Below are 144179 nucleotides of genomic sequence, written 5' to 3'. Positions count from 1 at the left end.
TGGGCAACGGTAAAGAATGAAACATTTTGGAGCCATAGGGGGTATGTCTCCATCAAACCCCTTCACTTGGGGCTCCAGGAGCTATGTTAAAGAAGAGTCAGAAAAAATTGTGAGAGCCAGAGATGATGGATGAACGTCCTCCGGGAAGACAGGAGTGGGGCATGCGGAGTCTATGTCAGCACGCACAGGGCCGGCACAGGTTCAAGCCAGATGGGTCCCAAGCACTGGGAAGGAAAGTGGGTACAGATCCACACCTTGACCAAGAAGTTGATACTCACTGCCAACTCAAGGAGTCTCACTGGGTATATCAACCATACTTCAAGGTAGGCCCCATGCCCAGGAGTGGTTGGCTGACAATGAACTCACTCAATGGTGGTTTTGTACACATTTTGCCACATACAGCTTTGTTTGGTCATTCTCCTCTTAATTTTTTTTACTTCCGTGTTTATGTTTCTATTTTTGTGTTTTTGTGTGGGCTTCTTGAGTGTATGTGTGTTTCTTGTTTTGTTTGTTTTTTAAAGAAAGAGAAAAAAAGGGTCTAGACTTTGGTGGGTGGAGATTTGGGGAGGACTTAGGGAATGAGATAATAGAAATCAGAATATATTATATAAAATCCTTTTCAATAAAAAATTTTTAAAAAGGGGCTGGAGAGATTGCTCAGTGGTTAGAGCACTGACTGCTCTTCCTGAGGTCCTGAGTTCAATTCCCAGAAACCACATGGAGACTCACACCATCTGTAATGAGGTCTGATGCCCTTTTCTGGTGTGTCTGAAGACAGCTACAGTGTACACTTATACATAAGTAAATTTTTTTAATTATTTTAAAAATTAAAAAGAAAACTGTATCTTTAGAGATTCATCTGTTTTATGTGTATGAGTCTTTTGCCTGCAAGCATATGCACATGGTGCCACAGAAAACACAAGGTGTCAGATCCCCTGGAATTGGAGTTGCAGATGGTTATGAGCTGGAATGTCAGCGCTGGGAATTGAACCTGCGACCTTTGGAAGAGCAGCCAAGGTTCCTAACTGCTGAGCCAGGCCTCTAGCCTGACTTACTCTTGATACGAACCGTGCAAGTTACATTTCCTTCTGTTTGGTAGCTGGGAACTGAAGCACCCAGAAGACAGATTGATTTAACACACCATGGTTGTGAGGCATTGGAATGTTGTAGATCAAGAGTCAAATTATCTTGGGCTATCTTTGGTGGATCCGAAAGACATCCACTGCCCAACACTTTGTGTTGCTAAGAGTCCACTTAACAGCCATGTGACTCTCAACCTCTGGGAGTGCATTGACTTGGCAAACCACATACCCCAGCTCCAAAGCAAAGCACATCAGTTAATAGTATCCTACCCTGTGGTGGCCACTCCCCTACCTGCCTCCCTGATATCTCTACCAAGGTATATGAACAATGACCTGGTTTGCTCTCTTTTGTTGTATGCCTCTGAAAACTTTCTAAAACCATTCTAACATTAGAATATGTGTTTGGAAGAAATCTAAACCTCTATTCCCAGGGCCATGGCACTCAACTTTAGCTAAAGAATAAACTATCTGCTGCTCTTTGAGGCAAAAACCACACCAACGTTTTTGTTTGTGTTTTTTTGCAAAGATCTTGAGACAGTGGGAAGTTTGGCATGTTCAAAAAAGTAGAGAGGGGTTAAAAGAGGGAAGACGGGATTTGCATTTGAGAAGTGAAGATCAAGCTACCATTTCAAAGACCGTTTCTTTAAGTTGCCATTTATCTTCCTGAATGATTTTCTCCCTCTCTAAAGCTTCCTTTCATCCCTCCCCAATCATCTACACACACTGAAGTGTGTGCAAAAAGAAAGGCCAATGGGTTCAATCTACAGGCTCACATAGCTCATCAGCTAACTGCACCCTTGAAAAAGTTATTTTACTTTGAGAGATGATCGCCTGTAAGATTTGAATAATAATGTATCTTTGTGGGATCTTGAAGTAGCAATGAATATGAAACATCCAGGTACAAAGGAAACACAATGATACTGAACAGAAACACAACTGAGGTGAGCATGATGTCATCAGAAGAGAAGATGGGCAGACATTGTGACAATAAAGGCGGAGCCAGCAAGGACACACCCCCAAATCCTTCCCAAGTAGTTTTACCAACCAAGGACCAAACATGTAAATATATGAGCTTCCAAAAATGATGCTCATTCAAACCGCACAGTGTGTGTGGCATTTGCACCACCCTGTCTCTCCTCGTTCTCAGTGGCCTCCATATAGCATTTCCAGATCCTGCCCCCTGCAGTGCGTTAAGGTCCCATTCACAAATCCCAGTGTTTAGAACTTTGCAGGAAAGTAACTTAGGAAACATTTTTTTACTGTTTAACACATCCATGTCAACACATCAATTGTAAAGTTGCTCTGCTGGCAATTGCCCTCCTAACAGACTTGATCCTTGGGTTCAGTCCCACAATTGAATGCACTAGGCATGTAGTAGTACATATCTACCTACACATATTTACACATATTTACATATCTATATTCCCAGCACTCTGGAAAGAGCATCTTCAAGGTCAGTCTATATTATACCGATTGAGACTCAGTTTTTTTTTTTTTAACTTTTTTTTTTTTAAGATTTATTTATTTATTTTATGTATGTGACTACACTGTTGCTCTCTTCAGTCACACCAGAAGAGGGCATTGAATACCATTACAGATGGTGTAAGCCACCATGTGGTTACTGGGAATTGAACTCAGGACCTCTGGAAGAGCATTTAGTGTTCTTAGCCACTGAGCCATGTCTCCAGCCTTGAGAATCAGTCTTAAAACAAGAAGAGACTGAAGGGAAGATCCAGTGACCAGCCAAACTTAAGATCCATCTGAAGGAGAAGCTCCAAGGCCTGACACTATTGCTGATGCTATGGTGTGCTTACAGACAGGAGCCTAGAATGGCTGTCCTCAGAGAGACCCAACAAGCAGCTGACTGAGACAGATGCAGATCCTTACACCCAATCAATGGACTGAAGTCAGGGATCTCTGTGGTTGAATTATGGGAAGGCTGGAAGAAGCTAAGGAGGAGGGTGATCCCATAGGAAGACCAGCAGTCTCAACTAACCTGGACTACCGAGTTCTCTCATACACTGAGCCACCAACCTGGCAGCACACATCAGCTGATATGAGGCCTGTGAAACATACAGCGGAGGACTGCCTGGTCTGGTTCAGTCAGAGAAGATGTATCTAACCCTAGAGAGACTTGAGGTTCCAGGGAGTGGGGAGGTCTGGAGGGGTGGGGGTAGGGACATCCTCTTGGAGACACAGGGTGGGGGGTGGGGAGTCGGAATAAAAGTAGTAAAAATTATAATGAAAGGAATGACAGATAAAATAATAATGAAAGGTTAGATGTTTTTTAAATGTTTGCTAAATACAGACCTTTTAGTCGAACCCACGTCAGACCCTCTATAGACAAGGATGGTGGTACAGCTGCCGCTTGTTCCCAGCAGTCAGGAGGAAGCAGTAGGAGCATCATGAGTTCGAAGCCAACCTGAGCTAAAGGATGGGAGAGGGCTCACACGCCTAACCCTCCCCTAGTTGAGAAGCTATTGGGGAGTGATGCTAGAGCAGGGAGAGTCAGCTCCTCCTCCTCACTCGCAGTGTAAGGGCAACACAAACTGGACAAACAGTTTTTGTTTTGTTTTTTAAGTTATAAACTCAGGAGGAGGGGTGAGGAGTAAGTGTGTATCTGAGAGGAATTAGAGAGATATCAAAACGCACTGTACGCATGCGTCCTAGTTAGTTTATGCTTGCATCCTAGTTAGTTTACGCATGCGTCCTAGTTAGCTTCTCAGCTGCTGTGGTTAAAACACGAACCAAAAGCAACAGAGCAGTGCAGGGAGGAGAGGGTTTAGCTTAATCACCCCCGTCCCTGAGGGAAACCAAGGCAGGAACTCAAGAACGTCAGGAATCTGGATGTAGGAACTGAAGGGAGGCGGTGGAGGAAGGCTCCTTCAAGGCTTGCTCTGCTTACATTTTTATACCACCTAGGCCCACATGCCAAGTGCCCTGTGCCTTCATACATCAATCACTGAAAATGGATATGCCCCTTTAGACTCGCCCATAGACCAGTCTTCTGTAGGCATTTTCTCAATTAAATGCCTTTCCAGATGACACTAGCATAAGTCGAGTTGACAAAAAAAAATTTAATTAAAAAACAAAAAAACTGACTGACCAGCAGAGTATGTGCATAAATTCTCATAAATAGGGGACGGGGAGGAGAAAGCAAGGCAGGGGAGGGTACACTGAGGTCTGATAGGAGAGTCCTGGTTACTGGTGACATACATTTCTACACAGACAGAATCCACAGTATATGTGCCATAGCCTTCTTCTCCTGTGCACCTAGCAAAGAGGCGTGCAGTGTGCAAATACCAATAGGTGTATCCATGAGACAGACTGTGTCGGATAAGCTAGGTGTGGCCATACAGACCCTTAAAAATGAGACAGAAGCTATGAAGGCAAAGACCAGGAAACACTTAACTGGGAAGGGGTGGGGAGATGAGGGTAATAGAGAGGAAGGGGGTAGAGGGATAAAGAACACTATGGATTTTGGAAAATCCACGGGAAACCTATTATTCTATAAGTTTACTTTAAGACACAATATATAATATACACAAACATACACATACAACTTTAAAGCAGGCAACCCGAACAGTGGTCCTTCTAGAAACCATAGACTATCTTAGAAAAACCTCAGTGTCAAACAGATTATTTCCCTGCCAGTTGTTGGTTGTGGGGAGGAGTCAGACAGATGTCCCGCCTGCCCACAATGAAACAGTGTAGACTTTGGCAATTGTTCTTGGTTGCCTGGTAGAGCCTGACAGTAACTATTGCCCAAGACCGTACTTACTTGGGTCAGGGGACTTGAGGGAATCAAGCTAGAAGTCTCCTCCCTGAAGGCTTAGCTCTAACAGAGTCAGAAGGTGCTATGCAAGATGCCAAAAGATAAAGTTATCTGTGGCCCCACCCATCTGCACAGCCTGAAAGCCAGAACAATGACAGGTCCAGCAAGATATCCCCAGTGGTATAATAATGGCACCTCTGTCTTGTAGACAACCAAAAGCTGTCTAACTTGATGTAAAGCCAGCCTGATCAACTAGCGGGAACTCATACCCAGTACTGTAAAACCACTCGTGAGCCTGTGGCCGGTGAGGTGACAGGGCCTGGGGGAGAACCTTTTATTGCCGAATTACTAGAGATTGTTTCCAACTGCCTCCTATTACATCCTTACATCATCATAAGTGCAGTCCTCATGTCTCATCGAAGAAGCTTCTTTTTGCAACAGATGGGATATTACAAAAATCTACAACTGGTCAAAAAGCGGAGAATAAGGAACCATGGAGTCCCAGCCCCAAACTGGACATCCGTAACACAACCACTATGCCTAAGGCCCAGGGAACTCTGTGGAAGAGGGGGCACGAACATCAGGAGCCTGAAACTGGGCCTGTGTGGGCGGAGGCAGTGGTCTGGATGAAGACCTTCCCTGCTCTTGCTAGCCAGATGGAACAAGTAGAGAAGGGCTGGAGAAGCTGGAGACATCTAGATGTAGGAAAGCAAATAGATTGTTCCCTGCTCCCCAACCCCCTACCCCCTGGAAGATCGTGTCCTAGATGACACCTTGATTTAAATCTAGTAGGGCTGGGTAAGGCTTCTGGTTTAGAGAAACTGTGATATCGCAAACCTGAGTGTATTTAAGTGGGGTGTTTATGATTTACTAAACAAGGATTTTACCAGGGATGCTGTGGCCTCAACTGAGCTCTCACAGGGAGCTTGGACCAAGCTTGGCAGAGAAGTGACCCAACCCCTTCCTTGTGAAGACAGCGCAGTCCATCCCTAAGTACAAAGTGAAGGTAGGTAGCAGGAGCCCGTTTCTAGGCAGTCACTCCAAGGAGCACCCATGAACCCCAGCCACACAGATCGTGAGGTCCCTGATCAAACAAAGCCATTGTACACAGCCTGTGACATCTTAATGTCTTCAAAGATTATCTTCAGATATGCCACAAGTTCACAAATCTTTTCATCATCTCCACCAAAATGATCCTGTCTCCCCTAGCAGTCCTCCATGTTCTGTGTGAAGCAATATAGCCAATGCCCTACTGTGAAGAATGGGGGGGGGGTGTCTGTAGACCAATGCATGTCACTTATTACTGGTGGAGAAAGGGGGGGGGTTCTGTAGACCAACACATGTCACTTATTACTGTTGGAGAATGGGGGGGGGGGTCTGTAGACCAATGCATGTCACTTATTACTGAACTTGAGCAGCAGATCAGCAACTAACTCCTCTATGTCCCGCCCTCTGCCCTGCTGTGTAAGTACATCCCTGCCAATACATGAGGTGTAAGTAACATAACATAACACCTGTAAAAGACTATGAGCATCTTGGACTTAGCAGACACTATCCAGGCTGGAGAAAACACCAACCGATGGGAAACTTACCAACATACATCTAAGATAGCTGAGCCCAACAGATAATAACTAGACCCTTTTGTGTGATGTTTTACTTCTGTTTTGTTTGAAACCAGCAGGTCTCACTGTATAACCTGGACTGGTGGTAATCCTCCTGCCTCAGCTTCGGTTTATAAATGTCTGCCACCCCATCTGACTTTTTTTTTTCTTCTTTTTTATACATGGTTTTCTAAAGGTAGGCGATCCTTGTCTGGAAGTTGGCATTCTGTTATCTCAGCTTCTAAGTGACAGGATCTCGGATGCATGCCACCACGCGTAGTTTTGGATATACTTAAATAGTACAGCTAACACTTAAACTGATTGTTCACCAAACCGAGGAGCTGGGTTCTATAGCTGGCTGCCTGGTTTGTTTGCATAATTCACCAGTGACATGGTCTTCGTTAGACTGCTTGGCTGCTATTACAAATATCTGGAGGAACACAAATTAAAGAGCAGAAATTAATTTTCTTCCAGTTCAGCTGGGCATGCAGATCAGTGTGTCAGCAGCGTTGGTTTCCTCTGAGGCCCCTCTCCTTGGCCTGTAGATGCTTGCCCCCTGCTGCCTCCCCACCAGGTCTTTTTCTCTGTGTGTGAATGTTGCTGGGTTTTTGGTTTTTGGTTTGTTTTGTTTTGTTTTTATTGTCTTTGTAAATGGACAGAAATCATATTGGTTAACTACAACCTTATTTTAATTTAATTACCCCTTGGACTAATCACCATCTTTGGATACAGTTCCATGCTGAAGTTCGTATTTCAGTATGTGCTTAGAGGGCACACATTCAGCTCCCAATACCACACACATTTGTTTTTAAACAGAGATTCAAGAACTGCAACTGAATGGCCAGTCTTCCTTGGATTAAACATCCCTCTGTGTGGAATCTTCTCTTCCAGTGCTAGTTCAGTCCTTTGCTATTGTCCAAAGTGTTCTCTCATCTCACAAGGACAACCATCTCCTTACATTCTGAAGTCACAATTTTGCTTTCTGTTTAATTAAGCCATGTGATCACGATGGCTAATAAAATTGCCAGAAGCAGGTCTAACCAACTCCTGTAAAGCTCACAACCCAACTTCTTGAATGTTTAGGGCTATAGACACTGGCCAGGGGAGGACAAACCCAGCGGCTGTCTGTGCTGAGCATGTGGGAGGCTTTCTTTGGGGAGTTTTTCTTCCCCAAGAACAGAATTTGGGACTTTGACCTCGTTGTGCCCAAAGGGACACCACTCCCTCCATTTCTGTCTCTGTAAAATTACTGTTATTTGATGACAGTTCCTGACAGTTACCACCCAGGTTGTGCTGAGTTCTCCATAGTGGTAGACACTAGCCTTGGAAGGCAAGCCTGGTATTTTGACAGAAGTTCCTATTGGCCGTGAGTACCATGGCTCTGCCTTCTGGCAATTCCCAGTCATTTTAGATGTCAGGAATGTTATCCCTCTTCTATCTAGGAATGTAAGCTTTATCTTTCTTCTGGTGCTTTTAAACATTCATCACAGTCTTCAGGAGCAGTCCTGTTCCTCCATCTTTCTCCCTTAGGTGGGGTCTCCATTCCATTCTCCATCCCAACTGCCTCACACTGGTCCATATCACCAAGGTGTGGTATTGTCCTGACAAACCCACACAAATTTAAGATAAAGAATCCAAACAAGTACAAACAGCAACCCCCTCCCATCCTCTCATTCTTTACACTTCTGCTAAAACAACTGGAAAACATTTTTGTTTGCCTCTGACAAGTCCCTCAGATTCTTTTTTCTTTCTAACCAGCAAGGATATGGATAAGTTGAGTGCAAATTGGCAAAGAAGTCCAACTGGGTAGTTTGCTTTCTCTGAAAGTTCGTAGAGTGCTAATATGTTCACCCTCAGAAGAATCCCTGAAGTACTAATATACCATGTCCACTTACAGCTCTTGAACACGTGTTATACATGAGGACCCCTTTTAAATGATTTTTAAAAACTACTAATATTTGAACTTTGAAATGCTTAAAGAAAAATGTTTTGGTAAAGATACTACATGACTAGTAAACCATTTATCAATTATATGTACTATTGTGTGTACATGCTAAGGTATATATGGGTTCTATGCACATGTTATATGCACAAGCATGTGGAGGTCAGAGAACAACCACTCTGCTTTGTGAGACAGGGTTTCTCACTATCCTGAAGCTCACTATCTACTCTGTTTGTCTAGCCACTGGGACCCAGTATCTACCTAAGGATGCTCTTCAACACTAGGATTATAGGTGTGAACAACCCACACCTGACTTTTTAAATGTGGGTCCTGAAAAGCAAACTCAAGTCTTCATGTTTACACAGCAAACAGCTTATTGACTGAGTTACCTTCCCTGACTTCAGTGAATTTTGCAGTGTTGTTCTTGTTTTTGTTTTGTTTGGGTTTTGTTTGTTTGCTTGCTTGCTTGCTTGCTTTCCAATTCTGTGTCTGAATCCAGAGCCTCATGGCATACAAGATAAGCACCCACCCTATCACAGATCCACACACAACTTCTGTCTGTGTGTTCTATTGTCCTCCCTGAAGTTTGTTCCAAAGTTGGCATTTCTGCCCTAGTTAGATCCAGTGAGGATAGTTTCCAAGACCTGGAAACTATCACCCAGACCCTAATCATTGGTCACAACACCCATCTCCTCCTCCAGGTAAGACTAGAAGTCAACAGGTCACTTTTAGTCTTACTTCTCTATCTATCTATCTATCTATCTATCTATCTATCTATCTATCTATCTATCTATCTTCCCAGTTGAGCAGAAAACCTTATTGTTCTATCTTCAAAATACATCAAAACCCCATAATTTCCCCAGGTGCCAGAACCTTATCCTGGCTCCATCCACCCCCTCTTTGCCTCAGCCTCCTGCCTTAGCAGCCAGATAACTTGCCTAGTTTTAACCCTTGAGTCTCTGTAACTCAACAGCCCTAAGGACATCTTCAGAATCTAAGTGGGCTCACATCACTCAGGTAAAATTCAGCAATAACCTTTTATACCACAAAGAACAAATACTCAGGTGCCTATGATGCCTGTGAGGTTTTTTACTCTTCACAGACACCAGGCTGGCCTTTCTTTGAACAGGTGACTGCTATATTCCTACTTCATTCACATTAACTCTTCCAGTCCACAGCCAGCCAGACACACACTCACTTGGAGGGTTTTACACCCATTCTGCCTCCAGCTAGGCTGTTCTCATAGAGGTGTGTACATAGCTCTCTCTGTCTTTTGCTCTCTTAAAAGCACTGCTCAAGTGGTCAGTCTTACTAACATTCCCAGACCACCTTCCATCTGATAGCATCCCTGTTCATAATCTCCTTTATCTCATCTCCCCCACTCCCTACACTGCCTTGTCTTCTTTCTCCAGTGGACTCAATGTCACCGCACCTACTATAACTTTCGTACCTACTGTGTCAGTTGCTTTCTTCCCATCCCGTACTGCTCTGCATGTCCTTTATCCCAATCACCAACACATCCCCAGATCATATCCATTTGTGCTTTAACACAGCCCGATGATCTCCTCTCACCTCGGTGGAGTAGAGGGTTTCAAGAGGGTCCCTGATTGGCTAATTTTTATACCCACCACACCCCAAACTTCCAAGAAGCAGGATAGTGGCCACCAGACAAGGTATTTCCTTCCATGAATCACAGGCCATGGCTACTTCAGACCCTCCCCACCCCTCGCTTCCACCACTTACTACAAGTGAAAGATAGTTCTTAAAAATGCAGGCTAGGGTAAGCTGTGTGCAGTGGTACACACTGTAATCCCAGCATGGGGGAGACAAATACAGGGGGGTCAAGAGTTCAAGGACAAGCTAAGCTATGCAATCAGTTCAAGACTGGCCTGGGCTATGTAAGACCCTGTCTCAATAAAAAAAAAATAAAGGTCAGTACACACTACAGTTTTGTGCTACGTAGATACTATTGTGTTTTTATTTCACAGACTAGAGGTAGGTTTTTTTTGGTTTGGTGCTCCCGGCTTTTCTGATAAATAAATGAACAGTGGCTGGTTGTTGGTGATGTAGAAAATAACTCTCCAGAAGTGAAGATCTTTCTCCTGAACTGTGGAGCCTCTTTATCACCTCAGCTTCACCACAACACCTCGAATGTCCTGTAGGGCATTCACTGACACAAGACCCTTCTTCCATGTATGAGAATATTCAGCTCAAATTTTTCCTAGGCCTTGGAATAACCATTAAATTCTTCTAGGAACCAGCTATGAAGAATCCTGGCATGTGGGGTTGGCATCATGGCTGGTGGCTAAGAGCCTATACAACTCTTGCAGAGGACCCAAGTTCAGTTCTCAGTATCACACAATGCACGCCTCACAACTACCTTTAACTCCAGCTCTAGATCTGTAGGAATCCAATGTTTTGGAAACTTGTATTGATGTGCGCACACCCATACATACACATACACATAATTAAAAATAAAAGTAACCTAAAAAGAAAGAAAATCCTGACATACACATAAATTAAAGTCTGAGTGTTTTATGGGGGCACAAATAGCTCTATCCAGAATAAAATAAAACAATCCAAACAAGGACAATAACAACAAGAAGCATGATTAATTAGTAAGCCCCCTTGTTCCAATGTCTGCACACTGTAAATACTGATGGAGGCCAGAGGGAGCTGCCTCGCCCCAAGCCCTGTGCTTATGGAAGTTGCAATCCTGAGTCAGGGTTTACAGAACTCGCAGCTGCGCATTCTTGACCTTATGTTTTATGATCCAACCAGATGTAGGCCATAAACTGGTTTTATCTAGTCTGTGGTTTGCTCCATACCAAGAAAATAAACTTCAAATGCCTAACTTCTTCACGACCATTCCACTTTTGCAAGCAGTAGAACAAACAGGGGGTTTTGTTGTCTGGTACCCTAGAAACGCTCTAAAATCAAAGTCTATTTGGGAAGATGGATTCCCTACTCCTGGCGACGGTAAAAGGCCAGGATGGTTTGAATGGGTTGTGCTGTGTGTGCAGTGGCTCGTACTATTGATCTCGAGGCTGATGGACCATAGGCTTCATCGATGGCTCCTTTCAGCTTCCTCCAGACTGAGAAGGAAATGGTCCTGTCTGTGCTCTGCTTGGGGCCTGCATTATTGATATTCTTTAATCATTATGTTGGAGCATAAAGCTGCTGTTATGTTGCAATTATGATGTGTCTTTATAGAATGTAGTTAGTGAAACAAAAATAGATGTGGCAGGCGGAGCTGTCCTGCCATCTCTGTGAGGCTGCGCTCAATTCTCGGAGCTGGGGGAGAGCCCCCTGGCATGCCAGCTTTTAGGCGACAGTTACACAAAATGAACCTTTCTCAAGCTTCTGAAGAGGAAAAGCCTCCTCTAGCACTTCAGTCCAGTGGGAGACCTTCGGAAAAGCAGAGTCCACTTTCTACAGCAAAGTGTTCATTCCCACCTACCCTTCTCTGTTCACATTAGTACTGTTCCTGCAGCACACGCCCATGTGCTAGGGACACAACCAGGTCTGTATGGAGGGCAGAAGTGTTTTACAGAAGGCTGAGCAGCCCTGGCCCCAGAGCCCTCTGGATGCTTTTAACCAAGTTGACAAATTGAAGAAATGAATCGAATCGAGGTTGTGTGAACATTCCTTAAGAGTAAACTAACAAAACCGTGTCTGACTACGAATGTCTTTCCAGACTTCTTCTCTTCCATTTATCTAAATATCCCGACTGAGGTTCTGTGAGATAAATGAAGTTTCCACGAACAAATAAATACTTGTACACTTCTTATTCCTTTATGGTGTAACGAAGGAAAGCAACAACACCTGGTGACCATGTCTGCTTAGCAAAATGGGGTACAACCACTTCTAAGTAATCCCCGAATGGAGGTGTATGTCCAAGCTCACAAGAGATCTTTTCTCCCTGAGTACAGAGTTCTCTGTGCTCCTTGCCTGGGGCCACAGAAGGACACACACACCCAAAAGAAACATCTAGTTTATTATTTGAAGCCAGTAACATGCCTGGGCTTGTTCATAGGGTGGTATCACCTAGTCTATCCCGACATGCTAAAAATCCACTTGGTGGAATGGTTTTTGTTGATCCATTTGCTTTCTAAATGTGGGTATCCATATGAAAGACCAGCTTTCCTGAGGCCTCATGTCCTAGGTTATACAGCAGTGATGACACAGAAGCAGTAAATGAAGGCTGGCGTCTTTCCTGTGTGTTTGCCTGTTGGGGTTTGCTTTTCGTTATTTTGGTTTTCTGTATTGTGAGTTCAGATTCAGGCGAGACGTTGCCCAGACTGAGATTCTCTGCCTCCAGCTCCCCTGTGTTTTACAAGAGAAATTTAGTCAAGATGAACTTCACAGGTGTTTTCCGAGAAAGAGGACAGGAAGGTGGCACAGTTTACAAGTAGAATCAGGAATGAGGCTAGCTGTACCTGACATTAATGGGCTCATTAAAGGTGTGTGAGTTTTGGCATCTGATTTGTCTTAAAGCCACAGTGACGATTCTACAGTTCCTCTGCCTACTCCTTGCTGGTCAGGAGACACATAAGTAAGGAACACTGTGTGAGTCCTTTGCTTTGCCCTAGAGGACCACAGGGAGAACGGGTGGGACCAAGGTGAAAAGGGGTGGGCTTGTTTATAACCCCCTAGTTGCCTCTGGTCCTCCCAGCCCTGTGTGATGAGCTTTCCCATCACCTATGACCACACACTCAGATTTCACTTACTCAGAAGAACCCTGAGGTCATCAGAAAGTCAACTTTATTTTCTGACTTTCCAGAAAATCCAAATTTAGGGTGGTTTCCTTTCGTTGGCAGAACACCAGCTTGATGAGGGCTCCATCTCCAACCCTGTGCTCCAGACTATAGTTCCCTCTGTGACAGGATGAAACAAACGTTCTCCCCTCTCAAAACAACAACACCGAGAACACCTGGCTTGTAGCTCTCCAAGTTTGTTCTGCAAACTCAAACATCTGTCCATAGATCCAATGAATGATTGACAAAATGCTCCATGCTGAATTGCAAGGCAAGGGACCCTGTCACTAAAGAACCTTTTTTGAGAAATGGATAGAAAAGGAGTTAATTGTCTCTTCTTGAAAAAGACTGTTCCAGATCACCAGAGGTGTCTGTTTCCTTTTCCAAGTGGGAAGAAGTATTTAATTTATTCTATGCAATTTTCCGCTTTCTGTCCCACTGCCTACTGTATTTAATTACTCCAAATCACTCTCCACATGAAGACGTGATGGGCTTCTGAGAGCTGTTCCGAGGATGCTTGCCTGTAAATGTCTGCCTGCTTGAGCGCTCAAAGTCCTCAGCCTGGCTTTCCACACGCCATAGGCTGGTAAGGAGGAGGGCAGGTGCCTCCTCGTGACATCAGACTCTGCACCTGCTGCCCTCCTGCCCTTCAGGATGCAGGACCTGCCATAGTGACCTGAGACCTCTTAGCTGTGTGAGCTGAAAGTGACAACAGGTGACTGTCACTAAGACACCCAGGGCCTTTCAACTCCTTAAAAGAGACTTAGCAATGGCTGATGAACCACCCCCACCCCCATCTCCACCCCCTTCTGAGAAGCTCAGCTTCTGATCCATTAGGAGCCAAACTGGGGACTGACCGCATGGAAACCAGTCAGATGCCTGATGCCATTTGCAGCTCTTTACAGACGCCAGGGTCTTCTGATGTCTTTTCCAGTTGGTGCAATAAACTAGCTTGTTTTTCTTCAGCGGGAAGACTCTAGCGTCTTTTCTTTCCCTGGAATTAAGACCAACTTATATCATTACAACTTACATAAAGAATTATAGAATGGGAGAGTTTTTATCAGCACGTTTGAAGACATATATTTCAGTCAAAAATCTTCTTTAAAAAAAGTTCTCCTTAAGGAACATGTCTACCTCTTACTTTTTTTGTTGTTTTTCTTTCTTTTGTTTACTGGGCTTTGTTTCTTTGTTTTTGTTTGTTTGATGACTGCTAAGTTTTGGTTATAAACCTCCCCTGCAGGCTCACTTGTTTTTACACTTGGTCCCCAGCTGGTGACAGTGTTTTGGAAGGCTATGGGACCTTTGTAAGGTTAGCCTTTGCTGGATGGGATAGGCCATCCCACTTCTGTCTTGACAGTTATAGCTCAACCTGCTTCTGCTCTCTTTCCTTTTGTCTGCTGCCTGTGATGTAAAGACCCCTAGCCACATGTTCCCACCACTGTGAGTACCACCTGTATTTCCCTCCACATGGATGGACCAAAACTCAGGAGGGGAGAAACATCTTGCTCTAGTAAATTATCTTTTTCAAGTAGTTGGTGACAGTGGATGCAAAATGGTCATTAAACTAGAGTGCCAAGAGAATGAAAAGAAAGTGAAAACAGGCCCCTTTCAGGAAGAGCCATGTGTGCTTAAGGGCTCTCCCTCTTGAAAGGGAAGAGCTCTGGCCAGCTCTGTCCTAATGCCCTAATATCGACTCTTTCTAAAGCCTACCTTGTGTACTTGTTTTGGAAGTTAAATTAGACAATGCAGACTTTGCATAGTCTGATGGCCAAATTGAGAAAAAACAAATAAACCTCTTTTTGGGGATAAGTATTTATAATACTAGAGATAGATAATACTAGACATTATCTATGGCCAGTGAGAGACCCTGTCTAAAAGAAAAGTCTAGTATACACCCTTGAAGAACTGCACTTGAATCTAACCTCTGGTCTATGCAGAGAAAGACCCACACAGACACACACACATACAGACACGTGGACACACACACACACATCAGCTATTGCTGTTTTTTCCAAAAATCCCTGACTGAGTCATTCCCACTAACTATGGAGGCAAGTTTGCCTCTATTGTCTCTTATCAAGAATATGTCTTCTTGACCACAGGTTTCTTTCTCTGGGTGGTATTCTTTGCCATTCGACTTAAAATGACACATACCTCTCTATTGTTCTAAGCAGAAAGGGTCTTACTTTTGTCTTGGTTGGTAGATTTTTAATGAGGTGAAACCTAGGGAAATGTCTCTGGCTAGCTGACAAACCAGTCACATCAAAGAATCTCTTTTCTAAGCCCAGAACCTTACCACATACCAGGTCATCTGCATTACAGTCAAATACCCCAAGGATCCACTCAAAATTAGCATGAAAATAAAGGCTGTTCAGAAGATACTTTCTAAATCTAGAATTGTGAATACATGCCCATAGCCTAGCCACTCACAACACTGTCACCAAACAAACAAAATTTAAAAGACCTGATCACAATAATGCTTTAAAAATCAGACCCTGGGCTCTGCCTTTTTTTTTTTTTTTTTTTTTTTTTTCTTTTTAAACCCGGATGGCTCACCATTTGGCTTCATGAGTCCCTTCTTCTCCTCAAATCCACATCACCTGTCACCTCACAGATTACCCTCTATGATCATCTATACTTGCTTCTAAAATCAATAAACATGACTTTAATTTAAGCCTCAGGCCCATGAGGAAACACTGAATCATTTTAGGTACTGCATCTAAAAGGGTGTGTCTTAGTCAGGATTTCTATTCCTGCACAAACATCACAACCAAGAAGCAAGTTGGGGAGGAAAGGGTTTATTCAGCTTACACTTCCACATTGCTGTTCATCACCAAAGGAAGTCAGGACTGGAACCCAAGCAAGTCAGGAAGCAGAAGCTGATGCAGAGGCCATGGAGGGATGTCACTTACTGGCTTGCTTCCCCTGGCTTGCTCAGCCTGCTTTCTTATAGAACCCAGGTCTACCAGCCCAGGATGTCACCACCCACAATGAGCTGGGCCCTCCCACCTTAATCACTAGTTGAGAAAATGCCTTACAGCTGGATCTCATGGAGGCATTTCCTCAACTGAGGCTCCTTTCTCTGTGATAACTCCAGCTTGTGTCAAGTTGACACAAAACCAGCCAGCACAAGGTGTTACCTCTAATCCTTAATGAAGACATTCCTGTTTAAATACCCAGATAGTAGAAACTGTCCCCAAAAGTGTATTCAGATTTTCACAGAAAAGCAACTCATGACAAAAAAGCCTCCAGGATGAATTTACCATTTGCCACAGCAAATAGCTTGGTTTCTTGTAGAATTAGATGTCACAACCCGTATTCAGTCCTCATACAGGACTTACAAGTGTGTTCACATCAGACCCCGTTCCTCCTCCAGCTAGGATACCAACATTAGGACTAAGTGTTTGTATTTTACACAGTAAAACACAGGCACCATTCTGACCTACAACTTTAAATTAAACAAGCCTAACTCTCAAATTGCATTTTTTTTTCCTAAGAAAGGGATAGAGAAAATGTCACAAAATGTCAAAGTTTCTTCATTTGAGTTGTTTTGGATCTTTTGTGGAGGTGGGAGGGGCTGAGGATGGAACCCTGGGTTTCATGAGTAGTAGGGAAGTGCTCTGGTTTCTACATCCCTCAGCTCCCAGCAGTTTGTGTCTGGATCAAACGATACTCTAATCTGCAGTCTCAGGAAAGGCTTACAGGCAGAAGCTGGAATCTACCATTAGGATATAGCTGCTGCAGCGTCTAGGTCTCTTTGTCCGCGGTGTTTTCTGTACTTAATATTAAAAGGATCTATATGTATGCAGACACACAGAGATCATATGCAATTTCTTACTACATGCTAATTAGGCAAATGTTTTCACAGATGATGTCACCCATTCTACCCTCCATATCTTGCAGAGCAATCACCGCAGACCCCTTTATGCCCTGCTCTCCTGGTCCTGAATGGGAAGTCAATACTATGCAAATTAACAACCTCAACTCTGCACTGGCTTTTCACCGCCCTTGCCTAAGAGAGATTTACCTTGGTCTTTGGCATGCCTATAGCTTTTAAACATATATATTTAATTTAGAAACTGTTATGTTTGAGGAGTTTATGCCTGAGTACTTTGTCTGCATCGTTTTGTCAAAGTGGGAGCCAGCCCAGTGTATCTCAGGCAAACTGCAGTTCCCACAGCAGCCTCCCAGTCCTAGTTCCTAATCCCACACCTGAGGCAGATGCCGCCTTTGAGCCGTTCTCCTCCACTACTCACTTCTGCCTCTCAGACTCCACTGAGGTTGTCCATCTCAGCGTGAGACCTCACTGCCTGAGCTTCACAGAGCTGTCTGCAGAGCTTCCTGTCATCTGACCCTCACTTCTCTGGAATGCAGCTGACTCTCTTGATCTGCCCCCTCAGGCAGTCCCCAGTTACTTGGTATGGCCACCCATCCATGGTCTTCTATCTGGATTTGTACTTTAGTAGCTGGGTTATTATTTACTTCCCCAAACACACACCTTGAACTTTCCCCTAAGATCTGCACATTCATTCACATCCTTCCATCCTGAGGCAAGCTTCATCTTTGTCTTCTTTCCTGATGACACCCATTGGAATCCACCTCAGGACACACTTACCTTCAGCCACTCTTGGTTTGTTCCCCTAACACCTGAACTTGGGACCCACAGGGATGCTGTTGGCCCTCACTGCACCTCTGTACTTTCTACCCACACTGACTGAACTTAAAATATAGATCTTCATTATACGAAAAGCCTTACAATTGGCAAACCAGGAGTTTCAGTTAATAACTCAAGGCCTGTGTCGTTATCAGGAGGCCCAAAAACACTTTATTGTGCCCTGACCCCAATCAGCTAGGAATCGGTGCTCACGCATAGAGAACGGATTCAGAATTGAGCAAGAGAGTAAATGTGCTCTCTCATCTTCAGAGCTGGTCACACAAATCAGTGTGAGACCTAGAAAAAGCTTCTCCTTCAAAGCTTTCCCCAAAGCCTTCAGGTAAACAAACTCCAGCTCAAAGCCATTTAGGGAGCGGTCCTAGCTAGTGCTACAGTCAGCGCTTGGGTATTGCTATGGACACTCCACATTGGAGTGTAGGTTGAGGGGCAGTCTAGACAGAAAGCTGGGCCTTCCAACCCATATACTCAGCCACCCAAAGAAGCAGAATAACCGTGTGTCTAAGGCACAACCGTGCACGTCCATCAATAAAATGGACAGGTCTCCCCAGTGAGGTCTAGGGAATCCTTACTCTGCAGACTGTTATCTAAAGTTCAGGCTTTTGCCTAAAGACGAACGAAGATTTAATAGAAAATACCTCACGATGATCTGTAGTTGTATGGGTAAACCTTGTAGAAGTCACCAAGGTTCAAGGCTTTGTGACCAGAAAGCTGACAACATACACTTTAAACCAATCTGCAGACTGGACCAACTTAAAAAAACAAAACAAAAAACACTGAAGATTATGAACTAAAGTGGTCTTAGCTCGCGTGTGTTGTCAGTAAAGGCTATCATTTGTGCAGAATGGTACTTTATTTAGCACTTGGTTCTGGAGTCAGGAACCTAATGAGGGCTTCCTGCCACTACAGCACTGTGGGGTGGGGTAAGGTGCTGCCTGAGAGCAGCGGCGCTCCAAAGAAAAGATGGGAGGCCAAGTGTACTTCTTTGTTGGGGCTTTGTATGGTCACTAACTCAGTCCCAAGAAAATTTTAAAACATCTATGAGGACAAAGCCTTTCTGGCCTAATTACATGTTGATGCTGTTGTTTGGGGGGAATATTCAATCCATACAAAGGAAGAGCTTAATCTAAACAGTTACCACAACTTGACTAGTTGACAGGCTGGCTGGAGCCAGTATGTAGATGCATTAATTATTTTTCTGTTGCCGTGATAAAACACTATGAGCTAAGGAACTTAAAAGAAAAAGTGCTTATTTTGGCTTATAGTCCCAGAGAAATGGAGGTCCCCATGAAGAAAGAGGCATGGCAGCAAGGACAGCTGGCTGATCACATTTGACTGAGCTCCTACCCAGGAAGCAAAGAGAGAGAACAGGAAGTGACACCGTAGTGACATAGTTCCTCCAACAAAGATCTACCTCTTAAAGACCTAGAACCAACACCACACACTGAGGACCAAATGTTCAAACTCATGAGTCTATAGCAAATGTTCTTCATTCAAGTCAGTTTACTTGAGTAGCCCTGAGGACGATTTGACCCATTATGGATCAAAAGTTGATAGGAAATATTTGAATAAGTTGTGACAAGATATAAATGATATTTGTAACTCTAGTAAAAGTCAAATATTTGGGTATTGTCTTAGTTACAATTTCAATTGTGATGAAGTACCATGACCAAAAGTAACTTAAGGAGGAAAAGGTATATCTGTCTTATACTTTCATATGGCTGTTCATCATCAAAGGAAGTCAGGACAGGAACTCACACAGGGAGGAAACCTGAAGACAGGAGCTGATGCAGAGGCCATGGAGGGGTGCTGCTTACTGGCTTGCTCCTCGTGGCTTGCTCAGCCTGCTTTCTTATAAAACCCAGGACTACCAACCCAGGGATGGCTCCACCCACAATGGGCTGAGCCCTTCCTCATCTATCACTAATTAAGAAAATGTCCTACAGACTTGCATACAGGCTGATCTTATGGAGACATTTTCTTAACTGAGGTTCCTTCCTCTCAGGTGACTCTAGCCTGTGTCAAGTTGGCATAAAACTATCTATCACAAGTGTAGAATATAAAGTTAGTAGTAACAATTTAGAATTTGTCTTGTAAATGCAGAATCAGAAGAAGAGAAGAGAAGAAAAGAGAAGAGAAGGGAAGAGGAGGGGAGGGGAAAGGAGGGGAGGGAAGGGGAGGGGAGGGGAGGGGAAAGGAGGGGAGGGGAAGGGAGGGGAGGGGAGGGGAGGGGAGGGGAGGGGAGGGGAGAGGAGAGGAGAGGAGAGGAGAGGAGAGGAGAGGAGAGGAGAGGAGAGGAGAGGAGAGGAGAGAAGGGAAGAGAGAATCAAAGCAAAGAGAAGCTATTTTATTTAACCGACTTGGACATCAGACACTCACCTTGATTTATAGTTGAAGGGGCTCAGATTACTCTCATATTTAACTGCAGTACTCACATATATAACTCTGGGATACATTAGTTTTTCATGAAGTCTAGCTATCAGAAATACACTGAACCAGAACATGCATGCCCTTTTATGGCAAGCCGAGAACCCCAGCCCGCCCATGCATATTAGGGAGTGTTAGACATAAAGGAAGGGTATGGTGCCCTGCAGAATCACAAACTGACATATCCCAGGACTGTGTCCCACCCCAAAGTCTGATGCAAACACGCACAGCACTGAACAGCTTTGAAGAGCAGCCAGCCTCCCCCAGACTCTGGAGACAGCATTGCTACCTAGATTAGGCACGTTGGGAATTTTTTCCTTCTTTCAGGGAAAAACATTACACTTTAGTAGTCCCTCTAACGTGGTCTGGCAGATAAATAAGTTTTTTTCTTTCTGGACCTTGGTTTTTTAGGGAGGGAGTAGGACCTGGTTATCTGTATTTTATTTCCAGCCTCATCTTCCAAATCTTTGGAAGATAACTCCTCTCACAAGCATCTATCAATCAATGCTAGTTTTAAGAATGAGTGGATTTACACATACTCACTGTTTCTTTGATGTCTCCAACTTAAAAACCAATCCTACCTTAGCTCTTATCAAATCCAATGGATTTCATCACAGAACACATTGCTCATAAAACAAACTTTAAAATGCACAAGCATGCTTCTTGGCTTTGATTCTTCGAGCACATAAGCATTACATGCTCTAAGCTCATTGTGGTGTCTTTGAAGTGATTATTCATAGGTCAACCCTATTCGTCACCTAAAACATTGCTTCTCAACCTTCCTAACACTGTGAACCTTTAATACAGTCCCTCGGGTTGTGGTGACGTCCCCTCCCCTCAGCATGAAATTATTTTGTTGCCACCTCATAACTGATATTTTGCTACTGTTATGATCATAATGTAGATGTCGAATACGTAGGTTATCTGATAGGTGACCTCTGTAAAAGGGTCATTAGACGCCCTTCCCCCCTCCTCCCTCCCCCCCTCCCAAGAGATCAAACCCACAGGTTGAAAATCTCTGACCTAAACTGTATTTTATTTTAGGGTTTCCCTTAACTTTTTAACGTGATTAAGTATTTCTCTAGCTTCTCACTCCCACTTCCATTCCAGAGAAACACTTTGCATGGCTCATAAACCCTGAGTTCTCTGCCTTTTTAGGCTGGAGAAGGAAAGGACATGGTCTAGACAGGTAGCCAAGATAGATCCTCAGGCCTGCACACGAGGAGAATTATGGAGGGAGCGACTCGGGGGCGGTAGGTTCCCAGTGAATGGATGTCGTGGGCTTGCTATCTTTCACAGTAATTGCTGTGTCCGGGAAGTTGACTGTCTCTGGAGATGAATCTATTTTCAGTTTAATGGATCAGTAGACACTGTTGAAAGACTAGCATGGGTCTCTCTCCCTGACTCTTCCAGTCTGAGGGAAGACTTACCCATCATGCTGTATAGGCTGTTATAGGTGCACTGAGCATCAATTTCTCCTTACCTCCCCAGCCCCCAAAAGAAACCACCTTCTGTGGCCTTCGTGAGTGTGTGTGTGTGTGTGTGTGTGTGTGTGTATGTGTGTGTGTGTGTGCATGTGTGTGGGCATAAAATACTAAGTCACTTGAATATATTAATAATAATAGTTTTGTTTTCTATACCTGTCTCTCCCTGCTGGTGATATAATGTGCACTTCAAACCGAATCGATACAACCCAAGGAAAAGCAAAGTGTGCGCACGCTTATTCACTGTGATTTGCGTTGGCCTTTATGGCAGCCGAATGTGCAATTTTCATGAACTTTTATTTGAAAGAACCTTGGCATTCAAAGATATAACCTTTGTGGAATAATAAAAAGCCACCATAAATGTCTGTGGCACGTAGTCATTAGTGATCTTTCTGAAGAGCAGATGAAAATCACTCATCACTGTGTATAAAAAGCTGCGTAGCTGACGCAGACCCCACCAGCACCCACCCTACACTTCAGAATCTCTGCAGCTCTCTGCCTACTGTTGTCCATCTGGAAACACTTGGGAAAAAATGATAAAAATATCCCTTTTCAAAAAGCATGACATTAAAGGTGAAGACAAAAGACCACTAAGAAGGTGGCATTTTCTAATTTTTGCGTGTGTCTGTCTAATAAATGCTAAGAATTTATCTACTGACCACTGCACAGGCTGCAGGCATATGGCAGTGAGCAATTTCTGTGTGGTTTCGGTTTTTTCCTACAGCTTACAGTCTAGGAGGAAGAGGAAAACATTCAACAACTAAACAGAGGCTGGAAGCAGTAGACCCTCTAAACTGAGGATGTGATGGATGTCAGAGCCTTAGCCCACAAGGAGGCATCAAGAATTACCTAACCGCAGAAGCTGCATCCAGCCCAAACCCTTCAGGATGCGGAGATGGATTAATCAAGGGAAGAGTAGGGAGGCATATCTCTGCATGAAAGAAACACATTCCGGGATGAAGAATGGTCCAGAGGGCTGTAGTACATCTCTCCAACATCCACAGATTAGAGTCCTGGAAGTCAGGAGACAAGTAGCCTGAGTCAGGAAGTTATTTGAAGCAGAGCTGGCAAGTCAGTTAGGAACCAAATGTAGGTTGGTGCTTTGTAGAAATGCTGGTTTCAGAAAGGGCTCCCCAGCCCTCGTTTTCACAACTGAGTGACTAGTGTTCACTTCTAAAACGAGAACTGGAGAAGGAAGCTCACTCAAGATGAGAGGTCAAGTCATTTCTAGGAAAAAAACCTAAGTTTGAGAAGCCTCTGAGCCATGTGTGATATTTAGGTAGATAGATAACATGAGTCACTCAGGAGAGGTCTGACAAAACCACTGGAGTTCATGGTATAAATGGGCCTGAAACTGAGGAAAAGGTATGATGTATCCAGGAGAGAGGGGAGAAGAAGAAAGCCAGAGCCCTGTTGTTCAGTGTCTCACTCCACTGACATTTGGAGCCACAAAGTTTTGTACCCTAGGCACCATGTTGAACCTCCCAGGCCTCTACTCACAACAATCCCCTCGGTTATGGCCAACAAACACATCAGACTCTTTCTCGTGTTGTATTATCTTTGATGTCATAAATCAGATGTAACTCATAAGTCTCCCCCCGCCCAACATTCACTAGAAGCATCTAGGATTTATGCACTTTACGTAAAATACAATATCACTTCACAACTGATTCTCTTCCTCCTCCACAGCCTGGGATGGAAAGTCATCCTCTGCAGATCACAAGGCATATGTACAAACCATGCAGTCTTTATGTGATGCTTTAGAACCTAGGAGAACACCCTGAAACTGTGTGGGGCTTCTTCAATGTTCTTTTAAAGGTCTATAAATCTGTCTGCAACTGTACCTTGGCTTTCTCAAGCCTGCCCTATGTGTAGGCTGCCCCGTAAATACGATGCTATGTCTGATTGGAAGAACACTCAGGTTGCCTCACCAGCTCCCCTGTAACCTGCCTGAGCCTGACACTTATGAACCGATTGTGCAACATTTAAAGCATTACACATCTGAACCATTAAAGCTAAGGGCTGAAGATCGATCCCTTTTTTATTAGCCAAAGCAGACTTTAGTCTGTCAGATTAGCTGAGCTCTGCAAAAGATATTGGTAAATTTTTCCCCAGGTGCAAAGGTGGAAAAGATATTAAAATTCTTCAGTGTCTCCCCAGTGCCTCAAGAGAAAACCCAATTTTTAGCAGGGCAGACCCAAGCCCTAGGAGAGCTGGCCCCTGATTTCCTCTCCAGACTTCTCTGTCTGCCTCCATTTTCATCAGTTGAAGGGGACACTCGTAAGACCCCTTGTGTAGGCAAGTTTGCATCTTCTGATTTACTACAAAGCCTGTTCTGATAGAATCAAGGACTCTGGTAACAAATGCAGAACAGAGAGGTCCCCGGTGGCTTCTCAGAAAAGAAGGCCACTGAACATCTGCTTGGTTGCTTTCATTCATGGTTCTTATCAACTGACACAGTCCCCACTCGCCTACCATGAACAGAGAAAGAGATGCACAAAGCTCCTATATGCTGTAGCCCAGATTTTAGTCTCTCATGCCACAGATTGGCTATAATTAGTCATAAAGTCTTGAGGTGGTTTCAGAGATGGCTGAGGATGGTAGAGGGGACATGAGTGATTTGCTAGGCACACTTCCATCCAAATGCCTATACCTGGTGGAAGCTACGGTTCCCACCACACAGCATTGCCAACATCTGTTACAAGTGACCTCTCCTCCACCTTGGGTGATGAATGCTTTAGCGTTGGCTCTGCTCTGTGTTTGTTTTCCTTCGAGCAGCTTCCCTGTCATACTGCAGGTGTTCAGTAAGCGGGCATTCAGATAAAGAGCAGGTGATGGATGAGTCACGTAGCATTAGGTATGGTTGTAAGACGTTTCACCACCTGGGGAGAATTTGTTAGGTACTTCAGCTTCTTGCAAACTCTTTCTATGATTAAAAACTTTCAACCTTGAAAGCCGTGACTCCCCAAAGTCGAGCCTGGGAAACAGGATTTTCTCGACTCTCCCAGGTCACTAGAACAAAGGCCTGAAATGGAAGTTTCCCAGGAGGCTTGCAGGCAGAACAGCAATGAAACACCCATTTTTGTCCAGGAACAGTCTGGCAAGAGACACCTAGTGTGTCAATAGTGCCATGAATACTACGGGAGTAACTGAGCACATTTTGATTGCATTTAAATTCTGGCCACAACATAAAACCCACATCTGGCACCATTATCAGACCAAGAGGCTATGACTAAGAAACTCATAAACACCAGGGAAGAACCTACAGCTATTATTTTGATAAGTGAGCAGTATTTGTCTTATTAGTTTCTATTCTTATTATTCACACACACACACACACACACACACACACACACACGACCAAAGTCAACTTGGGAAGAAAAAGGATTATTTCATTCACACTTCCATATTATATTCTATTATTGAAGGAAATCAGAACAGAAACTCAGGGCAGGAACCTGGAGGCAGGAACTAAAACAGAAACTGCAGAGGGGTGCTGCTTACTGGCTTGTTTTTATGGCTTCCTTTGCCTGCATTCTTATAGCATCTAGAACCACCAAGCCAGCAGGGATACCACAGGCTTACCCACATGCCAATCTGACTAGAACATTTTCTCAGCTGAGATTCCCTCTTCCAAAATGCCCCTCACTTGCGTCAAGGTGCCATAGAACTAGCCATCGAAGTATTTAATCCTTTCCCAGTGACTCATCATTACACTCACAGATCAATACATCTCTTCACCCTCCTTTGAGAAAGTAGATGGTAACCAGTACAGATACTCACAACTAGTAAAGGTTCAAAGAATAGGAGACTATCAAGTAGTCAGCCTAAAGGGAACGTAGATGTCACAATTCTCCACACCAAGCTTAAGAGCCATTGCAGAAGAGGTAACCGAAAGAGTCGGGTAACTGCAAGGTAACATTTCTGGACACTATTGAAGCCACATACATGAACTCACAGCAACTTCAAAAACATGCACAAGACCTTCACAGGTCCAATTCAGACCAAATCCCAAATGCAGAGGGGAGTTGGACACAGTCTTCCAAAGCCGGGAGCTATTGGCAATTGTTAGATGTGGATAAGCAGGCACAGCTCTCCATTAGAATTTGTAGCCCTTGCTAAGACAGTGGGAGACTGTATCTAAGACTATTTCTGCAGCACAAATTAGTGTTTCGTTTTGTTTTTTTAAAGGACACAAAGTTAGTTGTGTGTGGGGGGAAAGGGGTGTGGGTCTGGGAAGAATTGGAGGAGAGAATTTAATCAAAACATGTTACATAGAACTTTCAAAGAATTGGCAAAAAAAAAAAAAAATGTTTCTTTAAGTAGCTCAAATAGAGAGAAACATTTGCCACTGCACAAGGGAGAGGATCCACCAATGAGAAGTCGGGCACAGCAGCACTAGGAGACTGAGGCAGGAGAAATGTCATAAGTTCAAGGCCACTCTGGCTGCATAGCAAGCACCAGATCAAGGCCACGCCTCAATAATTAGTTGGTTTTTAAGAGAAATAAAGGATATGAGAGATGGCACAGTTTAAAGAACAATAAAATGCTTGAGTAACAAGCACAAGTACCTGAGCTATGGCAATGGAGAGAAGACCCTCTCTCCAAACACTTAAGGTTGTCCTCTGGTCTGTGTGCACACACACACATACACACATATACACATATACACACATATACACATACATATATACACATATACATACATACACACATATATATACACATATACACACACATACACATATATACACATATACATACACACATACACACATATACACATACACATATACACACATACACACATATACACATACATATATACACATATACATACATACATATATACACATATACATACATACACACACATATATATACACATATACACACACATACACATCTATACACATATATATACACACATATACACATATACATACACACATATATACATACATACACATATACATACACACAGATATATACACACATACATACACATATACTCACACATGCGTCTATGTGTATACATATGTGTATATGTGTGTCAATGATGTGTAATGTGCGTGCATGCATTGGTGGATAGGTGATGCCTTCTGTCTTCCTTTGGTTCCAGTTAGGCACTGAGCTATATTACACACAAGTATTTATGGCCTATGAAGGGCTAAACATTCACATTTTAAATACATGTATTTTTTTTAATTCAACAGTAAAATTAATGTTTATCAAAATCATAAAATTGTGTTTTCCATAACAACACTTGTTGTCTTTGATTGTTTTTAAAATTTTAAGTTTGGGGACACATTAAAAACTAACAGGACCTTGGAGCCTAGCAAATGTGAGGCCCAGAAGTTCTATCGCCTGGCCAGAGTCACAGAGTTTGGCTTCCCCCAAAGTTGCGTCCAGAGTCATAGAACTCCAACAGAGAGAAATAGCTGTTCGGAAGTAGACACTGTGTCTACCGTGCAGTAACAGAACGCTGTGTCCTGAGAAATACTCAAGATGGGGGATTTTACGTCTTCTAGAAGGGACAATTGGATAAAAGGGAATTTGGAATTCTGCCCAAGAAATTTTAACTCAAAACATTGGCTTGCTTTTCCATAAAATATTTATTTCCATTATAAGCTTGTGGACTACCAGAAGTTGTTCCCTGGGAGACTGCTTTTTCTAGCAGCTGATACTTGTACCATTCAAGTATAGAATGCCAGCTTTTTGTTTATTTGTTGGGTTTTAATTTTTCAAATGTCTTCTCTGAATTAAAACAACATTAAGTTTGGAAATAGCATGACATAGGATTCCTTTTCCTTTTACTGTGAAGTAGATGATACCTTTTGCTCTCACCTAAAATACTGCCTGCAGTTTAACAAGTGTCTTTGACTGGAGCCTAAATTCTCCTCAGGGTTTTCCAGGTATTGAAATCCCCGCCTGGAAAAGAGAGGTATCACAGTCTCTGTCTTTGCAAACAGGTTTGTTTTCAGGCTGTTGCCAGTTACAGATCGGCAATCCATCTCATGACAAGCCCACAATGGGGCTGCAGGGGGCCTGCCAGTCTCTTCTGCACTGAGCCACTGGAGGACCTGGACCCAGGCCTGTCAACTTGGGAACAAAGCCCCCCAGCAGTCCCGAGCTGATTCCAGACCTCATAGGAGAAAGGTGGGAAGAAAGGAGAACTATTGTTTCTTAGGCTGGGAACTTAGAAAGGGTTGGCAGAAAAGATATAATTAAGAGTGTTCACTCTGTCTAAGAAAAGTACCCTGCCCTGTCGGCCTAGACTGTCCTGAGCTCTTCACTCTGCTTTGCTTGGAAAGTTTTCTTTTAAATGTCATTCAGCAAGTGCCATTTGAGAGAGAGAGAGAGAGAGAAATGATAGAGAACTGAAATATAATTTTTAAAAATTACACATTAATAAAGGATGGCATTTAAAAAAAAGAATGGTGTTTATTTAAAAACATCTTAGTACTTGTTGAATCAATCCTAAAACCTTTTACCTGGATTACATCAGATTATGTATTATAAACAAAGGAACGTCTTAAAGAATGACTATCTTTTTATATAAGGATCTGTGAGCTTTCTCCTGCATTCCAGAGTCTGAAAGAAGGCAGAAAATGGCAGGCTGAGGGGTTCCCAAGAGGAAGAGAAGGGGCCCCAATAAAATAATGATGTCCACAATCAAAATCAGTGCAAATAAACACTGGGTATGTGGTAAGCGTGCCAGTGTCTCAGATGAAATAGTTGGTGCAGTCTGTGATTTGGGTCTCACTGAATCAAACTTCAGTGACTTCTTACCCCTTTATAAGCCACCTTCCGGGTACCAGGGGCACTGGATGGTGATGCACAGGGTGGGACCACCTCAGGACGGCAGACACAAAGAGAATTAACACTCAGAGCCCACATATCTTGGGGCAAACCTTTAAAATACACGATCACAGTAACATTTTTACAATGCATGTTTGCAGCGAATACTTGAAAAACAATGAGGTTTTACCCTCCATTCATGAAAGGCAAGGCTTTAAAGAAAGGGTGCAGAGAGTAAGCTCTGTGTGTGGTTGTTCAAAAATATGACTAGCTTTATTCTCTAAAACCAGATAAACACGAAGCAAAAGCTGCCTGGATGACTCCAAGCACTGTGTTAGTGAGCAGAATGCCTGTGTGTGAACAGGGAAGAGCTGGGAGGTGGGGCCAGTGTGTGAACAGGGAAGGGCTGGGAGGTGGGGCCAGCACAGGGAGTACGTTTCTAGAATGAACACTGGTGTTGGCTTTCCAAAGCTCATCTGCCCTCTCTACTCGTGACGAAATATCGATTCCGACTCAACATTCAGATTAATAACAGTATAACTCACTCCCAGAGTTTTAATTATAAATAGACACCAAAGTGAATCAAACATCTTACCTAGAGTTCCCCTGGACTCTACAGAAAGAATAAAATTTCTTTCCTCAGAGAAAGAAATGTTCTGTCATATAATCAATGTATTTAGTAGCTGAGTGTACTGAGATTATTTCCTTTCCTATCTAACACTAAGGAATCACATCTGAGCTCATCAACCATTGGAAACAAAACGGGTAATTAAGAAAAGTCATTTTTGTTTCTTTGTAAAATAAACAGAGGAAGAATTTGAACACAGCATATTTAGACCATTATAACTTTTTGCTATTATAAAATATTTAGATTCTTAGATTTTAAACAATCAAAATCTTAGAATTTACTTTTAAATGTGAAAAAGTTTCAAATATCCTTGGAATCACCTGGTGTGTGTGTGTGTGTGTGTGTGTGTGTGTGTGTGTGTGTGTGTGTGTGTGTGAAATGTGTATGTCTTTGGTAATTAAAGATAGCTATTTAACTTATAACTGCTTTCTGAGACAACTTTTTCAAATAATGTAAAATGCTGAGAAACACCGCATGCCTAAGCTTAAAGACTTTTGTGAGGAGGACCCAGTGCCAGTGGTGTGGAATTCTGGGCCGCATCACAAGAAACATGTAAAGTCTACAGTATCTTGTGTAGTCACCGACCGCGGTAATTTAAAACAACTCTGAGCAAGAGAAGTGTCAAGTAGAGCCTATAATTTTCTTACTGCGTGAGCACTCTTAATTTATAATCTAAAGGGTTTGGACATAGCAAAAGCCAGTTGTAGAATCTACACACTGAAACCAAAACGCCTCTTTGGGATAAGCAGGTAAACCCATGGCATCAAAGACTGATGCGTGAGGAAAGTTACCACCAGAATGAAGACCGCCATATGCTTATCTAACACTAGATTTTACAAAAACGCAAGTCCCTCAAGTCTGTGGATCCTTTCAAGGGGAGGGTGCCCAGAACCTTAGCACTACCTCCTGGATTCCCAAGTTGTATGCAAATTACCTTAGAGAAGAAACAGAGCTGGGAGGTCTCAAGGGCTTAGATAATGACGTGAAATAAATTGCAACGATTACCGTGTGCTTTTCCGGGAGTTAGATTATGTAAATCCGTCTGGGGACTTCAAGAATAAAAGACAGAGGAATGTCCACTTTATGAAATTGCTATTAAAATGTGACCTAGAGTTGAGGACAAGGTTAATTATTGGTTTTTAACTGAAGTATCATTCCACTTTAATATCACCACTCAGGTCTTAAATATTGAAGCAAGTCACATTTTGCAGGGACAATTACCTTTGAATGAAGAATGGCAGGGCTCTGGTCTTTGCTGACCCTTGTAACTCCTGCAGGGTAATCCATGGCAACTCAGTTACCATGGCAACCAAGGACCACGCACAAGAATAGGCTAAGACCGTGAAATCTGATGTCATACTCTCATAAGATATAAATTGCAAATGATATTCTAGAGTAGATTTGTTCAGCGCGTGATCTAAATTCTAAATTAGTTGGAAGTGAGCATACAGCTCCCATGGGGCAGACAATTAAGGATCTCACGCTCACAGATCCAGAAAACTTTTAGGATTTACTAAATGTAACCCAGGGTAGATGCAGTGCCGTCCCTCCGGTCCTCTCCCCCACCACCACACCACCACCCTAGAAATCACAGCTCACTACCATTCTTGAAAACAAAAGTTGCTATCTTAAAGGGTATCTATTGGTTAAATCCATCTTTAAAAACCCGTAACTCGATCTCATACATCATAAAAATCACACAGACGTTTACCAAATTTCCAAGTTCATTTTCATCATAAAACTTAACACCCAGTTTTACTTTCCCATCTTAGAAAATTGACTTCAGTTTGATGGTGGGGCCACTGTGGGACTGAGACACCTAACTAATTCTGCTACAGTTAGCATTTGCAGTGACTTTCACCTAAGTACCTTTAGTATTTCACCACCACCACCTTCATCGTCACACATTTGAACAGGGGGATGCTAAGATCTTAGTTCATTTTGCAGATTAGAGAGGGTCCTTTCGTGCATGCATAAACACGTATGTATTCCTATATGTGTGCTCAAGTGTGTGCACATTTGCAATGGTAGAAGCCAGACACTGATAGCCATTGCTCTCCTCAACGGCCCTCCACTTTGCATTTTGAGATATGGTCTATCTGAGCCTGGAGCTCACTGACTGTCCAAACCAGCTGGTCGGCAAAGACCCTCTCATCCTCCGGTCCCACCCTGGAGCTGGGATCACACCTGCACATTGCCTAGCTTAGCTTATGGTGTGGGTTCTGAGAATCTGAACACAGGCCCGTGTGCTTGCATGGCAAGCATTTTATCAGTTGACACATTTCCCATATGATATGTTCCCTTCCATGATAAACTGAGGACCAAACATGGAGCCCAAAACTGAGTTTGCATTTGGGCTCACTTGGAGGGTTTTAGAGACATGAAAATGTGGCAGTTATCACATCAATGTGATTCGTCCCGAATCTCGCCCGTGTATAAATCCAGTGTGTCTAGGATCAGACTTGCTTCAACCTGGAGCTGCATTTCACAGATATCACCTATGTTTTCGAAATCTGAGGCGGGACCTATCCAGACCCACCGAGAATGGAGAGAAAGTGAGTGACCATTACTCCACCTTCCCTCCCAGGTTAAAGAGGGGACTGCTGCCCCTGTGTTTGCGGTTGTGTTGAACGTGAGATGCTTCCTATCCCCACACTGTACACAGATCTCTCCAAACACTCTGCCTGCCTGGTTCCCAGCGGGTAAATGAGAGGTTCTTTCTTTGCCTTTTAGATCTATTTATAGTGTAGACACGACCCCCCCCCACCCCCCCGCCAGTCACTTCAGAGAACAAAGCAAAGCATATTTGCTCTTCCTAAGAGTGTGGAATCAGGAAACACTGCCAACTGAGAGTGGCTGTTGTCCCTTCGCTGAAAAGACATGCGCAGTATACCCATTGGTCAACCGCGAGTTTACGCAGGGGCTCGGGCTTTAGGAGACATGGGTCATGAATACACTCACAATTTGAGGAGGGAATCACACACCAGACATGCTTCACAGGTGAGTTAGCACTATTATGAAGAAAGGATGCACAGCATGTCACAGAAGATCTGTGGGGTGCACGGGTGAGGCTCTTTAAGGGGGGGTTAGATCCCATCAGAGAACATGGGAGAGAGTTTCACACAGAGCATGAGGTCTGGAAGAAGGTTGTCAGGGAGGTTGAGTGGATCACAGCAGCAATGGCTCTTGTCCTCTAATTCCTTCAAAAGAAGTGGGGTGCCTGCGACAGCTTTCTCTCCACCTCCTTCCCTTTCTCCCTCCCCCTTTTCCAACCTCTCCGACGGCATGGGCCAGTCTGGTCGCAATGAGCTCCAGACAGCTCCAGCAAAAGTGCCACAGACAGACAGACGTAGCCTCCTTCCTGTCCTGACAGCAAACACCCCTTAGTTCAGTTTCAGTGGGCAGGAACCGGGAGTGGCTCTCCTGCTTCTGCTTGTCCTGAGTTTAAAGTCAGTCTGACACTAGAAAGAAATGAAGGGTGCTTCCAGCTCATTCCCACAGACAGACCTCATAACTGGAAACGGCTCTACCTGGCTAACAACCTAAGACAGAGGAGGCCCAAGATAGAAGTCACACACTTTCCCAGCCCCACTCAAAAATGGTACCCCTGCTGGGTGGTGACATAATCACCTTTGACCCCAGCACTGAGAAGGCAGAGGCAAATGGATCTCTTTGAGTTCCAGGTCAGCCTGGTATACACAGTGAATTCCAGGATAGCCAGGGTAAACCTATCTCAAAAACAGGAAACAACAACAAAAAGGCATCTCGTAACATTGGCCATTTTCATTAGTTGAGGGCTGTGCCCCAGATGGCCTAGTGCAAACATCACTAGCATTCCCAAAGGTATCACTGGCTGCTGATGTAATGCCTAAGAACTGAAGACAATGACATCCTCCATGGTTACATTAATAATTCTAGATAACCTTTACCAGGCATTTATTAAATGCTAGGTACAGTACAGTATTAAATTCATTATTTACTTTAGTTCTCGTAAACGGCATATGAGGTGGCGAGAATCGTCTCTCCTTCAGTTGAGAAAAGAATAATTAATGTGAGCAAAGAGAGCCAGACTACCCACAGGCCTGGGATTCAGACTTCAGTGTGTCTTTCCCCGAGCCCCATTCACATCAGCCTCCTGTCTGTTGCCTTCCTCCAGCATCTATCTGCTCCTGCGACCTTATTTAATTATGGTCCTCGCAGGCACTTCAGAATAAGGCACAGCACTCACAATGCTCTAGAGGATGACAATAAGACAGAGAAAGATGCTCAACTGGACCTTACAACAGCAGTCCCACATGCACAGGATCAGCCCTCAGAGCACTAAGTGCTGTTCTGTTATTGCTCAAGAGTAGAGAAAATTGCCCATTCACAAATTGAATCGCAAACCTGCAGTCCCGACCCTGAGGTGTGTGATCTTATCCAGTGCTGAGCACTGGTCCATCGACCTTCTATGGTCTCAGTACTGCAGCATTGTGAAGCCTGCCAGACACAGTTGACAAGACTGGCTGTGCACAAAAGCCAGCTCTCTGGGGACAATGCACGGAATGCTAGCTGAAATTCAACACAAAAATATAAATTTGACACCACAGTGAGTAAACACAAAAATATAGAAATGCCTTTCAAACATCAGTAAAACTAAGAACTTGAGAGGTTGGGAAGGAAATTTGACGCTAGCTCTGACTGTGTGATTCAAAGATGAAGTGTGCTTGGCTCTGTTCTATAATGATAGCTTTGTCTCTGTTTACTCCGGGATCACAAAGGCCTTTGTGCAAGTATTTCATGCCCAAGAGGCACTAGGAGACGGGAAGTACTATATCCATATTTTGGACGAGCAAGCTGATGCTTTGCTCGAACATCCCTGACTAGTCTTCCCTCCCCTGAGCAGGTGCATGGGGCAGCCTTTCAGTCCTTGGCACTGGTCTGGACCACTAGGGAGATACAGAAGACAAGACACTCATTGTCTGTGGGAGAGAAGACTCTAGGTGCTTTGAAAGGATAGGACCTGTGACAAGAAGGAGGGCCTGAAAGAGCAAGAGCCTTCTCAGGACTGTGAGAAAAGTTCAACATGAGGAGAGGAGAGGGTACACTAAGGTTAGAGTGACAGGAAGTCTGGTCTGAGCATTTAAGGAGTACACACTAAAGGCAGGATCCAACCTCACTACTCATTGGCCTCCCAACCTCATTTCATTTCTCTTTAGTTTAGCACAACTTAGACAGTTTGTCACTTTCTTGGGCTGTACCTGTGTGCCTGGGGGACATAATGTGATAGTGCTCGGTGATGCCTCTGGAATTTATTAAATCAAAAGCAAGGGCCAACAAGAACAGGAATATACCACACACACACACACACACACACATACACACACACCTTTTTTTTTTAATTTGTTTATTTTTTCTCTGGGTCGCAGAGCACTGGCTGTCCTGGACTCACTTTGTAGACCAGGTTAGCCCAGTCTCACAGAGATCCACCTGCCTCTGCCTCCTGAGTACTGAGATTAAAGGCTTGTACCACCATGACTGGCTACACACACATTTTAAAACAGAGATTCCTCTCACCCTTTCTAGCCACAAAGCTACTGTGGCATGGAGTTCTACTGAAGCTCTACTGAACCCTAAGTCTGCTGGTACCACAATCTAGGACTCCCAGCTTTGAGAGCAATAGAGAATTCGTGGCAGCCATTAATACAACACTTAGCCTGTGATGTTTCCACTCCAGCAGCCCAAATGGACTAAGATTGTCTCCTTAGCATTGTTCTCTTTGATTTCACATTTGTTCCTATACGTCTGAAGCCTATTAGAACCATAAGAGGAGAACATACATGGCTGTACACAATAGGGAAAGCCAGGCCAACCCTCAAAGGCACGTGTCAGGGCAGGACTCGGCCCATCATTGTGCTTCCTGTGAAGGGAGCTCTGCTCTCTCCCACTATGACTTATGATCAGGATGTGAAATGTCCCCCAAGGCCCAAAGGTTAGAACTTTGGGTCCCCAGATGGTGGTGGTTTTAGAAGGCTGGGGAATCTTACCTGGAAGAAGTATTGCATGTTCTCTATCGATTTTAGCCTTCCCCCATGTGCAAGTGAACTCCTGCTGCCTTGCCCACCATAAGAGACCATATCCTTTCAAACTATTTCTGGAGAATGCACAGAAATATCCAATGCAAGTAGCCACTGGAAAAAAGCAAATAAAAACTACATTGAGATCCCATCTCACCCCAGACAGAATGACAGCAAGAAAACAGTCAACACTGTGAGCATGTAACAACCTAAGAATGCAACAGTGCAAGAATGTGGGCTAAAAAGAGACTTTATACACCATTGGTATAAATGCACCTTAGTCCAGCCACCCTAGAAGTCAGTATATGTCCTTAGCAAACTAAAGCTAGACTATTATATGATCCAGCTATATCACTCCTGGGTGTTGACCAAAAGGACTTGAGGTCAGCACACCCCAGAAGCACTGCCACATCGAGACAGGTTGTATCCCTGTTGAGAATAACTAAGCTACAGAGCCAATCTAGGAGTCTATCAGCAGGGGACCTGGTAAAGGAAAGGTAGCATATAACACAATGGGATTTGGAGACTCAGTCAGTAAACTGTTTACTGTGCACGAATGAAGCCCTGAGTTCAGAGCCCCAGCATCCAAACAAAAACCTGGCTGTATCGCACGACTGTCTAATGCACCAGGGGGTTAGACACAGGAGGGTGTCTGGAGCTAATCAGAAAGTTCCAGGTTCAAATCTTCCATCTCAAAAAAAAAAAAAAAAGTAGGGAGCTGCCCGATGCCCAGCATTAACCTCTGGCTCCACACGTACACACACAGGAGTGAGTGTCCATATGCACACATGCCCATATGCCCCCCACACATGTACACACACACAGGAGTGTGTATCCATATGCACACATGCCCATATGCCCCCCCACACACATGTACACACACAGGAGTGTGTGTCCATATGCACACATGCCCATATGCCCCCACACACACGTGCACACACACAGGAGTGTGTGTCCATATGCACACATGCCCATATGCCTGCACACACACATGTACACACACACAGGAGTGAGTGTCCATATGCACACATGCCCATATGCCCCCACACACACATGCACACACACAGGAGTGAGTGTCCATATGCACACATGCCCATATGCCCCCACACACATGCACACACACACAGGAGTGAGTGTCCATATGCACACATGCCCACATGCCCCCACACACACAGGCGCGCACACACACAGGAGTGAGTTTCCATATGCCCACATGCCCCCCCCACACATGTACACACACAGGAGTGTCCATATGCACACATGCCCATATGCCCACACATACATGCACACACACACAGGAGTGTGTGTCCATATCCACCCATGCCCATATGCCCCCACACACATGTACACACACAGGAGTGTGTGTCCATATACACACATGCCCATATGCCCCCCACATGTACACACACACAGGAGTGTGTGTCCATATACACACTTGCCCATATGCCCCCCACACATGTACACACACACAGGAGTGTGTGTCCATATGCACACATGCCCATATGCCCCCCAAACATGTACACACACACAGGAGTGTGTGTCCATATGCACACATGCCCATATGCCCCCCACATGTACACACACACAGGAGTGTGTGTCCATATGCACACATGCCCATATGCCCCCCACATGTACACACACACAGGAGTGTGTGTCCATATACACACATGCCCATATGCCCCCCACATGTACACACACACAGGAGTGTGTGTCTATATGCACACATACCCATATGCCCCCACACACGTGCACACACAAGGACAGGCATTCAGCAAAGAAGAAAGAAGTTGCATCTCATGTATAAAAATGGCTGCAGCTGGAGATAATCATATTAAACAAATTAAGTCAGTCTCAGGAAAACAAACGCCACCTTTCTCTTGCTTTGGGCCCTAATCTTTATAGACACATAAAGTCAAACACATACAGATGACATGAAAGGGGAATCAAGAGTCTCTCGGGGAACAAAGGAGATTAATAGGGTGAGAAAAGACGGACGGAGGGGCAGGACAGGAATTACTCAAAGTACATTTTATACTTCCATGAAACTGGCCTCATGTAATCCAGTATAATAAAATTAAAAGACCTTAAAAAAAGGAAGGAAAAAAAAAGGTGAATCACTGGCTTTGGAGACAAAAGTCCAGAACAGCCTTTTGTCAGCTTTCCTCGACCAAATAGTATTTAAGCCTTCAAAACCTGCTAATGCTTTTCTTTCTCAGAACTACAAAAATATAAAGTGCCAGGTGCTTCAGCCCTGAACCGTGAGTTTGTTTTGAGCACAATCATGTGATTTCACACAAGACAGCAGGAATCCAGTGCTGTGTCTCTTACCAGGCAAGGCTGAGAAGAGGCAGCCTGAGGTTCTGGGTGGAGTGTCCTGCTGCTCACACTTCCCCAGAGCTCTCTGGACATGTCTATTAGCCGCTGTTTCTACAGAGTCCTTTTCTCCAAGTGGGTTTTGATCTATTGAGGATATAAATCAACCTTCACCTTCTTTCCCTGTATTTTCCCTGCTATTCCCCCAAATATTAAGGCATTGTCTCTATTTTGGCCCACAGTAAGTTAGCATGGAACTCTTACGACATTTTTCTATTTTTTTAACCATTCTTGTTTCTTTTGTTGGATATATTTTATTTACATTTCAAATGTTATCCCTTTCCTAGTTTCCCCTCCATAAACCCCGATCCCATCTACTGCTTCCATGAGGGTGCCCCCACTACCCCTCCCACCTCCCAGCCCTAACATTCCCTTACACTGAGGCATCAAGCCTTGGCTTCTCTTCCCATTGATGCCCAACAAGGCCATCCTCTGCTCCATATGCAGCTGGAGCCATGGGTCTGTCCATCTGTATTCTTTAGACATGTTTCTATGTTTTTGAGCCAAGGTTTTATTCTAAAGATACATTTATTTACAATCCTTCCCAACTAAATAGCCAGTCAGATATACTCTTTCCATTTTTGTTGTCTCAACAAAGTACCCACCACAGTGTTTGTTGAACAAATAACTGAATTCCTTTTTAACTTGAATTCGAATGCAAAATTAAACCCTAATATGACGATCTTTCAAGGTGGACCCAGTGGGGGTAGAACCTTCACAAATGAAATCTGTGACCTTATCAAACAGCTAAAAGGAAGTACCCAAGCGCTTTCTGTTCTCCACGGTGTCCAGACACGAGACAGCCCTCAATAGACACCAAGGGATGCCTCTTGACCCTCCAGATCACAAGAGATACATTTGTGTTGCTTACGAAGTTCTCTGGCTCAGACAATGTGTTACAATAGCACAGATGGGCTAAAATAACATTTAGCCATCACTTTGTCTTTAACCCTACAATTTATATCCCACCCAAGCCTACCTGCTGCAATACAAATTCAGAAGAAAGATGGTATTCTGGCTGGTTTTGTGTCAACTTGACACAAGCTAGAGTGATCAGAGACAAAGGAGTCTCAGTTGAGGAAAAGCCTTCATGAGCTCCAGCTGAAAGCCATTTTCTCATTTCGTGATCAATGGGGCAGGGCCCAGTCCATGGTGGGTGGTGCCATCTCTGGGCTGATAATCCTAGGTTCTAAATGAAAGCAGGCTAAGCAAACCATGGAACACAAGCCAGTAAGCAGCACCCCTCCAAGGCCTCTGCATCAGCTCCTGACTCCAGGTTACAGTACTGCTTGGATTCCTGTCCTAACTTCCTCCAATGATGGACTATGATCCAGAAGTCTAAGCTGAATAAACCCTTTCCTCCCCAACTTGATTTTTTTGGTCATGGTGTTTTTCTTGAAGCAATAGAAACCCTAAGACAGGTGAAACAAAGGGATGAACGGGGGGGGGGGGGGGAGCTGTTTCTGAACGTTCAGCTGTACTGTGGGTCTTGGATAAACAGATCCCAGCTGGATGAGTCAGCTGATCTCAATAAATGGTTACACATATACATTTATAAGCATTTCGGCGGGAAGAACACTGTGCTGTCAAACAGCTGAGCCAACAGGAGAGGCTGAGAGGAAGCCAGGAAAGTAATTCAGAGACAGGCTGGTCATCCTTAGGGCCTATGAAAAACCACAGAAAGGTCAGAACTGAGGGACACTATCAGCCTGGCATGCCCCAGCTCAGGTTCAGCTCTTCAGTGCCTTCCTTGGGAGAGCCTCTTTACAGCAGCAGGAGAAGCTCATTCAGAAACCCAGCTGGCCAAAGTACTGAAGTACCTTGACGATCCACTGTTCAGCCCTGAGGCATCTAAACCACATCTCCGAAACTCAGAGAACAAGAGAGGACAGAAATAATATACCAGCCAGAGAACGGGGAGCCAAAAATGTCTTCATGTAACATGGCCAAAGCACCATGGCCCTAGTGTGCCTACAGTTATCTGCACAAGATTGGACCTGTCAGCATTACAACGTTGGTTAGGAAGGGCCAATCAGGCCCCACTCCTCCTGAGAGACAGAAACAGTTGTTACAATAATGTACAGTAAGGCAGCCTTCCTCCTGAACATACCCTCCAACCAGCCTCTCAGCCTAGAGACCTAATGAAACTCAGTGAGCTGCACACAAAAAGAAGACTTGGGGGACCGGCTGGGAAGAAAAGAAGAGAGAGAAACAAGGACTGTGACTAAACTTTATTCTCTAAACATGTGAAGCTGTTGAGTAATTTAAAATTTTAAAAAGAAGGAATGAAGGAAGCTTCCCCTTCAAGGAAGCCCTTGAGGAACTGATAGCAGAGTTCCAGAGAGGGAGGATGGGCTTGGAGCACTGGAGTGGTAATGATGGGGAAAAGAAATAGGTAAGCATTGTTTCTGATGCTAAGCTCGGCAGGATTTGTGGTGATAGACAGGTCAGAGGAGGACAGCATGGAGAGGAGAGACCATGCAATGTGGGTAATTCACTCTGCCCTTATTTTATTTGCGGAGACTTAAGTTATTCCAACACACTGAATTTGAAGAGCCCTCAATGTTGCATTTGTAATAGATTACAAGAAAAGGAGGTGGTGCCTCCGAGGCCCATGCTGACGATGGTACAGTCTAGTATAGAAATAGTATAGTGTAGTGCAGTGTAGTGTAGTATAGTGTAGTATAGTATAGTACAGTATAGAGCTTATTCAGGGAATGGGGAGGAGAGTTGAGAGGGTAATAGAAGCAGAGAAAGGGAGAGAGAGAGAGAGAGAGAGAGAGAGAGAGAGAGAGAGAGAGAGAGAATAGAGGAGTAGAGGACCTGTCAGCATTACATCATGGGGGAAGAGTTGAGATGACAGAGCAAGGACAAGAAGGCAAGAGAGGAGGGGGCAAGCAGCTTCTTTTATAGTGAGTCAGACATACCTAGCTGTTGCCAGGTAACTGTGGGACAAAGCTTAGACAAAATGCTAACACCCAAGACACTTGAGCAGAACATAAGTGTCTGCCCCCTGAACTGTAAGCATGCAGGGAAGTCTTCCCTCTGGCTTGGAAGAGCAAACCAGGAAAAACCAGGGGGGAAGGGAATACATTTTTCTCATGATTCTCATTGGAACTAAAGGTCAAGTTTTCTCTGTCTTTGTCTGATATTTATGAGATTTCTACATAAAGACAGGGCTATCATCCACTGTAGAAACTGACTTGCTGCAGGGACACACTGCCCAGTGCTGCAGAGATGGGAAAGGCCTCACTACCCACCCACCCACCCATCTAATCAATCCACAGGTCTGTGTTACCTTCTTCTGATCATTAGATCACATTTCACAACTTTGCTTCTGGCAACTTTTATAGCTAAGCCTTTCCCTCATTGTATAGAGAGTTCACAGAGACAAGATCCTTCTTTTGAAGCCTCTTACACCTCAAGAGATAGATCCAGGGAAGCACTCTAGCTCAGACTGTTGGTGAAGATCAGCTGGGTAAGCTGAAGGAATGCTAAGAAAGTTGGCAAAGATGAAGGCATTTTGAGTAAGGGAGACCATGCTCCAGGTGACTTTTATATGTCTGCAGACAAAGTTTTCAGGCATAGTGCTGGTCATGCACTCAGCCTGCAAGCTTTTGACACCCTCCTGAAAAGAACAAGACACCAAAGCAGCAAAGATGCTTTGTCCTGAGGACTCTGGGGAGCCTCCTGGCCCACCTGCCTAGGTGCTGACCCAGCCCAGGGAGTTGTTCTCCAAACCACACAAGCCACTGTCTTAGTCTCTCTGTGATCACTCTAACACAATCCCACAGACTGGGGATATTGTACATAATGGGAAAGATCTCTCACAATTCTGCCGTCCCGAGTATCTGAGATCAAGACACTAGCTGATGAGGAGCCCAGTAAGACTTCTTGGTGCATCTCAGCCTTCTCATACCAGCCTTCAGTTGGAAGAAGGCACAGATCCCCACAATATTATGCTCTGAGAGCAGCCCCAGGTGAAGGGACTCTTCCCCTGGATTTAAACACACCCTAAAGGCATCTCTACACTAGCAACCCCAGATGAGGATTACAACCTCTGGATTTGGAGAGGGACAGAAACTTTCAGTCCATCACAACTTCATTCTGTGCTCAACCAGCAGGCTTGAAGAAATACATGCTCCCCCTCACCAGTCCTTCAGGGTTTTGTTTGCTGCCTCCCAAAGCAGAAGAGTGAGTGACAGGTACTTCAGCTGCTAGGTGATTCTTTTTTGGAAGTCGACATGCATATGGAAGTGGACAGGAAGTTGCTGGTGTCCGTTGTAGCTGGTGAACTTAAGATGAAGCATGCCTTCTCTCTATTCCCAGCATCTCTGAGATACTCTAGGGTTGGGTCCTAGCCTTCAAATGACTCCTAGCTGCAAAGCCTTCTTCTCTGTATGAAGTTTGAAAGCTCAGATCTCACAAATGGTGGGGTTGGCTGAAGCAGCCTTTTAAACTCATACTGGATTTTTTTGGTAGAGCTCTCCACTTCCAAGACTGGAAGAGGGCTATCTCAAGCCTGTCACCATTTTCTGAATGTCAGAGAGGTCTATCTCAGGCCTGTCACTGTTCCCTGGATGTCAGAGCCTGGCTCTGTGGGGTCCCTTCTATAACTTAGATCATCCCTGAACCAAAACTGTTGAGCGCAGAGGGGGAATTCCTTTGTGCTTAATTTTCTCAACTTTTCTACTGAGTGGAAGTCTTGCTCACTGCCGTAGGGCTGCCAGGGAAGATAATAGGAGGCTATAAAATTCCTTCTAAGTATAAAAGCATGTTGTTGTACATAATAATTTCGATGGCCATTAGGTTTTTTTCAGGGTTGCTTGGGAAGTGGTGGTTTACCCAAATTTCTGAGCTTGGGATAATTAGAGAATAATTAAGCTGTCTTGCCCCGGGCACCTGGGCATCAGTGTTAGACACACACAGAGCAAGGTTAAGCTGAAATGCTGGTTTACTCTGGAAAATGACAGGCTTGTTTTGCAAGGTGTAATAATTTCATTGCTGTGGACTTGTGGAGCTGAGCTCTAGTGATGAAATGCCAGTTCCCATCGCTCATCAGCCCCAGAGTTTTTCTTTCATGCCGGATAGCTGTTAAAATCAAAGTCTGCAATGGCCCCAGAATGTTTAATTCTTTACATATGGACATTGTTATCTTTTTACTCTTGATTATTTTCTTAATCTACTTTCCAGCTTACTTATTTTATCAGCTGAAAAGCTGGAGAATATTCTTATGACTGAATACTTTGCTGTTTATTATTTTACTTATTTTTTTTAGCCAGAGTCTATGATAACATTCTAATTTGATAATGTTCCATTAAACACATTAATAGATGATGGGAAAATCCAACAATTAAGGAATGTTTCAGTAGTTTTTAGTCGAATGCATCATCTAGCATAAAAGCACTTTTGTTTAGCTTTTCAGGCATTTGGTACATCTGTGACAAATGATTTATATTCGCAAACTCTAGGACTATGTGCACATTTGGAGAAGCATAAACTGGAAGAAATGGCACAGGAATAATTCAAAAGCAGCATTATTAAAACAAAACTCATATGAGCCATGCATGGTGGCTTCTACCCCAGCACTCGGGAAGATGAGGTAAGAGGGTAGACACAAGTTCAAGCCTAGCCTGGACTGTAAGACATGACCTTGTATTGAAATACAATAAGAACAAGCAGGCGAAGCAAGCCAACAAACACACAAAGCTATGAAAAGCCTACGAGGACCTGAGGTCAACACTTGTCACACCAACAAGTCCCTTAGTTTGCCTCCGTGTCTATGGTGAATTGAAATTCAGGAAATAATGTGAGTTTGCCACACTGGTGTCAAAATGATCGACTGTGCTCAGAGACTTTTAAGATTAAGTCAGAGCTTGGGCTCTAAGCATGTTTCTTCCACAATAAAACCAACTTATCTGCCATTTCATGTCTATTAAATTAGATCTTACTATGTGTACAATCCTTCTCCCTCTCTCTCTCTCTCATGCACACACACACACACACACACACACACAGAGAGAGAGAGAGAGAGAGAGAGAGAGAGAGAGAGAGAGAGAGAGAGAGAGACAGACTTCAGAGGAACTTGTGGGAGTTGGTTCTGTCCTTCTACCATGTGGGTACCTGGTTGTTAGATTTGGCAGCCAGCCCTAACCCACTGAGCAATCTTGCCAGCTCTTATAAATATATGGAATGTAATGAACCTCTGTACTGTTAGGATTTAAGTTACTACTTTTGTAAGGTCAACACTGCAATCAGGAAGACAGAAGACCCAAATCACTATTCATTTGCTCCACTAAGGAGACATTGCTGTGAAGGTAACCGCACTAACCCACGCTGAACAACTCTTATATTTGGCTTCCCTAAAAGTCGGTATTTATTTTGTACATTTCTATCCCCCACCCATGTTCTTTTTTTTAGTAACAAAACTATTCCAAGATTCAGTTTTAACTTTTGTTTGTAAGAAATAGCTTGAGGTGGTCAACATATATACTGCTTCCTAAAAATTAAAAGTGAGAAACTCCCAAATCAATAAAACTAAATAATATTGCTGCTGAATCCCTTCCCTGGGAGAGATGTAAGCACCATATACCCCTCTTCCCAAGGACCCACTGACAAACTGAGGCACTAATCCAACCAGTGTTCAAGCAGAGAACCTGTGAGTTCTGTGAGTTCACCAGGCATACTGAGTGATGGGTAGGACGCTTTGAACCTGGAGAGGCTGGTGGGTTGAGGTAGAGCGTATGAGAATGCTCCCACTCTGGTCATCCCTATCCTGAGCAAAGACTAACTCTTTCAACGTACTTTCATGATTATTGTAGAAGTTAAGACTTCTACCTAAAGGCATTCTGGCCCATGTTTTTATTTCTTTTATAGGACATGTATGCAGATACCAGCTGGGATAGAAGGGACTTTGTTTTTCTCAGCAGAGTATATACAGTAATTTCTTTCTTAGCATTAGGTATATTGTGGTGCTGTATTTTTGAGCCCACTTTCCTACTAACTTCATCTGTATATTGGTGCATTTATCTTGCCATTTCCTACGTGGAAGGATTTTTCACTTGACATGTGCAGCCTTCTTGGACTTTTCCTTCACTGTTTCCAGGCCATAGATACCTACATTCCTAGCAGAGACTGAAACAGAAAAACTGCCTACTGATAGCTTAGGGCCCAGTGAGGGTTTGTTGGATGGATGGATGGATGGATGGATGGAAAATCATATGACTTATCATTTGACTTCAGCATCTACACTTAGCAGCTCTTTCACATTGAGAACATTAATAAAGAAGATAGGTGTTCTCAGAGCCGCTAATATCATCCTACGTGAAGATGTGTCCCTCTAGTAACTGCTTCTGTGGTCACATGGCTTTCTCTACGTGTCTTTATCCTCACTTGGTATTTAACTCTTTGCAAAAGTGACTCCAGTTATATTATATTGGGAGTCACCTTAATCACATGATCTTGACACGTTGACCTCTGCAACATTGTTTCCAGAGCAAGTCACCAGGAGCAAGGACTTAGTGTGTCCTACAGGAGGATACAGGTAAAGCTCCCCAAGAGGCTTTTCCTTATCAGAACTGCATACACTTCCAATTCTTCCCAAAAACATGGACAGCAGACCTGACAGTACCAGTATGTGTTAAGCACCAAGTGAAGTAAAATGACTCCCCAGGCTTCCAGAGGCTTACCTTCGAGGAAGCGCTTGTTCCAAACAAGCTGACCACAAAACTTACATGGACACTTTAGAAACAACAGTCTCTATACCTTAAAAAAGTTACAGACCAAACTTAGGAGGATTTCCAAAAGATAGGAGAAGATGAAAGACGGAGCACATGATAATTATCTCTCATGATGTAGTTAGGCCTCCATGGCCAGAGGCCCTAGGGCTGTCTTGTTATTACGCTTCGCTTGAATTACCGTGTGTGAGGAATGCTGGCTCAGCTTCAGTTTGGATGCTCTGGGATTGTTGTGGCTGCAGACTGTATCTGTGCACTAGTGAGGGGTATGAAAAGGATCCACATACTCATGGCACCGGGGTTTGAGTGGAGGGCAAGTAGAGAAAAAAAAAATAAAACAAAAAACATGGCAGACGCCATTGTAGTTCAAGATGAGCATATACTGTTATTAGGAATGCTAGGATTGTAACATGAGGGAGAAATGGTAGTAACACAGATGGAGCAAGTTGGAAGACAGAAAATGTTTGCTGACTTTTATTTTGAAGGGAACACAAGGAACCTGGAGATAACTATCTGAGGTTAAAGGAGAAAGGGGATAAGGGGGTTCCCTGTGTAGCCACAGGTCTGAGAGGACTGTCTGAGACAAGTGGTGTCTCTCAGAGTGAGAAAGTTATTGGGAATTTCTCCACATGCTAACAATCGCAAGCTTTAGCCTCTGATCCTTAAGGATCCTGAGAAAAGCTCATGCTGTGGGCAGATGTGAGGGTGTTAATTAAATCACCAAGGTGACCAGAGAAGCAAGGCTGAGGAGACAGCCAGGGTCTGCTTCATGAGTAGTCAAGAGGGGAGAGAGCCAAAGTGCACATTGCATCTTAGGAAATAAAATTATCAAGTGTCTGCCTGAAGGTGGGAGTGAGGGGTGGGAGTAAACCACTGTTCTGTGAAACTGACCAGAGTCAGAAGAGAGCTTGGAGCCAAGTTTGGCTTGTTTTTCTTGGCTGCTTCTTGCTAGGGTAGGAAGCTGCTAAAAATGAGGTTGGGGGCTCTTGGGGATGAGAGCTATCTGTGGGGTTGTGAGATGGAAATGTTCTGGGGAGTCTGACACAGACGTTTAAAGTTCAGGGCACTTGGCCAAAGTCATCACCTCGAGCCCCATCTGTGGTGCCATGCAGTGAATGGCAGAGTCCCCAAGAGCCAGGCAGGAAGACATACAGCTGTGGAGATTTCCAGAATCCAGAAATGCCATGGATGTTACTTGATTATTTCCTGGGCTTTTCTAACATGGAGAGTAAACCACCCCCATTGGAAGGTGTGCCATACGCATTGGTAGCCATATTGCTTCCTGTGTGTGACTTCTTTACCCTGACTTTTCAGAGCAAGCCTCATGTTATTCTTTGTGATTCTAGCTGGTTGTCCTGGGTGCCATCAGTGCATGGAGCCTATCCAAGACACTAACATGTTGGAGTGAGTGTTGCTAATGCAGCTAGGCTTATTGGGTGTCTTGGTTAGGGTTTTACTGCTGTGAACAGATACCATGACCAAGGCAAGTCATATAAGGATAACAGTTAATTGGGGCTGGCAACAGGTTCAGAGGTTTAGTTCATTATCATCAAGGCAGGAGCATGGCAGCATCCAGGCAGGCATGGTGCAGGAGGAGCTGAGAGTTCTACAGCTTCGAAAGCTGCTAGTAGAATACGGGCTTCTAAGCAGCTAGGATGAGGGTCTTAAAGCCCACACCCACAATGACACACTTCACACTGTCTAATAGTGTCACTCCCTGGGCCAAGCATATTCAAACCATGATATTAGGTGACAGGAAGGAGGAAGTTGAATGAGTCAACAACTCATGCTTGTAACTCTTTTGCCCACAGCCAATGATGATAGGAGAAGTAACTTCGTATTTACCTTCCTCCTTTGCCTTCTGCCTGTCTGGATCTCTTGTAGCAGTAAGCTACTTCCTGTAACATGGTAATAGAATATTAAAGCCAAAAGGTTGAGAATCTGACTTAATGGGCTGACAGACAGCCTGCTAAGAGTCATCCAATAGGACAAAGAAAGCTTGTCAGGTTACATATGCAGCGGGACTCAAAGCAAATACTCATAGATCAAAGACAGACCGCTCTTAACAAACCCCAAGAGGAGGAGGAAACATTAAAGCAGCAAGTGGCTTCCTCCTTGCCTCCAACACTACTTGGACTGAGTATAAGGCTGAAGAGGAGGCTTTGTTGGTCAAAGGCTGCTTTTTACTTTTTAACGTGTCTTAGAGTCAACCTGGACCAGGAATAGTTAGGAAGAAGATTGAGACGGTGGAAACTGTGGAAGTTTAATGTGCGAGAAAGGAATGAAAACAAATTTTACTTGACCCATGTCTGACAGTTCTGAATGTCTGTCACCTTCTGGCCTACAGCACAGACTGGCTTGTGTTTGTGGCTGAATGCCTGCAATTTGAGATTGACACAGTGGAGACACCAGTTGTGGATGTGAGATAGCTGTGTGGGTTTGCCAGCGCTGAGAGTGGGAGGAAGCTAAAGTTCCAGGCAATGGAAGGGGAAGTGGGCAACCTCTTCTGTGCAATGGGTGTGAGCCAGCTCACTGATGATACCCAGATGAACAGCTGTGGTTGTGAAGAAAAGCATGCTGTCTGCTTTGGAAAATGTCCAGCAAAGAAGAAACAATCTGCTTGGCCTTTAAACCCAGCCCTGGGGAAGCAGAGACAGGTGGATCTCTGTGAGTTTGAGGTCAGCCTGGTCTACAAAGTGAGTCCAGGACAACCAGGGCTACATAGAGAAAACCCTATCTCAGGAAAACCAAGCAGGAGAGAGATAGTCTGCTATAAAATCTGCCTACAAATAGGGTATGTTGACTTGTATGTTGAGAACATCCAGGAAATAACCAATCACAGACTTGTAACTGCTCAAATTCAATAGTTTTTGTCATTCTTTTAAATTGTATGTGTACATATGTGTGCGTGTGTGTTGTGTGTGCATATGTCTGTATACACAGGTATGCAAATGCTATAGGATAACTTCTGCAAACAGGACCTCCCCTTCCACCTGTTGAGTCTATCTTTCTTTCTGCTATTGGGCAGGTACTCCAGGGGAGCTGGCTCTGACCACTCCACTCTCCTGTCTCCCTGTCCCATCTCACCACAGGAGTGCTGGGATCAAAGTGCTCTGCATCCAGCTTTTCACATGGGGTCCTGTGAGAGAACAGGTGGGTGTCCAGGGGAGTGTGCTAAGCACGTTCACTCGCTGGACCATCTCTCCAGGCCTTCTTTTGGCAACTTTCAGTAACAGAATAAGTAGAACTTTTTGATAGTGTGGAATGTCCTCTTTTCTGGCCTCCAGTCCTGTCGCACCTGCTCAGGAGTGAGCACTGTGAGACCTTCATCCATGTCTTCACAGATCCTGTAACACCCACGACTACACATTCGTCCCTCTGACGTGCACGTGGATAGCGTGTTGTACCATGCCATGGAATTCTGCATCTTGTTGTTTGAGGTCTAACAGTAAAGTTCTTCCATCTTAGGGGTTGGCACACAACCATCTGACCTTGGTCATTGTGGACTCATTCAGCCTCGCTGTATGAACACACACCTAGCTTCCTCATTAGGACTGCACCCCCCCTTAACTGCACAGTGTCAACATATATTTTTGTCCATTCATGGTGCTGCCATAAAATCCTCTGCTCACATGTCCTGCATCTCTGTGAGTCTGTCTGGGATCGATGCCTAGAACCGCACATCTGGTACGTAACAATGACTACTAGGCTCCCTAAAGTTATTTAGCCAATCTATAATTTCAACAAAATACGAGGCTTTTATTTTTCCCAACAAAAGCAAAATAGGCCATTCAGTTGGATAAATTGTATGGTTGCCTGGTGATTTAGACAAACGTTTTTACGTATGATGGGTCTAGATAAGAGAAAACCTCACACAAAGCCTGTGGTACTTGAGGCTGATTGTATTACCACAGGCCAATACTGAGAAAAACCTCTCCGAGGAAGCTTCCATGTCATCATGACCACTAGGGAAATGCCAAGTACCTCTCTTGGTTCCTGTGTGCTTTTGCTGAGGAATGTGACTCATCACTTTGAAAAAAGAAGTTTCCCAAGGCACGATGGGGATCTTCATATCTGTTGCTTACCTCAGCCCACTGTAGTACAATGCTCAGTGTGAAGGCTAACAGGGACAGGAGATTCAGCCAACCCTAGGGAGACACAAAGTTGAACTGAAATGAGGAATGATGTTATTGGCACACACTTAAAAGGTGTCCCCATTTGTTACTGCAGCACAACCTTGCTTGTCCTAACTAATACCCAGCTGGGAAGTGGAAAGGCCAGAGGATGGCAGCAGCCTTGGTGATGCTGAATGGGTTGAGTTGAACAAACCTCTGTGCGCACTAAGAGAATATGTTTCCAAAGTTCTGCTGGCATTGGTTGAGTGATTTTAGAAAAAAAATCAATAACCTCCTATTTTTTTTTGCTTAAAAGCAACCATTGTACATTGCAGAAACTGACTAAAGGTATCTCTAACCATGTTACACATATGTATACTCATGTTATGTGTATCTCCAGCCATGCTATACACATACTCACAGTACATGTATCTCCAACTGTGTTACACACATACTCACACTACATGTGTCTCCAATCATGCTACATACATACTCATACTACATGTTGTTGCAGAATAAAACAGGAGACACACAACCTTCCTATTCAGGGGAAAAGCAAGAGAAACCATCCTCCTTAAAACTCCAATTAGAACCTGTGGTTCCAGAAGAAGCATGAACTTGTTTTCTCTTCTCTGAATATCACACAGTATTTGGTTATGTGTTTGCTGTTTTCTATTTCTGTAATTAAAGATAGAATGGGATTTTATAACTTAGCAATTGTTCTAGCTGCTTTTCTTTGTTTTTGGTTTTTGTCTTTGCTTTTGTTTTTGTTTTGTGTCAACTTGACACCATCTGGAGTTATCACAGACAAAGGAGCCTCCGCTGAGGAAATGTCTCCACGAGATCCAGCTGTAAGGCATTTTCTCAACTAGTGATCAAGGGGGGAGGACCCAGCCCATTGTGGGTGGAGCCATCCCCGACTCAGCCCATTGTCATTAGTGCCATCCCTGGGCTGGTGGTCCTGGGTTCTGTAAGAAAGCAGATGAGCAAGCCAGGAGAAGCAAGCCAGTAAGTAATATCCCTCCATGGCCTCTGCATCAGCTCCTGCTTCCTGGCCTGCTTCTGTCCCAGTCCTGACCTCCTTTGGTGATGAACAGCAATGTGGAAGTGTGAGCTGAATAAACCCTTTCCTCCCCAACTTGCTTCTTGGTCAAGGTGTTTCCTGCAGCAAGAGAAACCCTGACAAAGACAGCATTTATTCACTATTCCTTGGGAAAGGGTTAAAGGTTGGCAAGAGGGCTCAGTGGGTAAGAGCACCTGATGCCTCAGTTGATGGCATGTGTTCAGTTCCTGGCACCCATATGGCAGAAGAGAAACAATCAGCCACCACAAATTGTCCTCTGACCCCCACACGGACACCATGGCATAATTGAGTTCATGTATGCACTCCTGTGCACACGTGTGCATATGCACACACATAAATAAATAAATATAATTTAAATCTGTTTAAAATAAGAAGAACCAAGATCCTGAAGGGACTCCTAAGCCATTCCGATCCCCACTGTTAACTCACTCACTCTAGGGATGAACTTTGGACACTGAGTTGTAGTATCTATGGGACAGCTTAGGCACTCCTGAAGTCTGTGACTACAACTGCATTCCTTAGTTTTGTGCTATTTTAAAAGAAATGTTCTTCCCCTAAAACTGTCATCTTCACTTTTCATGCTTAATTTTAAATTATCTTTTATTTATAAAATAACACAAATAGTAATAGTGAAGTTATTTTTAGCAAGTTATTTTGGTGCTATATTTGACCAAAGAGACAGCTGGAAATGCTTTTAAAAACAGGAAAGTATATTAAAATGACAAGGATACATGGCTTGGAGTTATTTAAGCAAATGGCTTAATTGGAACATGAGGAATTGGACGCACGGGGAAATTACATTTGTGCACGAATGAGGTGTCTCGGTCCCCAGGCTTCTCGGGTAGGAGAACGTGAAATGCAAAGGCCTGAGGACGAATAGCTCAACACTTGAAATTCTACTCACGCCTCCAACAATAAATATTTGCTATGCTCGCCTAATATGGAGTCACCAAACTGTGTGAAGACACTCAGAAAATACAGTGCTTGACTCTCTAGCTCGGAACGCCCTCAGGCAAACAGTACACCAGCTATGAAAATGTTCCTCCTGGTACAGCCAGCTGCAGGAGTGGTGTAGAAAAAGATAGAGAGTATTTCTAGAGAATCAAATAATCTTATTAAAAAACAGGACACAGAGCTAAACAAAGAATTCTCTACTGAGAAATATCGAATGGTGGAGAAGCACCTAAAGAAATGCTCAACATCCCTAGTCATCAGGGAAATGCAAATCAAACAACCCTAAGATTCCACCTCACACCAGTCAGAATGGCTAAGATCAAACACTCTGGTGACAGCAGATGCTGGTAAAGATGCTGAGAAAGAGGAACACTTCTCCACTGTTGGTGGGGTTGTAAGCTGGTACAACCACTCTAGAAATCAGTCTGGCAGTTCCTCAGAAAATTGGACATATTACTACCTGAGGACCCAGCTATACCACTCCTGGGCATTTACCCAAAAGAAGCTTCAACATCTAACAAGGACATATGTTTTTCCATGTTCATAGCAACCTTTTTTATAATAGCCAGAACTGGAAAGAACCCAGATGTCCTTCAACAGAGGAATTGATACAGAAATTGTGGTACATATACGTACTACTCAGCTATTAGAAACAATGACTTTACAAAATTCCTAGGCAAGTCAATGGAACTAGAAGCTATCATCCTGAGTTAGGTAACCTAGTCACAAAAGAACACTCATGGTATGCATTCACTGATAAATGGATAGTAGCCCAAAAGCTCAGATTACCCAAGAAACAATTCACAGAAATTATGAAGCTCAAAGAGAAGGAAGGCTGGAAGGTGGATGCCTCAGTCCCTCTTAGAACAAAACACTTGTGGAAGGAAATAAAGGGACAAATAGAGGAGCAGGGATTGGAGAAAAAAATCATCCTGAGACCACCTCACCTGGGGATCCATCCCATTTGCAGCCACTAAACCCATGTACTATTGCTGATGCCAAGTATCGCTTACTGGCAGGAACATACGGATGCCTTCCCAGAGGCTCTACCAGAGACATACTGATACAGAGGAGGAGGCTTGCAGCTAACCATCAGACTGAACACGGGGACCCCAATGAAGGAGCTAGAGAAAGGACTGAAGAAGCTGAAAGGGTCTGCAACCCCATGGGAAGAACAAAATTATCAACTAACCAAACCTAGCACAGCTCCCAGAGACTAAAACACCAACTAATGAGTTCGAATGGAGAGACCCATGGCACTGGATGCACATGCAGCTGAGGAAATCATTCTCTGGCATCAATGGGAGGAGAAGCCTTTGGTCCAAGGCTGGAAGGCTTGAAGGCTCGTTTTCCCAGTGTAGGGGAATGCCAAGGTGCTGAGTCGGGAGAGGGTGGTTGGGAGAGGGAGCACCTTCATGGAGGCAATGGGAGGGGGGAAAGAGATGGACTTGGGGGAAAGGGGATAACATTTAAAATGTAAATATCCATTAAAAAAGAGGGAGAGGAAAAAGAAGTGGGAGTGGGAGAGAGAGACAGAGAGAGGTCCAGACTGACTGGAAAACCCTTGTCTTCAAGACCCAGCAACCAGCAGATGGCCAAGACCAGCCTAAAATTTGAGCTGTCTTAACTCTTGATTTTTCTTCAGAAATTACAAACTTGTAGTCAATAGTACTGTGTGCAGAACACGGACTTACTTATACTGGCTTTGCTGTGTGTGTACATGTATGTGTATATGTGTGTGTGTGTGTGTGTGTATGTGTGTGTGTGTGTTTCTTGAGGTTTACAAAAACACCATTAGTTAGAATGTTGTCTTTTTCATGACATTACCCCCACTGTTCCTTTCTTCAGGCACCTGTGGGGTGGATGCAATTGGTGGAAGCAGGCTCTGTCCACCCAGGAAAAACCATGTGGCCACTCCAGCCCTGCACTGACCCCTCAGGCAGCCTTGTCTCTGACAGGTTATGATAAAGATGTTTAACAAATCCTCCCTGCCCTGCTTTGACTCCTCTAAGAAGCTAACCCCTCTTGGACCCAGGAGATAACAGTTCACATTAAAGAAATGCCTCTGGTTGCATACACTTGTGACATTACCACCTGCCAAGAGTCCCTAACCCTGCACCTGGCTCCTTGCTCCATTTTTGCAGCCTTCCATGCTACTGAACTCCTATTTTAATCTCTGTTTATGCCTCCCCCTGTCACTGTAGCTTGATGCATAGGTCACCTCTCTTAGAAGACGACCTCAGCTCCTTGCTCGTCTCTCTGGCTTTCATAGCTTACTCTTCTTTGGCTCTTTCATAAAACAAACACCCTCCTAGCAGCTGTAGCCTGGTCCACCGGCCCCATGACCCTCCCTCCCCTCTGCAGGTTCTCAGAGCGGCCACCTAGTAGGAGCTGCAGCAGTTCTGTTACTAAAGGGCGGTGTCTGTCAGCTTACCCCTTGTTCTGTGTATTAGCTTAGTTTGTGTTGTCCTTCTGAAGCAGGTAATTAAGAGAAATACACACACATACACACACAGATGCGAGCATGAGGACAGACAGACAGGTGGGATTTTTTTTTAAGGGCTACTGCAGCTATCCATCAGACTGAGTACATGGACCCCAATGGAGGACTGAAGTAGCTAAAGGGGTTTGCAACCTCATAGGAAGAACAACAATATCAACCTACCATACTCCCCAGAGCTCCCAGGAACTAAACCACAAACCAAAGAGTACACATGGAGGGACCCATGGCTCCAGTCACATATGTAGCAGAGGATGGCCTTGTCTGGCATCAATAGAAGGAGAAGCCCTTGGTCTTGTGAAGGTTAGTTTTCTCAGTGGAAGGGAATGCTAGGGTGTTGAGGTGGGAGTGGGTGGATGGGATGGGGAGCATCCTCATAGAAGTTGGGGGAGGGAGATGGAAGAGGGGAACCTGGGAAAGGGGATAACATTTGAAATGTAAATACACACGTGAAATGACACACGCGTGTGACGATGTCATCATCTAACCCATTAGTCTGCATGCTAACTGAAGACATAGTGATAAAGGACATTAGACCATAATAACTCCAGTGTTTGTCAAACGTTCCCGAGCGCTCTGGCGTCCACGGCAAAAGGAGGATGTACTGTGCACCGGCTGCAAGTCAGCTGGTTGATGTCTGAGGCAAAACTGCCTCTGCACCCAGCCAGGTAGAAACACACGTCTTCACGGCCAGGCGAAAGTTCTATTTTATTTTATTGCATATTAAGGATAAACAGAGCTTTCTCTCAAGGAAGAATTTTGATTGAATATAAAATGAATTTCCCTTTTGCAAGTACAAGAGTTCCCCAGCATGGTACTATCTTATTGGCTGGAATGTTCTTTCCCTGCGACTGAGGCTAATCCTGGGTCTCTGTGCTGTGCCTGACACAATCTGCTTTTGCCGAATGCTACTACTTGACTTGCTGACTTTAATTACCACTTAGCACCTGGAAATGGATACTTTGAAGACCAGTGAGGACGGCTTTCCACTCTTTTCACTTGACAGGCCTATTGTGTGAAATGGCGCATTGTTTCATTCTCCTCAGATTGTTAGGAGCTGTGGCTGCCTCCCCTGCAGCGTGTCTGGGCCTGACAGCTCCCGAGCAGAATGAGTGACATCGCATTATCTCCGGCCACCCTTCTGACCTGCCCTTTGCCTTGCTGCCATCGCCCCTCTGCGGGGGAGGCCACCTTAAGCCCTTTCGTTCGGGATCTTTGAGAGCTGTTCTCTTAGATGTCCAACATGAGTGCAAGGCAGCAAGGGGCTCGCAGAGAACTATTAATGTCCACTGAATGGCCTACCCAGAGTCCTGCCTCAATTGCCTGATGGTTTAATGCAGTGTGAGGGAGGTCCCAGTGTTTTTCTTGAAAGGCAGCTAGCCCAGGGGATGGTAAAGGAAAACCGTGGGCACATGCTAGTCTGCTGGCTTCAAAGCAAATGCCAGGCCTCCCTGATACTGATGGGCAATCCTAGCTCTCGTTCCCCATTCCGGCCCACAGCCTTGGCTGATACTAATTTTTAGAAACACCATCCTTCAACTCTCAGAAGACAGAGCAAGGCAGTGGGCAACGGGGTGCTTTTCAATTAGCACATTGATCTGCCAATCTACCTGGACTTGCTAGTTTGCCCAGAGACTGCCATTAGCTGCTTCAGATGAAGTCTGAAATAACTGTAAAAAAGAGACCACGGTTAACAAAGTCAGGAGACAAAAAGCACATCAGGAACTGGGAGACAGGTTAGGTGAGGGCTCTGCTAGACCAACCATCCCCAAAGCTGCTGCCTCAGGGGACAGGTGGAATGTGGCAGGAGCCTCTGAGTTGAGGCCTGACCTTCCGAAGAGTGACACCTATGCCTTAGACGCTGCACCCGGAGCCCCCTTGTCTGTTTAGACTCAGGTTACCCTGAGCACACCTTTATGGCTTGAAACCCAAGAGGGGCTACATTTTTGGCTTTAAAAAAATGACTGAATTGTTCATGAAATTATCCTAACATCTGTGGAATGGCTCACAGGCCTAAGTGTTCCGCAGGGATCTGTTGGTGGTATCTGATTGCTGGAGGAGCAGCGCTGTAGCCACTAGTAAGGCAATAATGCTTCTGTAACTTTGACCATGCTCCTGTAAGAGAGCTTCACCAAATTCACTAGAATACACACACAGTGTGTGGGGAGAGGGAGGAGAGGATAACTGGGGAACAGAGATGTCTCAGTACATAAAAGTACTTGCTGGGGCCTGACTACCTGAATTTGATGCTCAGAACTCATACACAAAGTTGTATGTATGGTAAAGACAAGAGAATTGGCTGGAAGCAGGTTAACAGTAAACAAGAGACCTGCCACAGAAGGTAGAATATGAGACTTCCAAAGTTGTTCTCTGATCTCCACAAGCATGTGACAGCACATGCACATACACATACATAACATACATACATACAAAACACACATGTATACATGCATGCACATATACACATGCACACACATATGCACATGTGAACACATATACACACACATACACAAACACACATGTATACACAAATACCTGCGTATACACATTTATATACATATATATTTATACATGTATACACACTAAACACATGCATATGTACACATATACACATATATACACACATACATATATAAACACATGCACACAAACACTTACACACAAACACACATATATACACATACACACATGTATATATACAAACACATACATGCATATTCATACATACATATACATAAACACACATATACACATATACATATACACACATACACATATGTCAATACAGAAGTGCACATATGAATGCATATATATGCACTAAAAATCTCTTTGAAAGAAAAGAAAAAGGTAGGGCAAAATGACTATGATAAAAATACATTATATGTACTAAAATGTCATAATGAACCCTGTTGCTGTTTATTAATTGATTAATATATAATTAATATACACTCATTAATTAATTAACATATACTCATTAAAACCCTTAAAATATTATCCTAACATACATGTTACAACTCTGCATTCTCCAGCTACAGCTTCTTTGGACACTATGGAAGCACTTTTGGACACTATTCATGTACTCAGCATAAGGAAAAAAAAAACCCTTCCAGATTCCATCCATAGAAAGAGCATTTCCCACAGGATGCAGGCAGCATCTCCAGGTGTCTCTGGGACTCTAATCCAAACACCAGGATTTGCCAGTTCTTCACTGAGCCCCACCCACAAGAAGGAGCTGAACGCTGTACGCCCATAGATTCTCACAGCCAGGCATGGGAGAAATCAGTTGCTGATCCACACAGCAGCGTGGGAGCCTGGCCCAGAGACAGCATCTGGATAGAGGTCCTGAGGCTGCTTTGTCAGCTCTCCAAGTCCCTGCTGACAGGCAAGGCCACAGGCAGAGTGGAGGTGACGGGTTAAGACTGGGTAAATGACCGAGCCCTACTCTGTGTGGGTTCTGGTTGTCATGTCTGTCAATTTTATTTCTCTTCTAGACTGGAGACCTAAAATCCAGCGAAAGCAAAAAGCCCCGTCTCTTCTTCGTAAGGTAGAGGGTTGCTCTCCAGCCGTTCACGGTGGAGTCACGGGGGGACCTCGCAGGGAATATTCTGTACTCAAGTGTGATGGTGGGATCAGGAAGGAAGTTCTGTCTTCAAGGGTACATTGTAAGCCATATGTCCTTAATGTTCGACGGCTTGTTCAGTACAGATTTTTTAAAAATCCAATCTAAGACTGATGTGGTGGCACATGCCTCTGATCCCAGCACTTGGAAGGCAGAGGCAGGCAGATCTCTGTGAGTTTGAGGGTAGCCTGATCTACATAGTAAGTTCCAGGCCAACCACAGTCACATTAAAGAAAAATCTCCTGGTTTTGGATGAGTTACCCTTGAAGATCTCAAGACAGCAAAGCATGGAGCATAAGTCCACTGATCTGATTAACCCCCATTGTGTACACAGCATTTTTAATCCCAAATACTTTGAAGACATTTGAGGACAAACACCTTTATTTATTTATTTATTTTTATTTTTTGAGTCTCTTGAGGTGAAGAATTTTAAAAAGTGGTTACCGAATCACCTTCACAAGCACCTTCGTCCTGTTTCAGAGACGACATCTTCAGAGGGCATCTTTCCTTTCCCTCTGGTATGCGGATATGGCTGCAGAGTTTCTCTGTGTGTAGGCCCCAAACAACCCATTACTTCCCCAGGTTGTCTGCTAAAATGGCTCCTTGGTCCTCTGAGATTTAATAAGGAAACCTCCTGGCCTGCCTCCTCATCTAACTAAGGCCCCTGCTGCCTGTGTTCTGCGATTCTATCTATAAACATTTTAACAATGTGGTCATATGCATTGGCACAAGCCTCATATAGGAGTCGATGATCTTTTTTGTTTTTTGTACTGGAAATTGAACATGGAGCCTCACATGCTAGGCAAGTATTCTGCCGCTGACCTACTTCCCAGCCTTCTTTTTACAGCGTGCTATAAGACAGGATTTTGCTAAGTCACCAGGGCTTGCCATATACTTATTTTTGTAACCCAAGGATCCTCTTACCACATCCTCCCATATATCTGGGATGACAGGTTGGCACCACCAAGGCCTAGCCACACAAACAATCAGAAGCAAGTCAAAACCCCTGTGGTTTTGTTCAGTGAGCCCCGTGCACCGAAACACGGTGAATGAACTAGTGGAGACTTTCAGGTGTGCAGCTTGAGGTCTGCAACAGGCCGCAGAGCGTGGCCTCGTGTGCTGAAGGGATAGTCTAGACAGAGTAGGAAGAGATCAGCGAAGGACAAAGCATTTAGCTTTGCCGGAAGGAGGGAGGCCTTGGCAAGGGGGGCCCCATGGCCAAAGCTTGTGTTCTACCATTTAACACGATTTCTCATCCCAGATGGCAACTTGAAAAACCGACCTCATAGCCTTGATCGATAAGTCAGAGGCGTCAAAGAGTGTTTCCTTTTAGTGGGTCTTTCTCCCACACTCCAACTGTGTGAGTGCTATTTCCTGACTGTGTCATGGCAGGTGTTATATTTGTTTGTAGCATAGATACTGCTTGGTTGCAACAGGTCAAGGTTGTTGGCAAACTTTGAAATGCCCCTGTAGGATGAGGCTGTAGCAGTGTAGCACCTGCTTAGCATCCACAAGGCCCTGGGTTCCACGTCTACCAGCACAATACAAAAGAAAACCAGCAAGCATAAAACCAGGCTACTGCTCACAGGGCTACCACACTGAGGGTGTCTGGTTACTCAGTGTGAGGGAAAGAGGCAAATCTTTTACATTGTTGGAAATATAACATTTGATAAACATATTTCAGGATATTTGGTTTTCTTCCAAAGCAGTTTCAACACCCTTGGCTTTGTGATGTGCTGTGTACTTTACTTTACCAATTATTAGATATTATCATCAGGAGAGAGAGGTCCACGACTTACCCAAACTGCTAAAAGTGTCCTTGACCACCAAATTTATTGAGAGTTCCTTCTTGGCTGCCTCACAGTGACACACTTTTCATTAGAATTAGCTAGTGCTACTTCCTGAAGGAGAGTTGCCTCACTGAGTAGACAGGAGTTCATGAGGCTGAGGGTGGGGTCCAGCAATCCCCGGGGCAGCTTTGGTTCACCAGGCAGGCAGCCCTGCCAAGCTCTGAGTCATCTGTGCCCCAGGAACTGGAAGGAGCAGGTAGGGCAGGCAGACTCCTCTCTACAAACTCCAGGCTCCCTGCTTATCTGTGCACTGTGTGGGCTCCAGGCCTGTCTCACTCTCTGACTCAGCTTCCTGGGGTAACCACGAACACCCCAGGCTCTTCTTCAGGAGCCACCTGGTTGACCAAACCCACCTGCCCCCACCAACCAGGATCTTGTCTGGACTGAATCGTGCCCATCCAGAGTCTTGTGGACTCAACATGGGCTCCTTTGACACAGCTGAAGAAGCAACCTGGTTTCTACGCACAATGGCAGCAGGAGGGGAGCGAGGGGTGCAGACGAAGTGTTGGGGTTTGCTTGTGTTTCTTGTTTGAGTTCACAGACCTGAATGTGAGTCACAAAGCTATGAGACGCCAGGTCCTTGCTGTGTACAATGGGGGGAACCTGTGCTTGCACACTGCTCCCGGTGAAACTGGCTCCCTTGACTCCTCCAAGAGCTCTGCTTCTAGGTTTCCCCAACGTGCAGTCTGGGGCTACAGGAGGCCAATGGCAGACAAGAATGCAGCCCACCTAATCCGGCTTACCCAATAAGATTATTGTCTGCAGTAAAAGTATTCAACTGTGTTGTTGGCTCTTGGGTGTGAACTTTGTAAATGCCAACTTCCTGCTGCAGCAGCAAAGGTTAAGATTCCCATTCGGGGTAAGGCTCATCCAGTGGGGTATTCTCAGGACCACAAGGCTGAGTTCTCTTCCCTTCTTCTTGGCTATAGGGACCAGGGGCTCAGATTGCTATGTCTGGGGTCTTAAAGGAGCTGTTAGGTTCCCATCCTTACAACTGTGACATTGCTGCAGCTGTTGCCCAGGCTAGCCTAGGTTGCTGCCTGTGTTCTTTGCATTGGTAGATTATACCAGTAATAAATTAGAAGTGTTGTCACCTGTAACTTGGTGATCATTAAGTTAGATGCCACAAGGGCTGATAATGTACTCTTGTGTATTTTAATCATAAGTCTGTCATGAGGGGGCAACCGAAAGGAAGCATCCATCTTTGGGTGTGGCTCTTGAACTTAAATGTTTTAATGAACTTAACCATGTTTTAAAGCTCTCTGCTTGTTCACACACCGGATCAGCTGCATGGAAGCGCTACAACAATGTTGGGCAGTCAGCGTGGACTTTACCACACCCAGCCACGGAGAAGACAGACCAAGACTGGAATACTTACTTTACAGACAAGGACCCCCAACCCTTCGTCAGAAGCTGGAACGTGCAATGAGTGAAGCGTTGTTACATTTACTTATTTATTTTTCTGTTTATCGGGAAATGGAAGTACTGCAGGACATTTGGAAGTCAGAGGACAACTAAGAAACGTTCCCCCTTTCCTTCCGCCTCATGGGTAGAATCTAGTTCAGGCCTTCAGGCTTGGAGGCAAGTGCTTTTCCCACTGAACCACCTGACTGGCCCCCGTGATCTGACTTTAACAAGAAAAAGAAATTTAAGTGAAAAAAAAAAAAAAAAGATTTCCATCGGAACAAGGTATAGTTGCTCACACCTGTAATCTCAGCTTGAGGGAGTGAGGCAGGATTTCCACAAGTCAAAGGCCACCCTTGGCTTCATAATGAGTCCTAGGTTGGCTTAAAACATGTTACCAAGTGGAGGTAAGAGTATGACGTGACATTTGATAACCTGGCTCAGGTTGAGACTCCACAGGGTCTCAGAGTGTGGGCTTCAACCCACTGAAGAAAGGCCATTCAGAAATAAATGCAATGAATTACTTAACATATAAACACATGGTGGAGTGAAAATCTACACATTATCAGATTATGCCACTCGTAAACCTAACTGTGTGTGTGTGTGTGTGTGTGTGTGTACTCCTGTGCCTGAGTCCAAATGCACACTATAGCACATAATTGGGCTGTAATTGTAAGAATTTTGTTAACACCGCCCCACCCCAACTGGGCTGGGTTGCTTGGCTCTGGGCTTGAGTTAAACGACCCCACCTGAGAATGAGGAACTGGTCCCTTAACCTTATCTACAATAAATCTTATCACCAGGCTTTTGAGTAAAATGACAGCCCTCAGCCAGGCTCCCTCCTGGTACAGTGTTATCTTCCTGGCAAGACTGAAGGACAGACAAGGAAAAATGGAGCCCTCACCTCCAGTCAGCAGGAAGGAGGAAGGCAGCAGGCCTCCTTGTCTTCCTGCTTCAGCACCTCCCACAAGAATCCACAGCTACCTGGGCTGGAGTGACTTACAGTATCCCAGCACAGACAGGCGACTACAGATCCTTCCTGCTCTCTCGGCTAAGAATTCAGACACCTAGAGGGCTGGCCACCTCCCTATCTTTGTGTCTTTAAGACCAGTTGCAGATCAATAAACGTTTGTGACATTGGAGGGACATTGTTTTGGTAGGCGCAGACATTTCCACGTGGACTGGACTGTATTTTACATAAATGTATTTGGACGGATACATAAATGCATGTTAATGTACGTGTTGATGAGGAAACAGGACATTTGGGTATTTAGATACAGGCATGCACTGACTATTGTTAACAGGAAACATGCTGGGGATATTTTGAATAAAACATAGTTTAAGCAGAAACATAAAAAAACAAAATTCTGTAACAGTTTCTTCATAGAAATGTACTAGGCATTGGTACATTCATACTTTGAGACCTAATGAACACAAACTCAGTCCTGGGGGAGAGAGATTTGCCATTCAAGCCTCCTCTCAGCCTCCTGTTGCAATGTGACCCTGATACTTTCTCTGGATCCAGAAATTTCTCAGGCTGTGCTGGACCCAGCAGGTGCTTCACTGATCTCCAGCCCCAACCCTCTGTGCAAATAGCTTTATGACCGTGTGATTTTGTTACCTATTTATCATAGAGTTTGGAATCATGAGTCATTGGCAAAAAATGTTCAAGGAAATGTCCCTGTATTCTGAAGCTGGGAGATAGAAGCTTCTCTCCAGGTTACAGCCCTGTGGACAATTATCTTTACTGTATTGCTCACTCTCACCATCCTCTGCTGTCAGTCTTACCTTCACATGGATAACCCCTCCCATTCAGTCAGCCAGTGCTCTGTGAGAGGTGGGCACACCATGGCACATCCACAGCACAGTCACTTCTTGACTTCTGTCTCAGGAGGCAGAAACTACCGCCAACCCCACTTTGCACGGAAAATATTTAGGCTCCAGAGTTTGGGAGAAAGCCCAAGGTCATGTGTAGCAGGATGGTCAAATTCTAAATGCAAATCAAAAAGCTGTTTAATCTGAGGCCCTTACCTCTGAGCTCTCTGGCTGTGTTAAGTTCCAGGATCACTCAGAAGTCTAAAGCAAAGATACTGGCTGTCTGCCCCACTTCAGAGCAGACTCCAGCCTCATGTGTGGGCTTCTAATGTTTTTACATGGCATGCTAGTCACTGTTTTATTCTGCCCACAGTGCCACTCTTTTGGATGGTGCTAAGGGATCATTTCTCCAAAGTGGACAAATTGTGACTGTCATCTCAAAGAGAAGATGAACACGTGCTATAGATTTTACTTAACTGTGTTTAGTTTGTGGTCCTGGAGATCGAACCTAGGGCCTTTTGTGCACCCGAGGAAACGGCTCTAGCCCTGAACACTACCTCCAGCCCTACCTAACTCTTCAATGAGGGAACTAGTTAAATACAACAACCGGTTTAAAGGAAGATACAAGCAGGTATATGCCTGTGATCCTGGCACTGAGGAGGCTGAAGCAGAAGGATTGCTGGGATTTGAGGTCAGCCTGGGCTTCATTTCCAGACATCTTCTCAACAAACAAACAAACACAAGTGATGGAGACCTGGCATATTCTAGAAAGATGGAAATGGAAGTAGGAACACCCACCTTATCCACAGTGGGTGCTACGTCCACTGAATGCTCACTCTGTCTCCTGATATCGCTCTCAGTGGTTTATAGACTTTTAGAGTCCTCAATCAAAAACCATAGGCTACATGAGTCATAACCTGGAAGATATGGGTCTAAGGTTTATCAAAATGGCCCCTGAGTTTTTCTCAGGAAAGTGTGTGACCCTGTTCTAAGCAGCGTGCCCCATCTCCACCCCCACCCTGCCCAGTGACACCATGGCAGAGTGATCACTAGGGACGTGTGGACCACAAAGCTTGACCCGCATCCGACCCAGCCCTTGATGAAGATCTCCGTCATCCCTTTACTAGTGCCCGGGTCTCTAAGGAAGCACAGAGTTCTCTTTATACCAGGACAGCTAGCTGCCTGCAGTTTTGTCTGCTGAGCAAACAGGTACAGAGCACAAGAGGGTCCTCTTAGAACACTTAATGGAGGGGTGTTGGGGACATGAGCTTGCCACACTCCCAACTATCGGAGTGGCTTAACCACAGGGGCTTCTTTGCTCACAGGGCACAGCCTGGGAGGTCAAAGTTCCAAGGTCAAAGTGCCTTCTGACAGAGTTGAAGTTGTATAAGCCTCTCCCTGGTCTTATACAAGATCTTTCCTGCCATTTTTGTGTCTTTCTTTCTTCCTTTCTTTCTTCCTTTCTTCCTTCCTTCCTTTCTTTCTTTCTTTCTTTCTTCCTTTCTTTCTTTCCTTCCTTCCTTCCTTCCTTCCTTCCTTTCTTTCCTTCTTGCTTTCTTTATTTTTTGTTACACTTCTTTATCTTTTACAAGGTCTCACCCTGCAACTCAAGCTAGCTTGGAACTCACTGGATAGCCCCAGATAGACCTTTAATGTGTAACAGTCCTCCTGCCTCAGTCTCAACATACCACCTGAGACATTGTTTTTTTTTTTTTTTTTTTTTTTTTTTTTTTTTATCTAATATGTTCCAGAGGACCTGAAATCTTGGATGCCCCCCTAGAGTGTTAGAATTACAAGCAGGAACCACCTCTTCCCACTTTCTGTCTGTGTTCCTGCGTTCTGATTCAGTCATACTCTTCCCTAAAATCATTTCACCAAAGTCTCTTTGAAAATACTCTGAACAAGGACACCCTGAAAGCACCCAGAGTCTGGATCTGTTCTTAAGTTGGGATACATACCCGAACCCACGATTTGGATACGGGGTGGAGTGGGGGTGGGGATCTGCACACTCATCGAATAGTCTGTGAAGGACTCTCCACTCACCTACAAGACTTTGCTTCTGTGACTGCAACCAAAACAGATACATTGACATTCACTAAGACTGGAAGCAAGTGTCTGTTGATAGACAAGTCAAGTCCTACACTTAGACCTTACAAAGCTTGCAAAAGTCCTGCTCTCTTGCTGACCTAGCTGCTATATTCTCCAGAGGCACCTGCATATAGAGGTGTATGCTTTTACATTGTCATAGCTACTGTGCCTATTTGTTTATTGTACAAACCAGGATAAACCAGATCTTTGCTTGGGTGTGAGTCAGAAGCCTATTAGTGTAAAGGGTATATTGGCACCAGCAGTCAGAACTATAAAATACTTGCCCTTTCCACCCTGGGAAAGAAAAGTGAGAACGGTTTCTGTCTTATTCCTGCACAAACATCATGACCAAGAAGCAAGTTGGGGAGGAAAGGGTTTATTCAGCTTATACTTTCATATCACTGTTCATCACCAGAGGAAGTCAGGACTGGAACTCAAGCAGGTCAGGAAGCAGGAGCTGATGCAGAGGCCATGGAGGGATGTTACTTACTGGCTTGCTTCTCCTGGCTTGCTCAGCCTGCTTTCTTATAGAACCCAGGTCTACCAGCCCAGGGATGGCACCACCCACAATGGGCTGGGTCCTCCCCCCTTGATCACTAGTTGAGAAAATGCCTTACAGCTGGATCTCATAGAGGCATTTCCTCAACTGAGGCTCCTTTCTCTGTGATAACTCCAGCTTGTGTCAAGTTGACACAAAACCAGCCAGTACAGTTTCCTTGTCATTTAGTGATATCAGAAGATTCTGTGTGGAAATTATAATGTTGTGAGTAATGTCTACATGTCCGCGAGAGACATGCAGCCGTAAGAACCCCTTGGCAATAAATGGTCCATTGTAAAGCCTGGCCTTGGGGTTTGCCTCTGGCCAGAGGTCTTCATGGGGTACACACTGCCTTGCAGTCTGCTCACCCAATAGCTCTTCGAGGGCGTACTAATGGACCCAATTTTCCTCCGTGAAGAAAGCAAAGCTTCAACAAGTAAAATGGCCTCTCCCTGAACCACCATCAACAGAAAACCACCTTGGGAAACTGAGGAGGTGGCTCTGTGGGTAGAGTGATGAAGTACTGGATTGAAGGCTTGAGTTTAGATGCCCAGGACCCAGGTAAAAGCCATAGGTGGTGGAATGTACCTGCAGTCCTGGTCCTGGGGAAGTCAACATGGGTGGTTTCCTGAGCATATTAGCTGCCCAGCCTAGCCAATCAGTGACCTCCATGTTTAGTGAGGGACCCTTTCTCAAAAAAGGAAGAAAAAATGGAAGGCAGATGATCACTTATGGAGACCTGAGGCCTTCACACACATGTACAGGCATATCTAGACACTTGTGAAAACATACACACGTATGCACCACACTATACTTGGATGTATATACACACATACACACACGCACACACAAACACATACACAACCATCTTGTGTGTCTGTCATGAAAGCTGGGTCAGGGTGGCATTGCATTCTTTAAAGAAGCCCTTCCTCCATCAGAAACATTGCCTTGGAGACTCTAGCTTGCAGACAGCTCAGTGAGGGATGCCTGAGAGGGGAGAGGATATGTAGCCCTTCAGGGGGTTGCATACCTCTAGATTCCTAACCCTGGGGGAGATGGCTCTGGCCAGCTGGGGCTACTCTTCCTCACAACAGGATTTTCCACTAATGTGTTTGCACAGCACATTGTGGAAACCTCCTGCAGCTCACACCACAGAGAGCCTGCCTGGTTGAGCTATCTCCCCACTGGGGCACACTGGCAGGAAAGAAAGGAAGCAAACTCTGGTCTCTCCCCCCCCTTGATGAAATTTTGTTTGGTGAAATTATCAAAAGCTGCACCCACTTTCTCAATTCCTTTAAATGAAAGAGAAAGTGTGTGTGTGTGTGTGTGTGTGTGTGTGTGTGTGTGTGTGTGTGTGTACTTATGGTGTGGAAAATAATAATAATGATAATAATAATAATAATAACAACAACAACAATAATAATATTTTGCTTCTATTTTCTGTCCTTGGGGAGCCATGACCAAAGCCAGTCTAACATCTGAACAGATGAGGCACAGCACAAATGTTAGAGATGTTTTTCAGGCCAAAAGGCATATTTCCATATTGTAGTTATAAACTAGCTACAGTAGCATTGGAAAGAACAGGCCAAATGGAGGATTGAACTCCAGTAGGTCACGAGTTTCCTGAGTCACCTTTGCAAGCTGTTCATCCTTTTAGACAATTAAAAATTTAGAGATGAAGACCTGAGATTTTCAACTAGGGCCTGTGTTTCACACCATGCAGGTCAAGGAGGTGGGAGGAATAGAAGTTCCCAGATGCTGTGAGGCCGGGAGGAAGAAGGAGGCCTGCGCCATGCTTCCTCCGGCAGAATCTCTGCTGGTCTGCCTGTTGCAGTCTTATTTATGTCTTGGTCTCTCTTCTCAGGCTGTGTGAAGGCTGAATGCACAAGTCAGACCCAGGAGAACACTGAAGCTCGGAGTATGTGCTTGTGCGAAATCGTTGAGGCTGGCCCGGTTTCTCCCTGACAGAGTGGTGCCTAAGAAGGGGAAAATTCAAGTTCAGCCCTCAGACCCGAATTACTTGGAAAGACTGTGAAGGAATCTACACATGTATCCTTAGCTCTGCTCATCCTCCTAGCTGCTAAGTGAAATTATACTAGCTCTTTAATCCTTTAATTGAAGAGATTGAGCCTTATTAAAAAGGGAACTATTCTCATGGGAGAAAAATCTCCAAACTGTTATGGGTGGTTTATTTGGTTGCTGGGGGAAAATGTGCCTTGCCACTCCCAGACCTACGGAACCAGGGCCTGACTTCAAGTGCAAGAATCTCTCTCTGTCTCTCTGTCTTTCCGTCTTTCTGTCTTTCCACCTCTCTCTCATTAATAAAACTGCTTTTTATAATTCTCAGTCATCCATTCTCCTAAAATTTAATTTTTCCTAATAAAGAAAATTTATTATTGCTAGGCTTGATGGCTTGTACCTATAATCTCAGTACTCAGGAAGCTGAGGCAAGAGGATTGCACAAGTTCAAATCAGCCTGGGCTACACTTACCATGAAGCACTGTTGCTAAATCCGAACGGCAGAATGATGTTAGATGCATATTCCTTTTAGAAAATGTCCCTCACAATGTATTGCATAATTCCTGCTTACAGTTCAGCTCTGTGTCCCTGAAATTTCTTCTATGTTTCTTGAAGCATGTGGCAGAGAGACACACATCCAGTGAAGACACAGTAGAACTGTATGACCACACATGTGCCTCTTGGCTTAAGCGTTAACCTCATTTTTTTTTCTGGTACCAGATGTGGGTCCACTAGGATAAAGTTCCCACAAAGATGATGTGCTGAATATGTTTAGTGTTGCTGGTATTTATAGATTTCAGGACTGACCATTGGTATTAGATAATCCCTGGGAAAAACTGGTTCTCCCTCCCTCAGCAGAACTTGGTTGCCTGGAATCTTTATCTAGTAGTAGGACCCAGAGAAATTCTCCTTCCAAGTTGTCATTGCTCAGGTCTTGTTTAGATAGCCATGTTGGTCCATGTTACATGTATAGTGATGTCATTGCTCAGGTCTTGCTTAAGCAGCCATGTTGGTCCATGTTACATGTATACTGATGTCATTGCTCAGGTCTTGCTTAAGCAGCCATGTTGGCTAGGTATATTGGTATAGCTTCCCTATCATTTCTAGAAACACAATGTCACAGCAAATTTTTATTGAAAAAAATTATTTTACTACAAAGATGAGTTTTATAGACTCAGTAGTTGGTCATATTATGAAATGCTTTTGGATGTCTACCAGGTATAAGTGATTCCCTCTGAGAGGCTAAGATGAGGGAAGACTCAAACTTTATATATAAAATGCATAAGCTTGCACATGCGCGCGCGCGCGCACACACACACACACACACACACACACACCCCTAAGTGTGCTAGAACACAAGCTATACATTTGTGATAAAAAACACAGTAAGTTGGATTATAGACTTTTTTTTTTTTTTTTTACTTTTGTTTTATTTGAAAGTTTTCAAAGTAAAAGGTTAGAGAAACAAAGGATAAAAGGTCATAGAATTGGGGACACAGATGGCGACTTTCCACTGTGCTATGGAGGAAGAGTTCAGAAACAGCTATATTCAGTGCCAACATTCAGACATCTTCATCTGAATCCACAAATATGTCAGCATACTCTGGTGACAGGGTTGCTGGAGAAGTCTTTGATGAAGGTGTCTGCTCTTTGCTTTAAGAAGGTGGGAGGAGAGCCACATTTGTATCCACAAGTCTCAACCATCATCGTGAAGATGGGGTGGAAAACGGACAAGAGCCAGGGGTGGGGGTGAGGGGGCTGAGGCTAACTGGGGGCTTCTGGTTACTATGACAGGACCTTTACATTTATGACCTTGAAGCAGCTGTAATTGCCTACAGAAGATTTGCACAGGATGAAGCCGGTCAGCACCCTAGCAGGGAAGGGACTCATGTGCCCTGGCCCCTTAACTGAGGAGCTGCTGACAGTTGATGACTTTGGGCAGAAAACCAATTGTGTTCCAATGGAGGCTTCCCCCTCCCCTGGCCCTAGCCCTAACAGGTATATCTAGGGCACAAAATGAGCTCAGTAGGTTATTTCAAAAGAGAGGGAGAGAGAACGGGGTCCTTAATGAAAGACTTAGAGAAAGAACTGAAGGAGTTGAAGTGGTTTGCAACCCCATAAGAACAACAATACCAACCAACAAGAGCTCACAAGGACTAAACCACTATCCAAAGAGTACACACGGATAGACCCATGGCTCCAGCTGCATGTGTAGCAGAGGATGGCCTTGTTAGGCATCAATGAATGGGAAGAAAAACCCTTGGTCCTGCCAAGGCTCTATGCCCCAGTGTAGGGAAATGTCGGGGTGGGGAGCTGGGAGGAGGTGGGTGAGTGAACACCCTTATAGAAAGCAGGGGGAAGAGGGATGGGATAGAGGGTATGGAGGGGAATCTAGGAAAAGGAATATCTTTAGAAATGTAAATAAAATATATCCCCCCAAAGAAAAAAGTCTCCCATTCTTTCAGCAAGTCCTACAGAGAAGCACAAGAGATAGATAAAACAAAGCACCAGGAAGCTCCGTCTTCCAGACTCTGGTGTACCTTTCTCTTTGGAGGTGGTGGTCAGGCCTTCTCTCCTATTCAGGAGGCATTAGTGTGAACAAACACACTCAGTTCACTGTATAGTAACTATGATAAAAAAAACCACCTTCATCCCCTGACTATGTGCCCCTGGAAAAGGGGTTGAGTTTCTTTTCCTCTCACCGAGCCAGAAGTGCGTGAGCGAAGGTGTGATTGACATTTTCATCTGTGCTGTTTCTGTTGTAGGAATCGGTAGGAAACCCTGGTCTTTCCAGCCCTGTTTACCTGAAGGAGGGGTAGCACAGGGTGTGACCTGGAGGCACCCAGTGGCCGAGTTGAAAGGCTGGGTGGGGAAGAGCCAGTGTCGATGGGATGGTGTGCATTCCAGATCCATCTTTGTAACTCTGTGTCTGTCTGTCTGTCTGTCTGTCCTATCTGTCTATCTGTCTGTCTATCATCTATCTATCATTGTCATCATCTATCTATCTTATTTATTTATTCATCATCTATCTATTTATATATTCATTTTTTCCTCCCCACCCCCATTCCTTTTTGAGCTCGCTACTAGCTATTGGTAGCAGACAGAACACTCTCTATAGTTCTTTCCCCAGATCCAAGGAAAGCATCAAGTGTAGTCAAGAAACACTCTTCCAGATGCATATTCACATTTATCGTGGGCTGGAAACCAACTGCAAACTTTCTTATTTGCCCTTTAAGGCCAGAGGCAGGCTCTTAAGGCAAACTCCTAAGACGTTTGAAGGAACAGAACAGTTGGACTAAATTTAGCTTCCACCAGCCAGTTGGTTTATATGTAATGAAAGATTCAAAAGGAAAGAAACTCAGCCACAGACAGAGAAGGCAGAGATGGATGACAAGAGGAGCCCTAATAGACAAATACATTTTTTAAAAGATGCTGAAGGAATGTAAACACAGTGGTTACCAGCCTTATCATTTCCTTCCTTACCAGCATCTGAGATGCCTAATTGTTATTCATGGAAGTTTCTGGATTGCTGACTGAACTCTGAATTGCCTAATAGGTGGATGCCTGTCTTTCATGTTGCAATAGCCAATATTTTGCACACTGCCTAGCATATAATGAGGGATAATGAATGCATGCTGTATAAGTGAACAGATTGGTGTGTGTGTGTGTGTGTGTGTGTGTGTGAGAGAGAGAGAGAGAGAGAGAGAGAGAGAGAGAGAGAGAGAGAGAGAGAGAGAGAGAGAGAGAGAGGGGCTTCTAGGCTTGTAGATAAGCAAAAGGTTCACATCCATGGTTGGGTTAATTTCCCGTGTCTTGGGTCACTCTAGCAAATACTCCTCTGAGGATGTCCAGAGCCTGTTCTTGCTATTAACCTACTTGTGAACTAGAAATGCTATGCTGGCTTGTTTCATCAACTACACTACAAATTAGGGCCTCTCCCAGGGAATCTCAGTGTGCATAAGAGTTTGTGATAGAGCTAACGAGCCTGAGTGTAGGCGCAGCCATAGTCCAGGTCACATGACAGGGCAGTGACTGCAGGCATCATGGATGCTCCAGCCTCAAAGTTCCCTCTTCAGAGTCAAGCTAGGGTTCATCTAAGCATGAGCTGTGTGAGTCAGAGGAATCTCACATCATTTAAAACATTATTACAGTTATAATTGTATGTCTGTGTGTGCACATGTCACATTGCACGTGTGTGGAGGTCAGAAGACAACTTGTAGGAGTCAGATCTCTCCTCCCACCACGTGGGTTCTGGGGATCATACTAAGGCCCTCAGTTTGGCAAAGCAGCTTTACCTGATGCACCATCCCATCTCTCAAATCTCGAATGAACGAACAGAGTAAAAGTTGAAAACTGAGGAGACCAAACATGGTACCAGGTAGGATGCACACATGCAGAACTCGAAGCTCTTCCTTATCCTTCTTTTTCCACTCCATGGATCCTAGAGTTACAAATGAATTCCAACTTTTTTACTTCCTTGAATGGTGTCTTAATAAAGCCAGGGCACAAAAATGACATGCCCGGAAGAGAAATTTTGTAGAGTTTAAAGATCATGGTTAGTTTGAAGCAATTTTCTTTAAAGACATCTAACTCCTCTACCATTGGACTTAAAAAACAAAATCAGAATTTCTATGCATCTAACAATAACAACACACATATTCCCATACCTTCTAACCTCTCCATTCAGAATGACTGGGACGTAGACAGACAGTAATAGCTCAATTAGCAACTAAATTTTCAGTGACACCTTTCTCTTGCAGACAGACCAGAAAGCTGCAAGTATACATAGCAAGAAGTAAAAAGATGTGTTTTAGATCCATCCTGAGAAAAAACACCAAGTGGGTTAAGTTGAAGTCTACAAAGAAGACGAGGCAGAGTTGGGCCACGGGAGCGGTGGAAGCAAGCCCACCACCAGGTACGGCCTGGCTCACAAAGGTGCCATCAATCAGGTTGAAGAGTGACCGAGAGATAGAGATGCAGGTTAAAGGTAGAGCTCTCACAAGTTCTCAAGTTCTGTGTCAACAGAGGGAGTTTTATCTCTTATGAGCCACCTGAATACTTGTTGCTAACCTAACCAGTGACTAAGCCAGTTAAAACAGAGTTGAAGACACGGCTGAAGTGGCAACTCTTGACATCATCACTGTCCTCATAACCCTCCTTCTAATGTTGTTTTCAATTGCTAACTCTTCTCTTAGCTTCTCAGCCAGCTTCTTCTCTCCCGCTGGCTCTGGAATCTGACAGAGCCAGCACTTCCTCAGTGGGCAGCATTTTCTCAAGAACCTTTCTCCTTTCCACTGCAAACCTCGCTCGCCAGCGTTTGAGTGAGAAACTCTCAGGTTAAAAGAAGAAAAAGAGAGTTGGTTAAAGTGAGAATTACTCTAAAAGAAGCTGTGGGCTGGGAGATGGCTGAAGGAGCTGAGGATTTTCAGACAGGATGAAGAACACTCCCTTATACCGTTCTGCAAGACGCTTCTCAGTGCGAAACTTTCTCCCAGGCAGAAGAGCAAAACCACGAGGACACATCTCAGTTCCCCATCACTGACCCCCTGGCTAACACAGTGTGGAGAGTTGTCTCAGAGGAAAGGTGGGACGTGGTAACTGTGGAGACTTTACGTGGGCATACAAGCCAGACTCCAACATTGTCTTTGTCTACCCACATTAAGCCAAACCAAGCTTGGTATGCAGGATGGAGGGTCCCAGTTAGTAACTTGGCTGTAAGTGGTGTCAACCAACCGCAACTCTGAAGCCACAGGAAAGATGCTGGAGATAAAACTCCCAAGAATTGATTAAGACCTGGTACCTTCCAGGGCTTTCTGTTGGTCTGTACCAGAGCATTTACACAACAAACACTCACTGCTGACAGCACTGGCTAGCCTGAAGCTTCACAGATTTCCACACTGGGGACTCATTGCTACCTTGGGCAGGGGCTTTCAGAGCCCTGGGCTTTTCTACCTGCTGGGGCACAGCAGTTGCCCAGGGAAGAATTCTGGCTTGTTTATTGACCTCAGGTGTTTTTTTTTTTTTAATTCTCCACCAAGTTCTATCACTCCTTGGTCCAAGGATCAACTGAAGTTGGTTGGTTATCAACTGATTTTAGCAACGATGCAGAAACCCCTGTGGAGTACAAAGATCAAGACCTCAAAGTCCACAATAAACCCAGAAATTACTCCCAACTCTCAGGGCAGTGAAAAGAGCATGTTAGACATGTGTGTCATTTCCTAGTGTGTTATACACACACACACACATAGACGTGGGCATATGTCTACTGTGCTGATACCGATGCAGGGTGACAGCAGCTGTCTCCCTTTCCTGACCTTCTAGACCTCATTTCAAACGGATTGGCCAGACTTTCCCCAGGAGGTTACAGGTCAACACAGTCAGCTCCTACACGGGGTGGCACAGGATATCAGATCACATGTTTGCACGGCAGGTACGTCACCAGCTGAGGCGTCACCCCTACCCTCACATTTTTAATCTCCCTGCCGGCTTCTGGCTTGCCTTAATCCAGTTTTACGACACGATTTTGCTCAAGGTAAAATTTTATGAAGACCATCTGACTTCCGCTGTTACCTTGGGGTTAACCTGCCAAAGTGGCTGGCTGACAGAGAAATGTAATCCAAATACATTATTTCCCTCTTCTTTCAGAGTGGCTGACGGCGCTCACTGTGCAGTACAGGTGCAACCAGAGGCATTTCCTGCATGGATGTCAGGGCTTTAATCAAAGTTTATTTGTAACACATGCACAACTCGTCCTGCGAGATGGGCATAAAAGGGTCCAGGAGCAGAAGTCTCTGGATAATGGTGACTTTGGAAATAACAAAAAGGAAGGAAATCATAATACAAAACAGAAAAAGAAAGAAAATCAAAAGAAAAAATAAAAAGGAAAGGAAAAATACTTTGAAGGCGCTTTTTCCATAGGAAAAAAATATTTTATTTTTTTAAGAACAAATTCATTTTGAAACAGACGTGGAATGTGGCTGCTCGGATCTCATTTCTGGGGCTCAACTGTCATGTGGAACTAAAGCAGATTAAAAAACCTATGACAGGCTATTAAAATAAAACAAAGAAAAAAATATTTATAACTCAAGCATAATACTGTGTTACTTACAAATTGGACAACGAAATTAAATAAATATTCATGGTACATAATTACGGCACAAATATGCAGCAATTTGGCAACCTTTTATACCTTTTTTTCCTCATTACAGTGCAAGGGGGGACACTGCCGTTTAACAAGCTGTAGCTAAATACATTGCAAAATTCAGATTTTATACAAAACATCTTGCTTAGACTTTATAAAAAACCAACATTGCTCTATGTACACAATCTGGGTAAGAAAAGCCATTACTGTGTTGTTCTCATGTGTATTTTTATTAAAAAGGTGAATAAGGCTACTGTAACACCCGAATCCATAGACGGTAAGATCTGACTATTTACAGCGTCTTCACTTAAAACAAGATGGTGCTCCGAAGTCAGGCGACTAGGGATGAGAATACAAGCAAGGCATTTACAGTAACTTTCCAAAGCTGAACCAACTCCAAAGAAGGGAACAGTTGGTAGATTGTCATTTTCTGCACCAGACACAAAACAGACGCACAGGACACTTCTCAATGGGTTGCAGGTAACTCAACTCTTCATCTGATTCTTCACAGTTTAGCATAGAACCAAAACGTAGCCAACCGATGACACAGACATTTGATTTCATTAAAATCAGACGGTTTCCCATGTCTCCCCTCCTCATCCCTCTCCCCCTTCCTAGGATTAACTTTTGATGGCTTACAAGAAAATCTTGTATGAATGCACAGGAGAGGCTGGGGTGATGGAAAAATTACATATGTACTGTGGCTGATCGCCATGGCAACCTTCCACAGAAATATGATATAGATATATATAATATATATTGGAGATATATATTATACATATACGTACACACATGTACCACACACCCACTCATATACACACGCACACATCGAACCAACATCATTTTCAGGTTTGGGAAGTAGGGAATAATTTCTGTGACAAATCATTTTCGCGGGTACTCACTGGAGGGCTGAGAACCTTCAAATGCTGTCATTAGATTTTTTTTTTCCTCCCAATTCAGAAAGCAAAATGTTACCATAGTAACAGGACTCTGTTAAAGATGTCTATTTTGCATAGCACTTAAAAAAAAAAAAAAAAAAGGAAGGCTTCCTGCTTCCTGCTTATTTTTCGGGAAAGGCAGAGAGGGATGGGGCAGGAGAGGGGGAGAGACCCACAGCTAAACCTTCAACTGTAAACCCCTCAGTGTGACCTGCTAGATTCTAGAGAACACTTCAGCCCATAAGGCAAGGGAAAACCCAACACAGAAAGTAAAGGCCAGCACATCCTGTCGCTGTCTAACCCGGGGCACGGTCACGTTGATTTCCTGGTGTTTGGGGGCTGGCATTCCTAGTCTACAGTTGGAGATTTCCACAGGACCTCGGGTCTTTGTTTTTGCTGTTTGCTCTCACTATTGGTTCTTGTCTCGTACTTTTGGGGAGTAGCTATCCAATCTTTCACTTTTAAAGCACTAAGCGCCGGGATCACTTTAATCACCATTACCAATGAACTCCACATCTTCTGGTGTGTATTGTGTGTAATCTTAAAATATATATTAGTAAAAATCTTTCATTTCATATCCCTTGTGTTCTATACACCTATTATAAATATGTCCTATCTTCCTCCTTCCCTTCCACATCATAACTTACTTCCATCTTAAGGACTCTAAGAGGTGGGCCGTGTGTGCTTTGCTTTGACATGGAGCCCGGGTACAGCCTTGGGGCCCAGACAGCACGGCCATAAACCAAAAACCAAAGTGTAAGGCTCAATCAGGGAAGGGGGAGGGGCACTTATGGGGACTGGGGGTCTGACCTACCTTTCCTAATGAGAATTCTCCAATAACCTCAGTGGTGATGGACTTACAGCCTGTTTGACCTTTGGCTTTTCAACTTCTAGGTCAGATTTGGCTCTCTGCTCCTCTCCTAAATGCTTTCCCTGTGTTTAATAAAACGTGGTAATATAGCAGCTGAGTCTGCTTAAAACATCTCCCAAAGCAGACGGACTCTCCCACAGCTCCACGGCTGCGTTTTTTTTTATTGCCAGTACCTCAAGTCCTGCTCCAGTACTTCACCGGAGGCCTGCCCTCTCCCTCTGTGCTCTAGCTGGTCCTTTCACAACAATGGCCCCTTTGTTCCCCTGCAAGAGAGGTACTTTGATTCCCTGCTGCATAGCTGTGTGACAGTGAGCAGCTCCCGACCACAGTCAGTCATCTCCCACCTGTCTCTGTCCTCTCAGGAAAACCAAAGCACTATCTATTGGTTCCTTCTTGCGTCCCTACTAAGCTCGAGGGGCATCAGCCAGCACCTCCTCCTCCCGGCTGACCCAGCCTCCAGGCAAGCAGGTTTCTGTACCTAATACCCATCTGATTTGATCTTGGTGTAAAGGCGGAGCTGGGACTCTGGTGAGCATCCTGTAATGATGTAGGACGTGGAGTGAGGGGTCCGGGAGATGCTGCAGAGCCCTGGCAAGAGAAGGAGTGAGTGAGGACTAAACACTAGAGATCTTTGAAAACCTTACTGAACCCGAGGTCCGAGTGATAAGTCCAGTGTGCACGGCAGGAAACGTGGAGGCAGAGGCCGACCTGGTGCGCAGCCTTCTCCTAAGATGCTGCTGCGCCATCCACAGCCTACCGTGTCCTCCCCGGGCTCTGCAGAGGCCTGAGTGGCTGGGTGCATGGCTTGGAGGTCCGCGTGGGAACGCGGCAGTCCAAGTGGGGATCTCCTAGCAGTCTTCCAGCTTCCGGGGAGGGTCTGTGGTCCCCAGGGTCGAAAAGCTACAGACTACAAAACTGTCCAGATCCAGGCTCTTCCAGGAGGCATCCTGCCCCCACAGCCAGGCTCAGGCAGTCCCTGTGTGCCCAAGAACGAGGCGCGAGTTCCCTTGGGAGGCGCAGGTCTCAGGCCTCAGACCTTGTAGTAAATGTTGGCAGGACTCTGTGGGGGCATCTCCTGCACGATGTACACCGGGTGCCCATAGTCCCCGCTGACCTTCTCGTAGTGCGGGCAAAAGACGCTGTCTGCAGTCCTTAGCGGTATGATAACGTCACTGGGCTCCGAGCCGTTGTTGTTGCCACCTCGCTTGGGCGTGGCCAGTGTGCTGAGAGACAGCGTGGTCGTGTGCTGTGGAGAATGTTTGCGGTGTCTCCTGCGGTACTTGAGCAACAGCACCACCAAGGTGATGATGATGACGATAAAGATGATGCATCCTGATGCAATCCCTGCGAATAAGGCCACTTCGGAACCCAGGAGATTGTTCCCGGAATGCCCCGCACTGTTGCCGTCAGTGCTAGAACCTGCACAGGAGCAAGAAGAACCGGTTACCAGAGTCCTGGTTTTGCGCTGTGGCTGGCAGGGCCCTCCAAATGTAATAATTAAGTCTGTCCAACGTTCAACCCACGGGGCAAAGGAGGAGCCTCAAGGTCCAACGCTCTCACACCCCCAGCCGCTTCCTTGTCGGTGTCACGCGCAGCAGAATGTCACGAGACAGCCAGAAAGCCAACCCCGGGCCCCCCTGGCCCCCACATTTCATGGTGATGCACCAGGCCCCACTGGAAGAAAGGCACTTGCCGCTACTCCGGAGCATGGTGCAGCCCTGGCCTGGCCTGTTCTTCCCTCACACTAGAAACCGGGTGTTACGCACCTCTTCAAACGCCCGCCCTCCGCACAGAGCCCTGCCTACCAGCAGACGTGCGCCAGAGAGGAAGGAATGATGGGACCCGGGAAAGGCTTCAACTCGTAACTCGGTTGTATTATTTGATTTACACTTAAAATATATTTGGAAGGCAGCAGACGCTCTGGCACCGAACAGACTGCTAACCCAAATGTTAGCACTAAAGAATTGCCTGGCACAATTATACTATCCATTTATCAATTTGTCACAAGAATTTGACACATCTTGTCACTGAAAGTTAGAGAAAGAAAAGGGGAAAAAACTTCCCTTTCTTGACTCTTGGAAAGAGACAGAATATTATCATAAATCCAAATTCTCATCACCTCTAAACCAGTACAAGAATCCAAAAGTGCTGAGCTGATGTGTGTGTGTGTGTGTGTGTGTGTGTGTGTGTGTGTGTGTGTGTGTGTGAGTGTGTTATTCCATACAACGACATCAGCACAATGAAGCAGGACTGTTGAGAAAATGAGCCCATTTTACACAGCACGCTGTACTTTGGTCAGTAGGCACTTTAATATTTTATTTTACACACAGAATGTAAAAAAACATTAAGAACAGCCACCTGGAAGGTATGCCATTAGGCGGCGTTTTCTAAGATTCAGAAAAGGATCTCCAAGGCTCTTTGTGGATTAGATGTAATTAGACAAGGATTAGGGCACAAATTATATATACATTAAATCAGCTTTGGGATGGTGTCAGCAGTGAGCAGGAGACGGCATTAGCCAATGAGAACCCGTCTGGTGGAGCATCACTGGTAACTGACACATCTGTTAGCTCTGCTATTGAAACTGTAAGACTTTGATGGGAATAAATTAGTCTGTCTTATTGGCCAAGTTAATGCCGGCTCACTGAGCGTGGCACACAGGCACCGTGGCTGCAGTGAATCCCACCAATGCACAAGTACTCTGAGGATTCTCCGCCTCTCGGGGGTCTAACAAACACACACCACAGACTCACACACATATACAACACACCACTGTACCTGGATTTGGCTTCACAAAGGGACTTGTTGTTGAACTTCTCCCATTCGTACCAGCTTCTAGCTCTGGACGTCTTGTTGGATCGTTATTCCTGGTTGATCCAGCAGAACTTGCATCTATATGAAGAAGAAGTGATTAATCATGGCACAGACATCTGACTGTAGCTAGCTTCAGAGCTGCACAGATATCTCAAGAGGCATGAATAGCAACGAACATAAGACTCTTTATGCAAAAGCACTGTGAAATTCAAGAATATAATCTTCCTTTTTAATCAGAACGGTTATCCTACTTATTTCAGAGGTTTAGATTGGGAGGCCATCTGTGGAAACTATAGGGATTCTTGCATTTGGCAGTCAAAGCATTGCAGATGACATTTCAATTTAACTGAGCAAGTTGATTGACTACTATACCAGTTTCTAATTAGAAGAATAATTCTTTCTTTCTGCACAATAGGTTATTCTACATAAAAACATGGCTCTTTGGCTGTCCAGATTTGAAAATGAAACAAAGCTGCAGAACCACTGTTTACATACTGGATACTTTGATTTTTTTTTTTTTTTTTTCAATCAAAGAGGTATTCTGCATTGTAAAGAGAAACATGCATAACACAGATACTGTCTTGCTGACCTGAGCTTTTAGAGAGATCTCTAACAAGAAAAGCTGAGCATATCACCTTTGGGGACTCTGCCAGTGGTTCACAGTGCAGAGAAGGGTCTGCCTTCAGAGCTAAAGAAGGGTGACAGTGAGTGTCACCTGGTGCCACTAGCTGGGGACACACCAGGTCACAGTGGCTTCACGAAGAAGCAGATGATCTTTACCTTGTCCAACTTTCATGAGGATCTTCATGGCTCTTGTCTGGCACACCCCTCCCTCCTGGTTATCCAGGCCCTCCAAAGACCCATTTGATGTAGCTGATTAAAAATAAAATGGACAAAACAAAAAAATAAAGAAAAAATCAGGAAATCAATAGGCAAGATTACATGAACATGAAATGTCTGAAACCAATTTGAAAAATAAGAATTCACTCTTTGTCACAAGTTCTCTGAATGTATGGGATGCTGAAAGCCAAAAAGAAACAGAAACAGAAACAAAGAGAAATGGATCCTGGAAACATTGTTGCATGTAAGCTACCTGCTTCTAAATGTGCTTAAACACCCACTCCGGTACATATCTGACTTAGTATTGCTCTACAGGTAAAGGGGATAGCATCCTCCAAATGCCCACAGACTGAGAGGGGGGCCAAACCAGAAAGCACAAAAGAGTGAACCCGGTAATTTCAAAACTCAGCAATCATCTCCCAACACCTGCTTCCTCCACTCCAGACTTCCTGTTTCAAGAACAATTAACTAGATGCTCTGCTTGTCAAGCTTCCAAGTTCTGCGAACACTGGCAGGGAAGCCTTCTCACACCCCCTGCTCCTTTCTCTAGCCTGAAATGTACTGAAGAAGCATCCTAGAGCTCAGGTCTTCCGAGTCTGCCTTCTACTCACTGTGGAAATGCCAGAAAGCATGTGTTATCCAGAAACCCCCATGAGCCTCTGTCTGCCGCCAGGCTTTCGGCTGGGGAAAGCTCTAGCTGATCAGAGGGTTAGCACACTCCCTTCCCTGTCCCAGATCTGTGACAACTTGGATATAACCAGGTGGGGAACACCTTGTCCCACAAGTGGATTCCCTTTCCACCTTAACAATGAGGGACCAGACCAAAGACCCCCCTTCTACCAACATCTTTCTGTCTTTTAAAGCAACTATGTCCTATCTCCACACAGAGCTGTTTGTCCTAGGCGGGTGAGATCTCTAAATGGCTTTGTAACTAAAGCTGTGAAGAGATGGGCTGTCAATCCGTGTAATGAGGAGCAGGCTTTCAATTACAAGTCAAGTTTGAGTAGGAAGAGAGGGTGGAATGTGCTGGACACTCTTCCCCTTGAGTTCAAGGGGCAAGGGACAGAAGTGTTTCATATACACGTCTGTAACTTCAATCACCTTCAACTTTGGCTATCAAAGTCCTGTCTACAAACACAACACTCAGAGAGAACGAAAACCGGACAGGTGTGCTCGAAACTCCTCTTGATTTGGCTGTTTCTATGTTCTAGAATCAGACTCTAGCCTCACATTTCCCCTAAAAGCAAAGGATGCCTCTTCTGCATATAAATATCTGGCGCTTAACTGAGAGTGTGCCTAAGTCTGCTCTCATAATCGCATCTCATTCTTCTGCTGTGGTTGACACTTAGAGTTTTTCCTGGGAAAACACCTAATAGTTGCTATAAAACTTTGCTGGGGAGCTGCAGAAGGCTACACAGTGTCTGCACACAGATGGAGGAAACTTTTGTCAGATAAGTCAAAATCAAGGTCTAGAGAGACTGCTTCTGAGCATCTAAAAAGGACCTTTGTTGTTACTTTAACTATTTTTCTCCTCTTTCTCTTTCCCTTCTGCAAAAACAGTAGCTCAGTCTCAGAGCCTCTCTAAGGCTTCTCACGGTGTGGGTTCCTCTCAGCACTGCTTCTAGGGTGATCTAGGGCAATGTGAATCTTCCATTATTGATTAGAGTTCTCTCATGCCATTTCTTGGGAGTCAGGATAAGTCTTCCATAGAGAAAAAGGGAGAAAAGTGATCTGGTTCGTTAAATCACCTAGTTTGCTTAATTTAAGGAGAATGCCAAAATTTAGGCTCACAAACACATAAAGCAATTCATGCTAAAGTGCATTCTATTGAAACTTAAATAAACAACTTTTCTTTTCTTGCTAACAGTCTCCACACCCATCTGACAAGGCACAGCAATAACTAAAAACTGAGCAGGAAGAGGGAGGAATGGGGGGGGCAGGGAGGATTTCAGGAAGGGATAGAACTACAAGCTGTCAAGAAGGATGGGAGTGGGGTGTGGGAGGATGTGGAAGGAGGGGTGGGCTAAAGGGGGCAGGGAGGATTGCAGATCTCTTTGGTTTAATCTTGAAGGGAAAGATCAGCTTCAGATTGAGAAAAAGACTGGATACCAAAAAGAAGGCAGGCAGGGAAGCCCCGCCTCCTTCAAGAGCCTGTACTAGCAGGGCCGCTGGTGAATTCCATACACAGAAGGAGAGAATAAATACTTTTTAAAATTTGCAATGTCAGGGCCTCTTCTAAATCAGAACATCTGAGCTGAGTTCCCCAGGTTAACCCCAAAAGATGTCCACCAGTTGTAAAGATCTCTAAAGAAATTCAAATAAAATTTCAGTCTGTGCTTTAGTACCTGGAGGCCACAGAACTGTGGGAGGGAGAGGGGTTGTATAAAATGGAAACCGCTTCACGGCTATAAAAGCTGAAACTCCCCTTGACTAACCAAAAAAAAAAGTAAGAAATGGAGGTGGGGGAGGGGGTGTATCATTATGAGGAAAGGGTGGAAAAGACTGGGGCAAGCAAGCATTCTGATCACAGACACCCATACACATGCGTGCGCACACACACATGCATACACGCACACACACACACTCAGCTGCTGTTCCTTTTAAGCTAACTTGGGAAAGTCAGAAGCAGAGCCTAGGAAGAACTCATGATCAACTGTTGCTAAAAATGAGTGAGCTGTGTGGCACTGTGACCAACTGTTGTTAAAAATGAGTGAGCTGTGGGGCACTGTCCCACGAGCCTCAACGAAAGGTAATGGTCACCAGGCAATGTGAGGCCTAATTCTAATCAACTTGATCGGGTCAGGAATACTGTAGGGCACTTGTGACTCTTGTGTCTTTGAGTGTGTCAGATTCTCTTTCCCGACATCAGCCTGGGGTGGGTCCTGACAGGACGGTGGACAAAGTGAGAAAGCCAGCAGAGACCAGGCCCTCTCACTGCTTCCAGCTCTAGAGGAGAGCAGTCTAATCCTTCACAGGACTGTCTGCTCGGATCCCCTTAAACTGCAAGCCGAAAGGAACCTTCCTCCGCTAAGCTGCGTCGGTCCATTTTCAGACGTTCCTGCCAACAGTGAGCTTTAGGAGTGTAACAGCAATACAAGCCTTATATGAGATGTGTAAGGCTTAGCTCTGAGATGAGTATGATTTTTCTACATGTCCTTAAAAGTTAATAATTCAATCTAGAAGAGCTGCCCTACTGGAGCAATGGTGCTGTGTTCTGTCTCAATTGTGCCTGTTTCCGACCACGAGCTACTGGAACACATCACAAGGTTGGTATTCTGACATCCCCGGTCCTCACCCCATCAACCCGGAGCCTAGAAGCTTTAAAAGGCTCAGCGCTGATTTTGAAACATAACAAGAAAATTGCTAATACTTGGGAATAAACTCTATTTCCAGTTCATTAGATAGATTTACAACTATTTATAGCTTTCATCCGAACTTCCCAGGGAACTTTTAACTTAAAGAGTAAAAATAAACATTACTTCATTATGCTTAGTTTCCTTTGTATCAATCCATCAGCATTATCTAATGTGGCCACAATCATTGTCTTACCAAATGGATGAAATTGCATTTAATCACCAAGAGACAGGAAAAATAACATTGTTATACCTAAGCTTTTAGTTAGTGCCCAGACATTTTTCTCCCCTGGCCTAGTTGGGAGGAAAATAGACTTTATAAGATTAAAAATTACTAGAAAACTTTCTCCATCTAGTTGGGAGATAGGCTTAATAAAGGTACTTGGGCAGTTTATAGATGGCTTTTAAAGATCTTGCTTCCTGGGTTTCACTCAGAGCACCACTACACTTTCCCGTCTCCGCTGGAGGGAGCAAAGATCACTGCTCAGCAGAAAAGCACCCCAAACTACTGGGTGTGTTATCCACGTCTGCAGTCCTAGCCACCAGAAGCCTAAGACATGAGGATTAAGGGTTTGAGGCCAGTGCAGGAAACATAGGAAGACTCAGTGTCAACACACACACACACACACACACACACACACACACCCCAAACCAACTATACAGAGTTTGAGATGCCTGAATTTCCGATCATTTGCAGATCTTCTGGGCAGTGATTCTGGCTACCTAAGCCCAAAGAGAGCTAAGAGGGGTGGAAGCAGATAAGCCGAGCACACAGAGTACTGCATGTCAATGTGCCTTCCTGTGAATGCATCTGCTCCGCTCCAAAGCCAGGCTACAGCTGTTGGCTGTATTGAATCCAGTGGAGAAGCGGAGGGTCGTCAGGTGGAAGGTGAAATAGCTCACATTCTATGATTCAGAACCATCCCATCAAAGGACACATCTTTGGGTCCTATGGGGAGAGTAGTATATGAATGTGGTTGCCACACTGTGGAGGATCGGTCACACTATTTTACATGTCCATGAGGGACATTTGAAAGTAAATGGGTCAACTAGTCAAAGAAAGTTCACCAGAGAGGCACATGGTAACCAGACAACCAGGGAAACCCCAGAAGCTCTGTCCTTGCATAGGGCTGACCTTGATGGAGTGTCTTCCATTAGCTAGCGTTCAGCATCTCATAAGAAACTCTTGTCAACACCAAATTCTATCTGTGCTGCCCTTGTCTGCTGGCTCTATACCACACACATGCCAACTCCTCTTTCTCGGGTAAGACTTTCTATACACCCCTCCCGCAAGCTCAGCACAGGCATCTGAAAAAAACTATCAGGGGCCTAAATGGCAAACTGAAAAAGCCCTTCTCGAGAGGCATGTGACTTTAATGTCACCCCCAACACAGAGAACCAGGCCACTGTGTCCTCCCACCCAGGGCTGCGTCCGAGTGTCAACAGAACAAAATGAAAAGTGTTGAGACACATAAACCGAGAAACAAGGATGCTGGACAACATGAAGTTATTCGATGTCAGCGGACAAGCTGGGCTAAGATCGGCTGGCTTAGACTGGTATCAGTTTAAATTCCCCAGAGATAAATGCAGATTCAGAGCATACACCACAGAGACAGGATTCTGACTCCAGAGCCCACATTAATGCGTTTTCATGGCTCGGTTAGCAAGGTCATTCTCCGAGAAAACTGACACAGAAGGAGAAAAAGTTCTAAACACAGAAACAATAATGTCCAGGAAAAGCCAAAAATCAATGCCTATTTTTAAGAAGGACAATGAGACAATGTCTGAAACAAACACCAGCTCAAAGCACTGGAAAGAAGAGAAAATTTCCTTCCTTTTCTTTACTATTTTCACTGTGGCTGCCTCGGGAAAGAGTGGAATGTATCCCCTTGGTTTCCAAAGAGATAACAGGAATCTGGCTAGAGAGCAGGGGCTCAGACCTCCTCCTCTCAGAGTATCTCACTCCATAACACCAAGCTTGAGCAAAAGCACCATGGTACAGCCCCTCAAAGTGTCCCATGAAGAAACAAGAACACAAAGCAAGAGACAGTCATTCGACAGAACACATTCTCAACAAGAAAGAAAGCACCGAGCGTGGCTCCTTGCTGGGCTCCCACTCCTGTTTGATGAACTTTCTTTGCAGGTAGGAGACTGTCCAGAGTTACAACATTATAAACCAGCAGGGATGGAGGACATGTTTCTCATCCAAGGGAACACGGGCTCAACTCACAGGAACAATCACTCCCGTTAAAACGGTGTCACTCTTACTGTATTTCAAAATCTCCCAGTTGCCAGTCACACATAGAGAGCAATTGGCCCAGCAGCTTCCACATAACATAATCTCTTGGCTTCTGTACTGGGCAACATGATTTGGAAAAGGCCAATCTAAGAATAAAAACTTAGACATCCCCTCTTCCAGCATTAAGGAAAGACTGAAGCTGTGGCTTAAGTATGTTTTTGGAATAGGTTTTCCTGTGTGTGTTGGGAAGGCTGTCTTTATTTCCTGAGCTCAGGAATATGAACTGCAATGGTATAGTTCACTGAGAGCTCAGAACAGAAGTCTGTAAAGATGTACCCACTTGGACATGTCTTTTAGCAAGCTGTTTTTATACGGATGCACACTAGGAAGACTTTAATGGCATTGGTTACTTGATCACTTTCAGGAGCTGAGGACACCACATAATCATGTGTTCAAGAGTCAGCATAGTAAACAAAGCCTGGACCCCCAAGGGAGAACAGCTGCAATATCTCATTATGAGCACCATAATGCCATAGCTGAAACTAAGACTTATTATGGGTTACTCCTAAAACCTTTCAACCACGGAAAACCATATGAAGAGTAAGTGTGTGCCTATCCTGGATGAGTCAGTTACCTCTGATAAGCAGTCCTCAAAAGAAAACGGTTCACAAAAGAGGGGAACAAGAATACAGGCAGACACATGCTTGTGCACCACGTGTCTACACAGTAAGTGTGTGGATGTGTGTGGATGCACACATGTACGTGTGCATGTATACATATATGAGAGTGCACCAAACAGGTTGAGGGCCAGGTATGGTGGTGTATGCCTTTAATCCCAGCACTCAGGAGGCAGAAACAGTTGGGTCTCTGTGAGTTAGCCTGGTCTACATAGTGACTTTTAGGTTAGTCTGTGCTACAGGCTGAGGAAGAAGTCTCAATGCTCAGTACCTAAAACGTTTCAGACTGGAATCTTGGAATTTTGGACATTTGTACAGAGTTGTTAGCACCAAAAGGTTTGGGTTTTGGACTTTGAGTTTCAGGTCAGAGCTGTTCAGCCTTTACCCTCTGAGCTCACTGCAGGCTCCTGACACTGTCCTGAGAAAAGTAAAAGCAATGCTATAAAATATCTCTGGTCCTGGTTTAATTCAAGAGATGCGTAAGCATGGAAGGTCATTTACAAAGCTATGTATTTTTTCCTCAAAATATTGTTCCCACTAATTCAGTCTCTTGATTTCTAATGAATTCTGTTGAAAAAAAAATGTTGCTTTCTAGTGTAAAATGTTACTAAGTCTGTAGTGACTTGCACAAGCAGGAATTCTCATTAGGCAAAAATTAATAATAACAACAATAACAGCAATAAGAAAAATCTTAAACAACTCCATTTCAAAAGTACTTTCTTATTCACATACTCTAGGGAGTATTGCTACAACCCAGAGACAGTCATTAGAGTAAAGACAGTAAAACCAACAGTAAAATAACAATCATCACTATGAAGGGGTCACCATCAACCTGAACGAAAACTAAGAGAATTGTGTTTTAAAAATAGGTTGCCAGATGACCATTTCAATAGTAATGGCTAAAGTCTCATTTTAAAAAATGATATCATGGTTCTAAAGATAAGACATAATTCTCCATTGTCCATTAACTTAAAACCCCAGATTTTTAAAATGAAAACTTCCTGCTCAAGACAGTGATAACATCTCACGAAAATACTCTGAATCATGAGCCACATGCAGCTGAGTGGATTATTTGTAGCACATAACCCATTCTCTGCTCTCTGGTTTGGTTCTGTTTTGTTTTTAACGTTCTTGATTTTTAAAATATCTTTGTGGCAATATGAAGATCTCTGGTTAGGAACGGGTTAAACATCACATGTCCATGGGCAGTGGGGATGGGGAAGAACATCCCACAATCCTCTTGCTTGACAGACTGTCACTAATTGCAGGCAATGATATTAATGACCCAGTAATTACAGAAAGAGCAGCAGTGAGGTAGAAAACATCCATCCAAGGGGAGTTCATGGCTAGGTGGTAGCAACTTCTGCAGAGGCTGAGCTGATCCCTGCTGACAGCTTAGGATGGGACGCTTCAGAAGAGGCAGCCTTACCCCTGTGGCCAAACAGTGTAGATGGCCATGACATTATTTGCTTTGACCACTGAGAGGCCAGCAGTAACCCTGATAACGTGCCCCTCTTTAAGTCTGTCCTATGTGTGAGCCTTACCCATACATGCACAAAACACGTTCTCTGTTCAAAGAATCCAGGGCAGTTTCTCAGACATTTATTTCAGTGAAAGAATTAACTTCATTCCATAGTTTAACAGAGGGAAGAGGAAAGCTGGGTTGACTCGCTAAAGCAAAGTGACTTTTAGGCAGACTTAGCACTCAGCAACATAGTCTGCTTTCTCTATATGAGATGACTATGCTCTCGCCCAAGATCTATCAGTCTACCCCGCTACCCACCACCCATCTTCTCATCTGCTCCATCATCCATATATCCAACAGTCTCCGTAACTACCTACCATCCATGACTCACTCACCATCTCCCGTCCACACACATGCAGCACCTGCATTTAGCCAAGGAAGCTTAGCATCTCTTAATGTCTCTGTTCCTATACTGAGCTAACTTGATTATTATAATTACATTATTATTTAGCAACTTCTGTTGATGAGCTCAGAGTACTTGCTAATGCCATAGAATCAATCTAGTAAGACCTAATGGGGTAAAAAAAAAAAAAAAAGCAAAAAAGATTTTAGATCTATTAGTAGGTTTAAAAATAGGAAAATCTGAAATGTGAGCAGGGGCCTTTCTCCTGTGTTTCTACCTGTTGGCACTGCTGTGCTGCCTGGTTAGTTCCCAACCCCCGGACTTGGTCTTCTGGGCAGCAGGGACTAAGAACATGTCATAGCACCCAGCTGCTCTACACACTCCTGTGGGATTTCCTTAGTTCAGCTCGAGATGTATGACCTCGTCAGTTATATGTTAGATGACAGGACATGTATGCTCCAGGGTCTGACCCGCTGCGCTGTCATGCGTGTGCTTTGCATGACTGCACACCGCCATCACTATTATTTTCTATGCATACTTTTTTTTCTGCTGTCCCTGAACATATATCATGCATGTCTGCATGTTCTCTTTACGGTGCACACATGGCCCAGGAGCCACAGCTACACACTTACAGTGGAGACCTAAGGGTTTGAAGGCCACACATTGGGTTTTGGCCCTGATGTTTCACAGCATGTAAAGTGTTCTAAGCCACTAACACTGTTTGGGTTTCCTCACAGCAGTAAAAAATTTCCATCTTCTGTGTTGCTAGACTTGAAAGTGAGGCGGGCATGAAGGCCACAGCACTACCCGAGGATCAAACACATCAGACTCAGAGTTAGCGCTTTAGGAATAAATTCCAGCCTCTTAAGAACTATATAAATCAGTTTTTCTCAAAATAATCTTTTTTTTCCCTCCAAAATGTCTGTCTATGCCTCTTGGCTATTTTTTTAAAGTGTTTTATTTTGCTTTAAAATTTTATCTTCATGATGAATATTTAAGGGCTGTTAAGAAAGAATCGTGTCCTCTTTTATGCACTGGGTCTCGAGCACTGTTCAATTATTTATAAACCTATGTGAACCGTTAACAAGCTATAAATAGGAGGTTGGAGATACAAAGATGAGTTTTATTCTGAGTAATTCCGGAATAACTTCTTGGTTGTGTTAAGTCCTTCATTTCTCATCTCACTTACTTTGTATTCACAGTGTTTCTTCCTCCATCTCTGCTCCTCACACCCGATCAGTCACTGTATCTGTTATTGGTTACTTTCAGAGCTGGGGTGGTAATGTCAGGCCTGTAGCTGTCTGGTGCACATGAGTGTGTTGTCTCCGTTTACCAGGAGATACCAATGATTGTAAACAGAATCCCACCCAGGCTTGCTTCCATGACTCTGCTAGACTTGGGAGCCCGGAGTATCTTGGTGCAGTCTCAAGATAGGCAGATGCAAAACTGAGCTTTCTTTAGATTAAATTCAACATGGAGCCCTCCTGGTCCGTGGGGGAGGCTTCCTACAGATAGAACCAACTGGGTTACCCCAGCATGATGAGTGATTTTTCCTGTGTCCTAGGGAACCAGAGCATGTGAGAGGCTGGTGACTGGAAAGTAGGAGCCCCAATTGTAGGTGTGTCAACACTTTCCCCTGCCTGAGTCTTCAGGGTCTGCCAAAGAACCTGCTAGCAAGCTCAGGCAGTTCCAGAACAAACCATACATAAACGTGTGCTTCTTGGTCAAGGGAAACAAAGGGACTTGAGTGACAGTCAAAGTGGGAATTGCTAATGAGTAGAGATGCCCAGAGTGACTGAGGCTGGGCAATGCTCTGTGCTTTTCTTTATGCCCAGACTACAAACCGAGGATACTTTCGGTACCCATCCTTTCCAGGCACCCCGTCTCGCAATGAAGCCCACTTTTGCCTTCGACCTCAAGCCTCTTACTGCCTTTCAGTTCCACTTTTAACTTGCTCTTGGTTGGTAGTCACACATGGACACCAGCAATCTGACATCTCCAGATGAGACTGAAAATGTGCTTAAAAACCTCCACTCAGCAAGTGGGTGCAATGACGTTATCAAACACAAAATTTTGCCCCTAAGGCAGGGGAAAGGAAGACAGGATGTGGTTCTGTGTCACTGCATGGCTGCTGGACACCACCCATACATAAATAACCCACGGAATAAACTCCATACCCCTTATGGACACTATGTGTGCCTCCATGTTCTAAAAGCTATCTTCATGACAAGGGGCATCTGAAAGCTGCTCTGGGATTTAGTCTTTGTCCAGAGAGACAGCACAGGACACTCAGTACGCCGGTGTAACTTGCTACACTCATCACTCAGAACGAGCAAATCAAAGCCAGAAGAAAAGATATGCAACATATGCTCCACCAGAATAAGGAGCAAACTATTATGTTGGCTCTTTAATATTATTTGGCTTTATTTGTGCAAATAGTTCTCTTTATTTTGTGATTATTATCCCCCTCTAAAATAAAGTGTTTGCTTAAAAAAGTTCCAGCAGTGCATGTGGAGCCTTCCAGGTTTGGCCTAGAAATAGAGGGTCCCCTAAACTTGACGGCCCAGCAAAGCAGGCTGGACATGGAGAGCAGACTTCAAGAAGGCACTCAGTGACTTCAGTAACAGGAACTCAGAAATGGCAACTTCTAGATGATGTTAAGACACTATGATCTGCCTATGGGTATACAATAAAAAAAAAATCAAAATTCAAACCACATAGAAGCAAAGGCAAGAAAACGCCTGCCTCAGGACAGGGTTTCAAGGCCAACAAAAGGACCTGGCTAACTCAGTTAGCTAACTCTGAAGACGCTTGGGCAGTTTCTCTAGGAAAACGTCAATGGTAAAGACTGGGCACTCAGACAGTAGATGTTTTCCCAATAAGGACCGGACGGATTGTTTAAAACAATATATCCAACTGTGAATATTTATTGCAAGTGGATAATATCAGAAGATGCAGCTACTTCATAAACAATTAAGCAAAAGACATGATAAAAATAACTATGGGTTATATAAACCCAAGATCTGTTTTTAAGGCCAGGAAGGATCTGAATGTACTAAAAAACGGGATTTTCAGACTGTGCGGTCACAGTAGCCCCATCTTTGGATCACGTAGGACTACAAGAGTTTATTATGTAAATTAAGCCCAAGGCTGATTACTGAGCTAGGTGGGTCAAGAAGTCAATTCTAAACACGAAGGAACTCCATATATGTCACTTTGCCACTTGTCAAAGCAAACAATTGTGTGCAGCAGGGTTAATGAGGAGGCCTCCAGTTCTAACATGTTGCATCTTAAGGGAACCCAAGTCAAATGAAAAATCCTTGTTAGAAGACTGGGACCAGATCCTGTCAGCTGTAACTCAGAAGTCCTGGTGACTTGGGCAGACGGTCTATAGGTCTGACCATCACAGTTTGGACAATAGGGATAAAAGAATGTTCTAGAAATTAGACGTGACTTCCATCCAGCTCAGGCATCAGGCACGAGGCTCTGCAGTCCTGTGAGACAGCAGCAGAGCCATGTGTACCTTCCCACCGGGGCACACCAACCGCTTCTCCAACTGTAGCTGCTCCCCCCACCCCCACCCACTCATGGAAACCACCCTATTATGCTCCTGATTCTGCCTGGTGTCATCAGCCAGTTCCTAAGACCTGGAGTCAGAAACTCAAGTACTGATATTAGCTCCTATCTTAAAAGTAAATCAGTCCTTTGCAGTATTAAAAATACACTTGTGGATCTGAGCTTTTCTTGTCTCGCTACCCAGCCCTCTTAATGAACATAGTGGGATAAAGATTATTGCCTGCACACACTTTCCTTCTTGAAGAAGAAGGAGAAGAATTTGACTGTGTGTGTGTGTGTGTGTGTGTGTGTGTGTGTGCAGCTTGCACACATCTGTTTGACAGGAAAGGCTGGCGACTTTTTCAAGTCCCTTGGCTGTTTTGGTGCTATTTTAAAATTTGATCTTATCTTTTCCCTCCTTTCAAGGGAACTTGCACAGAAATGGCCGCTGCTACCATGTGGGTGAGAACCTGGCTTCTACCCGTTGCTAAGTATTTGAATGCTCTCTTCTGCCTGTGACGTACGGGAAGCCTTTCAACTTCGCTGCGAGCAGCCCTGGGCTTCCTGGAAAAGTCCTGAGCCACTCACAGGCTTGGGAATATCTTGTTAGAAGAAACATTCCCGCAATGCTCTATTGATTGCAACAGGACAGCCAACGTGTTTTAAAGACGCTTTCTAGTCATCGAACGTACAGAAGAATCGTGTGTGTAGAGCAGGATGGCTTCCGGGTTGGGGTCATCTTGCTTCAGCCTCTTGAACTACAAGCCACACCATGCTTTGACATGGAAAATCCTAACTCTAAGGACAGTTCTGAGGGACAGAGAGTAGTGAGGAGCATGTTAAAGACCTGTTAATGTGACCTAACGTGGCCAAAACCAAACAAACAAAACAGATAGGTACCAGTATTGGGTAGATTGCTATTTTAACTACAAACTAAACTGTGTGTGCAAGTCTAAGCCTCCTATACACTGATGTAGAGCCGTCACGACGGCTCAGACACACTGTGACTAAGAGATGCTGAGAAACCACCCATTTAGCCACATATTGTGTATATGATTTCAAATGGAAAGCTGAACCTTTAATGTTTACCAAGCTCCCACTTGCACTACGTAGGAAGCTGGGGTTTTCAACACCATCATTCCGAATGTGGGAGCCCTTGGGTTTCCTTTGTGGCATTCAGCGTCAGGGTTAGGCGTTCCCCGTCTTTGGAAGGGCTGATCCCTTTGAGCCTTTCTCTCCTACTCTCACCCGAAGCAGGTAAGGTTCAAAGATTCTGAAGGGGACAGTTTTATTCTCCATGCTAGATTATGGCACCCATTAAAAGTCTTTGGTTGTCTGTGTGTGTGTATGGTGTGTGTATGTGTGTGTGGTGTGTGTGTATGTGTGTGTGGTGTGTGTGTGTGTGTGTATGTGTGTGGTGTGTGCATGGTATGTATGTGTGTGGTGTATGTGTGGTGTGTATGTGTATGTATATGTGTGTGTGGTGTGTGTGTGTGTGTATGTGTGTGGTGTGTACATGGTATGTATGTATGTGTGGTGTGTGTGTGTGTGTGTGTGTGTGTGTGGTGTGTGCATGGTATGTATGTGTGTGGTGTATGTGTGGTGTGTATGTGTATGTATATGTGTGTGTGGTGTGTGTGTGTGTGTATGTGTGTGGTGTGTACATGGTATGTATGTATGTGTGGTGTGTGTGTGTGTGTGTGTGTGTGTGTGTTTCCAAAAGTTTAGCATCCATCTATTTTACCTTGTAACTACTTTGTATCTTCAAAAATGACCGATTATCTTACCACCCCATCTGCCTTGTTTCATCTCAGAATGCTTTTATTTTCATTTTTTGGTAATTATTCCATTAAATATCTAACTTACCACTTTCTCCCCTTTTCTTTTTGTTATTCTTAGAAATCTGTTCTCTATGTATCATGTTAGCGTCAAAATTGTTTCTTAGTCTATGTGGCATTTGAAGCAACAGACTAAGATAATCACTGCCCGTGAGCACCTTTGCTTTAGTCACTAATCTGTGCGCACCAAGGCACTCCTTGGAGATACAGTGAACCACTACTCCTGCGGTATAAAGAGCAGACGGTAACAGGAGAAAGGCGACTGGTTGGTTGGTAGCCAACCCGGGGGCCAACTGCACACCAAGGGACTGAAGGCCAAGAAAAGAGCGCAAAGAGTGTAACTCCAGGGCTACAAATGTAGTTCCGAGGTCAAGTACTTGTCAACGTGCATCAAGAGTTTCATCCTAACTACACACTGCAATTTAAAACAACAACAACAACAACAAACCCCCCAAAGAATATTCCTTGAACCCAGACAGATTAACCAGAATCCATTGTCTAAATCTCTGTTGTACCAGATTCCATCGTACCAAGACCACTGGCTGACTCTGGGAACAAGCCTGCTTGGTGCTGGCTGTAATGTACACACAGTAGGCGTGTGTCCCAATGAGCACAGCTTCACAGTGCAGTGCAGATTATCTCCATTGATATCTGCCCTCTACCCCTGAAATTATGCCACCGTGTTATGACAGACACGGGGGTGTTATTCGGACAGCACACCCATTATTCCTTTCCACCAGGACCCAACAGGACCGCTTGCACTGACTTGGCTCATCTGTGAGCCCCCCCTTCTACGCTCTGAGCTCTGCCTGTCTGGACTAATACAATCATGGCAAACTGTGCCATTGTTACTTTCTGTCCTCTTTCTCTAGTCTTGGCCCTGAAACACGGTTCTTAGAACAGGATGCACAGTCATGAGTGAGTGGATGGATGGATGGACGGATGGGTGGATGGATGAATGGCGAGAAAAAGCATTACACAAATTCACCTATCAAAACCTCACCCAAGGTCCTTAAAGATGGTTTTGTTAGTGGAGATGCTGAATCCCTTCATGTAATTTACTTATTTTCACACTGTAAGAATCCTGGCAGGTTCGCCCCTGCTGAGTAGTTATATTTAATTAATACTGTTACTACAGGGTCCCAAATTTCAATGAATAAAAAGTAATAATAAATGAATAAAGCTTCGACAAATTATTTACCATGGTAATTTAAAGGAAACAGAAATGAATACAAACCTACTTAGCTTATCCTAATTCCTACAAAATAAAGAGAGAGAACTATACTTACATATAATGTAGTAATCTTTGTTCTTCTGAAATTCTAGACCCCAGAGGTTAGGGCTGAATTCTTGAAACTTGATGGTGAATTTCACATCTTGGTCTGGTCTGGCACAGTTGAGCAGTGGGGTATTTTCCTTCTTAATAGTGCATCTGTCTGCTTGGTCTTTATCAACCATATAAACTTTATAATATTCATACTGGCCAACAGTTTTAGAGTCCACTTTGGGGCAAATAATATCCAATTTGTCTCCTATCTGTGGGTATAGTACCAGGCCTTGTCCGGGTAGAAATCTAAAAAGCACAAAAGAAAAGCCACTGAGTTGATAAAAGTGAACATCTTAAGGACAGTCATCAAAGAGCCAGGTGTTACCAATCACCCCAACCAGGACAGCTGAGCACTGTGCTCTGATTCACCAAAGGTTTTCTTCCCTGGGGCAAAGAAAGAGCCTTCCTGAGGCTTTTAGGATTAACCCAAGAAACAAAAGGATGAACTCTTCTTCCTTTGAGGCGTCAGGACCAGTGGCATGATGACATGGTTCTCACCCTGCCCTTGTAATATTCCAGTGTTCTTTTGTGCAACTTTATAACAACTCTTCCCCCAGTGCTGAGTCAGACCTTCCCACCTGTTTGTTATTTTTTAACCATTGGCATGCCAGAGAGATCCCATCAATTCCAGGAACAGAGCATGCACGGAGCCTTTGTTGTCCTGGTCGTTTTCATGTGCTGTTGATGTTAATTAACAGACAAGTTTCATCAAGAATGTTTCAAATTACTTATCATAATTAGTCAGTCAGTGATCAAACAATGGGCTTTTTATTACACAGAACAAAAGAAATGTCTTACAAACCCATAAAAGATAACCAGAAATAATTAGTGTCGTATTGATTCATCTGGAAGATGAAGAGCCCTCTCCTTATGAGGACAACAAGTACCCTCCTTGCTCTACAAATCTTTCCCTTTCCCCTCCCTTGAGATGTATTTGCTCCAATTAATTTTTTCGAAGCAAAGCAAACCTTTAGAACTAAGACTACTGATACAAAATCCCTTGGATGTTCCCTGCTAAAAGATCTCCTCCTTTCCTCTCTTGCTGGCCATGTTGCTGAAAGATCTTCCCTAATGGGGAGTTTCTCTGAGCTGCTGAAACAAGAGCTTCCTAATGAACATCCTTCTGCAAGTGCTAACGCTAACAACACACTCAGAGAGAGCCGCCAAGCCTGCAGGCTCATTAAAATATTAAAGCTCCGGAACAGAGCACAGCCTCCCAATGCTTCCAGCTTGGGCTCTGGCATCATTTAGCCAGAGAGGCCCACCAGCCATGATGACCCTTGGGGCCAGAATGCAGCAACAGATGAGAAAAGGATGATGGGACTCCGAAAGTTCAAATCCACACCAACTAAGGTGATTAATGTAATCAGCCACCAGTTTTCAACCAGTGTATTGGGTGGTTACAAAGTAGCAGATAGCCCAGCTCACACTGTGGACTAGTATTCAAAACTGATACTTCAAATTTTGTTTTAAACTTTGTACATGTGTACAATGTATCTTGGTCTTACCCATGCTCTACTCCCTCCATCTCCATCCCACTGTACTCCTCTCCCTCCAGCATGTGTTCCTTTTCCCTCCCAACTTCATATCTTAAAAACAAGGCAAACAAACAAGCGAAGTAAAGCAGCGGCACACCCAGGACTACGCAGAGAAACTATCTCCAAAGATCACTAGTATGACTACTGATGGTGATGACGGTGATGATGATGATGACGACGACTCGCTGAAACTTTTTAAAGGTGAACATACACAAATGCATGCACACAAAATTGCTTGTTACTTCTTTGGGTGTTATTGTACAACAACAAAAACAGGATGGTCTACTGACATCAATGTCTCATTGTTGTTTGTAAGTCAGTCACTTTAGCAAGAACATATGAACAGTTGAGATGGCTCAGTGGGTAAAGGCGCTTGAGACCAAGCCTGGGACCCTAAGATTAACCCCAGGGGTCCATATGGTAGGAGAGAGGCAAGCCACCCAAGTCACCTCTGACTTTAGAGCACACTGCTATGTGCACTAGCCCTTCCCTGGAAATACAAAAAAAAAAAAAAAAAAAAAAAAAACTTTTTTTTTTTGAGTGAGAAACAAGATCCATTTATAATGAAATCTTTCTGTTAAACAGAACTCAAGATGAGCTTATAAAATGGTGACAAACTTAAAACATCCGTGTTTCCGTGTGTATTTCACTGAAGAATTCTCCAGGACTTGACAGACTGAGGTAATTACCGAGGACCTGCCTGGCATTTTCTACAATGCTCAGGAGACTGTAAAAATACAACTCCTAAAGAACTTCTCTCAAGGTGGGTTCTTCTTGCTAGATGGAATTCAACTCAGCTCCACCAGGCCAGAACATGACCCACTTCTCTTTCTTAACCAAGAATTCCCACGTGGCCAGCTCCCCCTCCGCAGATAAGTCACCAGGCCTCAGAGCCGACCCTAATGCTGATGAGCTGAGGTATACAAGAGCGTGGGCATGCCACTCAGTGTGGCTTCACAAACTGCTGTGCTTTTGATGATGTTTTCAGCAGGAACATATTACATAAATAATTTGACGTTTTTGATTCATCTCTGCAAATCAGCCTTGATATTTAGCTTTGATTCAGTGTGCACAGTTTGATGATGGGCCATCAAGGTAACCTGTGGATGGATAGGTGGAAGGGAGGGACCCTACGGTTTTAGTACACATATATGATGTATTTCAGATTAAGCCTACTCTTTTTAAAGCTTCAAGGAAGATACAATATAGTAAGCTTGAAACAGAATTTGATCTGTTGCCTCTAACAAGTTGCTGTTCCAAGTATTTATTAAGGGGGTAGGGGTCTTTGCATGGCAACCCACAGAAAAGGACCCAGCACTGGAGTGCTGGACACCTGTATCAGAGTCTATCTTTGGAGGGTCCAAACACCATCACTTCAACTGGTAACACAGGGAGTGCAGCTTGGCAGAAAAAAAGTCATCACAGATTTCCCAACACAGGAGAACCCTCACCTTCCCAGAGCTACAGAGATACAACTTAAATGACCAAAGTGGGGCTTTTGGAGTGTAGATCATTGTCCTCCAAGCATGACCAGCATTTTCATCGGGACAGCTGTGACTACTGATCGGGCCTGTCACCCGTTGATATTCCCCTACGGAAAGAAGGGGTGGGGAGGGTCAGCGAACCTTTGGACTCTGGGTGCTCCTTCACCTTCCAGCTAGCTGAGTGTAATTCTGTCCCATGGCCTTGTATTCCCTAGGGGTGCTAGCTAGTGTTTATAGACTGTGACCGGTTACCGAAGGCAAATGCCATTATTGCAGCCACAGAGAAGTAGCCATCTATGCTGGGGTGAGACAATTCAGTGGTTTGGCTGCCTCCGGGACTCCATCCTCACATAGACAATCCCTTACCCTGGTCTATAAACGAGCCCCCAAAACCTCATTGGTTCCCCAAGTTGGGCTTTGATAAAATTGTACTTTGGTTTGTTAGTGTCCTATGAGGACAGGGTAGGCATTTGCCTACATCTTCCCAAGGAAAGAGTCTACCCAGGCTGGCCTGGAACTTACTAGGTACCTGAGGCTAGCTCAATGGTCCTGCCTCAACTGCCCAAGTGCTGAGATTACAAAACATGCATCATATTGTTCTAAATGCTCTAAGGGACTTTAACAGATGATGATTGAGTTTTTAGGAGTTAACAACTCAGCTCCCTGAAGTTGGGCTGCTCCCATATGTGTGATTCCACAGCGAGGGCCCAAGTGGTTATTGTACCATAATGCTCAATAAAATGGTGTCCTAGTGGAAAAACACCAGTGGGTAAATAGAAGCAAACAGTAGCACATGCTGAAGTCAAAGTGCCCCAAGTGAAGGCCAGCCCAAAGCAGAGCTGAGCCTTGCTCCCTGCGCCTCTCACAAGTCTAAGCCACGAGTGTATGCCTTGTATAAGAGATAAAGCCTTCAGAGGAGAGTGAAGAAATCCAACAGGAAAAGCCCCTTCCCTGCCCCTCTCAGCTCCCATGGTGTTCACAGGAGTGTCAAAGTCTTGTTTTGTGAAATACATGTTTTTTTCCTAAATCAAGCTTTTCATTGATATGCTATGAAGTTAAAGGGAATGGAGAGAAAGTCAATATCTACTCAGGCCTGCAAGAATGCCACAGAGAAATATAAATATGGACACCTAGCTGCCTGCCCTGCATCCAATGGCTAGAACACAAAGCACTTTCTGAGGTGGCCACCTGGCGTGCATCCCTTGCAGAGAACCAATAAGGTGAGAAAGAAATGAGCCAACCAACTAGAATCTGTGTTTTAGATGTAGACATACAATGGACTCCAAACAATTCAGGCAGATACTATTCGTTTCTCAATCACACTTAAACCACGCGGCCATAAAACCTGTTAAAACCAAGTCAGTCTAACAGGACCCTGCCTCACTCTGACTTGTTTTGGCAAACTGGGGTAAGGACCACCTTGCAACCAAAACCAGTTGTCACCTACGCCACTTGTACAGAGGGGTGTGGATTTAACTGGAACGATGTTTCTGGCCTAGCCAGGAGAACTGAGCAGGCGCTGCTTTCCGTGCTGGCCACTGAGCATCAACGCGGAGCCGGCAGTCTACCAGGAGCACACACCACCCCAGGGCAACTTCCACCCTGACTCCCAATCCCATTCACTTTCCCTGGGGAGTCCCTCGGGGCTAATGGGACAACACTGAGCAGAAACAGGTCACTCCTATGGTTTTCCCCAATGACTCATTTCCAGTCAAACAACAGATTCCATCAATAGGGAGAGAAGGAAATAGGGATAGAACAGGCAACTCTGAAGTAGGGTTTCCAAAGCCAGAGTCCTGGTGTAAAATGACAAAATACCAGAATGTAGTTTTACCTGTGGGTTGCCTATTAATTTAACTCAGGTTTGAAAAAGTGCTTTGCCAAACTAGACTGTAGCAAAGTATTCTACACAGAATACTTCGGGTAACTCTAATGATCTACATTAAACATTAATATTTAGTAATCTAAATTAGATCTCTAATAATTTAAACTAGACATCTCAACTTCATACTTTTCATTGTAAAAAAAAAAAAAAAAACCTCGATTAACATCACGACTTAATGTTCGTGGTGGAGAACGTAGCAGAATTAATGAGCAGTAGAAGAGAAAGCACAGGCCTGTGTGTGAACCGGGCTGGTTTCAAATGCTGGACTAAAGCACAGGAAACATAGCCTGAAGCATGTGACTTCTGTGGGCACAACAGTCATGTTACCCTGTCCATAGACAGGTACTTGGGGCCAACTGAGCTGAGGACCTGCAGTTTTTCCCTCCACCTCTCTCTTATCAGGAAAACCCCAATTTCCCTCACTCCTCTTTTAGTGTCCACATTAGGGACCTCAGTGCAGACGCCTCATGACTTCATCTGTTTCCTCACGTTGGCAAATCACAAAGGCGAACGTAGAAGCTGCAGCCCAGCTGCTCTACGCTGATGTTGCCTGTGGCAGCACAGGTGAGACAGCAATACAGAAACAACAACGCAGAGAAAAGGGTGGCCTCCATGTCCGGCCAGGTGGAGCTCCTCCAGACCAGGCAGTGCATCTTAGAAATGCCAAGCAACAGCTCCTGATGGCAAAATGTCAGTCGGTGTCTAACACAATTCACCAGGAAAAAAAGCTGATTTAACTGTTTCCTCTTTCTGCACCATTAGGCCAGGTACAAGCATCTATGAGAGTCTGTCCCCAGAGTTCACAGAGCAGATGATATAGCCAGGTTATAGCCACAGAAAACTGTAAGTTTTCCTATGTGCAGAACTTTGCAAAGTCAGATTCATAAACCAATATACAGCATCTCCCACAGGACACTCTAGCCTTCCTGTCATTTGAAACGTCATCTAGTAGAAGCACTTTGCAACATCGGTTTGGTCAGTCATAGACTGCACATGGAGAAGTCCATACCCCATTGTCTTAGTCTGAACATCAGAACCACCTAAAGAAATATTCCTTTAGAAAGATGCCCCACTGTTAGTCAACCCAGGACTGTGTATGACCACTGACACAGATGACTTACTCCAGCTATGGATAGGCACATCTGTAAACTACGTGGCCTGCACTGGATTGACCACAGAGACCAACATACCCAGACGGCTGCACCCCTGACAGGTACCTGCAACCATTTGGGGCTATGGTAATTTTCAGGTTTCTGTGGGTTTCAAATTTCTCCTAAGTAAACAGTGATTTCATGAGCAGACTGGACATTACTTGTAAATGTACAGCTTCAAAAACTAAACCTGCTGGGCCTAGAGACACAGGTCTGTAATCCAAGCTACTCAGGGAGTCGGGGCAAGAGGGTCACAGTCCTGAGGTCTGCCTACACTACAGAGCGTGTACAGGGGTAACTCGGTGAGGCCATGTCTCAAAAGAAACAGCAGAGGAAGTGCTGAGAAGACAGTGTCTTAGCCCTTGCCCAGTGTGTGCGTGGTTAGGTTTAACCCCAGGATCCCAAAACTTCAAACAATGAACAAACATAAAAACCTGAAGTGTATTTTTGAACTAGTGTTCTTAGCTCTGATTTTGGAAAGCACTTTAAATGTTTTAAGGCTTATGGCTATTTTGACTTTCTGAATTAGGAAGCAGGACATGACACTGTGGCCTATGTGTGAGACAGCCTTCTAGCCCACAAATTTAGAACAGACAGCTATCCAAACAAATGAAAAATAAGAGCTAAATACAATTAGATTTCATCACTGATAAAATCAGGAATTGGGCTGACAATTTTAAGGAACAAGTTTTACAAACGGGGACACCCTAGTTTGTAAGAAAACCCCAGATCACATTAATACATTAGATTATTCCTAAGGCAGCACTGTATATCAAGGATACTTGGAACCTGTCATATTTTGTAAAACGTCTGTGCTGCTTTTTAACCCGTGGTAAAGGCTACAGGAAGGAGGAGACAGCAGTGTGTAGGCTAGATCATCACTCTCCAAGGATGGACGCTAGAGCCTTAGGATAGGGCCAGTCTCCTGCCTCAACTCTGCAATGCCTGTGATGTCCATATACAGTTAGGCCAGCATGACACAGCAGATGAAGATTCCTCTCTGGAATGTTCCATGCAGCCGGGAAGATAAATATTCCCCCAAGAACGGCTTTGTGCCGTGAGTGTGTGGACTTGATAAAACAGGCGGAATATTCAGTCTTGTGTTAGTCCATTTACTGCTGCTTTAGATTAATCAGCTGCTCTAGAAATGCCCTGAGCAGAAAGGTTTGTTATAAGATGAATAAGTTAAAAAAAAAAAAAAAAAGGAAAAAAAAAAAAAAAAAAGTAGTCCCCAAAAAAGACACTGCAATCGTTTCCAGAAGGAAGTCCTGGGAAACATTTTTGCCTCCCCCTTTTTGGTGAATAGCACTTTACTGCCCCCTTTGGCACTTCAACATCAGAACAAGAGTCTACACAGACTTATTCTGAAACCAGAGAAATAGTGGGGTGTAACTAGGTAGCTCTAAGGTGTCAGGCTCACACAGAACTAGGTTACCAGACACCATGCTTAGAGTAACAAGTAATTACCCTGAAACTTCCAGCAAGCACACCCCTGTGTTCTTAGTGGCTTCAAACTGTCCAGAAGTAGGTAGTAATTGGAGGCTTTAACTGACATTTTCTGCTTTAATTCGAACGTGCAATGTGTGTTGGAACAGTGGCCTGTTTTCACAGGTGCCCCTTTTCTTTCGGGTTTTCTAAAACAAATGCCCTGTGCAACCTGAGCCCGATTTATTCAAGGATAAGAACAGGGGCCTGAAAGCAGGCTGTACAACTGGGGACCATCAGAGGGTTCCAAATGGGAGCTGGTGAGGGGTGGGGTGTGCATTTCAAACTTCACACCAACCACAAGCCAAACCTTTTCAAGAGCCGAAAGATGAGAAGCCCAAGCACCCGAGAGCAAGCACACAGCCCCAGAACCAGTTCAGCAGCTCCAGCAGGCGGGGAGCTGACTGAAGAAAGGGACCAAGCGAGTTATCTAATAGAGGGCTTTCCTTCTCCTGGCCTGACATTGCATCCCACGGTAATGCCATGGGAGATACTTCCCTCCAAACGCATACCAATGAGTCCCAATGACATTAAATTCCGAAGCTGGAAGCTGACGCTGCTCTCACAGGTGTGTGAAAGTGGACACCTTTTTATGTTAATCTTCTGTTTGTGATAGGATGCTAAGCAAAATACGGGTAACTAAAGTAAGTTTTATCTTGAGCCGCTCAGAGATGTCATTCTCGCCATTTAAACAGTTTCTTCCTCTCTCCCAGGAAAACAGTATTTGCAGGCATTTGCTTCACTTCTACCTATACGGTCTTTACTGTCTACACACCTTCATTCCACAGAGGGGCACACGGGTAAGAGGCTGGGGTTGTGTTTTCTGCTAATCACGCCCAAGTCAGACTACAGCTGTGTGATGTTTCTCTCTCCCCTTTCAAGTCAGCAGACACTATCGAAATCTGCTATGGAATTCAGAACGAAACCAGGTCTCCATTTATGTAGCTGACCAAAGGATATTCTCTGCCTAGCCTACCTTACCTCCCTTCAATTAGAAAAAAGAAAGAAAAATTCACAAACATTTGTGGCCGGCCAGGGCAAGACTCAAAGGCCAAAGCGTGAAGCTGGAGGGCTGTGCACTGGAAAAGCTATGGGGATAATGGTGCGTGCCATACTGCCCTGTTGGCAAACCAACCAGGCCGGCTCCATGATTGAAGCTGGGATTTCATAACCCCTGTGACAAGAGGCATTGCAGCCTTCTTTCCCAACCTTCATTTGTTAGCACCTGCACGGTCATGTTTCCAGCCGTGCTTTTAGCAAGAGTCTATAAAGGAACGTGGACCCCATGTTATTTACAGGCCAAGCCCTAGAGGGAAAGATGTCTCTCACAGAGGAAAGGTCCAAAGGGCACCTCCAGCTAGTTCTCCGTTGTTTCAGAGCTCATTTACCTCAGTGGTGAAGTCACAGGGATGAAAGCCACGTGTGAATTTAACAAGGAGTGAGCGGTTTGACGCTCGGAGACCAGGCATCCAGGAGTAGTGCTGGCTGTGACCCCTGTCCCTTTCCTCCACCCGCCCCCTCCACACCAGCACACATTTCTCTAAGGAAGCCCAGTCCCTTTTGTGAGGTGTCCAGCAAACAGAAACCCCTCCCTACTGTGTGCCTGTCCCTCTCATCTCTTCCCCTACAGAGAGGAGCTCAGTGCCTTTGGCAGCTGAAGGAGTAGGTCCACAAAGGACAGAAGGGGCCATGGTACTCAGCTTTGTGGGTCTGAGGGGGAATCTCCTTGACAGGCAAGTTCGATAAGCCTAGCAACGACAACAGTATGCAAGGTTGTGTGCAATGGTTTTACAAGCCCCTAAAGGGCAGCTTCCCAGCACTTCCTCCTTCCCAGGCTCCAGGAAAAGGGTCAGACACAGGTTCCCTTGGGTGTGGCAGGAGGTATCTTACTCCTGTCACGGCCAGTGGAGAAGAGGAAGGAGAAACCCAGCATGTAACAGAGATGAGGTGTGGAATTGGTTACTGACTGGTACAGGTCACACGGTGGAAACATGAACAAAGGGGCTTTTCGGTGACTCTTCTCCCTGGCCCAAACACAGGACACTCCAGAGTCACTCCACCAGACTGCCCACTGAACAAGGGAACTGGGCAGGGAGAAGCTGAGAGGAAGCCATGCTGAGGAGCCTCAGAGCCCGAGAAGATTCAGTTGCTTTGTCAGGCGGGCAGTTTGTTCTGGTAGTAGGCAGATTGGCAGTGAAGAAAATGCAAATCCAGAGGCGCCACCATGGAGTCCAGAGAACCCCAGGCCCACCAATATTCACCGCCTGGCTTCCTTAAACAAACTGCTCCAAACTTGCAGAACATCAAAAGCCAGATGGGCTGAACTGAATGAATCCACAGGCAAGAAGCCAGACTCCCCGTTCGCTCGCTGTAGAAATAGGCCTGGACTTGATTTGAGTCTTCTCAGCTCTGACAAGCTGGAAGCTGGCACAGTTCCCAAAATCCAAAATAAAATGGCATTTAATTATGACTAGACTCTAAAAAAGATGTCATACTATCTCCTTAGTTTGACGCATACTCAGCAGCAAGCTTGAGATGGCTCTGGAAGCCAGACTTTCTCCCAGGAGGAACTGACCAGTCACCGGGGGAACTGACCAGTCACCGGGGGAACTGACCAATCAATCATTGAGATTCTTAAAGGGAAAATGATGATAGTCAAAGGGGTCATACACAATAAAGGCATTAATATGATATGCCATAAAAACTGCCTAGTCATCCTTCAGTTGCGCTGACAGTGACTGCTTCCAGTGCTGTGGCCTTGTTAGATGGGAGCTTCAAAGGGTCCCTTTGGAGCCGTAGACCAGGATAAAAGAGTTTCTCAGTGTTCAAACAGTGGAAGACCACATTCAACACTTGTCTTTTCTCTACCTTGTGTGGATTACTTTAAGCAAATACACACTCAACTTACCCATAGCCAATTTCTTATGTCGGCGTAAAAGAATTGAACAGCCAGACACCAGAGCACACTTCAGCCAGATCTACATCTTAGCTTCCTATGACCTTGGAAAACTTGGTTAACTGATTCGGTCCCAGTTCCCCTGACTAGTATTAAGAGGATAATAAGACTATTTCCCATTGGTGGCTGCAAGAAAGTTCAATGAGGACATATCCAGGAAGTTCTAAGTGCCGGGGGCGGAGTGGGAGGGGGTTCACACTCCCCATCCATCTCCGAACCTAGGTTGTATTCACTCCAAGACAGACATCTTTTATCAGAATACACAAAATGGTTTTGTACAAAGAACCCACTCCCAGTGCACAGCTGAACAGTTGAACGGAGTGTCCAGGGCTCGTACATGCACTTGAGCTATAAGACAGCAAGGGTGGAAAGCAGAGAAAGAGGGTCCAGCCTGGTAATAGATGAGAGAATTAAAAGGTGCTTTGTCGGTTTTCAGTAACCAAGTGCTTTCATCTTCTTTCCTTGCAAAAGGATGGTATTTGTTAGACGTCAGTAAATGTGACTAACAGTAGCTGCTGCCCCCTGGTTTCATGTGCCAAACTCAGAGCCAGGCCCTTTGCACATTTAATCCCAACCACCATTTTATTACTCTCTCTCTCACCACCACTATGTGACTGTCTCTAATTCAAAGGTGGGCGAGTGAGCAACACAGAGCATATTGTTCTAAACTGCACAGCCAATCAACAGCTAAGGACTGGCTCACTCAGGTGAACTCCAAAGCCACCGTCCTGGTGAAATCAATGGACTGACTTGCCCATGATGACACTCACTTTTAAAACAATGGGTACTGATAATCCCCACATCAAAAAGACTGTTGAAATCAATGAGTTGCTGTCTCCCAGGATTTGTTTTATTTTCCACTCATGGGACCTGACTCCATGCTGTGGCTATTCAGAGGCACAGAACACATCACAGACGCTGCTCTGGGCTGAACCTGTCCTGCCTTGTGCACTACGGCTCCTCAGCGATCTGCCATGACTGTACTCAGAGATACGGCTCTCATTTAAAATCAAGTTTCTTCTCACGTGGACTGCTCTCCTACCCAGGACTGGCTACCCCTCCCCTCCTCTAGGAATAACACCACGATATCCCAGCATGAAATGTTTCTGTTTCTACTTGGCCTTCAAATCTCAAGGAATGAGCCAGGTAATGAGATGACTTTAATCCCAGCACCAGGGAGAAAGAGGAAGGCAGATCTCTGAGTTTAAGGCCATCCTGGTATACAGAATAAGTTCTAGGACAGCCAGGGTTACACAGAGAAATCTTAAAAACAAAACAAAACAAACAAAAAAAAAAAAAAACAAAAACAAAACAAATCAAAAATATCAAGTAAAGAGATTTTTCTGCTTTGACTTTGTTCTCAGTGTAGGGCCTTATTGAATTAATTAACCAAGTTACCATTGCCAATTGTCTTGGGCCCTTGTAACCTCTAAAATGAAGAACGGAGGCCAGGGTAGAGGCCAGGCTTCCTCCTGGCTCTTAAATAGCCTTTGAAAGTAGGAGGGTTGCTACATTCTCCTAGCAAAGGCTGGCCCAAGGACATTCTCCTAGATTTCCCACCACCAGTAGTTGGTAGCATCTGGGAGCTGGCAATAAAAGTCCGAGCCTCACCTTAGCCCTCAGGAATCAGAAACTCTGGGGTGGGTCCAGAAACCAACTTTCACAATCCCTGATGGCAACTGACTTTGGTACCCTTGAGTTCAGGAGCCTTTGGATCTGGAGGATGGATCTTGACTGTCTGACAGCAGGTGATAAAAACACAGGCAGCCAACAACATAAATCTGGGTTGTGCCTGCCCATCCCACAAATACTTACTAGATGCCCACAAGGGTCAGAAGTGAATGAGCTGCTGAGGTGAGGCGCTTCCGCCCTTGCCTGCAGAGTCAGCAGGTGGTAGGCACCTAAACATGCCTGGAAGCTGCCCAGTGGGTAAAGACCTGGGATTTAACTGCCAAGCCTACAGGATTGCAAAGGAAGGCAAGAAAGAGATTGTTTGATGTAGATCATACATACAGAAGAGGATGCCTCTAGAGGAACTTCGGTCTTCCCTCATGATCTGTTTTCTCACAGAAAGAGCAGATTGGAGGCCTACAAGAAGCTTGTTTGAAACCTAAAATAATTCAAATGACCATTACATGGAGAGTGACATTTTCTAACTTCTTCAGTTAGATACATTTTGAGTTGGAGATTTACCTGATTTATCCTGCTCCATTGAATCATTAGACAATTCTAACTGAGGGTAAATGTGCTAGGGACTCAGTAAGGTAACATGAGCTGGGGAAAAGGCATTTTTATCAGGTGGTGTGACCAACCACGCTGTCATGAGCCTGGGGCTCATCTGCTATCCCATCAGCGGATGTAAGAGGTCATCTTGAAGGCAACTTTGCTACCCCACAAGACACATACCTCATCACTCCCTGAACACACAAGTGCCAAACTTAGGAGCAGCACTCATACAGATTCTAGGGAGATTCAATCTGAGTATCCAAGAAAAGTGCTGATAAATGTCTTGGTGCTGATATGGATTCCCACCACTAGAGAAGGGCTATAAACACCGTAATTAAAATTTGACACAATTGAATTCCAATAGCGAAAATGAGCTGGGTTTTTAGAATCATCCTGTAGATTCTATTTACAACACTGATGCAGGGGATGAACGGGTAGCTCAGCAGTGGCTCATCCACAGCACTTGGGAAGGACGCCACCTGGGCGTTTCCAATTCTTGCCCACGTCGGCTGAGGAGGATGGGAGGCATGAACCCTACCTCCTTCACTGGAGGACGTTTGCTCTTCCTGTTCTGCTTAGAGACTACTCTGGGCAGGAAGATCCTGTTTTCTGTAAGAGAGCTTTTCCCCCACTCTATGGTTTTAAAATTTGAAATCAGCCAAGTCTGTATCACAGACCCAGAATGCTCTGCACTAGAAATTATATGTTCGACTTTGTACATGGAAAATATTTGAATGAGCCCCTGCTGGCTCCATGCTGCTGCCCTGGGAACCCAGTGCAGCTTCCCCACACTGTTAGAGCCCCCCACTCTGATAGAGGACACTTCTAAATATATCGTGCAGGTATGCTGCACGGAATGCAGGCCCCGGGACGTAGTAAGGGGCTCACCTCTGGGCGGTCAGTTTACGCAGGGCTGTCTGGCATGGCCCTTTAATCACTTTAACCCTGTTCCTAATAGAGAGCTGGAGGCCAAGGCGATCCAGCGTCTCCTTTTGTCGGTTGCCCGCCATAAATATGCACCAGTCTGTGTGTGAAAAGCTGAAGGAGACGGCAAGCTTGCTGGACATTTATCATTCTCCGTTCCCTGCTAACAAGCAAATACTTTAGTTGAATGGGCCATTAGCAATCATTGTCAAAGGGAGAATGAAGGTGCTAGGATGTGACCGGCTTGTAAATTAGGGGTGTCCCTCCTCTGATGACTCTCAGCAAATCCGGTGCATCTTTTAGGTGTAGTTTCAGAATTAAGATAGAAAGAAGGGTACAGAGAGGCGGGTGTCTGGGTATGTGAAGTGGGAAGTAACAGTGCTGTCTCTCCGAAGGGCACCTAGCTACAGCCCCAGACTGTGACCAGCGAGAAACTGGGGAGAAAGCCAATAAAACTGGTCTAAAGAGCATCTTTACTGACGACCTTCATCATCTGTATGGAAACAGGTTTAGAAGAGGCTTTCAACCCACATGCTCCTGTCAAACAGCTCCCGGATCCCATGTGTAAAACACCTCCAGGACCCACTCCGTGAAGAAAGCCCTTGTCCTGAAGAAATAGTGAGACTTTCTTAAAATGCCAAAAGATGACGATAAAGCAAATATTTCCTTTCTGGTGTCACTGTGCACCCCGCCAGGCGTCAATGGCTCACTTTGTCTACTGACTAAAATGGGGAGTGTTGAAGAGCAGCAGTAACGCCCAGGTCCCTGACAAGCTGCTGGGGACAGAGGGCAGGAACAGCCAAGCCACCAAAGTCCTGCCCTTGCCTTTAGTGTAGGTCTGCACTACCATTTTACAGTCGAGTCATCTCCAGAGAGCTTATCCCAGCCAACTCCCAGATTACCAGTCTCAGTGGTCAAGAGAGCCTGGAACCTCTGGAGTCCAAGTTTTGACATAATGGATTATCTGAATTAAACTAAATCTTACCATTTTCAATATTGTAATCTGAGTTTTTTTTTCCCTTAAATTTCCCCAGGGAAGGAAAGACCAACCTCACAGAAGAGGCCCAGGTAAGGGCCAATAGCCCAAGCTTTTCTTTGCCTTGGCACTGCAGAGATACAACACCCCAAGTGGGGGGGGGGTCCCCAAATCAAAAGGCCTCTGTTTTCTTTTCAGATAATTCAAGGCCTACCTATCCTCCTTCTGGTCTGTGTTGCCGCCCAGCAGGTCTCTGCCTGAAGCCCAAATAGATGAAGGCAAGGGCGGTGAAGGGCAGTTAATCCTACAGAATGGCTGGCTCTGTCAGGCCAAGAGTTAAGCAGGAAAAGCTTCCAGGCCCTAAGGACTGCAGTGAGCTGTGAGTTTTAATCAGCCTCCATCTCGGTCTATAAAGAGGCTGTCAATGAAAGCTTACCTTGGCCACATTATCTCCCACCAATGAGCAAGAACTGCACAGCTCCCTTTCTCGGCTTCAGCCATCCCAGACCACAAGTGGAGCTTTCATGATTCTTAATCCTGGCTCCCAAGTCTGTATGGCTCTCGCATAATACCAAACAGCCTGGAGCAAGGGCCTTCGCCCCACACCCTTCTCAGGGACGTGTCATTTCTAACATCAAGCTAATCTATATGTTGCCATGGCTCCCCCTTTATCTGCCTTTACATCTTATGAACTGCATGGATTTACCACATTATTTTTATCTGAAAGACAGAAAATGGTGGTTTTATTGCCATACAATCAGATTACTGCCGCTAGCTTCTCTATGCCTTTTTACCATACTTCAATCAAAAGGGATCAGTTTCTTTATGCTCTGCCCTTGATTTACTTTACATCTGTAAAGACGTAGTCTGGGTTGTAATCCCCTTATTAACTAAGACCAGGGTTGATTTGCCTAAAAATAAAAGCAAATTGTGTCAGACCTTTTCACTTTGTTTTTGATTCCGAACTACAAAATGGATTACTAAAGAAATCTTCAGAGTTCACACGGCTGGTATAGTGCTGAATTTAAAATGAGAATTAAACAAGTTAAACAGGGGAGCCATGTCAACGGTTTGCGTCTCCCATCAAGGGAGAAGGGCCGACTGCTTGCTTTTGTATTCTTGGCTTTACAGAGACAATGAAGCCACAGGAGTTTTTTCCAAGCTGTTCGGAACACTCTCCTTCCTCGCCAGCCCCCTTCTAATCCACCCCTTTATGGGGGAGGGGACCTACCTAGAGAGACAGCTCAGTCCTCTCCAGAAGCTTACAGTTCTGCGGGATCCGCATGTTTTAATCAAAATATTTTAAACAGTCCGACACTTCTCTCTGTGCAGAAGTATTCATGACCTGAAAAACAGGTTCTTTATGCAGGGCAGCAAAAGCAGGCAGCAACTAGAGACATCTTAATAATCTTTTTTTTTTTTTTTTTTTTTGAGACTGGGCTTCTTAATGTCCAGTTTGTAATTAGATAGTTCAAGTTTTCATCAGAATGTCAAAGATTGTTCCTTAAAACAATTCTTTTCCCAGGGTCTACAGTCTATATATGCTGCTCTCTGCCACTCCCACATCTATGACGAGGTCCTGCAGTCATGCTCGGCTAGGGAACAGTCTCCCATTCCACGGATGCCTTCCGAAATGCAGCTTCAAGTTAGGTGTCAGGTTAAGCTTCTGGGAGCAACCCGAAACATTTCAGTTGAAGATTAGACAAGGATTTAGTTACTTCAGTGCCCACAATGCTGATCTGAAGGAGGCTATCCTGTGGACCCACCAACAGGATCTGTCTTAGTAAGAGGTTCTAGGGAAGCTAACAAACCCACCAGTTCAGCAGACTGGAAACCATCCCAGTACAAGGTCTTTAGGTGGTCCCTGGGGGTGGTTAATTCACCTGTCTTCAAGACAGTCAGAACCAACCGCCGGGGTCATTTGCATTTCTTTGCATTAGTAAGACAAGTGTCAAGAGCTAAGCTTGGTCAAAGGTTTAGAACCACGCGCCCTAGCAAACCATCTTAGCCTCAACCTTCCTTTTGGGGGCTGGAAGCTGTAATTGCAGGAGGTTAAGAAGTTCAGTCCCAGGACGGATGACTGAGATTCTCATCTGAAAAGGCGTCCACGTTTGTCTTTGTGTTCTGCCTGGCGCTGCTGTGGGGCAAGGACAAGGCACAGCCTAGTTTATCATCCTGACAGAGCATGAGGAGTGTGGATGTGAGACAGCTCCAACCTCCATGCTTTGTGGTTTGCTCCCCCCACCCCCACTCTCTCTATTAAAACCAACAAGACTGGCCCAAATGCAAACTGTGGAACATAGTTCAAGGGGCTATTCAATCAAGGCCTGAATCTGCATCTGTCTATCTACAACAATAGGAATTTCAGACACAATAGAAGGTAGGCTGGCGTATATGTGTTATTGGCCGGTTATTTAAACAGTGCTATCCATTGTAGTTTAGTTTATCAATCTGACAGGCCTGTATTTATTCAGAGCCTGACTAGGGAGAGGCCTGTGTTGCAGGTTATCTGGATATTACCCAGCCATTCTTTTGTACCAACTCAGCCAATTTCAGGAATTCAGCATTATGTGTGGAGAAACATTACATGGGAAAAGCACAGTGCTCTAAATTAACTAACTCTATGTAATACCTATAGAATAAAAACCCCAGACATAAATTAATACTGGAAGGAGATCTTCAATTTATTTTAGAATACTATATCAGTGTAGAGTTGTTAATCCTAAATGAAACTGTTGGTCATTAAAACAAAAACAAGTAGACACCACTTTATTATGGCTAAAACACTACACTGGGGAGGGGATTCTACTGAAATGTTAATTAGAAATGGCTGCCAGGCTTTGCTCCTCTTTCCAGAACTTAAAAATAGTTGAAAATTGACCTAAACAGCACCAGCATCTTCAGATACAATGTGACTAATCTGACAGGGCAGCCGCATAATCTCTGAGTACACAGAACTTCTGATTATTACATAAACTCTCCGGGATGGGATGGCAGGCAGTGTGATTAAAGTAGTTATGGAGACTCCAGTTCACAAAGGATTTTCTGGGCTCTACATGCACACAGCTGCTGCTCGCTCCCGGTGTCGACCACCTGCTAAAAAGGCTGACCCCAGAATGAAACAAATCTAATCACCAATGCCCGTCTCATGACGAGTGACTTGTCCCACAGTGAAAAGTGATGTGAAGCTTCCAAACACCCAATTACCTACCTGCCACATTTTACCTACAGAAACTTTTCTCTGGAAAAGCGAATGAGGGAGGAGATGCGGGCACCAAACACTAAGGCCCTTTTGTATTACTCTTCCTAGGAAGAAGTCTTTCTGATCTCACAGACAGCATTCAGCCACAGGCTTTCCCAAGACTTCCAGCCATCCTCAGGAAAATTCTAAGGCATTTTATTGTGGGGTCCGGAGAGCGGTCACACCAACTGCACGGTACTGGGAGGGAGGCCTCCTCCTCCAAAACCCAAGGCCCTAGCAGCTCTGTATACATCTGTGGCCACAGCTCCAGAAAACTATACTGTTGAAGATTAAATAGTGAGCAAATGTGGATTAAGTCACTGCTCCTCCCCTAACACATTTTAAATCGAAGACGTTATTCTCCAGGTGCGCTTGGTGGTGGTGGTGGTGTTTAAAACAAGTCGGTATTTCTAATCCTCCCGGCTGCACACCCAAGTATATTGGTCACTACAGAACACAAAAAAGATGGTTTTGTTGCTCAGAAGGGGGTTTACAGGAATTTCTTTAAACTAGATTTAAATATAAATATTAAGTCCTGACGGGTGGTGGGGTGGAGGGGTGGTGGACTCAGCCTCCCAAAACGAGGCTGTGAGTGAAAGTGCAGCGTGAAGAGGGGCAGGCAGCCCGGGGAGGGAGGGGGATGGGCGCGCCCATAGCTAGCATTCAGCAGGGAAGGGTGACCTCTGTAGGTACTGCGAGCGTCAGCAGCAGAAACCACCAGGGCCCCAGAGTGGTGAAGGCTGCCGCGCTCGGATCCCAGTCAGGAGGTGCCTGTAGATCCCGTGTGGCTGCAAAGATACCACACCAGGAGGGCAAACGCAACACCTTGCCTTAAAAAACAAAACAAATTCTTCTTTAACAGATCAAGACTACACCAGAGGGGCCCGCAGTAACTTTGAAACAGGGGCCTTCTGGCAGCACGCAAAAAAAAAAAAAAAAAAAAAAAATGGTTTGGGTCATTTACAACTGTAGTTTTTTTGGAGGTTTTTTTTTTTTTTTTTGAGTTTGAGTTTTTTTCCCCCTTTGGAAGGGAAACATGTTTGGTCAATTATGTTGGTGAATTTGAAATTTACCACTTTCAAGAGAGTAAGTACAATTCTTTGCTTCTGGGGTAATTTAAAAAACAATTCGTTCACCTCTACTCTGAAGCTGTTCACCACACACTCAACTCCAATTAGGCCATTGATTTTGCTTCTAATCCGAAAGATCTGACTCCAGCCTGGAGCCAGCCACGTCTCCACGCTTTCCTAGGGCTGAGTCCAGAATTCCGCACAGCACTTTCTGGCGGTGGTTGGAAAATGAGGTAAGAGGCAGCACCCAGGCGCGGTTACGGGGGCCATGGCTGCGCACACCAAGGATGGCTAGCATTTTCGAAACACGGAGCGCACTCTGGGAGCCCAGACCTGAAAGTTAGTCTCAGGCCTGGTTTTCTCCCGACTGTGCGCGTTGCTAAAATCAAGTCTGATCAAGGGACTCCCGAATCCCCGAGTGCAAAGGCTGCAGCGTTGACTGGGTAGGGCCGCGAAGGCGTCGTTAAAATTAAGCCACCTAAGCCGACCGCGCCGCACTGGAGCTAGACTACCAGTTCCGACGCGAAAGGAGAGGCCGACATGCATAGAGCTCGCCGCCCGATTTCTCGGGCCGAGCCACCGAGCTCCCCCGGCTCAGGGACACCTCGGGCCCAGCGTCCCTTCCTCAGAGACTCTCCACTACCCAGACCCTCAATCCCTGTCGCCTTCTCCCTGGGCCCGACCCGTGGCTCCCGCGCTCCTCGCAAGCACAGCATCTCTCCCTGTCCCTGGAGCCCGCCAGTGTGTGTCTGTAGCCCCGTTGGTGGCAACGTCCTCGAAACAGAAGGGAGGGCTGGGTAGCGCCATCAGACACCTTTCGGGACATGCCACCGATTCGCCAGGGCTTTGGGACCCCTAGAGCACTTGAGGTGGGAGCCCCAAGAAGAGTACCCTTGGAACCCGCTCTCTCAAGCTCAGCCGGTTCCACCTAGAGAGAGAAATGTGGAGGGGTGCGGGGTAGGAGACAGGAGCCCCAGGTTCTAGAAACAGGCTCCAAGGCCTCCTCCCGCCCGGACCATACGGCGTAGCCCCCGAGCGCCGGCCGAGGGCACCGCGGAAGAGGGAAGGATCGTGGACGCCACTTACTTGGAGTTCGAGGAATTCCAGTAGATAGGCTCTAAAACTATCGATCTGGAGATCGCAGTTCTGCACAAAACCATCAAAAGTCCCCAACAGTACTTCCACACGGAGTCCCTCCTGGACCGGGCCATGGCCATGGCCAAACCGCTCCCAGTTCTGCGTACTCCGGGACGCGATGGGACCGGCCACGGGCCGCGACCCCCAATCCTCCCGGGCGGTCGCGCCGCTCCCGCGGTCGCCGAGGCCAGGTGCGCTCGCCCTGCGCAGTCCTCACCGCGCGGGGTGGGGTCGAACGCGCGGGGCGCGGCGGCTCGGCAGACTCCGGGCTCCGGGGCGCCGCGCCGGACGCAGCTGGGACAGCCGGCTCCCGTGCGGCTCCAGGGTGCCGGGCCAGCCTCGGAGGGCGGGCGCGGCGAGGACACTGGGCCGGGACAAAGGCCCGCAGCGGAGAGACGAGTCGGTGTGAGGTGGCGGGTGCTGCTCCCCGAGAGGGGTCGCCTGACTATAGATCCAGGACAGCGGGCAGCGGCCCGGGCAAGCGAGCGCCTCGTCGGCGCGGTTCCATGTCCTGGAGCGCAGAGAGAAAGGGCGCCTCCTGAATCCTCGCAACTCACGGCCGCTAAGCAGTCAGGAGAGCACTGGGACCCCCGCAGGCGTCTGACGCGCGCGGGCCTTTGTGTGCGGGGAGGGCGCCAGGACCCGCGTTGCGCGCAGCTCCGAGATCCGACCGGTGCCTCAGTCCCCGCCGCGAAGAGTCAGCGCGCCCAGCGCGCTGTCAGAGCACTATAAACGTGGGGCCCCGCCCAGTCGCTCGCAGTCCATTGGCTCGCCGTACCGCAAACGCGCGCTGATTGGGCAGCACTCCTGTCCGTCCACCGCCCCTATCCGACACTGGGTGCCTAGAGGTAGGGCGCCCCTGACAGGTGAGCCCTGCTCCCGGGACGAGCCCGGTAGAACAGCGGGGACCGCGCACTAGTGGCCCTGTGAGGCGCAGGGCACAGGGTTGGCCACCTCTTAGCTACTCACACCGGCAGGGTGGCCTCGGCCCGAAAGTGCCTGGGCTGCCGAGTGCCCTCACTAAGAAAGGGCAAGACTTAGTGAACGCAGCGTTCCGCCGTGCGGCGCTCGGTCCCCGCCGCCTCCCGCGTGTACGGCGCACTGGTCCTTCGTGGATTCCTTCGAGCCTCTAATTGAGTGCCTTCTAGCCTGATTCTGGCACCAAGTGATCCAGCCTGACCTGACGCAAGTCAAAACAGACTCCCGCGAGGCTGCGAGCTTTAGCAGCCCACCGGCAGTGCGAGCCCATCTGCCGCCCATCCCGATCCCGCGCCCCAACTCCGTGCGCCCCGCGAGTATCTCCGTCCGCTCGTTCCCTTTCCGGTCCTCTCCCCACAAGAACAGTGCCTTCAAAGCTCCACTGCCAACGTCTAAGTGCACTTTTCTTCACTAACTCCCGGGAGACCCCGCGACCCCACAGTGGCCGGGAAGTTAGGGGTGACCCGGACGACTATTAGTCAGAGAAATGGCAGTTGTGATTCTCGGTTGCTTGCCCAAGACCGAGTTTGAGAAACTGCACCACGGCTGTTGACTTCTACGGATCCACAGCGCCCACTAGCGCCCACTTTAGCCTCTCCGTAGTTCAGAACAAGCCTACCAGCTACCGGATCAGATCTTAAGGAAAGAATCCAGATACTCCAAGTAGGAAAAACAACTGCTTAAGATGCCCGGTAGCATGGAAAGCTCAGAAGGTGGAAGGCACCGGTACGGCCCACGGCCCGACAAAAATTAACCACGTCTGTTCTTAAAATGCTGTCCATCAAAACCTGAATTTCTTCAAACGGAACTAAGCCGTTACCACATCAAGATCCTTAAACACAAGTCACATGAAGTTATGAACAGTCCGATTTAGTTACTGACTGGGTCCCTCCCCCCATCCTTCTTTCAAATAAATTTCGAGCTTTAAGTGTTTCCTTTCAAAAACCGTAATGTAAGTTATGTAATGTAATGTAAGTTAATGTGTACTGCAACTAATTGTTGCTTTGGGAAAACTCGTCTAAGGTCAAAACACTACAACACCCAAACTATTGAACACACCGAAATACAGCCTTGAGAAAACCTTTTCTGTAATTACTATTTTTATGTTTGCCTGCAATACGACTGGGGGTGGAGTACTGAGATGGGATTCACGCTAGGCTAAACAAGGCGCGCGCGCGCGCACACGCACAAACGCACGCACGCACGCGCACGCGCACACACACACACACACACACACACACACACACGACGGGAGGGGGCGGCGGGGGGGGGGGAAGAGGCACTTTAAAAAAGATCTCACTTAAGGAATTCATAGAAATCTAGTGTGAAGTTAAAAGATTTTTAAGTCATGGTCTGAAAGGTGGCTTGGTATGTGTTATGAAATTTAAGTTGTGACCTCTTAGTTCCCCATACATCGTCTCTCTGGTAAACTAAAGGAGGAAATTTGTAATGTCTAAAAATAACCCAGCTTCTAAAAATGCCATTTTCAGTAAGCCAGATATTCTAACACCCAAAGCATTTTACCTTAGGGACAATGTAAATATACTTTAAAAAATTACAGACATAATATTCCTACTGTGGTTTTTCAAGGGAAAATGGAATTCATATATCTGTGGTAAGCAGATACCTGTGGGCACCAAGAACTAGTAACTGCACATTTAACACTGTGGCCAACAAGCAATTTGGAGAAATTAAAACATTACCTCAAGCCATCCATATTTAACATTCAGGCAAAAATGTCACTGTGTTCTATACAAAAGGCAATCACAGAAGAAATTCTAAGGCATGGCTACACCAATCAACACTGTAATGTCTCTGACTGAAACTTCATTTTACAAGTAAATTCTTGGGCTTCTTTTGAAAACAGGACACAATTCTGCCAAAAGACAACAAAGTACTTCTGCAGAGGAAGTCACTGATTTCTAAAGCTAAGGATGTTTCTCAGTCAACAGACTTGGGAATTTTACAAAGCATGAATTCTTAGAGAGGCAGCAAATGAGAGTTTTAGAAAGAACAATCCATTAGCCAGCAAAAATGTGCCATACAGCATGGCTTAAAGTCAATGCTCTGTCTTCAGACTGTCCCGCTACCTGACCACACCAAAGGCTCCAAATCTTAAATCTTTGATTTGGAGGGGAAAGTGTGATCACAATCCTTAGGAACGGGTTGCAGTCAACTGGCTCCAGTTCAACCTTTCCCTTTATGTATTAATGGACAACAGCATGCTTCAAATGGTACTGCATTTGTACACTGTAAACAGTGTAGGTAGCAGGAAGTGAAGCCTGTTTCCTAATGTGAACTGGAAGGTCTAGAGGCCCATGAAGTCCCACCCAGCAAACTGGGCTAGGTATTGGGGGTGGACAAAGTCCAAGTGTGTCATTGTCCTTACTATGAACAGGTCTCTGCTTTATGAGCTATTAGGTATTTGGTTTGGAACGTGTAAATGCCACCTGTAACCTACAAATGGAACCAACGAGGGCACTACCTAGGTAATAGGGAGAGCTCCGTGTTACAAATGGCCAGAGAACTTAGAATCAACCAGTCCCACGGCTAATTCCTGTATCTGCCAACTAATCCAAAGTGAACAGCCATTTGCTCTAGGAGAACCAAGGACCACCGAGATGTATAGTGAAAAAGCATCCTTCATTCTAATCCCACAGGTACTGAGATGACTGTATGAAACTGACTGTATGAAACTGCTGGGTCATCAGCATGCACTGCTTTTTAATTTACTGGTTTCAAACCAAGCTTAAATATGAAAAACACAATCATCTCCCACATCCTCCAATCAATAATCTGAGGATAGGAGGGGGAACAATGTACTTTTCAAATAGTGCTTGTCAATCCAATGATGACTGGAGTATAAAAGTTGCATCTCTATACATTCTGCAGAGCACTCAAATATGGAAAACAAGCATGGGGGTTTGCTTAGATGGGGATGAGGGGCTCTCATCACACTGGAATCGTCTGGACTCTGACCTGCTCTCCTGCACTTCAGAGCAGCCCAATTACGCCCAACAAATGGAAAGTGGCTACACATGCAGGGCGCTATGCATTAGCCAGTATGGACATACATCATAGTGACCGTGCCCTTCACCAGGGCAACTCGATCATAAAACCATCAACATATACTTCACAGATGGCAAAGGAACCAAGACCAGTTAAATGACAGCCCAACACATGGAAAGCTAAAAGGCTTGCTGCATGTCTTGCCTTTAGACCTAACAGCAAGCATTCACAATACTTTTTGGAGCAGGTGGTTAGTCCCAGCTTCAGCACCAAAGGCTCTAGGTGAGAAGCAACTGAACTGAAGACAACTGTCATAGCAAAAGTCTGCGCTCATAGCAGACTAGGAAATGTTCAGTAACAAACCGAGGACCGTAAATAAAGCCTGATTCACAGACACTAAGTACAATGGCACTAGACTCTTATTTTACTGAAACGTGTAAGAAATGACTTTAAAGTACTACTATATCCAAGTGGTCACACACACACACAGGCAAGCAAACACACAGCACACATGCTAGAGACATATACCAGTACAATGAACTGACCTGGTCATTATTCAGAACAGCAACAAGCTCTTTTACTACATCCTAAGCAAAACTGAAGTAGTCCTCATGTAGGATTCCCTTCCCCTACTTGAAGCATTAAAGAGTTCTCACACCAAGCTAATTTAAAGGTTTAGTTTATATAGTTGAGATTTCTGCAAACTCCACAATATTAATGGCAAGAACTACAAATTTTAAATATTATAATAAAAATAAACAGTCAATAATTCTATAATGCATCAAGAATTTCAAGTAACTCAAAGAAACAAACTGAATTAAAGGCATATTCATATTTAGTAAGTCAGGGAACATCTGAACTGCTGAGAGGGGAAACTACTTTTATAACATGTATACAAAGCAATGGAGCAAAGGAAAAACTACCACATTGTTAGAGCACAGTGAAAGTAGGTGCACAATACTGACGACATCCGCTCCTGTAGCCTGGCACACCGTAGTAATCAGTTACCAAGCACAGGTCACTCTAGTATCTTGGAGTCTCAACAGCAGACACTCCGTCACCTAGCAACTGTGATTTCCTTTCACGTGTGGCCAAAGAAACGGGGTGACAGGGTAAAGGCACAAAAAGGCTGATCTCAAGTGTCTGGAGCCAGCCTACTCTTCAGACAGTGCTTAGAACACCAGCAGAGTGAAAGCAGCTTTAGTAATGTGCCCAAGCCCTGACTCTGCAACCAAGAGCAACAATGACTCTGAATTGAAGAGTTACATTAAAGTAAAGGAATCAGGAAATAATTTGAGCTAAGTTAAGAGATACAGTTTTATAATCTAGTCAGGTAAATGAAGCAGAAGTGTACTTAGAGTACTAAGGTATCCTGTTCACTAAAACCTTCAACTACATACCTCATGCCTACTTAAAATTCTATCTTTAAAGATATTTAAAACGATTTCATTCTTCTTTACCACAGTGAAGAGTTGAAGCTAAAGCAATACCATTTTCCAAAGCATGCAAACACAAAATAATCCACCGATTCACCTCAAGCAACATTTTCAATGAAAAGGATGACTGACTCTGGGATCCTTATCCTCCACAATGCCATGCCTACGAACCTCAGAGAGCATTTTATAGCCCTGCCTTAAGTGTTGATAAAACTAGTAAACTTCCAACAAATAAAAGATTATATGAGGCAGATTCTACTGGGATATATATAAGTTTTCATGTGCAAAAATACCCAAAACCCAAGCCCACAAACCTAGTGAATCTAGCGTTTTATCATCTCCAACATGCTAGGGTGAGGACTATTTTAGCCATTTTGAATGTACAAAGGCCAAGCTCTAGCTGATGGTCCACCCTCTCTGAAAGTAACAATATTCTGTAGTTAGAACAAGTTTTTAGTGTTTATTAAGTATAATTTGTATAATTTCTATAACAGAGGCACAGGTTTGGTATTTTCCAAAGATAACACTTGATGTTATAATTCTTTTATCAGCATAAAGTAGTGTCTGTAAAAAGAGCCAGTAAGTACTAATTCACAAGTATATGTGATGTACAAAGAAACCCTGTGAAAAGTATCAACCGGAGGAAATATAGTTCAGATCTAAGGCTTCTAAAAGTAAACCACCCTTCAGACTTAACAGAACTTAAAAAAAATTGCTTAAACATTATGAATTTAAGACTTTACTTTATTCAGCAAAATCATTTATTTACAGTGGGGAATGCTGGTTTGATTTTGTCAATGAAAGAAACAAAAGTCCGACAGAGACAATACTGCACTGCAGGTATTTCTGTAGCAGGTGACCAACTGTTTCCTTACCTGTTGTCAGGAACGTCAAGAACCACAGCATCACAAGGACACTGCTCTAACAACACCACAGGTCCAGTAAAACCCTGGGAATTTTGCAATGCAATTACCAACTTTTTCTTTTTTTATAAATGCATAAAAAAACAAAAAGTCAGCAAAACCAGCATTATGACGTAGTAAACAGAGTATAACTCCGAAGTCAGTGGTCAGTGAACACCTTACCAGACCAGCTAGTCACCAAGTGACCTGCTCTTCAGCAGACCCAACCAGTACAGAATCCCAACAGGTGCAAAATACACCACTTCTAGAAGACAGCAATGATCTGATAAGGACTTGACTTAATGGAGGAAAAGAGGGAAAAATAAAGGGATTGCAGAGCATAGCCCCTATTAGAACAAGCTAACTTTCCAGATTTTTCCAAATTAAAAAAAAACCAAAACAAAAACAAAAAAAAACACTTCAACATGAAGCTACAATACGAAGTTTTTTCATTTTTCTTTGCAAAAAGTTCAGAGTTTGCCATTCAATCCTGGGTTTTTAGTGAGAAGGACAGTTTTGGCCTGGACTTCCCCTTGCCCAGGATAATTTTTTGTTCTTCTTTTTGTTGACGCTGTCGTTCTTGTTCTAGTTTCATCCTTTCCTCATGAATCTTTCTTTGTTCTTCAACAATTCTCAACTGTTCTTCAGCCTGAAAGTTAAAATTAAAAATGAGATCCGTCAGTCCTGTCTCTCAAGTCTCTTTCAGCTACCAGGTAGTAACGTACAAATCTATCTAAACATACAGTAGAAAAACAATAATTGAGAAAAGAATTAATTAATCCTACATATTTTGTTTCATTTATTAAAAATGTATTTTACAAATTTCATACCTTGATCGCAAACTTAATTGTTTTGATATATTATCAAGAGTAACAGTTATCTACCACAACACAGACTTTAGTATGTGTTAGATACAGATATGGTATCTTTTCAATTACTGTATTTATAATCAAACACATATAAGATTTGTAGTTACAATCCCCACTTTGCTTCTATATTATTAAGTCAACAGTAACCAAGAATTTAGCCAGTGGTGGATCTCTGAGTTCGTGGCCAGCTGGCATACAGAGTTTCAGGACACCCAGGGCCACACAGAAAAACCCCCACTGGAAAAGTAAAACCCTCTTCTCGATTCTCCTAGGTCTAACTTTACCCCTTCTCCTAGAGGACATTAGACATCTGGATATTTTGGTGAGAATGACACCCAAAGGGTAGGGGACAGGGACAGTGCCATGACAGCATGCACAACAAAGAATCAGCACCCTTAATCTACCCGTGTCATTAGAATGATTAGATAGACTGTTTTAACCCTTGTATATCTCCATCAGTAAGGAGCACATGCTCCCATTTTTGCCCATTTCACTGACCTAAAACACCCACTGTCCTTTGAGCCCTTCTGTTTCCTTTTGAAGTTACATTTCTAGTCATTGCCTCTACCTTATTTCACTTAAAGCTGTTTTTAAGATAGTAACCAAAAATAAATCCAGTGATTCCCCACTATTTTGATTACAACCTTCTGACCCCTCAAGTCTCCTACCTTCATCCACAGTGTCACACAAATTGGTAACATTCTCCGTTCATCAGCACTCACTCCTCTGGCCTCACAGTACTATTTTTTTTGCATTCAAGTGAAATGCAATGCAGCTAGAGGCCTTTGGCAAAGGACAGAAATGACTATTATGGAACACAAAACATGAGATTATGTCCTGTGGGTACCAAAATGGCAGTGGTGTTGTGTGGGCTGTAAGCATAGCTACAAGAGGAAAATGGGAGGAACTTAGCAGCACTCAGGGTAGACCAGATAAAAACTCCAGAGCAATGATGGCCAATGCATTCTCTGTCCTCCTCCTAGGCAACTAATGAAGCAGCCTGTAAACCACGTGCTGAAGAGACCCAACAACCTCCCAAACTCTACAGACTTAACAGTTAAAATATTCCACTCTTTCTTAAAATAAGCGCATCCTTAGAGGATCTAGTTCTTTTATCCCCCTTTCTAATTTTTAATATCATATTTATTTATTTAGTACATAGAGGACTACCACAGCACAGTTGGAGTCAGAAGTCAACTTATAGGAGTCAGTTTTTTCTTTCTTTCTAACCCTTTAAAATCAGATACAATTTCGATTCCATCAATGTGTGACTGATAAGCTAGCTAGATTCAAAGCTACTTTACTAAAATTTACTCAGCTACTCCAGTGTCTGCAATTTTTCATAAATACATCTGTAAATGTGCAGAATTTATAAATATTGTATGTACACAAGCCAGGTCATTGATGCTGCCCTCAATGACTTCTTCAGTCTGCTTTGGGACCACCTCTCAATAGGCCTGGTTAGGCCAGGACGGCTGGGCTACCATGGCAAGCTAACAGGCCCAAGGATACTCCTTGTCTCCACCCACCCAGGCTGAGATTACAACCTTGTGTTGAGAAACATGTGCTGGGAATCACATTCCAACGTTCACACTTACACAGCAAGCTCTTTTCTGACTGAGCCATGTTCCTGGACCCCCAGATTCATAATTTTACAAAGGTTGTATAGTTTGGAAAGAAAACAATGAGGGCTAAATAATCTATAAAACACCTGTAAAACAATATTGAATACTTATAAAAAAAACAAAACAGGTATGAAAGTGGTGGCTGGAGAGAGGGTGAAGCAGTTAAGAGTGGTGATTACTTTCCCAGAAGACTCAGGTTCAATTCCCAGTACCTCATGACAGCCCACAACCATCTGTAACTCTAGTCCCAAAGAATCTAATACCCTCTTCTGTTCTCCTTGGACACTGAACCTATATGGTGCATACACATTCAGAAACATCAATAGAATATTATTTAAAAGCAACAAAGAAACAGAACTAGAGAGATTGTTCTGGGGATAAAGTGCTTGCTGTGCAAATATAAGAATCTGAGCTAAGATCTCCAGCACTTGTGTAAGAAGTTGGGTTCAGTGACAATCCATGGCCAGAGCTGTAGGAGTAAGAAGATCTCTGAGGCTCACTGGGCAGTCAGTCTACCTGAAATGGTTTGTACCTGGTTCTTAAGAGAACTTGTCTCAAGATGATAGGAAAGGCATATCCTCGTGTGTGAGTGTGTGTGCGCTCATGTGTGACCAGAGGAGAATAAAATTATGACATATTTATATGCTTGAACATATATTTCAAAAACTCTGGAAAAACAAAATCACAATTTGAATGTCTCCTTTGATGGTGGAAGATGGAAAGTGGAAAATTAAGGTTTTTGAAAGAAAAACTTAACTTTGCTTAAATAATAAAACAAACAAGCCCCCCCCCCAAGACTTTAAATGTGATCACATTACTTTTAAAGCAAAAATTCAGTAGCACAAACTTTGCTTTAGCAAATCATACTGCACTGAGCTTAAGCCTCGGCTTCAATTAGTCCACAGTATCAGTGCCTTTATGAACTGTCATATCTCAGGGTAACCTAGCAACAGGATTCATCTCCAGTACTAGAAGCACAGACAACACATAAGCTAAGCAGACAAATGCCCTGCCCATGCATTCACATTTCTTAATGCTAGTGCAGCTAGCTTCACATTCCTTGACAAATGGAATGCTTAAATACAAATTAGGCAAGCTCACCTTTTTTGGTACCAGGCTCCCCAATGATGAAAAGTTAGTTAGTTTGCTATCTAGCGTATCTGTGAGCCATGCCAGTCAATACCTTACTTGCTATGTATTTTCCAAGCCCTGACTTCCTTTAATTAACTTCCCAGCCCAGCTGACACAACCTGTCTTCTCCCCTGCTTGTTCCCGTGTGATGAGAAGGTGTTTAAATGGGGAAGAAAAGAACACAATACTCACTTACCCACAAGGGATTATTCAGTGGACATCCTGTGAGGCCAAGGTTAGTGTCCACTACACTGCAGTCATTAAGACAACCGTTTCTAGCCATTAAGCCTAGAACTCTGCATCCCACTGCCTTAAAGTGGCTGGTGAAAAAAAGTCACAAAACTAAAAAAATGTGACTTAGTGTAATTGCTTCTCCCAGCAACTTTTATTCAATCTAGTTTATAAGAGCCTGCCTACCTACACAACATAATCAGTATTCTCCTTCTTGGACCGTCTAAACTCTGTAACAATCTAAAGGAAGAAATACTTTTTTATTCATAGTGATTAAAGGGAAGGCACTATGCCTTCTACATTTTAAACCCTCTAAGACAGAACACTTGATTGACTGCCATTTGTACTTCTAATTCCCATGTTTATTTTCCTCCCTGGAACATATACACTAATGTAAATCTTGTTTTGACAAGGGAATGTTTAAAAAGAAACGAGCACCATGGATGGAAAGGGACATCCAGCCTATAGGGGGTCAAGACAACTAGATCTGAGGTCACTTTCAGCTACAAGACTCTGCCTCAAAACATACAAACAAACTAAAACTTTTTTAAATGTGATGTGCTGGTCAAACCTTTATTCACTTCTCTCTAAGTTAGCATATACAAGACTTAAAGAGAACTCATTCTCACTGACTCTACATCCGTTTCTCCTCAAATTTAATTATTTATTAACTCATGAGTCAATTTGAAAATTCAATTCTAAATACTTCAGGAGACTTTGTATTGCTTAGTTTGAGGGTTAGGTGGGAGATTTAAGGAATAGTCTCACAGCTTCGAAGACCCTGCTCTGTAATATGGACAAGAAAAATGGTGTCCTCAGGGCTTCCTTTTGACTTTACATGCTAACATTTCGCATTAAGAGCTGGAGAGACGGCTCAGCAGTGAAGAGCACTTGTGTGTTACTCTTGAAGAGGACCCAGGTTCAAATCCCAGTGACCACAGAGTGGCTCACAACACTTTATCAATTCAGTTTCTAGGATCTAAATAAAACCCTCTTCTGACCCCAGCCACCAAGCATATACGTGGTGCCCACATATACAGGCATCTAGAAGGAAGTTAATAAATCAAACAAACATTAAAATTAAAAAAGTAAAATTTCACATCTAAAAAAAACTATGTTTCTTCATCTTCTACACCCCAAAACCTTTGTCTTGGGGAAACTTTTTTGTTTATGTTATTCATTTCATTCTAAATGCCTACAAGGTTTCCTTCAAGGCCTAGAGCTCTCTGGCACACTCATATTCAGGTCTTCCCCATCTTGCTCCCTCTAAGCCCCACTTGGCAAGTTTGGCCAATTTCCAAACAGTATAAAAAGAGAGTTAATCAGTGTTTTCTTCCCTCATCCTGATTTTTCAGTCACTTTATTTCATATTAAATTACACATCTGGTGCCCTTTCCTGAGGAGTATGCACAGTACTATTACCTACTCTAAACTCTTCCTCTAAAATGTCTACAGTGACATTTTAGCCTATATATGCTCACACCTTAAAGGTGCCCTCTTTCAAATTGTGTGATTCCTGGGTCTACTGTATAAAAAAAGTCATCACAGTCTGCACTGTTTAAAGAAGTATAGGATTCCTATGAGAGCAACAGGTCTCCAGCCAGCATCTTTGGAGCAAAGTCAACTCTCCAGCCTCTGGCTAGAGTAAAAAATAATCTGTTCCATTCCAACACTAACCTTTAAGGGAACTCTTATCAATCCGTTCACCTTCCCATTAGCATTCCCCATGAAGATTGGGTAAAGGTAAGAAAGGATTTTATTTCTCAGTTCCAGAGGTCAGTATTCAAGATGCTGGCTATCCAGTGAGGAGCCTGTGACTCTATCACACTACATGACAAATCAGCATGGACTAAGAGTAAGATGGACTCAGCCTTAAGACCTAAGTACTCCCTTCATAAAGGTACCTACCCCCAAGACCAAAGTAAATTACACTTTATGATGTGCTTCAGTGAAAACAGGCATTCATTCGAACAACAGCAGTCTCCACACTGGGACCCCTCCCCACCACTCCTCATTTCTGAGTGTCACTGAGATGGCCTGGGGCCTATGCAACACACACAGAAAGCTGTCTAGATGCAAAACCTTTCTAGAGCAAGTTCTTTTATGTCTTTGCAAAATGCAGTATTTTGGTTTATATGTTTGGCTTGCAGGCATGTGTGTGCACCATAAATACTTGGTATCCACAGAGGTCAGAGAACATAGAGGATCTCCTACGACTGCAGCACAGAGAACTTTAAATGGTCAGGAAACAAACCTATCCAGCCCTTCCCTTCTGTGATTATCTCTTGCAATCAGGGTAGCCTGAGACTCTCCTAAATAAACAAGTATGTTACTTCCTTTTAAAGTTATTTTATTCTTCAGCCTCTTTTTGCTATTTCTTATGGGGGCTGAAAAGCCTTACCTTCTACACTTGGTTTAGAATCCCTGTGAGTTTTACCTTTCACATAGCACAAGACACAACTTGGCTAGCTAGCTAAGTACCAGAGTCTTCCCTCCAGTTTCAAATGACACATTAACAATCTGAACACTAAAGAAGCACCTATAAACAATCCACATTTCTTCAGTCTTAGAAAACAGCATACACTATGTATTTCCTATTATGTGCCTCAACATCATCCCAAGGAAGCTTTATTTTGGAGTCTAAGTCATGTCAGCATGTGTCTTAGGGTTTTACTGTAACAGACACAGTGACCACTACAACTCTATTCTAAGGTTTACAGAAGCTGAAAGTTCTACATCTTTTCCAAGGGCAAACAGGAAAAGAGGTCTTCCAGGCAGATAGGATGAGAGTACTAAAGCCCACGCTCACAGTGACACACCTACTCCAACAAGGCTACAGCTCCTACTAGTGCCACATCCTGGACCAAGCATATAAAACCATCACATTCCACTCCTTGGCCCCCATGAGTCTACGGAGGCCATACCTACTCAGAGCATAATAAAATACAGATTTAGTACTACCATGCCTAGACCTGAACTTAGCTGGGTGGGTTCTTATCATTCCCTTAATTCAATAACCTTGAAAACAGGATTTAGCTCCATTTCACTTCCTGGTGCCCTCTTTAATACTCAAATCGTGTACTTTATACTTTTCCTTTCTAAGCTTGCTACGCTTGTTCAAAATTCTCTTCATGAGGCTTAGCTAGAGAACAAAGTCTATTTATTGGGCTTTTTTGAGACTTCCTTTGTCAATGCATATAAATCTCTTTACCTTAGCCTCAGATAGACTCCTCAGACAAGGGCAAAAAGCAGCCACATTCTTCACCAAAATATCATAAAAAACAGTCTCTGGACCACATATTAAAATTCTTTTCCTCTGACACCTCTAGAACCAGGCTTCTACATTTCAAATCACCCTCAGCAACAAGATTATCCCATTTTCCTACTACCAAGCTTCACTTAAAGCATTCAATGGCTCTCCAAATCCACATTCTTCCAAACACAAGTATGATCAGGCCCATCACAGCAAAATCCACGGTACCAACTTGTGTCTTAGGTTTTTACTGCTGTAAACAGACACCATGACCAAGATAACTCTTATAAAGGACAACATTTAACTGGGTCTGGCTTACAGGTTTAGTCCATTATCATCAAGGTAAGAACATGGCAGCATCCAAAAGTAGGCATGGCACAGGCAGAGCTGAGAGTTTTACATCTTCATCTGAAAGCTGCTAGAAGACTGGCTTCTAGACAGCTAGGAAGAGGGTCTTAAAGCCCACGCCCACGGTGACACACCTACTTCAACAAGTTTTCCTAATGGTGCCCTAGACCAAGCATATAAAAATCACAGCATGTTATCAGAAATGGGCTCCCTTGAAAGTGTCAGGAGCCCCTTGAATGCTTCTTGCTTCTGTTGCCTCCAGAGACGACATCTTCTAACCACATAAATCTTTAAATTCACCCTTTTGTCTAACGGAGATGAGACCTCCCTAATATCTAAGAACGATATGCGCCTTCATGCACAGGTAAAGATCACATTCTAAAACCTCATTCTGCTGTGTCCTTACTTCAGCTTCTCTGATTTATGTCATCAAGTTAAAGAAAAAACTCACTCTACCTTACTCTTAAAAGGACTAGAGAGATGGCTCAGTGGTTAGAGCACTGATTGCTCTTCCAGAGGGTCTGAGTTCAATTCCTAGCAACTATATGGTGGCTCACACACAACCATCTGTAACGGGATCCAATCCCCTCTTCTGTTGTGTCTGAAGACAGCTACAGCATACTCATCACACACACACACACACACACACACACACACACACACACACACACACAAAACACACAAAATCACTTAAAAAACCCAAAACAGTATTTTTTAAGACTTAAAAATCTTTAAAGAAAAAATTATTTAAAAAATGTACAAGAAATAAAACTCAATCACACCAGCAAAAAGCACGCCTCACTTTTTTGACCACATAGAGCAACATCCAAACATTCTAAGAACTAGGTATAAGGGAAGTGTGAATTTCTCAGTATACTATCACATGCGCTCAGAATAGAACAAAATCTTACATTGCAAAGCGAATGGTAATTTATACTTAAGTATGTACATCTTTTGACTTTCAAACATGAAATTTTCAATCTCTCACATAGTGATAATCTCACAAGGGTAAGAAGTAACCTATTTCAGTATTAAAAATATCTGTCAAGGTGTACTTTGCGTTGATTTCAAGCCTTACTCAAAATTCATTATCCTAATGACTCCTAGCTGAAATGATCCAGAGATGGCTAAGATCAATCTCTACACTGCATGGACAGAAAGGGCATATGTGGATGCTGTCCTTCTTTCTGGTAACCAGTCAGAATACATCCCTCCACAGCAACAGCTAAACTCTGCTGGTAACATGCCTAAAACACTGTACACAGGAATTTGAGTCCAGTCTGCGTTACAAAACTGGGATCCATCTCAAAAGGCGCAAAACTAGAACTTTAAATTCTGCGTCCTTCACACAGTAACTTATACCTTTATAGGCATAGCATGCAAAACCTGGAAAAAAACATCAAAAAAAAATTTAAATGCTTCTTTAAAAAAAGTAAATTGGGCTGGAGAGACGGCTCAGTGTGGCTGCATGGCACTAGGATTGGACTCTAAATCTCCTATCACCATGTAATAGTATTTCATCTGCGTCTGAAACAGGGTGAAGGTGGAGGCGGGCAGATACCCAGCCAGTCTGCTAATATGATTAAACTCCAAGTTCGGTAAAACCCCATTTCAAACAAGCAAACACTATAAAGGTGAACGTGACTGAGGAAAACATGCAGCACAACCTCTGGTCTCCCCCAGTGCATGCACACTCAAACACACGCTGATTCTGCACTAATGACTCAAGTTATTTTAAGAAAGTTGGCTGTCAATTCAAGGTCTTTTTATGTCTTAAAAAGTATGACTATGCTTTTTGTGAGCTAATGTCCAATTATAATACACAGCAGTTCTGTATCTGGCTACTCTGTACAGTATGTCTCATCTGTTCAGAAAAGTTGTCTGAAGAAGAAAAAAAAAAAACAAACCTCATTTGACAACTGGACAGCTTTCACTCCTAAGGGTAAGTACTGTGTGCAAATGCAGTTTCACGTGAGTAAATTTAACAAAAAACATTTGTTAGCAAAATTTAAGGTTTGTGGTATATAGCTATTGTTTTAGGCATTTTCTGAACCTTGCATTATCCATATTCCCGTCTAAATCCACAGCATCACCATGAAAGTGCTCCCATCATTCTTCATCTTAGTCAACAGAGTATTTCCTAAAGAATAAAAACTCCCAATTTAGCCAGGTCATGGGTAATAGCTCACCCCTTTAATCCCAGCATTCTGGAGGCAGAGGCCAGAGGATCTCTGAGTTCAAGGCCAGCCTGGTCTACAGATCAGGTTCAAATAGCCAGAGCCACACAGAAAAACCCTGTCTGAAAGGGGAAAACAAGCAAACAAAAATCCCAAAACCAAAAACAAACAAAAACCCTAACTTGGAATTGGATCTCAGCTAAGGGGGAGGGAAAAGGTTTTCTATCTCTTAACAGATGTTAAGATCTGTTTTCTAAAAATTAAAGTAGTTAATTTATCATACCATATGTAAATAATTATATGAATGTTTCTGCATTCTTATCAGGAAGCTGGTTACCCTTTCAGAACTTTAAGTACCAGGCCCACTGTCTCCTCAGAGCACTTTCTTTTCTTTCCTGGCCTGCCTCTTGTTCTCACACACACCCTTCTAGGCAGGCTGGCTACCCACACCTGTCCATAACTATTTTCAGAGACTCCTCGTGCTATTCCCTGACTTACCTCAATGCCTTGGCTGTTTTATTTCTTTACCCTCTTATGTGCCTTCTATCCAATGCCTAACTCAAGAGGTATCTCCTGGGAGGCTTCTGGACACCCCACCATAACTAGGTCAATTTATATCCTATTATCCACACCATTTAAACATTCCTGTACTGTTAACTTTTCTTACAATCAGCTGTCTCCTCAGTAAAAAATGTTAAATGATTTACAAGAACATAATTCTTTATCTTCTTTCCAAGCAACTTTTGTCAACATAGATTTTAGTGAATTTATGTTTCTCCTCAGCTAGAATGTTTTCTATTTCTTGTTTTCTACAGCATATAAACAAGCACATTCATTACAAATCTCAGCAGGTACAGCTGCCGTTTCAGTCAGGCAAGCACCACAGTTGATGGAGCTGGTGAAATTCTGTGTGTCTGCAATGACCTACTGCTTCTCCTTCCCTTTCTCATGTCCTTCATTTCAGTTTCAGTGCCTTGTGTCAGACATTCCAGTAAACACAGAGCAGCACTCAAACTACAAAGCACGTACAGGAATGATAGTCAGAGATTTAACATGCACCTGCCCTCATCTTCATATACAATTCATCTTTGACTCTCTCATGAAGGACATTCCACTTCCTTACAGACAAAGTTTTCTTCATGAGCCATTGTTACAGTGACCACAAATGAGCTATATATAGATACATCCAGAGTTTTTATCAAAGTCACTAGAAGTCCAGGTATTCTTCCACCAAATTTTGCTGTCAACATGTCATCAGAATGTCACCCCCTACAGTCTATCAGCAAACATCTATAACTGTGCACATCAACCCAAAAATAGAAAACAAAGCAGCACTATAGGGTTTACAGACTTTAAAAAAATAAAAACTGACCAGCAGCTTTTCCTCTAGACTGGTCACCAATCTCTACACACACACACACACACACACACACACACACACACACACACACACACACACACACACACACACACACAGCCATCTGGTCCTTTTACCACATCCTCACAGAAATAGTTCACAATCATATTTCTCTTCTGAAGTGTCTGTCACAAACCAGACTTATTTACCCTTCAAATTTCAATCTCCCAAACCTGAAATAAAATATTCTCCTTTAAGGAGAATATCAATCTGTTCTTCCCCCAAACTTAAGTCTCAGCAGCAAATAATGTTTCTTGATCTTGTTATTTTTACTGCATGCAATTCAGACTTCTCTAGAGTCTCTCTTGGGTTGTGTCCACACTCACAGGCTAGCTATCTTTCTTGAGATTTTGAACTACTTACAAGCAGTCACTCCTTATATTGGCCAGTTACAGTTTTTAATTGACCAACATGTTATATGACACCATGAAATAGTAAGTTTAGTCTCTGTATTTCCATTTAGATTAAAATATGCAAATTGGTATATACCATACCTGGAATTCCAGCACATAGTAAGTAAAAGCAGAAGGATCAGGAATTTAAGGCCAGCCTGAGATATGATACCTAAAGGCCAAGGGGGAGGGAGGTTGAGGAGGTTTGTGGGGGGAGGGGGCCTAAAATGTGCTATTATTTGATCAAATGTACAGTCTTGCTTCTGTTTAGTGATGGGGTGCATCTGTATCAACTACCTAAAGAACCTGGGTGTTTTTCTTTTGTTCCCTGATGGTTGGTTTGCAGGCCTAAGAAATGTTAAGGTTAAGACTGAGATTGTAAAAACAGAGAGTAATATATCTCCTCCAGAAAATGTTTTAAAGCACCGAAAATGTTATAATCTTCTCCAAAACTCAACCTCAAGGTCCTTAAAGTAGCCTTCAGAACCTCAAGTTAATCTACTGACTCAGCACAAATCCATTCAATCTGGAAGACTCACACGATGCCTCCCAAATGCACAGCACTCACCAGTTTGGCCTGTGCTTCTGCGATTTTCCGGTTATTTTCTTCTAATATCCGCTCCAGTTCCTCACGCTTTGCTCTCTCTTCCTCCTAAAGGGGAGGACATGTTACAATGTTAGAAAAACAAAAGTGTTTACCTCTACAGCAAATATCTACTAATCTTCCTCTCAACTCTGTTGATCTGACTTACAGGGCAGCTTTACAGCTACCTTTCTGTCTGACAAAGGATAAACTGTGCAGCCACTAAAAAATTGGTTTCTAACACTAGATTTAAATCATCCCTCCCAGTCCAAAACAGCAACCGACTAAACCCTCCCTAATAGTCTCCGGGCAATTATTACTAATACTTTAATATCACACAAATCAACAAGGACAACTACAAAACTGGATAGTATTTACCAAATTAAAAATATATATAAAATATAAATAAAGTGAATATTTGTCTCACCAATTATGGATACCTACGTATTCTTTACCTATACTCCTTTAATCAGCATTAAAAGTTGAGTATTTACTGTCTTGTCCAGTGTCCTGCAGAGTGTGCTCCTCGGCTGCCATACGCGCCAGCTTCCTCTTTAAAATGATTTGTACTGTTAGCTTGGCAATACCTGCATCAGCAGCTCAACCATTTATAAAGAAACAACATACAAGGAAGGCTGAGCTGAGGAATGCAGATGTTTATGGTAAGAAGGAACAAAAAATGTAATTCATCATTCCTAAGGCAAACAATTAATAAGAAAAATACATTTACTGTTAGTGAAAAATACAAATGGTAATCCATACTAAGGACTGCTTCCATGGGGCATGGACTTAACATCAGATGTTGACAATCACTAAAGGCAGCTTATATTGTTCATCTACAATCTGCACTGAAATTCAGGAATCCAGGGGATGCACAGTCAGGAAATAAAATTCTGTCATTTTTTTCTTGGAGAATTTAATGAAGTTTTATAATGCAAACTATATGAAGATTGCTTGATGGTTTGGGCAGTGCTCAGATCACAGCAGACATACTCAAATGATTTTAGTATTTGGAAAGACTGTCAGAGGATTGTGTCCGTGTTAAAAAAAATATGTTAATATGAAACAAAAAGCAAATGAAGAGAAAAAAATCTTGCTATGATTAATAACTCGCTACAAGATAGCACAATTACTCCAAAAATATCTCCATTATTAAGGGCATTGATATAAATAAAAATACCATACACTGAATTTTAGTCTGTGAAACCAACTACAGACAGGTCTATGTAGTTAAGACAGGACAAGGGAAATGCACTGTACAAGCCAAGCTTACTAGAAAGCAGAGATTTAACACAACGTCAACTTGTCCACAGTAACGCCAGGATGAAAAATGACAGTAAGTCATGTGTTTAAGCCAAATATTTATCAATTTATGTTCAAGAAAACATTAACTACAGATTCCCTGTGTCACACAAATGGGATCTGTATGTTTGTTAACAACTGTGAATGGACACTCAGGGCTGAGAAGCAATTCGCCCTGAGTGCTTCTGTGACTTTCGCCACACTTTATGATCCTGGAGTAATCAGTGCAAACAAGCCATAAAGCTTCAGTAGCAAATTACTGTCTCACAGAAAGACATTTTCAACTTCTGCTCCAGCTGCTGATAAAACAAATCATGTGTTTAGCTTGACTCCAGACAAGGACAACCTGTTCCTTCAAAACTCTCTAGAGAAAAAAAGGAGTTGTTAGTAGGTACTTTAAAAAAATAAAATATAAAAATAAAAAAAGATGAACAATCTGGACATTTTTTCTTAAAAGATTCCTTGAAACACATTAAGAAAATGGAGGGCCTTATCATCAGAATGCTAGAATTAGTCCACTGTGTTGAAAGGATCGAGGGAGGGGATGAAGGAGAACAGAAGGAAAAAAGGAATAGTGAGAAAACCTATGTATCAAAAGCAGGTGCTGTCACTCAATGTCAGGCCCTGCTCTCTGTAATCTGACTGAAGGCAAAAGCCTCTCACAGTCTAGGTAGCAGAGTGAAAACAGAAGAAAATGCAACCGCGGGTGGATCTTTAGCCTTTCCCCTTTACCACTCCCTGGTTCCCCCTACCCTCCCAAAAAAGAATGTAGTCCTGCAGCCATGGCAAAAGTTTCAAACACTTCTCAAATACGTAAGCCAGTTCCATTGGATCAAAAATATCCTTGAGTAAGTTTTAAGAAAGTAACTTTAAGTACCAGTCAGCACTTCTGGCCAAAAATCATCTTTCGCAGCCACGTAAGTTTAGATGAGAAAGGAATTAGATAGTCGCATTCCATCTCGTTCTGGACTGAGCAGGAGGCACACCTGACACTGAAAGTTTTGCCATGGACTGTCTCTACTTTCCAAACGACCGAGCGTTACCTCTCTAGCTTTTTGTGCTGCAAGCTCAGCTTGTCTCTGTCGCTCGAGTTCTTCGAGCAACTGCTTTTCCATGATGCGTTTGGCTTCTTCGACCCTTCGGAGAACTTCTCGCTCAATTTCATCCTTCCTTTTCTCCAATTCTTCTTCTACCCTTTTTGCTACCAATTCTTCCACTCTTCGTGCTGTTTCTTCCTCAATGAGTTTTTCTTCTATTTCCTGCTGTCGACTAGCAAATAAAAGCAGAAAAGATAACTTAGTATTTTAAAGAACCTAAGAATTAAAACCCATTTTAAGCCTACTAAATAAATCAATGTGTCTCATTTCTTATACCCTAAATAACTGTATAGCTTATTTTCACATCACATTAAGAAACAAAACAAAAACAACAGGATAAGTAACACAGAAATTCCAATGAAGATAAAAATCTTTGAGGGGGGGGCTTATACATTCTAAATATAGAAAAGCTAGTTAGTATAAAACAAGAGTCTAAATCAATACATTTATTTAGGAACTGTAAATCTGAAACAGCAATCTGCCTCTGCTGGACTCCATGATGCACCTAAGCCACTCTATCCACTCACGTTCCCAACATAGCGCCCAGTTAGCAGCACTGTGGCCTGTTCTCTGGGTTCTGAACTTCTAATCCTGTTGTGCCTTTTCCTCTTTGAATATTTTATTTTATTTAAAAGTTGTTCTAGAATACAACAATAAAATATATTGTATTATCAAAGATAAATAAAGTATATTACTATTCTTATTTTAATCCCACTGACAGGGTGCTTACTGACTAGAAATAAAATTTTCTCTAAAAATATTTATCAAAGAACTACCATGGAAAAATTGCACATTTTGTTAAGTCACTGGTCCCATACATCTATTTTGAAGTTGGTAGGAGAAAAAAAACCTGAAACGATCTTCCGTTTTTTATTTTATTAGATGTTAAATGATAATAGTTTGGATAGAGTGACAGCATGCTAACACTACACTGATCTTTTAAATATAGCTACTAGAAAATATTAAGATATAAATTTTGATCATATTAAGTTTCTACCTAGCAGTGGGCTAAGCAGTATTATGTGCAGAATGAACAAATTCAAAGGTTCTTAATGATACATCTAAAACCAAAAGAGGCCAACCTATTAATACTTTCCCCCAAAGTATCAAATTATCAAAACAAAAATAACTTACAACTTTTACCTTTAGAATCTATTTGACATACATCTGATGAGTCATTCAACTTTGTAGTCTGGTGTGATCCTTAAACTCTGATACATTTCAACTCAATTCCTACCCAAGGGCTCTCAGTTCAACCCATCATTTCAGCTTCTACACTTATCCTCTCCCTCTTTACCAGAGACAGAGATGGGATAGTAAGTCTGGTTTTCCTCACGATCCTAGCTATTTCCAACAGTGTGAGGATTTATCTGTATCTTTTAATATTTCCTTCCCAACTACAAGTTTCCAACAGTATATGAAAGCCTATGATTTAACACATCCCACCTTTTAAACTTCCTATCAAATAAAGAAATAATTAGAATAAGCCTTTTGTCAATAGCCACTTGGTAAGAAACAGCAGATATCCTCTAAAAATAATAAACTATCCAGGAGAAACAAAGACAGAGAATAGATATCTCAATTTAATGACAACCATGTATAGAATGGTTTTCCTGCCTACTGAAAGGAAAAACGAAAGATGAAATAAGCTAGCATTAGACAGTATTATGGGCTGCATAGGACAGTAACAAAGATAAACTACTGTGTATGTACAACTTTTCAGTTACTTTTATAAAATCAGTCAAATGCAGTGGCACCTATGGAACTCAGCTTTCTATCTTCAAAAACTAAACTCTTGGTTATCAGGGTGAGGTGGAGCAGAGTGCCAAGTACAAAGGGAATAATAAGACTCGGTGACAGAGACAGGCTAGAGGACGAGGGAGGCAAATCAAGGCCCTAGGAGAGCTCATCAGCAAGACACACAAGCTCTCACTCACTGTAACAGGAACTTGGTAAAGTGTAATAGACTCCTTTTGGGTCAGGCAGTCAAGCCAATCCTAAGCAATACAGCGAGACAGCAGTGCCACTGGCTGGTATGATGAGCCAAACCCATTCAACTTTTACTTACAGCAAGAGCCAAAGCAGCTTCAACCATTAGCTCTGGCAGCCTTCATTCCCAGTGATCACACCAGCCAGAGGTAATGAGTTGCTGCTGAACTAAGGTGGATGTCAAGTCTAACTGTAGCTCAGGTTTTATAGTCTACAGCAGTGCAGAATGAGAAGTGGCTGCCCCCATCTCCCTTTGTTCCTGGGGGAACTGCAAGACACTCCGGCATGCCTCCAATAGCCTTATTTATGCACCCTAGATGAGAAGTGGGCAAGGTCGGGCTTCTAGTCCTGCTACAGGCCTCACAGAACATAACTTTAGTTGTTACTCTCAATAAGATTAAAGAGACATCTTCAGGATCCAAAGACAAAGACTGAATCTGTTTCTAGAATCAGTGGCAAAAAAAGGGGGAGGGGGTTCATATTATCTTATTACCTTCCACATAAAATTCAGAAAGCCAACAGGCCAGGATGCCCTGCTTACTGGTTCTTTGGGAAGGGGGAGAAAGATTGCTGTATCTTGTCTTTCTCTAAATCTTTGTATCAACTCATCTGCTGAGCCAACTTTGCTATGAATCTCCTAGGACAAGGTATTGAGTCAAGATCAAGGTTTTATCAGGTGGCACAAGGTCCTCATCATCTCACCAATTTCAAGGATGGTAACTGATTAAACACAAAGCAGGGCTGCACAGTTCTTTGGTGTTAAGTGAGGGCACTGTTTGCTATGTAGGACTGATGTGTTTAAGACATCCTGAGAACCAGGGAACTCAGTTCTTGGAACCTCCAGGAATTACTTAGTAATTACTAGTAAACTAATACTTCACACCTAACAAAGTACTAAACACTGTGCCACTTAGTGTTTATGTAGCGTGCCATTATTAAAACTCCTGTTTCTGAGGTAAGTTATAGTCAAGAGTGAACAAGATGAACATGGTGGTGACATAATAATGAACCTTAACTGACCCTAAAGCTAACGGGCTTATATTTTGCTGCCCAGCAGTTTCTCCAGAACAAAGGTGAAGTAAGGATGGGAAGAGAACAAATACCAAGGTGAGCTTTGTATTTGTGCTTGCTCCACCACTGTCTTAATAGCTCTAAGTTCCAAAAATACATAGATTCACAGAACAAAATGAGCTCTGCATATTCTTCTAAGAATTATGAATTCCAATTCCAGTTCATCAGGGACACTCTTATGCTCCTGATTTGTAATTTAGGTAACACCAAGAATTGAAAACTCAAATGTCACTAGCTGGAGGAAGTTACTAGGTTGTTCGATACCTTTTTTTTTCAGCAGTTAATACAACTTAAAAGAGTAAGAAATGTTAATATTGGTATAGTGTATGGATGAGGAATCACTTCCTTAGCTGAGATCCAAGAACAAGAGTAACATCTGATTCAATTGAGCCATGTGAATTAACTCCTCAAAAATGTGAATAAACGTAAAGATCCACCTTTTAATTATGTTACTGAATCATTTTAATAAACCAAGATTATAATTACTGGATTCCTTCTTGAATTATTCGGCAGGCTGCGCCTGCAAGCATGGTCAGTTATACTCAGTGACACTGACTCATTCTCACACCGAGCACTACGTACTTGATAGCACCTCCAATCTTCATATAAACTCAGATCATTTACTTAAGGCCTCGGAGTTATACTAGTCTCCAATTATCAAGACATTTAACTGGTTAAACCCAACAGATGATTCTTGTTCTGTCTTCATCCAATCCCAGACTTCATGAAAACAACAAGTCACTCATATTACTAAGTGTCACCTTGTTCCACCCGGGATTTTTACTGCAGAAATACATTCCCTGAGGGGTTTCAATCCTTGGAACCAACTGCTCTTCTCTCTTTATATAGTCCCCGTGGCATTCTATCTATTCTCCACCTTAGTTAGCTCAGCTCTCTTTCATATACAGAACTAGAACCTAGGTGTGCCAAGGGCAGACTCCTGCTTTCCCTCTCAACTACACTGCTTGGCAGTCTGGTCTCATTTTAGGCAGCAGAAGGCAAAGAATAGTCAGTTGCAGTAGTAACACTATAAACATGAAAGCCAACTCCGATGCTTTGCCTGTAACCTACACTCAACTGTATGGACCCTAAATACTTTTTCAGTCAGTTCCTTTTCCATTCTAACAACTGCTTGACCATTTCCTCTACTTACCTTCCTTCCACTCCGTTCTGAGGGATCAGGAAGACAGCTTACTCCTTTGGTTGACATATACACTACAAGTCTGACAGCCTCGCCATCTCCTACCCTCCCCTCCAGGTGAGATACTTCCAACTATATTATTACCTATCATCTGAGCTAAATCACAATGTCAGAAGGAGCAAACCAATCGTCTTTCATCTTCAACTGCACCAACCATACCAAGTTCCTGGCACTTTTTAAAGGTTCAGTAACTGCCAGTAACTAGCTGAACAAACAAGCCAACAAGCATTTCTAAGTAGACACTTTCCGTCACTCCCAAAACTCCGCCTCCATTTCTTCAGTGTATTCTCTGCAAGGCATTAGACCACACTGGAGTAGTGTCTAATGGGTGCATAGAATTTAGTACTGACATACTGCCAGCCCTGTCCCTCCCCTTCTCTTTCTAATGGTATGGTTGGACACAGCTCTGTGTCCCATCATTTCATCCTACGCTGCACACGTGCACATTAGCACATCAAGTTTCCTTTGTTTTCACATGGAGAATTGTCAACTGTCACACACACTTTTTCCTATGTTCTACTAGGCTACATGCTTGTTCCAGACCCTAATAGGATTCTATTTGGCCAAGGTGTACTGAGAAACAATCTGGTACCAGTGCAAGCCAAAGCTCCAGTCCCACCTAAAGTATTAGCTGTGTTCTATCCCCAAAGAAGTTATCTTCTGGAAAACCTGCCTGCCACAGAATCTGCCTTCTATTTTTTTTGCAGAAAATAGAAACCCCTACACAAGTCATATACACAAACTACCCAGTTCCTGCTTCACAGCCACTTATTGAAGTCTTCAGTTAAGAACTCCGGAAAAGATGGCTGGCTTAACAGGGAACACAAATGCTTAGTATTATTGCTCCACGTGGCTGGGGGGGTGAGCACATCTAAAAGAAAAACTCGTAGTTCACAACGTGCAAGTTCACTATGGTTAGGTCATCAACACCTACTTTTACATAAAGACTCCCCACTCAAAACCACGCGATCTTCACCCAAATTTCAAGTTAAGTCCCCTGACGGTAACCGGTTTTGCCCAATGTGAAAATTCGGTTAAGGGTACTCTGAAACTGGAAGCATTTAGGCGGGCAACAGCAGGATCAAGCATGCTCACTAGAGGGGCTGAGACCCAGACAAAAAGGGGAGGGGACGAAGGCACCCCAGGTGTCCGCTGCAAGTTTGTGCGGTTGTATAAAAGGAGGTTCAGGAAGGGCCCACTCTAAAGCAAGGGGCGCACCAGGGCGGACCCCCTCACAGGTGCCCTCCGCTCCAACGCCCCAGGCCCAGAGATGCGCAGCCCCGCCAACCTCCCGCCTCGCGCCCTCAACTCGGACTTCCGGGCCGAAGCTCCCGCCCCACCGGCCCCGAGCGCGCCCTCGCGCCTCCAGTCGCGCGCCCCTCACATTTTTCGCTGTCGCTCGAACTCCGCCTTCTTCTCCTCCTCCTCCCGTTTCTGCTTCTCATCCAGGCTGCTGCGCTTGCTCACCGTGCGCCCGAAGATGTCGATGCGGTCGGGCGGGGACGAGGCGCGCTCCCGCTCGCGCCGGGATGCCGCCGCGTTGGTGGAGCGCGAGCGGGAGCGCGACTCCCGCCGCCGGTTCCGTTTGCTCTCCCGGGACTTGGAGCGCTTCCGCACCCGCTCCTTGTCCCGCGAGCGCGAGCGCGAGCGGCTGCGCTTCTTGTTGTGCTTGGAGCTCTTAGTGTGCTTAGAGCGGGACGAGCTCCGGCTCCGCGACCGGCCCATCCTCGCGCCGCGCGGCGCCCGCCGCCTGTCGTCCGCTGCCCGCCGCAGGCCGCCCCTCGCCGCTGGGAAGCGCGGCTCCCCGCCCGCGGACCCTCCGCCTCGTCCCAAGCGCACCCGCCACGCACACGGCCGCCTCCGCCGCGAAGGCCTAGCAGGCCTGGCCCGGAGTCCCTAAGATGGCAGCTGTGGCAGCACCGGCCGCCCTTCCCACAATGCCCCGCGCCGAGCGTGCCGGCACGAGCCCCGCCTCCTGGCGACGTCGCCTAGGCGGGCCGGCGAATGTGGCCGAACACACTCGGCTCTTTCCGCCACTGTGCAGAAACTAAAACCCAGAGTCCTCAGGTCTTTCACTGCTACCTCAAAAAGACCCACAAAAGCCTTAGGAGTTAGAAAATATTCATGATGAACCCTGGCTGAAAAATAGAATACGGCCCGAACAATTGGGAAAGTCAACATTGAGAATGTATCAACTGTGACCCTGATATGGTGGTACATGCCCATAATCCTAGCTCTTAGCAGACTGAGTTAGAAGGATCATGTTCAAGGTCATCCTTGGCTATGTAGTAAGTTGGAGGCCAGCTGGGGATACATACATACATACATACATACACACATACATACATATCACTAAATTAGAGCAATTCCCAGAAGAGTCCCAAGTTATCTTAGGAATGTATATTCAGAGCCAGTTAAATAGTTTTATTTAAAAGATTACATCATTGTAGATTTCCGAGAAATTCAAGGCCAGCCTTCATATGAGCTCAAGACCTAGTCCCAGAGAGCAATGGCTCTCTTTAAAGACATTGGAAAGAAAAAATGGGTAATGACCTATCTCATTGAGTCTTTTAGCTTTTGAGCTGCTATAACAAAATACCAATAATTCATTATGTCATACCAAAGAGAAAGTTGTTTCCTACAGTCTGGGTACTAAGAACTCTATTAAGTAGTGGGTCTGATGCTATAGCCGGAGGTCTTAGGAGGGGAGAAAGAGCACGTAAGATAAGTGTTCCCTTTCAAACATCTTAACAAGAACCCCACCCCACACACACACAACTTAAACCAAAGCCCCAGGGCTTACTCTCTTTCCCAAAGGGCTCCACCTTTTAATGCTGACACATTGCATATTAGATCCAATTCATGTATTTTGGAAGAAGGGTTCTTCTGGAGGTTCCAAGGCAACCTGAGGCAGCATGGGTTTGTGTGTAATTCTTTTGAGACAGAGTTTCTCTTTGCATTCCTGGACAGAACTGTGGCTATCATGGAACTGGTAGTCTAGTCAGACCTGGAACTCAGAGATCTGCCTGCTTCTACCTCCCAAATGCTGGGATTAAAGGCGTGTACCATCACCACCCTAGCCTCTTTCATTTTATGTGTGTAGTGCTGGGAGTGTAACCCAAGGTCTTGAGCGAGGTAGGCAAGGGCCTGCCTCTGTGCCACATGCCAGTCACAGGACACCTTCTTATAAGAACTGGGTGTGGTCTTCCTCCTTGCTCCAGTGTGCCCTTGTTTTTATGACATCTGCCGACATTCCATCCTTTGTTTCAAGAGAGACAGGAGCTTGAAGGGAACGCCCCCATCAGACTTTCAGTAACTTAGCAGGCTGTCAGTCACTTTAGCAATTTTCTATCTATCAGAGAATTGCTCTTTGAGAGAGACACAGCCTCTTGATCTGCTTTCAGGCCTGGCAACTGGTAACATTTGGCTAACATCCTGAATCAGTAAATAAATACAGCAGTCTTGTCTGGCTTCCATAGCAACATGAAACGGCTTTCTAGAGAATTTTAAATGACAGAATTTTGCACAACTTCCACCCAGAATAAGCCTCTGGCCATCGAATCTGGGGAACTCAAACTTCTGAAAACTACCTTTTGATTCAGTCTAAAACTGTTTTGTTCTGAACAATACAAACAGCCTTTCCCTTAAAGATAAATGATCACCTAATTCTTCATCTGAAACTAAGGTTGGGAGGTCCAATACTATCCAAGGTTAATTACAAGTGTATAGGAAAAAAAGGAAGCTCTCCTGTGCCTGCAGGAAGAAACTAACAGAGAATCTTCTACTGAGGAAAAGGTTCTTCTGTGTACAAAAGGCCCACACAGGTATGAGATGCAGGGACCTGGGATCATCCTGTTCAAATGGCAAAGAAATGGGTCAGCAAAAGCTGTTGATAGGACCAGGTTGAATGACACAGGACTTCCTTCCCAGAAGCTTGGTTGAATTGCACAGGATCACACGACAGTGACAAGAGGGTCACATGGGCTGATCTTTGAGCGCTGGGAGAAGCAACCAGTCTAAAGTCAAGGCCAAATCCAGAGCATCAGAAAATGTGAACTTGGTAAGAGAGGGCTTTTGTTTGTCTGTTTAATGGATGATTTTCAGCAGCTGCCTGGGTGTTGAATGGAGGTACAGGAAAAGACCATGGCAGCACCGAGAAGCCCTGGCCCAGGTCATCTGCACCAGTTCCATGAGTTAGGAAAGATGTGGTCCTTCCCAAACCAGTGTGTCTCAAAGCCCTGGGTGCTGAGAAGGGGGAGAGCTGCGGTAGCAAATGCTAGAAGGTTTGAGTAGGAGGTTGGCCAGAGCCACAGC

At 44.2% G+C, this 144179-nt stretch overlaps 2 protein-coding genes across 2 annotated transcripts; both read right to left on the bottom strand.

Annotated features, from left to right (window-relative positions):
- Nucleotides 1-74294: 74294 nt before the first annotated feature.
- EFNB2 (ephrin B2) lies at nucleotides 74295-115526 on the bottom strand. The gene is made up of 5 exons (XM_080929110.1): nucleotides 114804-115526; nucleotides 94744-95027; nucleotides 79865-79957; nucleotides 79049-79162; nucleotides 74295-77689 (listed from the first exon to the last, which is right to left on the bottom strand). The coding sequence occupies exons 1-5, from the start codon at nucleotides 114932-114934 to the stop codon at nucleotides 77301-77303; spliced, it is 1011 nt and encodes a 336-aa protein (XP_080785236.1). The 5' UTR covers nucleotides 114935-115526; the 3' UTR covers nucleotides 74295-77300.
- A 5474-nt stretch (nucleotides 115527-121000) lies between these two features.
- ARGLU1 (arginine and glutamate rich 1) lies at nucleotides 121001-141788 on the bottom strand. The gene is made up of 4 exons (XM_080928285.1): nucleotides 141250-141788; nucleotides 135551-135776; nucleotides 133191-133274; nucleotides 121001-121828 (listed from the first exon to the last, which is right to left on the bottom strand). Exons 1-4 carry the CDS (start codon nucleotides 141588-141590, stop codon nucleotides 121664-121666), a joined length of 816 nt encoding a protein of 271 aa, XP_080784411.1. The 5' UTR covers nucleotides 141591-141788; the 3' UTR covers nucleotides 121001-121663.
- Between the last annotated feature and the right edge of the window lie 2391 nt (nucleotides 141789-144179).

This window comes from Micromys minutus (assembly GCF_963924665.1).
Source record: "Micromys minutus genome assembly, chromosome: 14".
In the NCBI taxonomy this organism is placed as follows: Eukaryota; Metazoa; Chordata; class Mammalia; order Rodentia; family Muridae; genus Micromys; species Micromys minutus.
This window is presented reverse-complemented; position numbering and strand designations above follow the sequence as displayed.

Excerpts from the sequence above, each read along its gene's own strand:
- ARGLU1 (XM_080928285.1), bottom strand. The coding sequence starts at position 141,590 with ATGGGCCGGTCGCGGAGCCGGAGCTCGTCCCGCTCTAAGCACACTAAG. Across the intron at positions 135,777-141,249 it reads TTCGAGCGACAGCGAAAAAT|TCGACAGCAGGAAATAGAAG; the intron begins GTGAGGGGCGCG and ends TTTATTTGCTAG. Across the intron at positions 133,275-135,550 it reads CAGCACAAAAAGCTAGAGAG|GAGGAAGAGAGAGCAAAGCG; the intron begins GTAACGCTCGGT and ends CCTCCCCTTTAG.
- EFNB2 (XM_080929110.1), bottom strand. The coding sequence starts at position 114,934 with ATGGCCATGGCCCGGTCCAGGAGGGACTCCGTGTGGAAGTACTGTTGG. Across the intron at positions 79,163-79,864 it reads CCTCATGAAAGTTGGACAAG|ATGCAAGTTCTGCTGGATCA; the intron begins GTAAAGATCATC and ends TTCTTCATATAG. Across the intron at positions 77,690-79,048 it reads CTTTGTGAAGCCAAATCCAG|GTTCTAGCACTGACGGCAAC; the intron begins GTACAGTGGTGT and ends GCTCCTGTGCAG.